The sequence below is a fragment of the Mercenaria mercenaria genome, chromosome 7 (assembly GCF_021730395.1).
Source record: "Mercenaria mercenaria strain notata chromosome 7, MADL_Memer_1, whole genome shotgun sequence".
NCBI lineage: Eukaryota > Metazoa > Mollusca > Bivalvia > Venerida > Veneridae > Mercenaria > Mercenaria mercenaria.
The window spans coordinates 86,175,020-86,319,198 of record NC_069367.1 but is presented as its reverse complement, the minus strand read 5'-3'; the positions used below and the strand labels follow the sequence as shown (position 1 = coordinate 86,319,198).

Genomic DNA, 144,179 nt, shown 5'->3' with positions numbered 1-144,179 from the left:
GTGCTAGTTGTGGCGCGTGGCCATTAACCGTAACCTATTGTAATCATGAGTTTAATACATGTAAACGCAATAGAATTTGAATCGCCTCGGAGCAGGGTTTTAGACATTGAAACACATTGTCTATGCGTAATATATGACACTGTCAATTTAAAAGTAAAATCTAATAAATATCATATTTTCCATGCAGATCGTGTATAATTACCATCATTGAAACACGGAAGAATACATGTTATTTTTTGGCGCCTCGTTTTAGCGCTGTTCAGACAGCTGAGCTTATTTATGTGAACTTAAGCTTTGAGTGAAGACCTCCACATTTGAAACCTGCAATAAGACCAGGTGCATTTTCCGACATTAAAATCGTTACATGAGTACATATATGGTTTTGATAGATTTCTTGAAACTGGCGTAAATTCTATGCAAATCCACCATAAATCATTCTTGTCTTTACTCCGTTTCCGAAACATATAGTGTCAATTCATTTGCTTGTCGGTATGGTTTGACTAATAGACTGACACATACATTAAAAATGCATTTGTCCATTTTACGAAGACAATATTTTATATTATTTTGTTTTGATCTGCCAGTCTAGACTAAACCTTAAAAACAACACGTTAGAGTTTTCAGTCAATTCTACAGTCCCTTAGAACGTTAAAGCAAAATTTACTTAATTGTCCTCGGCTATCCATATGACCGACAAGCTAATATTGTCAAAATTGCTAGCAGAGCATGCATTGTTTGACAGTGGAGTATTTTGTTTATTTAAAACGCTATGCCTGTTTGAAACATCACTAACGTGGCTATGTCCCAATGTGCTTGTATTTCTGTTAAGCATAGAATTACTAAGAAAAGGTTGGCCACACCCCAAACAGTAATCTTTATTAACATTAAGTAGTACTTGCTAAAATCTATAAAATTGCACCTACCGGCGCTGGTCGTCTTCGTATCTGTCTAACTTATCCAACGTTCGTTTCTTGTCCCTGCCACCATTTTCCGGTTATTGACATTGCCGAGGGTTCACGTCTCGCATCCACAGCGGCCTCGTGACTGGCATTTCTGGTGGACTGGTGCCTCGCATGATCGGTGAGATCCTGCTTTGCATCTTTAGTGGGTTTCCGTCTGGCATTTCTGACGGGCTGTCGTTAAGCGTTGCAGGTTCCCGTATTACGTTTCTAACGCTGGCGCCTGGCATTTCCAATGGTTTCGCATTTCGGCTCTTTGCCACGTTTTTGCTTCGCATTTCTCATAGCGTTGCACCTTAATTTGCCGGCAGGTTCCTATTTAGCCATGCATCTACCTCTGCCACGTTGCATCGTCCTAAAATATGCAGCTATCCGGTGATTGTAACGTGTAAAGAAAATTCAATAAAAATTTTATCAGACATAATTTTTTTGTCAGACATTGTTTCGTAGTTAGTAGAAGTTTAACTGAGAATATTGTACGAGATTCCCGTGTTATATATGTTCGAATTTCGGGTTTGGTTCCCAAACAATCTAGTTTATCTTTATGCTACGCTTATATTAGACCTGTAACCAAAACGGGTTTGGTTCACGAAATCTGCAGTAAACATACATGTTTAGGTATATATACGAGATGACAGAGTGGCGAAAAATAAAAGCAATTATTTTAAGGATAAAACAATTGATATCATTGCTACGGTAAATATTGTTTGAGGTAAGTATATTCCTGCCCGTCTCTACGAACTATAGGCTTGCTATAATGACCGTTTAACGGTTATATTTGTCGAATCTTTTCGAAAATTTAATCTATATCATTTTGTTATAAAAGCCATTAGAAGCAAGATATCAAATTCAAATGTCTTTTAACAAGTATTTGGAACTATCGTCTAAGCGAAAATGAAAATCATTTTCCTCCGACGGACACGCCGTCGGAAACTTTTGTTGAGCATTGAGATTTTGGCTTTTTAGTATTATTGTTCGTTTGTTTGTTTTGGGTTTAACGCCGTTTTTCAACAGTATTTCAGTCATGTAACGACAGGCAATTAACTTAACCAGTGTTCCTGGATTCTGTGCCAGTACAAAGCTGTACTCCGAAAGTTACTGCCAACTTCCCGACATGAATCATTAGAGGTGAAGGTAGAATATTTTAGACACAATTTCTATTATCAAATCGTCACGTAGAACATACGCCCCGACCGGGGATCGAACTCGCGACCCCGTTCTCCCTACTGAGCTAAGCGGGTGGGCTTTTCTAGTATTAGCCGTAAAAAAAAAGAAAACGTGCTTATATACACATTTCATTTTGCGTTAATAACTGCATATAAAAACTTATTTTATAACAAAACTATAATGTCGAATGTTTGTGACCAAAAGACACCATCTGTTTGCGTTTGTACGTTATTTCTGCACTTTCTCATGCGGAAATAAGTCCGTGTTATTCATGACCTCAAATTATTGTAAAATGCTCAAAACATAATATATTTTTATGAAATAACTTTTATAAATTAAATCTAAATATTGTCTAGAGAGAGGTATATTTGTTTATATATAACACCGCCGGTTTCGTCGGAGAACTGTCTCAACATTTACCATTTTTTCGTAAAAATATGCTTACTTCATATATTAGATAGAGGAAGGAGTCATATCTTCATATGCTAATGTCCGATTTAAAAAAAAAATGATACCTTGTTGCAAAGGACATACCAGTAGCTAGAAGAAGCAGGCCAAAAAAAGTTCCAACTAGGCAACTAGGGATCAGGGTCAATCTTCGGAAATACTCTCAAAATATGCGCTTTTCTCAGCAGCCAAGGCAGTCCAGTGACACGAGTTGAGCAATTCTCTCGGCTACCTTGGTCTGGCCAGCTTAGTCTTGGCCAGCACCCTATCGCATAAAAGAAGTCTGGTTACATTCTGAAACCTATCCTGAACTCTGATGGAATTAAATAGACTTGTAATAGTTTGTATGTAAAACTTATACATCTACTAACATATCCATATGTGGTATAGGTAGGTTCATGGGATGTAGAGTCGAACAAAAGTAAGAATCTAACATAGTGTCAATATCAACAGAAATTCCGTCCCTTCATTTATTACCCCTCCTGACACATTGCAAACTCAGGTACTGAAACATGGTCTTACTTTGAGGCCAGGACCCATACATAGTCGACCATGTATAAAACTAGTACAAGTTTTGACCGAAGGGATTAAATTGGGTCGAAAAGTAAAAAGCCGTATTTTCTATGTTAGAGGCATACCTTGTGCTATATATGATCTGCTCTGACCTCTAGGGCAACCCTAGGCACCTAAACATGGTCTCTAAACACTCGGGCTATTCTAGGTACCCGAAAAGAGTCTTAATCTTTAGCTTGGACCAATGGCTACAAGACATTGTATAATACATGTATATATAATGGTCGTAAGGGTTCGAGCCGGATCAAATAACCCCTTTCAGACATGGTCAAAATGGTCATATATATATGTTATATAATAAAATGTTGATTATAAAATATATCTTCCTCATAATAATGATTGCAACAAATAAAAACGATTGTTCTCATAATAATTTTGACGTTATAAAACGAAGCCGAGATGAATTCTGCATTTTCGCGACAAAAGTTGGCGTATGATGATAAAGAGCTCACTCGTCGGTGCAATGTCCCTTTTTACCTCGGGAAAAACACAGTAACAAAGCTAAGAATATATATATTTCTAGGAATGTCTAAAAGTGATATACTGAGCTAATTTAAATAACATTCTCTTCAACTTCCAGTCTGGTGTCTCTGTTGAGACTAGTCTTATACATCTGACTGACTTGCAGAAGGCATTTGACACTGTGGACCATTCAATCCTTCTGAAGAAACTCGAAGCCCTTGATCTAACAGTGTCCGCTGTCAGATGGCTTTTCTCTTACCTGTCTGACAGGAACCAGTTAGTTGATGTGTCGGGAACTGTATCTTCCCTAGCTAGTATTACACGTGGTGTTCCTCAAGGCTTTATTTTAGGGCCTCTTTTTTCTCATTTATGTAAATGATATGTCAGCTGCAGTTAGGCATAAGTTGCTTTTGTATGCAGATGATTCTGCAAACTAAGTCTCAGGTAAACATACAAGTGAAAATGAGGCTAATCTATCTTAGTGCAGAACTGGAATCTGTTAGTGAGTGGATCATCTGTAATAAATTATCATTACATTTGGGTAAAACTGAGTTTATACTTTTCGGTTCCAAAAACAGAGTCAAATCTTTGCCTAATCTTGTTGTCACTTGTAAAGGTCATCCTATTGAGTCTAAGGACACGGTTAAGTATCTAAGTGCAAACCTTGACCGGAGTTTGTCATTTGAGTCTATAGTTATATCTGTCATTAAGAAGGCCAATGCAAGATTGAAGTTTCTTTATAGAAAACGTGATTTTCTTACCCATCATTCCAAAAGGTTATTGGTTATGTCTCTTACACAGTGTCATTTTGACTACGCATCATCTGTTCTGTTTTATTCTGTTACGCAAGAATTCAGGAAAAGAATGCAGATCACGCAGAATAAACTTATAAGATTTGTCCCAACCCTTCACTCAAGAGCACATATAGGTAAGGATCAGTGTTCTGGCTTGAATTGGTTACATGTGGCCAGTTGAGTTGACTTTTTAACTCTGTGTCTTTAAGGTATCTTCCAATTCTGCACCATCTTCTATGATGGAACAGTTTACCCCTGCTGCGTCTGTTCACAATTATAATACCGGGTTTAGAGTAACATTCACATCATCCAATGATGATCTATCTCGTAATTTTGCTGACAGTGGTCGTTCGTCTGTACCAATAATTAAGGGCTTTGGTAAAAGGTCATTCATGTACCGTGGATGTTCATAATGTAATGAGCTTCCGCAACATATAAGAGACAGCAGCTCCTTAGATGGTTCCAAGTCCTGTTTAAAGAAGTACTTGATGGAATAAGCCTTTCCTTCTCTTTCTTGGTCTTTTGTAGTCATGTTTTTAAGTAAAGATGTATTTATCATTTTAATATGTAGTGATTATCTTAAATCCGTGATGCATGAAAAGTCCATTTCTAGTATTTAATGTTGCACCATACTGTTTCTAATTGCTGTAGTATTTTAGCTATTTTTAGTCCTGTATAAAGAAACAGGTTTCATTTTCTGGTCATGTATTTAATTTATAGATAGATTTATCATTTTAATATTGTAGTTATTATCTAAAATTTGTGATACATAAAAAAGTCCATGTCTAGCATTTAATAATGCACAATACTTTTTCCATTTGCTGTGGTAATGTTTCAAATTGTCTTCCTATGTCAAACTGTTTTGTATTTTAAGGACCACAATAGAAATAAGAGATTCCATATCTCTTTTTTGTGTTATCCTTTGTATATAATGTAGTTGACATGGATCATTATCACATGTTTGTTTCTGTTTTCATGGATAATGTATTGTGTTGCCATGTTTTATATACATTTTATGCAGAAATAAAGGCAATATCCTGTTAACGCACCCCTTGGGGGCGTTTTCGTTTTTAGATCAAATCTGAGTTATTTAGACGCTTGAAATTAAAAATAGTACCTAATGGGTTGAGAAGGAGAATGCTGAATGCTAGTTACTGAGAGGTTCATAAAGGGAACATGAATGCAACCAACTTTCATAAATTATAAATATCGTAATTTACCTACCTGAACTTCAGTGTAGAAGGAATAATCCATTCTATCTATCTTAAATATTTAGGACCAAATGAGCCAAAGTTCGATGCCTACGAGGTAATTTGATTGGTCAAATTATGCTTAGAACCGTTTTGTTTCCTTTTGCTCGTTTAATTGGCTGAGGGCTGCTGGGCTACGTCAATATGGCAGCCTCCATGACCGGAGACAAAATGACGAACTAGGAGCAAATATTCCAGGAAATTCGTCACTTATTTGTAAGTATTTAGTAAACTACCAGACGCAATGAATAGTTTTTTGGCTGACATATAAACATGAATGAGCGTTATCGATTACATGTGATTTTTCCAGCATATCTGCAACGAGAAAGAAATAGGGGAAACTTGGACACTTATGATTTTCCACTTTATTAACTTTAAGTTATTTGTAACCTCCGATTTCAATTATAAAAAATATCCCCGAACTAACATTTCATCAACTTTTATCGTCCTTCAGAGCAACGATGTGGAGAAACAGATTTAAACATATAAATACTATTTTCAAATCATTCGAGAATAATTAACGGTACTGCGATTAATGCGAGCTGAAACGTTATTTTTTCTTTCCGTAAAAGTTTTGCTTTAGTCTTATATTAGTCTTGAAACTGCCAGTCAGAGCTTTTACCAAAAGTTTGATATTTTCTTTTTGTTTCTGTTCATTATTGTTTTTATAAATCGTACATTCCTGTTGAATTTGCAGTCAGGAGTATGCTTTTAAATTTCACAAGGTATGTGCGTAATCGTCGCAAGTTTTACGTAACTTCAGTTTTCTTCCGGTTTAAACAGCACAGATTAATTATTGTATCTGGCACAAAGTCTTGTTGTGTTGATAAAGTCCATGAAGACAGATTGATAAATCTCTTTTCGGCCGGTAGTCACACGTTTATAATAATTGACACGTGACGAGTTGCGCGATCGAAGAAATTATGATAGAGTGTTCAAAATGATAAGCAGAAAGTTAAACATAGTGTAGCAGTATTTACTACTATGCCCAGGTTACTCTGTTAGATTTTAAAATTCACTAAACTACAAGGAACACAAAAGCGGTTTACCGGGTTCAAGATGTATTTTATTATTTTCACATGGCTCGTTTTACATCATAGACAAAATACATCAGTAACAGTTTATACATTTTCAGTTCACAATGTTCAAAACAACTAAGCCATAATTACAACCTACAGAAATTAAAGTCCTATACCTAACGAAGCTTACGTAATTTTAAATAATTTTGTCTTTAAATTTAGATCCCGGTCCAAAAGGAAAAATATACCCAAAGATAGTAAAAGGGGAAATGGCTAGGCTCTGACTAAAGGTAGAAGTTACCTGTCGAGAGTCTGTGAACACTAGCACAGAGACTGCCAAAATCAGGGCTTATATACCCTCGCATTGATAAAACGCATGAAAAACCCATGCAGAAAATTGCAGTACACATGGAGTGTTCAATAAATTCATAAAAGTGAAATTATTACCTGTAGCATTAACAATACAAAAACAATGGTCAAGCTTATGTAAACATTTGTATCAACCCTTACATGACAGTATGCTAAAGTTACACCTGAGTGATTTCAATATCATAAGTATAGCAAGTACATGATAGTGTAAACCTATTACCCAAAATAAGGTTGTATAAATTTAAGTAGAACGAATACTGTAATTAGCAAAATGCACTAATATCTATAATAAACTTATAAGCAAAATTACATTTGAAAGTGCACAAGCTTATTTAACTTAACAGTGTTTCAATAATATTAAGACTATTACAAGGTTCAGAATACCGACTGCTAGCTATACAACATTTTAAACAGTATATATTAGGATATATGTGTAAGATAACGCTAGAAAAAGTCATTCCTGCCACAATAGACGTAGGAGCAGCGGAACCTGAAGGACCCTTACATTTATGAGAGTTGGTATACAGCATGTATTTCATGTTTTTTGCTAACCAACCCCACCCCATCCTCCCTCCCCGTCGTCCCCCGCACTTTTAATTTGAAAAAGAGATTTTTTCCTAGAATTAACAGAAAAAGCCCATTTGAGAGAGCATTTACATGAGAATTTGATGCAACGCAAATAGTCCAAAGATTATAGATACATATTGCTTTAGTGTAATGTACTTTGAGAGAGAGAGAAAGATTTAACATAACTATGCATACCAAACCTGAACCTGAAAGATATATAATGCATTATTGCTGACGAAGATTTTCATATATACGCCGAAACCTAAACCGCAAATCAAACCGAAATCAAAAGAAAAACCGAAATAAAAACATGCACGTGGGGGGGGGGGGGGGGGGGGGGGGGGGGGGGGCATAAATCGGGCTGAATATAATTAAAAATGACAGTTTTCCTTGCTCATGCAAAATGTATGTCAAATAATTATATAGGCTTCTTTCCGTGCAATTCCGTGGGAATTAATTTCTCTATGTATATGTATATGTTATGGGTAATATGCTATCCGTTTCTTATTTTGTCGGGAAAACTGCACGTGTTTTTATTGTGCACCACCGGCTCAATAACATAAAGTTTCATGTTGTCGTCATGGTTTCATATCAACAGAAACGATTCTGATTTTATTATAGAACGTAAACTTGAATTATTCTGTAAGTTAACCAAATGAAAATGCGTGATTCTGAGCGTGAATGAATTTCGTTTCTGTACGACGGTTACTTGATATTTATGAAAGATTTCTTTCGGAAATATTAATATTTTGATTATGTGTTAAACTTAAAAAAGGATATCAAGTTGAATCACAAAAAGACCTTTCACTTATTCTGGCGGACAAAAAATTAGTTGCCAGCTGAGCAATGTTTGATACTACTGTTTGCAGATCAAATTGCCCTTACGCCTTTTCCTAAATCGATAGACTTGTACCTTTACGTCAAAAAAAGCAGCGATGCTGAAGCTATTTTTAGATCTCGTCTATACAGGTAACTCCGCCTTTCCGATACGAGTAAAAAATACTGAATGAACTTGTTTACATTGGCTGTATGACCGAGAAATGATGATTTAAATACTGTTCGAACGGGTCTTTAACCAGAATGTAACAGATGTACTAGATGTAATCTTCATTTAAAATTTAAATGAATCTTGCCACAATGCACACTTTACATTTAGGTAGAGTGGATGTGAAAAAAGACACTACATTACAGGCCATTTTCTGCCTAAATTTCAGTACCTTTTGCTGCAGACTTTTCTTTAAAATAATGTATGTCGTGTTTAGTTTTCACAATAATGTTAAAACGTGACCGACTCGAGTTGTTGGATTCACTCATCATTGATTGAAGGGCCTAAGTTTGATTCCCGGAACCGACCATGCCTCTTTAGTTGAAAAAAGTCGGCAATTACTTACGGAACTTAGTATGTGAGTCTAAATCTAACTAATTTAGCGCGATCCTAGGAAACAGATCAATTCAAATAAAACTTACACGTATCAAAAGGTAGTCCAAATGCATGTACTCAAGAGTTTAATATCGTTATACTAGTACTTTTTGACTGGTCGATATACCTTTTAGGTAGACAACGCAAAATTTCAAAAAGCAAAAATGTAAAATCGGTGTACCCAAGGTCTCATTATTTAGACTAATCAAATGTGGGATTCAATTCCTCATTAATTTATGTAAAAGATATAATTCCCCTTGAGACGATTAACGAACGGTTACACATAAAATACAAGCGATAAAACCAATAACTTTACATGACGGTGTGCTGTTATTTAACCTCAGTTATTTTGGTCCATTTAAGTGGCCGTCACAAATAAATTAAAACAAACTAAACGTCGAATTATTTTGACTTACGTGAGTTTATAAATGGTTCTTTCCATGAACGGAGACAAGGCTTTTCAACTGCCTGTATGTGAATAACTGAAATAGTGTTTAAACGACTTCAAATAAATAGTAGATAAATTCACATGTATGTAAATAAAATCTGGAAAGTAGATCCCTCGGAAGCACCGAGAACAAGGCAAACAGTGAAAATTGCGACGACTTATCAGTATGGAAAGCTCCCCGAGCCGGTTGGTATCTCTCAATCGGTAATCAGATCCGAGACAGACAACACTGAGAGTCGGCGATTTACGGCGCACACAGCATAAACCGCTGTTGTGAAGTAAATAAAATCTGGAAAGTAGATCCTAACCCTAACCTGTAAACCCACTAAAAAGATAAAATAAAAAAGAACTGAATCTATATTGGAGTTAGATTTGCAAAAGTTAAGCTACGGAAGACTCTGCAAAAGTTTGAATATCAAATAGATCAGTTTTTATGGATATGACAATTAGATCTACAAGTGTTACGTAGCGTGAAGGTTCAATGATACCTTTCTGTAAAACTTTGTATACCTTGCGCAGTTGGAAATTTCGTCGATAATAATTGTTATAACAAACAAAACACGCTGTTTTCATTTGAACGTAATTGAAACATTCTATATTCTGCTTTTAAAACATATCCATTATCACCTCATTGCACTTTATGTATGCAAGTACGGCAATACTTCAAAGATAGTCAGAGCGCGCGCTGTATGTGACGTCAAGATTATTAAAGAAAAAAAAACTTTCACGACAGGGTGAATGAATAGGCGGGGTTAACCTGTCAGGATTACTCCAAAAATAGCTTCAGCTTCACAGTTTATGTGACGTAAACGTGCAACTTGATAAAAGTTGAAGGGGCAATTTGATCTGATTACCGTTATGGTATTACGCCAGGTGTAGGCTGCATATTTCTGAGCTCCTAGGTTTTGACTGTTTTCTAGAGATTTACCCTAAGCCTTCTTTACGCAAGGGAAACAATCTAATTATATAGTGAAATTGTTGAGTGGGCACCGTTTCTTAATCCTAATCCTGCCCATGTTATATCAGTGCAAAGGAAAAGTAACCTATCTATGATAAATGCCATGTATAATTATACAGTTATGCATCTAACAGTGTTGAAATTGATTTCTTTGATTTTCTCATATTTCTAGATATTTTCCCATACTTTGACGCATATGTATAGGTAGTTGAGATTGTTCTCTTTCCAGCAGTAGTTTTTTCAACATATTTCACCTTGTGAAATTCTGTGGGTTTTGACTTTTTTTAAAAAAATCGTCTGTTTGTTGACAAATTTCACCACAAAAAAATGTCCTACTTTCCCCAGGGCAATCAATTATTTGATCTTTACATAGTTTTGTATTCAGGTTGCTAATCCATGTGGCAAATATGCATACTTTTTTCATGGTTAGAGGTAAAAAGTGGGTAATTTGGACGAGGTACTAGGTCAATTGTCACCTAAGCCTATCATAAAGTCTTTGCGGAGTTGTCTCCATTTTTTCCAAATATTTCATCTGGGATCATTTTTTTTCTCAGCTCAAATAACTCTTTTTCAAGAAATAATATTTTAATAATTTTTTCAGTCCTCGTATTCTGATGCAGTTAACTTCACATACATATAATACAGATAGCTCCTACTTGAAGTTTGTATTTTCAGTTACAATGCCTATGTTTTCAGGTGTTTCTGCTTTATTAAAATATTGAAATTTTGTAGTTGTGTGCAGAAAATAGATAGGATTGTGTTTTTGTGTTTATTTCTCAGATTCATTTTGTGCTTTTTGAGAAATTTAGATTTTAAAAGCAAAAGGTGTATATATTGTGACATATATTGTGACATTTTATACATGTGCATTTTACCTACAGCAATGCGGATTAAACATGAAAGATCAACTTTATACAATATTGGAAAATCAGTGACTGCCCAGGGTAGTCGGCCTAATCCTATTGTAATAGAACAAACAAAGCAATTACGGATTCAGAAATACAAAAGAGGAAAGAGAGGTGGCCAAAATCGTGTGAGAAGGACTTGGGATAATAATCAAGGAGTGAATGAAAATAACTTGCAAACTTTACCACAAGAAATTCCCGCTGTGATTCAAACAAGACGCTTCTCAAATAGGAACAAGAATAAAATTAATATGAATAATATTACAAAGATAAAATGTGAATCTCTAAACAAAACAAAAGGTCAGAAAACACTAAACGTATGTTCTATAAACCCAAGATCTGTAAAAAACAAAACAATACCACTTTTTGATTTTATCCTTTCAAACGATTTTGACGTTGTTGCCATCACAGAGATATGGCTTGACAATACCGTGGAAAAACATTGAGTAGTGAGGTTGTCCCTGACGGGTATCGCATGAAGCAAGTCCCTCGTCCCGGGAAAATGCGCGGAGGCGGAGTCGCCATTATTTATAAGTCCAATATAGAAGGTAAAATGCTGATATGGAAAAACATATAAACTCAGTTTGTAGATCAGGGTACGGACAGCTACGTCAAATAGGCCACATCAGGAAATATCTAGATACAGATGCTACAAATCTCTAGTAAATTCACTCGTCACTTCACGCCTTGATTATTGCAATGCGCTCTTGTATGGTGTTCCAAAGGTCTTGGTGAATAGACTTCAAAGTCTTCAAAACACTGCAGCTCGAATTATAATGAGAATATCGCGTTATGATCACATTACGCGGGTAGTAAAAGAACTGCATTGGATACCAGTTACTCACAGAGTGGACTTTAAGATTCTAGTTCACACATACAAAGCATTGCATGACCAGTCACCGATCTATGTTAAAGACTTGCTGGAACTCTATCAGCCAGCAAGAAATTTGAGATCCAAGAACAACTCAAAACAACTAGTTGTTCCAAAAAGCAAAACTGTGAGGTGCGGTGATCGTACTTTTTCATCAGCTGCACCGAAGTTATGGAATGCTCTTCCGGCTACCATTAGAGACGCTAAAAGCTTGGATGCTTTCAAACGATCATTGAAAACACACTTTTACTTCAAGATCTATTGAAACTCACTTTGCACTGGAAAACAAGCTTTGCAATGGAAATTATTTCCTATTGTTAATATTGTTCTTCGTTAAAATATTTAAGACAATTAAAATGTAGAGTAAAACCTGATTCAGGCTAAATACCTTTAATTGTTGATATATATATATTTGTGTTGTATTGTATGTCCATACCATTCTGTGATATGTACCGTATAACTGGTTATATCTGCGGGTAGGTAATTTCTGCGATATTTTGCGGGTCTCTTTCAGCCACAAAAATTAAATTCGCAAATATTTCGTATATCGGATCGCCCCGTTTGTCGCCTCTTTTTATCTGTGTACTTGAAATTAGAGTAAAACAGTGAAACAGTAAAACAGTGTCAAATTGAATTAGTGAGTGTTGGTGAAATACATTTGTATTTTAAATTAAGATTTTAAATGTATTTCAATGTATTGTGCAGTAACTGTTGAACTGAGTGCATGTACATTATCGTAATATATGGTATTTTAACATGTGTTTTTAACTGTATTTTATGCATGAAATAAATTGTTAACCTTGTACCTTCTACCTCACTATACAGAGCCATGTCCCAAACATTAAAGCAACTCTCCACGGGGAAACACAGAAATTAAAGCAACCTCTCTACAGAAATCCGCAGAAATTAAAATCGCGGAAATTAGTATACCCATTTTTATGCCCAAAACGCACAAATTTGCACCCGCAGAAATAACCAGTTATACGGTACTTTGTACAGCGCTTTTCAACGTTTATTTTATAGATGGAAAGAGCGCTATAAAAATCTGGTAAATAATAAATAATAATAAAAACAGTAGTATATCCCTGTACATCTCGTACTCTTACAAGCTCATCATTTCAAGGACAAACATGTACATGTTGCGGATCAAATTGGATATGATTAACCAATGTTGCTATTAAATATTTGTTAATAATAACAATATAAAACGTTAAATTGATACCTTTGAAAAAGAGACTATGATCCGTTCTACATTTTATATCCACAGCGGTGACTAAAGGAATTGAATTTACATGCAACATAATTATTGAGTCTTGAAGAAAATGTGTTTAAGTTATTATTTTTCTGTATGTTTTCCAAATACTCACTGAGTTTGAAATTTGGCGTTTCATTGGAACATTTACTGAAACTTATATTTCTTTATTAGACCGGGGTCCAAAATATAACTTAAAAATACAGAAATATTAACAAGATTATTTGGGAAAACCCAATATTTTTATGTCTGAACGGTCACGATGGCCTTTGTAAGTATGAACATATTCTAACGCAAATATTTCGAGTAGTAGATATCTAACATTTTTTATGTTAAACTATTTTTTCCTTACCCAGTCCGTTCAGATAAATGTGACGTGTTTCAAAGGGAATACCCTGACAGTTTAGGGTTTAACCCTAACCCTAGTTTACACTTTAATTCATTAAATCCATAAAAATACTTCCGAGGGGTAATATCTATTAAGTTACATCAACTGAAGTCAAGTTATACATAGTTTTCTTTCAACGACAGAAAACAATATATAAGAAGAATACCCATGTGTTATTAAACTATCGAGACGTTCGCACGCACATTTGTTTTTCTTTTTAGAAATGTCCTTGTTTTTTGTGCTTGTTTCTTTCAATTTATTTCTTTATTCATGTTGAGGTTGTCTGACATGAATTTCCCCCAAGAATTAACATAATAATATATTAACATGGGCGTTTTAATTTTGAGTTCACCCCTAGTTTATTGCGCAACGAGCGCCGCTATATTGGAAAGTCGACCTGACGTCATATAGCATTACGGTCTATGGGGAAAAAAAGAAAAATCCAGGATTATTTCTTTAAAATACATTTCATTGAAAAAATGAAAACAAAATGTCTAGAGATATTGATGTATGGGATATAAATATTTTTGGACGATTTTACCGATACTGATAATTCAGAAACGAGGTAAACAGACTTTAGTATAAATGATACTTTGCGTAAGCAGTTACATGTTTTATAGGCTATGTTGACACCATCTTGAAATTACAATGGAGGTATATAAAACTCGCATTTGCAAATGTTAAAACCAAAATAATGTTGAATCTGAGTACCATTTCTTCTTATGTTGCCCACTTGATCCTAAAATTTCATGAAATTATCTCTGGCCAGATTCTTGGCAAAATCTGAAAAAATATATGCATGCATGGGATGTCAACAAAAAAAAGCGTATGTTGTATAAGTAATCAAAAAAAAAAAACAAAAAAAAAAAAAAAATAAATAAAACATGAAAGCTGCTTTTGTAAAAAGGTCTTAACCTTTGATGGCATTACTGTTTCTTACGCTTACATGTTTGTTCTTCATTTATTTATTGTATTGTATTTCTATGCCATATTCGTTTTAAAAATCATTTGATGGCCAGAGGCAATAAATTTGACAACTTGCCTAATAAACTGAATTAAACTATTTAACTTAACATTTAGTTTATAAGGGGCGTCGTATATGACCTATTTAGTATTGAGTTGCATTACTTGCCTACTGCGTACAATGGCTTATACCACAAATGTCTATCATCTAGAAGGCATTATTATAAAACGATATATCAAATTCTATATATACCTGTCATTTGTTGTATGAGATGCCGTGTCCAAGTATTTCCCGACCCCGGGAAACTGACAAGACCCGTCAAGGGTAATGCTGTCTTAGACAAACTCACGTTTTTCTTTTGACAGGTAGACCTATATTTAGTATAATAAGTTTTAGCATGCAACGTTTGTTTTACATTTTCAAACGGTGCCACAATTTCTGTTGTTTTCTCTTTCATCCGCTGGCGAAAAAATGTTTGACGCAACGGAAATGGATTGTTTTTTATGGTATTTATTCCTAACATTAATGTTAGAATACATAGAGAAACACGAGAATAATATAATATCTTACTTGTCCTTGGATGTCCCATTTTCAAGACTCAAGAAATGTCATAAACTAACCTTTCCACATTGTGTTTTATACCTTACCAGTTATATTTTACCTAATTATATGCAACAGAAATTAAATTAAGTATATTTACTAACACAATTTAAAAGACGAAACGGGTAATTTCACTAGTTATGTTTATGCAATATAAGCGATTTAAAAAAAATATAATTTCGAAGAAATATGTAAACTTTAAATTCTTAAATTGTTCTTAATAAACACGCAAAACACTATTGTTTATCATCCTTGCATTGACATACAACTCCAATTTCCATATGAAACACGTTTTGAAGATTCAATGAGATGTTTTACAATGATATTCAAAGACCAGAAATGGTTTAACACGATACAAATTCGTATCAGTAACTGTGTATTAAACACATATTCATGGAACAACTCTTCATCGTAATTATTTACGAGTTTAAAGATATTGTAATATGATAGGAACTGCGATCGACTATAAGATTTTGAATAGTGGATAAACAACTGATTTATACCATTTTCTACAACATCTTTGGCTGTCTAGTGGCATCAGACCTTATACAAAATTACTTTATTCGTTCTGAAGGCGACTGTTTTAAAGTAAAGTACTTACAAAGTTGGTTTGAGATATCGGAATTAAGTTTTAAGCTCATCAGTTATGATTAATAAAAAAATTATTCAAATGGTAAGACCATGATATGGCTACGGGCACATAAGATTTATTGAACAAATTTGCCCCTAACACTGCGAAAAGAAGTTAATATACGGGAGTGTACGGGATTCCCTATATTACCCATTTAGGAGAAGAAATACGGTAATTTTAAAATACGGGTGTGTACGGGGCTTGTATATTCAAAAGTCCATATACTAATAAAATACGGATTTCCGTATACTATGAAATACGGAATTCTTAGTATACGATACCCCGTATATTATTGAAATACGGGAATTCTTCTAAAAGGGTTAATCTGATCGTATACAACACGTATATTTCCCATTTATGTCTGGTGTCCGGGAATACATAAATATGTATATTACGAAAATATGAGACGTATATTTCCCGTGTATGCTTCATATACAACCCCGTATGTTTCCCATATATTCTGGAAATACGGGATATGAATTGTTTGTATATTTCGAAAATACAGGGCTTATATCTCCCGTATGTTCTTCGTATAAAACTCAATATTTTCCCTGTATATGCCGGAAATACAGAGTTTAAATATTTTGTATATTTCGAAAATACGGGACTTACATTTCATATTCTTTGTATATAACTCCTAATATTTCCCGTTTATGCCGGAAATACGGGATTAAAATAATGTGTATATTTCGAAAATACGGGATGTATATTTGCCGTATACGCTTTGTATACAACTCCGTATACTGCACGTATATGCCGGAAATACAGGATTCAGAAATGTGTATATTTCGAAAGTACGGGACTTATATTTCCCGTATATACTTCATATTCAATCCGTATATGTTCCTTATATGCCAGAAATACGGAGTTTGAATCTACACGTCTTCTTGGAAAATACAGAAAGTGTATTTCTCGTATATTTGTCGAATACGATACCGTATAATATGCATCAAGACATAGAATTGTAGCTCTGGTTGAAATAAGCGGGGCTTTTTTGTGAAATGTTGTTTACTTACTTTAACCATATTTGAGTTTGAAAAAATGCTTGGAAGAGAAAATGACATTTTAGGACATAAAAGTATTTGTTAATCATGAAGAATAATCAGGTGACATATTTGTTGTTGTCGTGTTGAGAGTTATTACTTTGGTATAGGTTTACTAATCGATCAATGCCCCAGGATGAGAGCAAATTATCTTGTTGTTGTGTTTTTATGCAGTGTTACACATGAGTTATGTGACAAACTTTCATTTTATATGATAAATGCTTGAAATAAAGCTGTGTCTAAAAAATCTAATCAATAGTGGAAAGTTTAAAAATCTGGAGTCCAGACCCTTTGATATTGATAGAAAAAGAAAGATTTCTTGTTGTAAAACGCGTTCAAGTGCAAAATCAAAGACATTTATGTCACAAATTGATATACGGGCCTTATTTTATCTGTAGTGTAAATGCAGGTATTGCATCATCCTTTTGTAAATTTTTGAGTTATTGAGGTAAATCTCAGATTTCACGCATAAAATACAGTACCTCTAATGTTTTTCTGTATTTCATAACTTAAATTTCCATGTAAATTTCATTAAATTCGGTTCAGTTATAAGAAAGATGATATTTTATAAACTTCAGTAATTTATGTTTTTATCCCCAAACACTGCGAAAAAAGAGTCAATATACGGGAGTGTACGGTCCCGTATATTTCGAAAATACGGGAGTATACGGGATGTATATTACAAATATACGGACCTAGTATACAATCCCGTATTCGGAACATCTAGTATACTGGAAGTCCGTATATTTGTCATGCATATACGGGATCCCGTATACGCCGAATATACATATATGTATATTTCCCGTATATATGAAATATACGAGTTTTCAAAAAAAAAAATCTATTAGAAATGGTGTTTATAGTGTCCTGCTTTAACATAAATTTTATTTTTATGTATTCGAAGGGTCTTTAAAATTTATCCCGTACACTTGTCGTATTTTAGAATATACGGAACAAGTATACGAGTCTGTATATTCCGGATATACGTAGTATACGGATCCCGTATTTTTGACATATACGGACTGCAATTGCATCTAATATACGGGACATATACGGACCTGTATTTTCTAATATACGGGCATCGGATTTTTTCCGTATATGCATAATATTCTTAGTATACGGATCCCGTACTTTTGACATATACGGGGAATATACGGAACTGTATTTTTTGATATACGGGCTACAGACTTGCCCCGTATATGCATGGTATACGAAATATACGGATCCCGTACATGTGGCATATACGGAATTCATTTGCATCTGATATACGGGAATATACTGAACTGTATTTTGTTGATATACGGGCCAAGGCTTTTTTCCGTATATGCAAGATATACGCAGGATACAGATCCCGTATTTGTGTCACATACAGACTGAATCGTATACGGGAAACACACGGACCAGTATTATTAAAATATACGTTGACCAGATTTTTCCCTATATGCACTATCCCGTATTTCAATTTTATCAGAACTGATTTGGTATATGGGGCACACACTGAAAGATGATATAGAATGAAGGTTAAACAAACCTAAAGCAGAATATGGTATGTTAGGAAAAAACAAGACAAAGACAGGGTATGCGAAAAACATTATCATCAATGGAGACAAATTAGATTAAATTAACATTGTATATAACATAAACACTTTTTAAAAACAATTATTTCGTACGATTATGAGTTATTTCTATTTCTTGTCCAAATGAAATAAGCAGAAAATGTAATTCTTGCATACCAGACCGGGATTTCCGGTATTTTTACCGGTGCTGGAAAAATCCATCTTACACCCCGGGATGTAAGATGACTCTCGTGCTTTAAATGACGTATTACGGACTACATATATTTAGATGATTCATGTAGTTATTTATATTTTATTTCAAAAACCGAAATAAAAATCCAGTACCTTGACAGTTCCTCTTTGTTCCTGATAGTATATTTCTCGATTCAAAGCACGTTATTTTATCAAAAATTCATAACGTTACGCTGCAACTGATAAAACAAAATCGGAACTAAACATTGTTATTTGTCTATGAAACGTCATGATATCTTTCCTGTTTACGGACGTTGCTTCCCGCGCTTTGTTTAAATACGCTGTTATAAGAAATAGTTGTATAAATAAAGCCGTTCGGTTGATTTTATTTTTATTACTATTTCTGAGAACGAATAGCTCATCCGGGCAGTCTGTCAGCATCTGTTGACCAAACTTCTCACATAAGATAAACGTATTCTCTATCGTGAAAACAAATCGTCATCCAGTTGGAGTTAATTGAAAAATCTATTGTGTCAACCTGAAATAAAATTTGCAAGCATTAAAGGTTATATAAATGGACTCTTGCAGTTTACAGATATAGAGAATTATATCTTTTAACGCTATTAATGATGTGAAAATATGACGAATGAAATGACGTGTGGGCAGGGATGACATCGTTTAAGTGTACTCATTTCGTCGCGAAAATAAACTAGATATACAGTCAACTTATTTAAAGTGTTTCATTTGCGTTTAATAGTTATATTACGTTAAAATCTATCCCCAATATTATATTTTATATAAAACGCATGGTGTTCATAGTGCCGACACTCGTAACAAGTCCAATCGTTAACTCATTTTGAAGAATTGTCTTCAAACTGACATAAAGTAATGACAAAAGTAGGGAAGATATTTTCAAGAGAGATTTTACCTGCAACAATTGTTTACTTCAAAAGCATATAAAGTGCAGTGATGTGATCTAAAAACACTTTCCCATTTTATTTCTACCAAAATGTCAAAAATACATCCAAAACTTAAACGAAGGCTAGCTTTAACATAAACATTCGTAGCCATTTATTCAGAAAAAATAGAGTCACATAACCTGTTCGTCCTTATCATGCTATATTAGTGTTCTATAACCTGTCTGCCATTACGCGATTCCCCGTGGTTAGATGCACAATAATTCTTTTGTACAATTTTATTAAATATATGAAAGCGACATAATGAGTCGCGCTGCTAGGATTTTTTTTTATATTTTATTTCAAACATTTCTTAAAACTTTGTGACTGAACAAATTCTGTACGATATATTTGCCGCTAAATGTTATATTTTTTTATTAAATGATCTGAAGAGTTTCCAGAATTTCCAGTCTCGCGGCCAGTATAATATTCCCGCTAAGATTAATTTTAGACAAGTAAAATATTCACCAAAAACGTCTTATCTCTTCATGTTAAAATGCTTTTATTTCAGCAGTCCTGTATTCAAGTATGAAATAGAAAACAAGTATAATTGTTAGACACATGTATCCAAATCTTATAGATTAACCTATATGAAATATTAAAAGATATCAGGGTATCAATATAATTTACATTATTTCGTATGTTACCGAATATTCGATACTATCAAATCATAAAGGCTATCTTTCAAATTGAAGTTTGGTCATATAACGAACATCAGAATAGGAATTTTTGTTTCTCAACTATTTAAAAATACCATATCAAGAAAAGTAAAAGATGACAGCGTCAGGAATCGAACCCGGACTGTCGCGGCAATAAAGAAGTTTTCCGCTGTCGTTACCAATAACGCTTAGGAGGGTTTGATGTGCAATGCGCGTACAATATACAAATATACGCTTTTCATCATAAAAAGTAGTTAAAACAACTAATTCTCATGTGTTTCTGTAACATATAGTCTGTCAGTAATTACGTTTCAAAACATTCTTAAGAAATAAAGCAATAATTTCCAAAGATTTAAAAAAAAATTGTCGAACGATCCGGAGGCAAATGCCTTTAATGCCTGTTTTGGTATTCTTTTAATGTTTCGTTTGAAAATTGCGTTATCTTTTTTTTTTCATTTTAGTCCCAAGATTGCACACAGTTACATTTAACATAAAATAATCTAACTGTGCCAAATATTTTTAATCGCATCATTGTGTATTACAATACTGCCTAGGGATAAGCAATATCCGGCCAGTGTTGTTTCAAGATGGGTCATAAAAGTATGTTAATACACTTAGTGATAGGTATTTTTATGGTTCGTACGTTGTAATTATGTATCGCTTTCTTTTGTCTTTGTATCGTCTTTATTTTTTTCTCTCGGGAATTTAGTTTTTATGATTTTTACACTTATTTCATTAATCTTATGACAGTAGGAAGAATCAGTACAAACTTGAATTTTTTTTATCATTGGAGAGATAATTTTAACACAAACTAGAAAATAAACATTTTTTCTGTATTTTGTTGTATATAAAAACACTACTGTAAAGTACGTCATTTTGACTCTGCTGAAAAAAAAGACGTTTGTGGTCATGGCTGTAAAATGAATAATAACAGAAAACTGAAAATATACCAGTCTTTCGGAAATATTACCAATTTAATTCGTGAAAATTTCGTAATAGTTCGTTGAAAATCGGTAGGTGGCGTATATTTGAAATAAAAGACTCAGTTAAGCAATTACTTATATTTTGTACATAGATATAATAATATGAGCCGCGCCATGGTAAAAAACCAACATAATGCGTTTGCGATCATCCTGGATCCGCATCCGCGCAGTCTGATCAGGATCTATGCTGTTAGCCTTCAAACCTTATTGCAATTAGAGAAACCATTAGTGAATAGCATGGATTCTGACCAGACTGCGCGGATGCGCAGGCTGGTCTGGATCCATGCAGGTCACAAAGTCGCTATGTTGGTTTTCTGATGGCGCGGCTCATATGTTTAATATCATGTTTCATATATTTACAAGAAAGTAAACTTATGTGTTAGATGTATAATATCTAACGATTTCTAAATATTTCATAATATGTTTTAAGATCGAAATTACAGACATACTCGATTTCTTTTCTAACAAATGACCTCTTTGATTTCAGTATGATTGAATATGCACGTGCGCAGGTCTATCTCAGTACGTGAACAGGTCTGGCTAGAGTAAAAACACATTTACATGCACAGATCGACCTTCCCGCGAGATTTTTTAATTTGCTTACAGTTATTTTCAAAACCCTAGGCAAACAAAAGATCTACAGTAGGTGTGTATTGTTTTCCATATAGAAAGAGAATCAAACTTTAAAAAATTCTGAAATTTTATTATAACCAACCTTTTTTTATATGATACTAAAACACAATAATACGCATCACAACCGCTTACATTTTAGTCTAGAAATGCGTTATTTTGTCAGCTGATTTACCAATTGTCTACACTAATGTTTTTCTGTATTTCATAACTTAAATTTCCATGTAAATTTCATTACATTCGGTTCAGTAATAAGAAAGATGATACATTATAAACTTCACTAATTTATGTTTTTATCCCCAAAACAACTATAATGGGCCTCAAATTGTCAATTTCAATCCGCACCAAAGTAGTCAGATTTCCCGGCTATATCGTGAATCCCGTGAAAATAAAAATAGTCGGAGTACACGGCTAAGCCGTGAGTCCCATGAAATTTAGTATTTGGCGGGACATTACCCTACAAATAGACTGGACTAGATATGCCTAGCGCACACCACATTCCGACATTAGACGAATCTATGTCAGATTAATTTTTCTTGCTAGAAATGTATGCTCGATTGAGGTAAGAAATCTATTTGTTAGATTTTTGTATGGTTTTTGCATTACGATCTTTATTTGGTATTTTTATTCATTCTACAGAATTCTGTAACATTTACTTTTCGGCATGTGATTTTGGCTAGTTTCGGTATGTCAGGATAATTTATTAAATTGTTCAGACTTTTGTAAATTATTTCGAAAGAGGAGTCTAAAATGTTTCGTTTATACACTCAACAAAATTCAAAATTGGTCAGTTTATATTGTATTACTGTTTTGTTAATAATGCATGTATTCATACGAAATTTCACATACCGACATTTGAATTGGTACTGCAGCTAATTATTGATTTATTTTTGACGACTCAAAGCCAAAGTAACCGCATTAGGCGTTTTGATAAACATTACATATTTTGCACGTGCAGGGCATGTGCACTAACATGCACGTGTTCGTTTACACTTTTGGCATTACTGACGAAAGTCATACTAGAAAAACACATATTATGGTGAAATTGACACAAAAGCAACGCAATCGAGCTGTCTGAATGTTGCTAGCCGGGACACATTTACGACACGTGATTAATCATTTTTGCAACTTTAAAGGAATTTTGATATAATTTGTTTGTAGCTGTTACTATGATAGTTACTTCCATTTTTAACCTTATTTCCGTTTACAAGAACATTCAATCGTTGGTTATCTACCATCCGCGCTCTTTTGGCAAACTTTAACCCAAGGACAATTCTTTAAAGTGACCGATTTTGAGTTTTGTTGTAAAATTCCGACAGCCCGGGCGCGTTGCTCTTGTGTCAATTTCACAATGATATGTATGGAAAGCCGTAGAGGACCCCCGCTAATTCCATATAGATTATATAGTAACAGCGGGTAACCCCGCGCGTCTGCAACCCCGCCAGTAGCTCCCGCTGATTCAATATACTTATATAGTAACAGCGGACAACCCCGCGCGTCTGCAACCCCGCCAGTAGCTCCCGCTGATTCAATATACTTATAATAGTAAATGCGGAAAGTCAAAACCCCGCCGATTCAATAACCAGCGGTGCCGCCGATGCAATAAAATCTGTGGACCCGCCGATTGAATAACCTGCGGAAAGTCTAACGCTGGAACGTGAGAAGCCGCCGTATAGGTTCTGTATTATGGCGGCGAAAACATCCTAAGCCGAATATTCAGAACTTTTCCAAATCCCGCTGATCTGAACCCCCGCCAGTAATATAAATAAACGGCGGAGCCTGCTAATTTATGCCGCTGGTTAGTTCCAACCAATCAAATCAATATGCGGAGTGGAGGAAAGGTTTTTCATTGGATGCGCCAATTGGCAGGAAGTCGACTCTGCGCATGCGCATGAAATCCAATTGTCAACAAACGAGAGTGTGACAAAAATCAGCAAAGAAGATTGATTATTGATATATGTGAACGTAAATAATCTTGTTGAGAAATATGTTGCTTGCCATGTATGTTGTAGACATGAAATCATAAACATTATAGCGATATAGGTGAGCAAACCACGCGTGATGACTGATCATTGTGGACACAAGTTGTAGATTGGCGCCAAATTGTGGGGAACCCCAAATTGATCACCTCCAGTGTCGAAAAATTGCAAAATACAACTGACGGCTTCAAAACTATGTAGATCTACTGTTTTTTTTTCAAGGTGAGGGTCTTTATTACATGAAAATGCTCTACTATTTATTATTGTTTGATAAATACCACTGAAATCCTAGGGGTTGAAAAGTCAGGATAGTTGTATTGGTCAATTTGGTAAGTGGGGTAAGTGCTTTTTAAAGGATATAGTTTGCAGATAGCTGGCTAATTATTCGTACAATCAAGTTTGAATAAATGAAGTTTAGTGTATTTTTCTATATAGATATATCATGGTCAGGTAATACATGTTATTGTCAAAACATTACTCAGTTCAGAACCGTAGGAAGGATGGGCGGTGGGTGCACAGATACTGAAAAGCAGCTAAAATTCACTTGCTGTCAAAAATATGCTAAGATAATTACCATAGTCTGTCAAATTATTGGGGGTCCTGGCTCCCCATTTCTACGGCCCTGCTGTGATAGAAATTTAGTCATTGTTTACAGTTTATTTAATTCATTATTTTTTCTCTCCATGCCATTGTTTAGACTACAGTTTTCCTAAAGGCAGTGGCTAGGGGTCCGATAACCAGACCATAAGACAACCCGTACAGGGCAGGCTAGAGGTCCGGTAATCAATATGAATACTGGGAACGGTTTTTACAAAGAGCTAGGAGATTACATTTTATCTTTAAAAATGGGAGATGATTAAACAAAATGTTTTCGTATTTTTCTCATTGTTTTGAATACATGGAAACAGAAGTATTTCTAACTCTTAAATCAGGGGAAAAAATCTGATCGCAAATTGAACAAATAATTGATAGCCAAAATTATTGAAATCTTACACACAGTCAAAGACTCAAATCTTGAAATATTGCATTATACAGATCAAGGAACGTGTTTTATTTACAGATTGTCTGTAAATTTACTAATAAATAAATAAAATGTTTGAAAATTGCTTAAATCATATTCTCAAATAGACTCAAAATCGCAGCTTGAAATCACTTTATTTACTTATGGTATGCATATATAAAGGTCACTCGTAAGTCATTTCTGAAGTTTTCTGTTTGATTTTTCCGAAAATGCCAAAAACTCACAAATGACCGTAATTTATGCGTACTGTAAATAAAAAAAAAATTAATTTCAAGCTGGTTTTGAGAATAAGAGTAATTTTTATCAGTTTTCATACACAAAATCTGTAAATTTATAGATTGAAAAATCTGTAAATTTATAATTTACAGCTAAACTGTAAATATTCCACTTTCCTGGACCTGCTATATACGGTGCTTTAGGTGTTGTAGATAAGTAGTCGAAGTAGTCGAAGTAATCCTACGTTCAGGTTGTTTGGTATTTCACTATTTGTGTCTCGCTGGCAATCTAATCGTAAAAACTTTGATGGACTAATGTAATGGAGATTGAATCGCAGTACACAGTAATGAATACAGGCTGACTCGGACCATGGCTGATTCGGCCCAAATTTACTTGGTTTTCCTGACACTGACATGAGTAAAAATAACATTTATGAGTATAGCTAAAAAATTCCAACTCAGAGATGTTTATATGATATTACGGGCACAACCATCAGAAAATAAAAAACAGCGTCAGTCAAGTTATGGTAGCCAGAACTATTATGAGAATGAAGTTCAATTTCTGATGCAAAGAATAATTAAATTGCTTATTTAAACGCATAAATTATGCATTTTATCTTGTCAGAACTCTTAAATTACCTGCTTGTACGGTGTATAGTGTTATTTCTAGAGATCAAAAAGGGCAAGGTGCTGTCCGAAAGGGGCAGGGTGCTCTTTTAGACGTGAAAGTTACCATAACAGTAGTTGCATTTCTAGATGTCTATATATATGTAGTTAATAATTTGTATTCCATTTATCACTTAAAAGATATGTCACAGAAAAATGGTAAATCTTCCAAAAAACAGTTTCATAGTTTACAAAGGCTTTTTACTTACTTTATAGTTTAGGTTAAACAATTCAGGCTTTTCTCTTAAAAAATATCACCAAGAATGTCAACCTATTCATATGAATATGAAATAGTGGAGGGCATAAATTAGATATAAGCTTAATCTTGAAACCAAGATCATGTTGTAACATAGTGAAAGGCCTGTTTCAGGTCACATTGTAAACTAATAATTATCAAAAGTCATGTTGTATTGATCAGGTCTTTCATCAATATTTCATTAACAGAAAAGTGCTATTATAGTCAGGTTAAAGTTTACTAAAACGCTTATCCAAATTATCTATAAAATAGATATATATATATAAACTATCCTGATACACTTTCGGAATGTTGTCTGAAAGTAGTTTTATCTCAGTTTACATGACCCACTAGGGTAAACCAGAGATAGTTCCTCAAATTTTGATGTTTCTCATCATAAAAAATACGCCGACAGTCAGCTTTTTTTTAAGGAAATATGGAAAAATTGCATACGACATCGGGAGTAATAAGACTCGTGAACGGACATTCTAATCTTACTTTTACTTTCGATATTCATTAAAATTTGTGCATTTTCTAATTGAAATTACAGTAGAATCAAACTGCATTGATATATACTTGAATTGTATCTCTTTAGATACATACTACCCATTAAGAAGACGTTTGCCAGTTTACTTTCATTTACTTACAAGTGTATTACTCAAACACCTGTTAGCACTTTGCGACCTCGGTACATGTCATTGAGGCTTACCGGCATGTCAAAGGGAATTGTGCGTGTACATTTCACATTTGTACATTACGGGAAGAATTTTTCGATTAGCATTTTGCAAAACACCCGGTTAGGACTAAACCAAAATTTTGTTTGTGTCGCTTTACTCGTTTTAATATCTGTTCATTAAAATATTTTTGATCAAATTATGAGTCTTGCGATTGTTTTAAAATTCATAGTGTCCTTAATCGGTAAAGTTCTACGTGAATTCTGTTTTCGCAGTTCAGTTTCTGATATAAAAGATGTACTGTAATGTGTCATCAGTTTATTTTACCATGTGAAACAGTTGTCTGTTGAAAGAATGCTAGAAAATAGCAACTTCTTTTTATAATTTCATTTCACAAGAACAGAATAAGATTTTTTTTAAATTGGGTATGTCATTTTTCGCTTTCCTTAAGATACAATTTTAGTGTTCATGTTTGAAGATATCAGGGACATTAATAGAGACATCATTATTGCTGAAGCTATACAACAGCAAAATTAAGAAAAAATACCACATTTGTTGAAAATATCACAGATTGTGTAAAGTTCTGTGAAAATTTTATAAAAGTCTGTTGAAAAATGTTGGTAGGTTCATTTTACCACAGACAAGTAACACATTACCTGTATTTTAAGAACGACTTTCATGAAGTTTTACCGAGTGAAAAAAGTAGGTCACTAGGTCGTGATAGGTCTAACTCTTTAATATTAACAGACTACAATTTCAATACCACAAAAAATACTACAGAAAATTTGCCTTGGAGATTGATCGGATCAAGATGATACATAAAAAGATGTCTATCTGTCTTTGTTGTAAGTCGTAACATGTCTAGAATTTTGACTGGTTCAGATAATTTGCCTTTGCTTCAGGCTACAAAACAATCAGTACCCATACTGTTTGAGATAAAGCGTGTAACAAGGGTAAAGTTTGCAATCAATTAGTTCAGAGTTTTTGTATTTTTCGTTTTCTCTTAAGAACATATAGGACATTATTCTGTTCTTGTGCAAATAAACTTATTAATGGCTACACTTGGTGTCAAACTGCTCCAAAACAATATTTCGTTCTAGTTACACTTTAAGCTCACATTTCAAATAACTCCATTTAATTGTAAAAGTTAAACTTATTACAGTGAACATATTCCATTCAAATAAAAATTTCAGGATCAACGTATTGAGCATTTACTATGCACTTTACTTAGAACATAAATTTTGCTGGTAAATTGATATTAACTTAGTTATGAAATTATTTGCTTCTTAGTAACATTCTTAACTGTTTGCTAGATATGCCGGTAGCTTTTTGCCATTCTTCAACAAAAACACTTTCTCCAGGGGATACAAGTTCATCGAAATTGCTTGTATTTTTTTCTTTTGATGTTTAGAAATAAGCCATATATGGCCTCAAAACAGGCACCTCTGCGCATAGCTCTGTATTTGTTACCACACTGTGTCCAGAAAGTGTTATAGGAATAATCATGAGCCATATCTAAAATTAGCAAATCGGCAGTCAACTTTAATCGAACTTGCACACAACTTGGATTGGCATCTAAGCTCTCGCTAGTGGGCGACATGAACGAAAAAAGGCACTTTGGAAGCATATAAAACTTAACTCAATTCTAAGCTTCAAATTAGCGTCGCATTTACGTATTTGATACTTTGGTTTAATTGTCAGCATATTGGAGTGGGAAAGAACAGCAATGTTTTATAAAGTAATTGCTGGTTAATTATGCGATAAATTGGAATATTGTTATGTATAGTAAAAGAAAGACATATAATGTATAAAGTACATTAAATTGACTTCAACCTATGAATTGATTTGAATATCATTGTATTTATAGTTAAAACACAGTTTACTAGTGAGATACTGTTCAGTGATGTGGTAACTTGGTGTAAATAATAAACACTTTCATCCTGCATTTATAAAAATAGTTAAATCAAAAATCTACATGTTAGATTACAGCATCGACTTCAATTTTTGAAGAAAAAAAATTTCTCAGAATTTTGTAATCAAACAATGTGTATGGAAGATGATGTAACTAAGAAACTCAATGGTCATATCAATGATTTTTATGTACAAACAAGAAAATTATATGCACCTTTCTTATCATTCAACAGTGTTGAAGATACAAAAAATATTCCCATTTCTCCCTTAAGTCTCCCTACTTCTCCCTTTATGAGTCGGCCTCCTTAAAAATTTGACCTAGCTAGAACCCTAGGCATAATATTTCAGTTCCTTTTGAAAACGGACCAGATCCAATCAGGTTGCAGAATAATGGCCCTTCAAAGGGCCGAAATTTGCTAGTTTGGGTGTTACACTGCGAAAAAAGGGTCAATATACGGGAGTGTACGGTCCCGTATATTTCGAAAATACGGGAATATACGGGATGTATATTACAAATATACGGACCTAGTATACAATCCCGTATTCGGAACATCTAGTATACGGGAAGTCCGTATATTTGTCATGCATATACGGGATCCCGTATACGCCGAATATACATACATGTATATTTCCCGTATATATTAAATATACCAGTTTTCAAAAAAAAAATCAATTAGAAATGGTGTTTATCAGTGTTCTGCTTTAACATAGATTTTATTTCCATGTATTCGAAAAGTCTTTGAAATTTATCCCGTATACTTGTCGTATTTTAGAATATACGGAACACGTATACGAGCCTGTATATTCCGGATATACGTAGTATACGGAGCCCGTATTTTTGACATATACGGACTGCAACTGCATCTAATATACGGGACATATACGGACCTGTATTTTCTAATATACGGGCATCGGATTTTTTTCCGTATACGCATGATATACTAAGTATACGGATCCCGTACTTTTGACATATACGGGGCATATACGGAACTGTATTTTTTGATATACGGGCTACTGTCACAAATTGACATACGGGCCTTATTTTATCTGTAGTGTAAATGCAGGTATTGCATCATCTTTTTGTAAATTTTTGAGTTATTGAGGTAAATGTCAGATTTCACGCATAAAATACCTCTCATATTTTTCTGTATTTCATAACTTAAATTTCCATGTAAATTTCATTAAATTCTGTTCAGTGATAAGAAAGTTGATATTTTATAAACTTCAATAATTTATGTTTTTATCCCTAAAACCACTATAATGGGCCTCAAATTGTCAATTTCAATCCGCGCCAAAATAGTCAGATTTCCCGGCTATATCGTGAATCCCGTGATAATGACAATAGTCATAGCTCACGGCTTAGCCGTGAATCCCATGAAATTTAGTATTTGGCTGGACATTACCCTTTAAATAGACTGGACTAGATGTGCCTTGCGCACACCACCTTCCGACATTATAGACGAATCTATGTCTGAATTATTTTCTTGCTAGAAATTTATGCTCGATCGAGGTAAGAAATTTATTTGTTAGATTTTTGTATGATTTTTGCATTACGATTTTTATTTGGTAAATTTTTGTGCATTCTACAGAATTCTGTAACATTTACTTTTCGGCATATGATTTTGGCTAGTTTCGGTATGTCAGGATAATTTATTAAATTTTTCAGACTTTTGTAAATTATTTAGAAAGAGGAGTCTAAACGTTTCGTTTATATAAGATGTTAGATTTATACTGAAATTTGTATCGTGATAATTGTAAAGCACTGTTTCAAAAACTTATGTCAAACATTTTGTTAATTATGGAACGCCATTACTGCATTGTATTGTTATGTATAAATCTATATGGCAAGTCTAGTACCATGTATGTAATATATTATTGTAATTTGTAATTGTGTGCCAGTCTATAGCACATCTAATTAATGTCCGTTGTAGTGTATGGCATTAGATATTATATGGATGCCAACTATGATATAACGTTTGATTTATATTGAATTTTGTTTATTTGTAGTTGTAAATAATAGCTGCAGTTTATCATGTCCGTATCTATAATGTTTCATCATAAAAGTTTCATATCTTTTTCATACTTTAACTTTAGTCTTTTAAGTAAGTAATTTTTGTAATAATGGAAGTAATTAGTGACGTATTTTAATCACGTGACGTCTGAACTTAGTAGCACATATATTTTGTATAAGTAGCACATATTATTTATGGGAGCCTACGGAGGTATGGTGTACCCAAAGGAGCAGTTTTATGCCCTGACTTATTTGTTTTGCTATGGTGCTTACCATTTGTTATATATTTTAGCTTCTTCCGCCAGACGATTTTTCCTGGTGATGTCATAACCCGGAAGTACAATGCCCGAGGTTCACTTGTCTTCACTCGCCTGGATGTGATATTCCCAGCGCAGAGCTTTCGTCCCATGGTTGTGCCGTAAAACCGCAAAGACGATGATTTTTGTTATCCTCTGAAGTCAGCTCAGGGATGCAATCACCTACCACCATAGGGAGCCAATACGGAATCAACGTATTCACGGTTTAAAGGGACTGGATTTAGAGATATGTTTTGTTTGTGCTACTTAAAGTTCACAATTACATTAAAGACCTGTGTCACGTCAGATTAGAATGGAACTATAAGAAATTTTGTATCTAGAGATACTGAACTTTCTTTTTTTTTCTTTCTTATAATCAGTTTTTTTTTTCATATCATCTATTCATTGTAAATAATCATCTTATGTAAATAAATTTGTAAATATTGTAAAGGGTGTTGATTTGTTTTGATGGTTACAGTCGCCGGTACGGCCTTTCCTGTCACAATGGTGTCAGAAGTGGGATTGGTCGACCAGACACAGTAGCTATTCGAACATTATTAACACCCATTTAACTGCAGCAATAATTTGTAAAGATTCCTCTTGTTTTGTTCTATTGGTACACATATAATAGTTTTATTCATTTTTCAGAGTGACGTCTTACCTCAGACAAGACAAGACAGATCCATTGCTTCAGCTAACCAGCTTTAGTGGTCACAGACTGATAAACAGTTGCATACGACACTTGGATTCTGGGGTGAGTTCGTTCTTTTTATTTTTCTTTTGAGTTTATTTTGTGTCACTCTATGATTAAGCCACCATATATTTGTACTGAGAGTGACCGCCCTTGACAAGGAGAGTTATCCTACTCACTCTTAATTATGCGTCGCCCTACTTCTCCCAGTGATCCTATTTTGTATTAGTGTACTGTATACATACCAGATACAGTATTTTTTTTTAATTTGTGTGTGTTAGCAAGCTTGTTTACTTGCATATACTTTTACCTACTTTTAAGTTTTAGTGCTACACAGTTGTGTTATACCTATACTTTATCTTAGGATAAAGCACTTTGGTTTATTTTTGTTTTATTTGTTACACTAAAGTGTTAACACTATTTACAGTTGATTGATGTTTGATAAGGCTAGGGTATTGTTACAGCCTACTGTCACTCTACATTGTTGATTGCTGCCTATGCCAACCTTGATGAAACATAGTACTGTTGCGCAACTTAGTGTATTATTATTTAGTGAGGACGTTTTTGTGTAGTATATACGTAGTGTATTCGTACTTTGTTTTGGCTTCAATGGTAACAGTATAGACTTGTGTAAACTTGTGTAGTCTAGTATTCCCTCCCGTTTGTTTAACTAGTGTTCAGGTTGTCGATAGTAGCTATGTACGTAGTGTTGTAGAGTGTTAACGTAGTGTAAATCATTTAACCTTGACTAGTGTAGTCGAGTTAACGAAGGTAGGAAAGGAGTTATGTTCTGAAGGAGAGGAGGTACGGTAATTTTGTTAAGGAAGGAGCAGGCTAGGGAACGTGAGGAAAAGCGTACATAGTAGGTTAGAAGCAGCGAAACGAAAGACTCGAGTTAGAAGCTAGGTTGCAGAAAGAAAAGCATAGAATATGAAAAAACACAAGTAGTTTAGAAGCAGAGGAATAAGAGGTAGAAGCAGAGTAGAGATAAGATTAGAGTTAAGAAAAGCTAGGTTTGCAGAAAGAAAAGATAGAATTATGAACGGACGTAGTAGCTTAGGAGTGAGAAGAAAAGTTAGAGTTAGAACGTAAGTTAGCAATTAGAATAAGTTACTACGGACGTAAGTTAGAAACAGGATAAGTTAGAAATGGAAAGGGAAGTTAGTGTTAGCTAGGCAAGATAGCAACAGAGAAGGAAGAAGCAGAGACGTAGGAAAATTAGAAACAGAGCATAAGTTTTAAGACAGACTTAGAAAGCTGAGTAAGAACGGTAAGGTTAGATGTCTCCCTTTGATGAGAAAATTGATTCCATGGTGCGGACTTGAATGTGTACGAAAACGTACGCTGTTGGCAGGATTGGGATAAGAGAATATGGTCACTAAACTTACCGTTCATTTAAAGGGTACGGTAAGAGAGGTTTTTGATAGGCTTCCGTTGGGAAGATAGGAAGGATTATGATAACTGAAAGCCGCTTCGCTAGTCAGTTCGAACTCACTGACGATGGCTATAAGAAAAATGTTTAGAAACTGAAAAGGCTCGGGATAATGAGACCTTTGTGATGTTTCTAGCCAGAATAAGTAGATATTGATGTTGGCTTAGATTGAGTAAAGGTAGAAAAAGCGTACGAGAATTATTAGATTTTATTATTATTGACCAGTTTTTAGATGTATGTAATAGAGAACTTACCAGAATTTGAGTAGTACAGAAGTTAGTTAAAGCTAAGATTGTAGCAGAAGATGCAGATTGTTTGCAAGACTCGTGGATGTCCCAAGTAGTCGTGAATCGAACCAATAAGGACCGGAACCATAAACCTATGAAAATACCTCAGAGACAGTATCATAGTAGTCGTAATGTAGGCACTAGTATTAGAGGTAGTAGCAATGTTGCTAATAGAGGGTAGAGGTTATCAACCCTTTGGTGTACTGAAGGTGTAATAAGTGTGGTCGAATAGGCATAGCTCATATTACGTAGGAGCGGAAAAGTCCGGTAACAGTGCTAATGCAGAGCAGAGGTAGAGGTAGAACAGAAAGTAGAAACGGGAAGAATAGAAATTAGTAAGAAATAGAATAGAGGTAGAGGCCGTGGACCGTCTAGGAGGAGAGGTAGAGGACGAAATATGATAGAGAAAAGGGATAAGTCAGTAGGTCAGAGAGATGAGATATAGTAGTTATAGAAACTAGTGATGTAGAGGAGTTGGTTTGTTAGTGTAAGTAAATGTCCTACAAAACCGGTACTTGTATGGGGGGGGGAGATAGGGATGTAATCGCTATGAGGATACAGGTTGTACATGTGTGGATAGGTTTAAAACGGGACTTAGTAGAAGACAGTCCAGTTTTTAGAGAAAACCCGGTTAGATGTAAGTACATAGATGGAGTGAACATAGGCTAGATGTAGCTAGAATAGATATTGATGTCCGTATTTCAAGGGTTACAGTAGAGGCGTTGTTGTAGATATCCTACCAATGATGTATAATTGGTAATGTAGAGGGAGCTGTAGAACTCAGTTTAGTAGCTTTAGCGTCAGCAGTCGAAAGACTAGGGCACAAGCAAAGTTGCGAAGCCAAGTAAAGCTTTAAAGTTCGTTCTCAGATTTTTAGATGTATTCTAGAGAGAATTCTTAGAAAAGCACAGAAAGATAGCACTTTAGAATTTTGTGTAGAGAAAGAAGGCTGAGGAAGGTACGATTAAGCAGTGTAGAGGTAAAGGTTCAGTTAGGTTTGAGATAAGGCATAGATTGTTATATAGCAGAGTATTACCGCCCAGAATTTAGACAACAGTAGACAGTTGATGGTACCTAAATGTCTTAGAGAAACGTGATGAAAGTTGACATGATTCGTTACTGTCAGAGCCCATTTAGGTATAGGAAAAACTAGTGCTAGGGTATTAAGGCGAAATTTTACTGGCCAGGAGTAATGGCAGAGGTTAGAGGTACTGTCAGTCATGTAGTTATTTGTCATCGTACTATGTTAAGCGGTAGGACTAAGTAAAGTTCCGTTAGGGAAAAATGCCTTTGATTGATACCAGTTTAAGAGAGTTGCTGTCGACATCGTTGGTCCGATCGACCTATGGACTGATCGCGAAAAAACAGGTACATTTTTGACTATGGTAGATATTGCTACTAGATATCAGAAGCCATAGCACTACCTCGTTTGAAATGAGGAGAGTAGCAGGGCATTAGTAGATATGTATAGTAGATTGGAGTGCCAGAGGAAAAAGCTTACCGATTGTGGATCGCAGTTTACGTCAGACCTTATGGCAGAAGTAGGTAGGTTATTGTCATTAAGGTAGATAACTACAAAACACCGTATCACCCTATGTGTAAACGGTTTAGTAGAGAAGTTTAACGGTAGTTCTAAAGCAGATGTTGAAGGTATGTGTCAGTGAGAGACCTAGAGATTGGGTTAGGTATTTGAACTGCTATTTTGTTTGCTTACCGTGAAGTTCCGCAAAAATTTGGGATTTCTCCCTGTTGAGTTCCTTTATGGTAGAACAGTCCGTGGACCGAAAACTGTGCTAAAGCGAGTTATGGGCTGGTAAGACGGAAATGATGAGGTTAAACACTTACCAGTAGTTAAGGATTTGCAAGAAAAGTTGGAGGATACATGTAAGACCAGCTACAGCAACATTAGCAAAAAGTAGTGCTAGATACAGAAGTATTACAGAGGAAGGCTCGAGCATAGGAGGTTTAGGCAGGTAGTAAGGTATTGTATTGTTACCTACGAAAAGAATAAGTTTTGTTACATTGGAAGTGGTCCCCATTACGTAGAAGTAAAGAGGTAGTAAATAGGACTAGATTAAGGAATAGATGTAGACAGAAATGTTGAAAAACTTTTCACGCAAAACATGCTGAAACAGATACTGTGAAAGGAGGAGGATAGTAAGTTATACCAGATAAGGGTATTTTAAGTAAGGTTGGAGCAGCTATTGTAGAGGAGGATCAGAGCGATTCTGACAGATTAGATCGATGAAAGTAGTAATGAAGTTCGAGTACAGTAGAAAAGGATAGAGTTTTGTGTTCCTATAAAGCAGGGTACAGAAACGTACAAGGTAGAGGTAAAATCCAAAGTTTACCAGTAGCATCGTAAGCAGGAAGTAGAAGACTTGTTAGCAAAATTCTCAGATGTACTGACAGATTTACTGGAGAAATACTAACTTAGTTGAACATGATATTCATTGTCAACTACAGATCCGATAAGAGTAAGGGTTATCCTCTTCTTTTCATTCACGCCAGTAGTATAGAGGAAGTCGATAAAATGTTGGAGTTGGGAGTAAATCGAACCTTCAGATGCTCCATTTTTCGTTTATATACTGATGTTAGATTTTACTGAAATTTGTATCGTGATATTGTATAGCACTGTTTCAAAAACTTATGTCAAACATTTTTGTTAATTATGGAACGCCATTACTGCATTGTATTTGTTATGTATAAATTATATTGCACGTCTAGTACATGTAGTAATTTATTGTAATTTGTTATTGTGCTATGCCAGTCTATAGCACATCTAATTAATGTCCGTTGTTGTGTATGGCATTAGATATTATATGGATGCCAACTATGGGACTATAACGTTTGATTTATATTGAATTTTGGTTATTTGTAGTTGTAAATAATAGCAGCAGTTTAATCATGTCCGATCTATAATGTTTCATCATAAAATGTTTCATTCTTTTTCATACTTTAACTTTAGTCTTTTAAGTAAGTAATTTTTGATAATATGGAGTAATTAGTGACGTATTTTAATCACGTGACGTCTGAAATAGTAGCGCACATAATTTTTGTATAAGTAGACATATTATTTTATGGGAGCTACGGAGGTATGGTGTACCCAAAGGAGCAGTTTTATGCCCTGATTATTTGTTTTGCTATGGTGCTTACCATTTGTTATCTATTTAGCTTCTTCCGCCAGGACGGTTTTTCCTGGTGATGGTCTAACCCGGAAGTACCATGCCGAGGTTCACTAGTCTTCACTCGCCTGATGTGATATTACAGCGCAGAGCTTTCGTCCCAATGGTTGTGCCGTAAACACCGCAAAGACGATTGATTTGTGTTAATCCTCTGAAGTCAGTCAGGGATGCAATCACCTACCACCATAGGGAAGCCAATACGGAATCAACGTATTCAAGGTTTAAGGGACTGGATTTAGAGGATATTTTTGTTTTTTGCTACTTAAAGATCACAATAACATTAAAGGACCTGTGTCACGTCAGATTAGAATGGAACTATAAGAACTTTTGTATTAGAGATACTGAACTTTCTTTTTTTCTTTCTTATAAATCGTTTTTTTTTTCATCTTCATTTGTTTCTCTGTGTAAATCCTTCCATCTTCTGAATAATTTGTAAATATTGTAAGGGTGATGATTTGTTTGATGGTTACTGTCGCCGGTACGGCCTTTCCTGTCGCAGCTACGGACTTGTCCCGATATATGCAAGGTATACGTAATATACGGAATCCTACATGTGGCATATACCGGAATTTATTTGCATCGGAATACGGGCGGATATACGGAACTGTATTTTGTTAGATACGGGCCAGGTTTTTCCCGTTTTATGCAAGTGATTAGTAGGGATACAGCTCCGTATTTGTATCCACATACAGACTGAATTTGCCTTTTCGTATACGGAAATACACGGAACCAGTATTGTTTAAAATATACGTTGGCGATTTTTCCCGTATATGCACTATTCCTTTTTTTTATTATATTCGAACAAAATCTGGTATATGGGGCACACATGAAGATGACATAGGATGAAGGTTAAAAAAACTTTAGAGATACGGTATGTTAGGAAAAATCTACACAAGACGGGTATGAGAAAAACATTATCATCAATTGCACACACGTCAGATAAAATTAACATTATAAATAACTAAATTCTTTTTTAAAAACAACAGTTGTTTTTTTTTTTCTCGTACGAGTATGCGTTATTTTATTTTTTGTCCCAAATGAAATCAGCAGAAAATGTTAAATTCTTGCATACACGACGGGGATTTCCGGTCTTTTTACCGGTGCGGAAAAAATCCATCTTACACCCGGGGGTAAGATGACTTTCGTGCTTTAAATGACGTTATTACGAACTCCATATATGAGATGATTCATGTAGTTATATTTCTTTCAAAAAGAAATAAAAATCCAATACCTTGACCTGTTTCCTCTTGGTTTTGATAAATATATTTCTCGATTCAAAGGACGTTATTTTATCAAACAATTCATAACGCTACGCTGCACTGATAAAACAAAATCGGAATTAAACGTTGTTATTGTCTATGAAAACGTCTGACATCTTTCCTGTTATTTACGGAGTTGCTTTCGGCGCTTTGTTTAATTACGCTGCTATAAAGTGTAGTTCTACTCCGAAGCCATTCGATGATTTTATTATTTTATTATTCTTGATGTCGGTATGGCAGAAAAAGATTCTGTCACTGGTTATAGGTGCAGATGGGAATATCGGCTCTCGGCAACAGTTACCCCGAAGCGGAAATCCCCATCTGCACCTTACAACCAGAGAAAGAATCTTTATAGCAATCAATAACATTATGCATTTTTAGATGTTCGTTTTCTAATTAATAAAACTAAAAACAATTCGCACTTTTAAATATGTGCCGCACGATAACGCAAAGATCAGTATTGTAACACTTCTTTATTCTGTTTATAATTTTTTCGTTTATTCCAGTGAATGTATGATCTTCCCACTACAGGCTTTTCGATTTGCCGTTGCTTAAAGAGCAGTAATCCTTTCTACTGTCTGAAGATGTATTCAAATTTTAGCGCTTTGAAAAGATGCCTGTGCATTCTGTGTCCCCCCAAAGGAATTCACATATGTAAGCAGGTTACCAATGATGCACCCATGGAAATAATTCGTTCTGATCTCAATAATGTAAGCTTTTATTGTGTGGGAGGTACGAAAGTTCACTGAGCGATGACTCATCCGGGCTGTCTGTCTGCATCTATTGACCAAATTCTACATTAAGCGTATTCTCTATCATGAAACAAATCGTCGTCCAGTTGGGAGTTATTGAAAAATCTCTTGTGCGGCAACCTGAAATAGATTTGCACGCATTAAAGGTTATATAAATGGACTCTTGTAGTTAACAGATATAGAGTATGTTATCTTTTATCGCTTTAATGATGTGAAATATATGACAAATGAAATGACTGTGGGCAGGGATGACATATTTAGTGATATTTCGCGCAAAGAAAATAGATATACAGTCACTTATTTAAAGTGTTTCATTTGCGTTTACTAGGTATATTACGTTAAAATCTATCCCCAACATTAATCTTTTCTATAACTTGCATGGTGTGCATAGTGCCGACACCGCAGCCACCTCATTTTGAAGAATTGTCTCAACTGACATAAAGTCCGACAAAAGTAGGGGAAGAGATTTTCAAGGAGTGATTTTAACTGCAACAATTTTTACTACGGCAGTGATGTGATCTAAATAACATTTCCCATTCTATTTCTGCTAAATGTTAAAATAATCCACTATTTAAACGAAAGTAGATTAAAATAAACATTCGTAGCCATTTATTGTAGCAAAAAATAGAGTCACAAACCGTTCGTCGTTATTAGCTATATTTTAGTGTTCTATAACCTGTCCGCCATTACGCGATTCATTTTATCAACACATGTCTTAAATCTGGTAAATGAGCAAATTCTGTACGTTATATTTCCACTAAATGTTTTTTTTTTGTTTTTTTGTTTTTTTTTTTTTTTATTAAATGATCTGGAGAGTTTTCAAGAATTTCAGTCTTGCGCCCCCCCCCCCTCTCAGTATACTATTCGCACTAAGATTTCTTTTTAGACAAGTAACATGATTTTCACCAAAAACGTCTTATCTCGTCATGTTAAATGCTTTTAATCTGCATTCCTGTATTCAAGTATGAAATAGGAAACAAGTATAATGTTAGACACATGTATCCAAATTTCTTATAGATTAAACTAAATGAATATTGTGAGTAAAGCCATATATCCAGATGTATCCAATATAATTTACATTATTTTCTTATAAGTGTTACCGGAATACTAGTATCGATACTATCAGATCATAAAGGTATTTTCAAATGAAGTTTGGTCATATTTACGACAAAAGAATAGGAAATTTTTGTATTCTCAACTATTGAAATACCATATCAAGAAAAATAAAGATGAACAGCGTCAGAATCGAACCGGATTGCGCGGCAATAAAGAAGTTTTTGCTTTCGTTAACAATAACGCTGAGGGGGTTGATGTTCAATGCGCGTTAAATTTACCACAACGCCTTTTCCATTTTATCATAAAAAGTAGTTAAAACCAATTAATTCTCATTTTCTGTAACATATAGTCTGTCAGTAATTAAGAAATATAGCATTAATTTCCAGAGATTTAAAAAAAAAAATTGTCGAACTTTGCCTTTAATGCCTGTATTTGGGTATTCTTTTTATTTTTCGTTTGAACATTGCGTTATCTTTTATCCCCAGATTGCACACCAGTTAATTTACATAAAAATATTAACTGTGGCCAAATATTTAATCACACTTTAAATTTCATTGTGTATTACAACATTGCCTAGGGATAAGATTTCGACCAGTGTTGTTTCAAGGTGGGTCATAAAATATGATTAATACACTTATAGGTTTTTTATGGTTTTTTCGTAGTATTTATGTATCAACCTTATTCTGTCTTTGTATCGTCTTTTTTGATCTGGGAATTTAGTTTTTATGATTTTTACAGTTCTTTTCACTTGACAAATTTTTATATCATTGGAGGAAATTTTAACACAAATAGAAATAAAAGATTTTTGCTGTATTTTTTTGTATATAAACCGCTACTTAGAAAACTTTTAAAGTACGTCATTTTGCTCTCTGCTATAAAAAGACGTTTGTGTCATGGCTGCAACTAGGGAATAACAGAAAACTGAAAAAATATACAATTTTTCGGAAATAAATATGTAAATTAGGAAAAATTCGTAATAGCCGTTGAAACTCGGTAGGTGGTGTATATTTGAAATAAAAGACTTAGTACGCAATTCTTATATTGGTACCTATATATAATAATCTGGCAGGGCCATGGAAAAAACCAGCTGTGCGTTTGCGGGCCAGCTGGATCCAGACCGCCCGCGCATCCAGGATCTTTGTTGGTCGCCTTTAAACCTTATTGCAATTAGAGAACCTGTTAGCGAACAACAAGGATGCTGACCAGCCTGCGCTCCGGATCCATGCAGGTCGCAAAAGGCCGCTATGTTGGTTTTCTCATGGCGGCGGTCATAGATTAATATCATGGTTTTCATTATTTCCAAGAAAAGTAAACTTATTGTGTTAGATGCATAAAATCTAACGATTTTAATCTTATAACATGTTTTACGACGAAATTACTTGACACACTCGATTTCTTTTACCTAACAAATGACTTTTTTTGTTTTCAGGATGCTTGAATATGCACGTGCGCAGGTCTATCTGTGCAACCGTGAAACAGGTCTGGTTGAGTAAACACACGTTTACATGCCACAGAGGGACCTTCCCGCGAGAATTTTAATGTTCTTTCAGTTGTTTTCAAAATATATAAACCCTAGGCAAAACCAAAAGATCTAGAGTAGGTGTGTATTATTTTCCATATTGAAAGAGAATAAAACTTTCAAAAAAAATTCTGAAATTGTATTATAACCAAACCTTTTTTGATATGATACTATGAAACACTAATCACGTACCACACCGCTTACATTTTAGTCCAGAAAAGCATTATTTTGTCAGTTAGATTACCCATTTTCTAAAGATAAAAAGATCGTTAATATAACTTTCATTGATTGCTTCATGAGCTTCAGTATTTTGATCGAATTGAATGAATGTACGTGTCGCTAATTCATTCGTAAAGAAGTTAGCCGTGGCTACTTGGCTTCTGCGAAATATATTTTTTTCTTTTACACCTTTTTTTTTCGTTTAACACAATGTTATTCATGAAATATTTTTGCACATATTTTCTTTTATATCAAACACTTGCAACATTGCTTTTGGTGACTGGAATTTTGTTCTACTAATGAATGAAAGAATGAATGAAATAATGTTGAATTAATTGTGCTTGAATGACTGAATGCATGAAATTTGCACGAATTAATGGAAACTACTATATCGGCTATTCTGAATTTCCTTTTTCACTATTATAATTATATATTTAATAATTTAGGTAATTAGACAATTTTTTACTGAAGCTAGCAATTAAAAGGAACGGTATTTCGTTTGAAGTGTATTATTTAATCTACATAATTGTACATTAAATTATTTTCCTTTAAATCGCAGAACTCGTGTCCCGCTAAATTAAATACAAAAACAAAAAAAAATCAGAGAACAGGAGAATTACAAGCAACTTCATTTTCATTCACCTTGCGACTATTGATTAGTCTACCTCAGTAAGTCAAACACATATGATATGGAAAATAAACTACGTCATGAATTTTAAGTATTTCCATGATATGCCTTGTTACAAAAAGAATTCATATTGAGAAAAAAACCTGTCTAATTCAGTTAATCAAAAATTAAATCCAATAAGTACTTACCCGAGCTTCGTTCTTCCTCTGCCAGATTAAAACGCTAATGCTCAAGACATTTTTGAATATACAGAGTAGTCGTGCGGACACTTCACCCAGATGTTATCGCTCGGGCTGATGATGCGCGCTGATTGGCCGATTCCATTAAACGGAGTGGGTTAAATAGCCATTCCGATTATTCATCAATTTATTATCTGCATACAATTAGTATCAATTAATGTTGCAGTAAAACTGTGCCGCCCGAATCTATAGGGGACAATTTATTTACGAAGAGATGGATGAATTAGTGCAAAACTTATATAAGCATTTGATGAAGTCTATGTTAGAAGATTGTGTTTATTTTCTTAATATGTCCGTAGTATTGACCGGCCACTCATTAATCTTTGCCAAATATTTTCGGGCGTTTTCGTTAATTTACCTAATATTTGTATCCTGAAAAATAAAACCATATTTTACAGCTAACAATGTCACGGTGGGTTTGCTTTCCAGGCACGTTACTCGGGTCTATTTTTTTAAAAATGTTAATGGTAATGTTAACGATACCTGTTGTATTTTTACATAAATTTTGTATCATATTTTTTTTTTTTAAATTATTGTTTTCTCTTGTAGTATTTAGTTCTAGATACGCTTATGACGGGTATCATGCCTTTTTATCTAGTAAAACACTTAAACAAAAATTATTCTACTTGTTTACAACGATAAATATGATAACTTTAGGAAATCGACCATAAATATAACGATCGTTTGATCAAATAAGTGTTATCGGTAAAGTTTGCATATAAAATGTGGGGGAAAAGATATGGTCAGAGGTAGGATTCGACCCACGACCCTGAGATGGCAGCAACACCCGCTTGTCCACTCAGTTAATGCACATGCAAACAGTGTATCAATTAAGGTTATATATGTAATATTAATATTGCTATTTGTGACAACACTGAAAATAAATTACGGAAATATCGAAATATTCATGAGTGCCCGGTCATCCCCACGGACACTCAACCACGAGAATAACTTGGAACAGGTGTTACAACGGTAGCATAGAGGGGGACCTGTTCGCACGTGTTAGCTATCTCGTCGCTTGTGTTAGCTAACACGTTCGCTTGTGTTAGCTAACACGTTCGCACGGTGATAAATAAAATGTTTTCCTATGTCCCCGCTATGCAAAACCGTAGTTTACATAGAAGCATCCGCGGAATTATTTTTAAAAAATACGACACATATTTCACTTAATTGTTCATAAGTAAAACAGCTAAAAATTAAACAACAAAGGAAGTATAAATACATTTTATTGCTCTCTGAAATGAAACTAAAACTGAATGACTACGGGTAATTATGTGCTTTCTTAATAATCAAACTGCATGTTATCTACACGTTGGTTTAATGGTCCGACCTAGCCGAATGGGGCCTCAGTGGCCGAGTGGTTTAGATCGCTGACTTCAAAACAAACTTGCCCCTCACGATTATGGGTTCCGAGCCTCATTCGGGGTGTTGAATTTCTCCATGAAGAAGCCATCAAGCTGGCTTACGGCAAGGTCCGGTGGGGCTACCCAGTTGCCAGTCGTGATAAAATATTGCACGGAGGGCACCTGTTGTATTCCTAACCAAAAAAGACTGGCAAGTCGTTAAGGATCAGTAATTTGTATCGATGATACATTAAATCCAAAAAAAACAACCACAAACGACTACCCGGACGGTAGCAGACAGGATCTTGCGAAATTCGAGTAAGAATAAAAAATGGAGAGTTGAATCATGGCACTAGAATAATTTTCGCGATCCACGCCTTTAAAAATCGGGAATTCGCTCAAACTTTCCTATTCTATTAAAACAAACTCCTTTGGGTAGGTGATTTATTATGTCTTGTTTGTATTTTTTTAAATTTTAGAATCAATTTCATAGGAAAAGTATCAAACACACGTCTTTGGTTGTTTATGCTACGTAAGGTCTTATATTATTACTGTATAAAACAGGGATGGATTAGTTGTTTATTTTTTTCTATACTAGAAATTATTGGCATTGTATTCACGAGCGTTTGGAAATGGTTGCACGAGAAAGAGGCCAAACTTAATGCATGCATTTGATTTTTACAACGGCGATGATACACGAATGTGTTTATTCACTACAAATAAATAAGAAGAATGAATTTTTTTCCACGGATATTTAGATTAATGTAAAGTAATTCAGAAAACGCGCAAGAAGAATAGATGGGATTTATTGATGTCTTTGATGTTATACCTGTTTTAGCCCGCGACTGGATTTTATCAGTTCGTGAGGATATTGTGCCTATACACATCTATTTTCTTCCATTTCATTCATTCATTTATTTATTCATTCATTATTTATTCATTCATTCATTATTCATTCATTCATTAGACATAAATGTTCACGTTCAAAAACATGGCAAACGTTGTGTGGCCTTTGAATTGCCGGAGACATATAAATTTTGCACTAAATATATTTGATTGCATGGCCTCATCATTCTTATGATTTTCATTAGTATCGACAAGGAAAGAAATGGATAGCTTTATCAATCCTAAATGCTTGTATTGAAAAAGACGAAGAAGAAGGAAAACATGCAAGATACAAGAACGGAAGGATGAATTATTTGAGGTCTTTGATTTTATAGTTGCGAGGGTCCGCGAATGTTTATTTTTCAATGTTGGACGCACAAGAACAAAAATGAATTAATCCATGCCTTGATTTTCCATTTGGAATGAGTTTATACAAGAAATCATCTTCTTCTATCACTATTAAAGGGCCTTGACACCAGATTTTAGCTAAATTTGATTTTCTTTTAAAAATGAAAATTGGTCATATTATGAACATTAGAAACAAGCTATTCTTGGCACACTTTTTTAATTTAAAGAATGTTAACAAAGCAAAAGATATTATGAGTAGGGAATCGAAACCGGATTGCCTAGCGCAATATAAAGCCTCACATCTTCACACACACCACGGAGGAATTTGTACGACTATATCCGTTTAATTAAAAGCTTTATAATTAAACGCAGCTTTACCTTCGGTACCCGTGACAAACGTTTTCAGTTCTAATATAGTTTATGAATGAAACATTTAGTGAATATGGGACTGGCTTCTTTGTCTGTATACACTGAATGTAGAAATTATGAAAAACAGAAGGAAAATCTATTGTACCATTGTGAAAGTTCGAAACATGGAAGAAGGATGAATTAATCAATGTCGTTGATTTTTATATGCCCGAAGGGTGGTGTAATGATAGACGCTGGTGTCCCGCGTTATGTCCGTTAGCTTTTTTCTGTACCGCTCTGTAACTCTTGAACCCTTCAAGGATTTCGAAGAAATTTGCCACAAAGATGTTCCACCATATCGAGACAACGTTTTAATGGCTCGCTTCAATATTAAGGTCATACATAAGGTCAAAGTTATATGATATGTTTCGCGTTCGCTCTGTAAATTATAACTTCTCTTGAACTGCTTGAAGGTTTAAAGGACACTTAGATAAATGTCAGCAACATTCGAGACGGACTGCAGAGCGCATGTTTCGGATTGCTCGCTTCAAGATCAAGGTCACATTGTTGCTTTATTAAAGGCATACTAACATGCAATTTCATTTCAAAGTATATATAGATTTTCCAAATGCTTATTCATAATGTATATAAAACAGCAATGTATCATTAACCATGAATCTTTACTGCATTTTAGCCTAAACGTGTCATATATACCACTAGCAACAACTTGGAGAATAGAATTTCCTTTTATTATGCTCTATCCTTTTAATGACCAGCTTATAATCTATTTATATTTTTGCCAAAACATTACTATGTAGGATTTATACACATTTCTGAATCCCGTATTTCCGCCACATACGGCAAAGTACAAGTTCGAAAACATGCAAAACGTTTGACCTTTGAAATGGCCGGAGATATAATTTCACTACACAATTGATAGCAATCGTATTTTATAAATATTAAAATTATTTAAATCCCGTTATTTCCGGCATTACGGGAAATCTACGAGTTCGTATACCAAGCATCCTACGGGAATATAGTCCCGAATTTTTGAAATATACACATTATTTTAAATCCCTTCTTTCCGGCATTACAGTAAAAATATACGGAAGGTTGTTTACGAAGAATAGTCACGGGAAATTTAATCCCTGTATTTTCGAAAATATACAAACTATACATATCCCGTATATCAGAATATACGGGGAAATATCGGAGTTGTATACAACAGAATAATATACGGCGAAATATAAGTCCCGTATTTTCAAAATATACAAATTCTTTAAATCCGTATTTCTGGCATATACGGGAATAATTACGGAGTAGAATACGACGCATAACGGGGACCATATACTTACCGTATTTACGAATTATACAAATTATTTTAAATCCCGTATTTCCGGCAAATTACGGGAACTATCGGTGTTGTAAACGAGAATATACGGGAAATTTAATCCCTTTATTGATCGAAATATACAAAAAACTATACAATATCCGTATATCCAGAAATATACGGGAAATATACGGGGATTGTTTATGAAACATATACGGGAAATATAACGTCCCGTATTTTCGTAATAAACGGATTTATGTATTCCCGTTACACCAGAACCATATACGGGAATATACGGTGTTGTATACGTCAGAATTAACCTTTTAGAAATTTCCCGTATTTCAATAATATACGGGGTATCGTATATAAGGAATTCCGTATTTCTAGATATGAAAATCCGTAGTTTATTTGGTATTCGGAACTTTTTATTATTCAAGCCCCCGTAACGCCCGTATTTTAGTTTCCGTATTGCCTTCCCGGATTCGGGTAATATACGGGATCCCGTACATCCGTATATTAACTCTTTTTTCGCCGTGTTATTCTAGTGAGATACTGTTCAGTGATGTGGTAACTTGGTGTAAATAATAAACACTTTTCATCCTTCATTTATAAAAATAGTTAAATCAAAAATCTACATGTTAGATTACAGCATCGACTTCAATTTTTGAGAAAAACTTTTTCTCAGAATTTTGTAATCAAACAATAACAAGTGTATGGAAGATGATGTAACTAAGAAACTGAATGGTCATATCAATGACTTTTATGTACAAACAAGAAAATTATATGCACCTTTCTTATCATTCAACAGTGTTGAAGATACAAAAAATCTTCCCATTTCTCCCTTAAGTCTCCCTACTTCTCCCTTTATGAGTCGGCCTCCTTAAAAATTTGACCTAGCTAGAACCCTAGGCATAATATTTCAGTTCCATTTGAAAACGGACCAGATCCAATCAGGTTTCAGAATTATGGCCCTTCAAAGGGCCGAAATTTGCTAGTTTGGGTGTTGCAGCCATATGCAGACTTCATTAATTTTATGGTTTGATTTGATACAAACATGCAGAATATTTTCAATTTGCAACAATAAATTTTGGATTCCATGATGAATATTGTCAAATCTAATGATAGGTACCACACTTATGGTCCCTGAAACAGCCAAAAGAATTTTTTTTACCTTATGAACAAGATAGAAGTGACATTTAATTTTTGATTTTAACCACACTGCCAAACAAGTCACAATAACATCTTGGTTCCTTTCTAAAACCAGCTACATTCCATCATGGATTTTAGAGTTACTGCCCCTGAAAGTGGCAAAATTTTCTATTTTGGCCTTTTCAGTAGGACTGGGACGATTACTCGTTTAATCGGATCCGATTTGATTATTAGGTGAAACCGGTTTCAATTTTGCAAAACCGCTAATCGCTCTCGAACAATAAACATCACAAATACTTTTATCAATATACATTTCTGTGACCAGCACAGACCCGCAGTATATTTCCTCTAAAACACATCAACTGAACATAATACGGTCGTCAGGAAAGAAAACAGCATTTCAAATATGGCGGCTGATTAACCGGTTCGATTTGATTTCATACAAATGATTAACCGGTTTCAAAATTTTTTAAATCGTTACAGCCCGTTTCAGCAATATAGAGAGATTTCTTTTTACCTTGATTTGATACAAATTGCAAGAATGGCTTGTGATCTCAGGCCGGGCGAAAACGGGAAACAGCCCAGCAAAAACTAGGCCCCCGGGGCAAAAAAAGGAAAAGGTTTTTTAAAACCTGAGTCCCATTTAGTCTAAAAAACTCGGTCCGCCAGGTAATTTAAGGAAAAACAAACACTTCTGTTTTAAAATTTTGTTCCTTTAAAAATTGTCAGAAGTTGTGTGCAGGCGATGGTGGATAGCCCAAAAGGGTTAGGGTTGGGGTATTGGAGGGAAAAGATTATGTGCGTATGTTCAGGGAATATGTTTGCGCATCCGGGGAAAAATGCATTTTTGGGTTAAAATATGTCTCATGGGGCACCCCTCGTTTGGCTAAAATTCAAAGTTGTTGTTTAAAAAAGACGCATTTTTGTTTAAATTTGAATGCAGTGGGAATATAGGAAGTTTTTTTTTTTTTTGATATTTTTGCATTAATGAAAAGTAAGAAATGAAAAATTTAATTGGAATTTACGACAAAGATTTTTCGTTTGTCTGCTGCATTTATTTCCGAAAGAAATATCTCAGCATAAATTTTGCTTCCATTGTGTTATTGAATGTACTGCATGACGGGTACCAATGCTGATTTTTGGGGTTTTTAATCATTTTTTTTATGGAAATCAGTGCTCGAACCCGTTTTTGGGACGAAAATGGCACTTGTGGGACCATTGTCCTCCGTAGGTCTGTCTGAACGAACTCGCCGTGCGTTCGTGGTTCGTACTAGTCTCATTGCATATAGAATACGTCATAAGGTCACGTGAGTTATGGAGCTATAAAAGATGCCATATGTCACTTGACTTTGTGACACTACACCATATTCTTAAACCCTGAATGTGAAAAAAAACCAAACCCATGACTTTACCCTAGACCGACCCAAATTTTGCTCGAACCTAAGTCGGACCCAAATCCCAAACCAAACCCAAACGTTTACCTAATGTCAAACCCAAACCCAAACCCAGTTGTCAATTGAGGAAGACGCCCCACCTTTTGTTTTTTGCACCAGTTCAAACCAACCCCAAAGAGAAACCCAAACTCGAACCCAAACCAAAACTTTTAATCCTAACTTTAAACCCATCGCAAATTCAATCACAAACACAACTGAAACCCAAACAAAAACCAAAGCCTAACCCAAACTCTCAGATCCAAACCAACCCGAAGTAACTTGATTCAAACCCAAAAACCAAACCAGAACTGTCATTGACAGTGACCCTTACCCCAGACGCTATTTTTGCTCAAACCAAAGTCAGACCCAAACCCTATCCCAATCCCAAACTGGAACGAAAACCCAAACCCAAACCCAACCGAAAGTCAAAACCTAAACCCCCAAAACCTTGTAAACATTTTGATATTGCATCAGTCCAAACCAACCCCAAAGAGAAAACCAAACTCGAAAACCCAAAAACCCCGACTTTTAACCCAAACTTAACCCACCCCAAATTCAATCCCAAACACAACTGAAACCCAACAAAAACCAAAACCCAAAGACCCTTACCCCAGACCGACTATTTTGCTCAAACCAAAGTCAGACCCAAACCCAAACCCAAATCCAAACTGGAACGAAAACCCAAACCCAAACGCAAAATAAAAACCCAACCAAAACCCTGTAACCCAAACCTCAACGAAAACCTAATGAAAAAAACCCAAAAACCCAACCAAATAGTCTTTGATATTCCCCCAAACCAAACCCCCAAACCAAAATTTCCCAAAAAACCCCAACCCCCCCAAAAACCAAAAACCCCAACGGAAAACGTAATGTCAAACCCAACCAAAACCCAATATCTTTGCCCAAGCATCCAATTTTTATAAGCACCATTTAACCAAACCCAAAGACAAACCCAAAGCAAATTTTAAAACCCAAACCAAACCAAAACTCAAATTCAATCCCAAAACACAACTCAAACCAAAACCCTAACCCCAAACCCCAAACCAAACTTCATAACAAAATCCAAACCTAAACACAAACCCAAAACCAAAACCCTCCCAAAAATTAAATCCCAAAAACCCAAATGAAACCCAAAAAAAAAAACCAAAAAGCCAAACCCAAACTCTAAGATCCAAACCCAAACCCGAAGTAAAGTAACCCAAAACCCCGAAATGAAAATGACAATGCCCCCTTACCCCAGATCGACCCACTTTTTTGTTCCAAACCAAAGTCAACCCCAAAACCCAACCAAACCCAAAACCCGGGAAATGAAAACCCAACCAAACAAACCCAAAGTCAAACCTAAACACAAACCCTGAAATCCAAACCCAAAACCAAAAACCCCAAACGAAAGCTATTAAAACCCCAAACCCCCCAAAACCCCAAAAGTAAATTTGATCAAGACACTCGACCTTTGATAGCACCAACCAATTTAACCAAAGAAAAACCAAACCCGAAAAAAACCCCCAAACCCAACCTAAACCCCAAAACCTAAACCTGGCAAATTTTAACCCCAAACACAAGGGAAAACAGAACCCTAAAACCCAAAACCAAAAAAAACCAACCCAATAGTAAAAGACCAGGCCCCCCGACCTTTTGTAATGACCAATCAAAACCCAAACCCCAAAGACAAGCCCAAACGCAAACGAAAACCCAAAACGCAAACGAAAAACCCAAACCTAACCCCAACCCCAAAATCAACCCCAAACAAAAAACTAAATCGAAAGCTCAACCCATCCCAAAAAAAAAAATTCAACCAAAATCCCAACCTAACACAAAGTAAAACCCTAAACCCCCCCAAAATTAACCCAAACCCAACCCAAAACCCAAAGAAAAACCAAAGCTAACCCAACCTAAGATCCAAACCAAACCCCTAAGTAAATTTAACCAAACCAAAAAAACCCCAAACTTTCAATTGAAATGCCCCTTTCCCCCATTCCCTATTTTGCTAAACCAAAAGTCGCCCCAAAACCCAACCCCAAACCAACCGGACAAAAAACCCAAACCCAAACCCACCAAATAAAACTTAAACCCAAACCCTGAAATCAAAACCCAAAAAAACAAAACGAAAACCAAATGTAAAACCCAAACCCAATGTCAATTGCTCAAGACCCCCCAAACTTTTATATTGCACCAACCCCAAAAAAACCCAAAGACAACCCAAACCCCGAAAAAACCCCCAAAAACCCAAAATTAATCCCCCAAACCCTAAACCCCAAATTTCAACCCCAAAAACCTGCCGAAACCATAAAACCCAAAACAAACCCCAAACCCAAAATTTCAACCCAAACCCAAAACCGAAACACAAACCGATTAAACCACCCCAATCCCCCCAAACCCAACAAAACCCAAAAAAAACCAAACCCCAAACCCCCAAGCAAACCCCGAATAAAAAAACTTAATAAAAACCCCAACCAAACCCAAACTGTAAATGACAATGACCTTACCCAAACCAAACCCCTCCGACGAGAACGCTTTTTTGGAAAAAACTTTGTCTGGTATCCCCTAAAATCCCTAAAAATGGATGTCCCAAAACACGCTGAAGATTAAGGATGAAGGGGATGGGAAAAATGGTGAATGGATAATGGTAAAGGGTAAGGGTGAAGGGGTTGGGGTGAAATGGGGGGTAAGGGAATAGATTTAATTTTGAAAAAAATATTTCTTTCTTTTACTAAAAAAACAATTCTTTGCTTTTGCCAAGGGTATCACAAAATTTTCGGGATAAAAATATTGGGGGTTTTTTTCGTCGGGTTTGCGTTTTATCGTGTTTTTTTTTTTTGATTTTTGTTTTCGTATAAAAGGATATTTTAATCAGTGGAAATCAAACCTTTTCCTCCGCCTCGTCTGACGGGGTCATCGCCCCGCGGATGTAAACGTTAATAGGCAACAAAGGCTGCTATTGGCCTTTTTCCCTGCTATTAATGTCCCACAACAGTCAAAACATAATACATAGATATATTGAATGATTTCTCTTTCTATTAATTCATTAAATTTTGCATCTTTTACGAAAAAAACAAAGCAGAAATAGTAGTAGCAGTAGTAGCAGAAGCAGCAGCAGTATTAGTAGAAATAGGCAAAAAATAGCAACAGCAGTGTAGCATGAGCACCGGTAATCTATAGCAGAAGAAGGGAACAAAAGTAAAATGTTTTAACAACCACACACATTTAACAGTTACTTCAATCAAAATGGTAGCTCAGGACCTAGTCCCCCGGAACGCCACCCGACCTTTTTGCTAGGCTTGGCTTTGTCTTCTTTTAATGACTGGGATCGATTTCAGTGTCCAGGTCACCAGAGACACGAATTAACTGTATTGGCTGAGAACTATCTGAGTGTAAGTGTGTTCAAAGGCAAGTAATACATATATTAGATGATAACTATCTGAGTGTCAATGTGATCAGAGGTACGTATTCACAAAGATTGGCTGAGAACTATCTGAGTGTCCATGGGGTCAGAGGCACGTATTACACACAATTGGCTTAGAACTATCGAGTGTTCATGTGTTCAGAGGCACGTTTTCACAAAGATTGGCTGAGAACTTCTGAGTGTCCATGTGATCAAGGCGCGTATTTACAAATATTGGGCAGGGAACTATCTAGTGTCAATTTTTTCAGAGGCACGTATTCACAAATATTAGCTGAGAACTATCTGAGTGTCCTTTGTGTCCAGAGGCACGTACTCACAATTACTTCAATCAAAAATGGTAGCTCAGCAACCTAGTCCCCCGGGTCCACCCGTATTAGCTGCTCGGGCGGCGGGGGTATCATCGGACGCCCCCCGACTCATTGTTGCTAGGTTTGGCTTTGTCTTCAATTAATGACTGGATCGTTTCAGTGTCCATGTCCCCAGAGGCCGAATTAACTGATATTGGCTGAGAACTATCTGAGTGTAAGTGTGTTCAGAGGCAAATAATCACATATATTAGAAGATAACTATCTGCGTGTCAATGTGATCAGGGGTACGTATTCAAAAAGAGGGCTGAGAACTATCTGGTGTCCATGTGTCAGAGGCACGTATGCACACACATTGGCTGAGAATTTGAGTGTCCATGTGTTCAGAGGCACGTATTCACAAAGATTGGCTGAGAACTATCTGAGTGTCCATGTGATCAGAGGCACGTATTTTAACAAATATTTGGCAGGGAACTATCTGAGTGTCAATGTGTTCAGAGGCACGTATTCACAAATATTAGCTGAGAACTATCTGAGTGTCCATGTTTTCAGAGCACGAACTCACAATTACTTCAATAAAAAATGGTTTCTCAGGCACCTAGTCCCCGGGTTCCACCCGTATTAGCTTCTCGGCGGCAGGGGTATCATCGGACGCCGCCCGACTCAACTGTTGCTAGGTTTGGCTTTGTCTTCAATTAATGACTGGATCGTTTTCCCAGTGTCCATGTCACCAGAAGCACAAAATTAACTGTATTGGCTGAGAACTATCTGAGTGTAAGTGTGTTCACAGGCAAGTAATCAAATATATTAGATGATAACTATTGAGTGTAAAAATGTGATCAAGGTACGTATTCAAAAAGATTGGCTGAGAACTATCTGGGTGTCCATGTTTTCGAGGCACGTATACACAAACATTGCTGAGAACTATCTGAGTGTCCATGTGTTCAGAGGCACGTATTCACAAAGATTGGCTGAGGACTTTTCTGAGTGTCCATGTGATCAGAGGCCGTATTTACAAATTTTGGGCAGGGAAACTATCTGAGTGTCAATTTTTCAGAGGCACGTATTCACAAATATTGGCTGAAAAATATTATGAGTGCCCAATGATTCATGTTCAGAGGCACGTTCTCACAATTTTGGCAGAGAACTATCTGAGTGTAAATTTGTGTTCAGAGGCACGTACTCAAAATTATTGGCAGAGAACTATCTGAGTGTCAATGTGTTAGAGGCACGTATACACGAATATTGGCAGAGAACTATCTGAGTGTCAATGTGATCAGAGGCACGTATAAAACAAGTATTGACTGACAAGTATCTGAGTGTCCATGTGTTAGAGGCACGTATACAAAAGTATTTGCTGAGAGTATCTGGTGTCCATGTGGTCAGAGGCACGTATTAATTAATATTGATGAAAACTATCTGAGTGTCCATGTGGTCAGAGGCACGTATTAACTAATATTGGATAACAACTTTCTGAGTGTCCATGTGGTCAGAGGCACGTAATTTAACTAATATTGGAGGGAACTTTCTGAGTGTCCATGTGGTCAGAAGAACGTATTCACTAATTTGGTCACGTCAGACTAAGTATGTAGGGCAAGCAAACAACGGGATAATTTTATGCTATTCATGTAATCGTCGTACTCGGCATTCAAAGGCTTTCAATGTAGGGAAAGGAATCCCCGATCTCATTACATTTTCTTGATGGGCGTTCAAACTTTCTTAGCTACAATTGTCCACCCCGTTTCGTTAGTACCGTCTTCAATTCCTTTTCCGTGGCGGACCACGTTGTCCTTTTAGTTTTCCACTGGCAGGCAGCTGCTCACGCGTGTAAGGGCTTGTTTTGTTCGTCGTTCACTTCAAAGTCTTCCGTTATCCGGTTACTGGTCTCTCAGCTAATTCGTCTGTAATTGAAACCTTAGGTTCTTTAAAAGTGCTGGGCTGCTCCTTAGCATCGGGGTTACTGCTTTTTTTCTCTTCCTTTAAAACGCCAATTTCGTGGCAATGGTCCAATGCAGCCGGAACACGGTGACCTTCTTAAAAAATGGAACTCTAAGTTTCGACTGGATCTCTAAGTCCTTCAGTCTGTGCTGTCAATAGGAATCTTTAAAAAAAATCGCAAAATGCCTCGTATTCACAAAACCAGCCTTGCAATTATGAATCAAATACAGCTTATGAAGGTCAACACAACAACAAGCTGCTCATCAGTCAACTTCTCAGTGCCAATTGTCTTAAGCAAGGCTCTATCCAGGGGAGAAGTATGGACAGTTCTTCGCTAGTGGCGGTATTTTAAGCCTCGGCGTTCCAGTTCACCTTTACAATTGGCTGACATCAATGGTACTGACTGAATTCTTCCAGGCCAGTACCGACGCCTGAAATTTTCCCAGAAGTTCCGGAAACGGGACCCCCTTCAATACGGAAATTTCGATGAACATCATATATTTCCAGGTTGGGAAAATTTGTGTCAGTTTAAGACCCTTCAAGCCGCCTCCGACCGCACCCCTTACATTTATCCCGCGTTCGGACAACATCTCACACAGACGCCCATACACCATTGGAGGACTTACCCGTCTTTTATCGGACAATATCCCAACCTTTTCCATGGTTACAATCCAGTCACGGAAAAGTCATTGAGGCCTTTTTCAGTCGGACAGAAATTCCGAAGTGGCAGTAAGACGCCTTCCACCAACTCATGTAAGTCCTTCAGTAAAGCTTCAATCAGTCGCCGCCCCGATTACAAATGTCGCTCTGTTTGGGGAAATCGTGCAATCCGCTTGACCTCTTAATCATAGCTCCGATCTCTCAAATGCGGTCCAAATTGCGGTCTTGGAATAGATTCTTTGTGTACATACAGGTAGTGTATTTTCCCAAAAGCCAGAAAGCCACAATTATCTGTCAAACTGCGACTGGGGGCTTCTTCGCCGGGTCCAAGATTTAACTGAGAAAATTCGGCTCCGCAAACATAACGGGCGACCCCATAACAACTTCTCTAGCGCCAACTCCAATTGAAAGATTTCCCAAATGTCCCATTATTTTTCCAGTCCTACCGGTATTCCTTCAAAAGTTTGCTCAACTCTTCTGTCGCCCATAGTCCGATTTTGGGCGAATGCATAATACAATTTCCCCGTGGGGAAAGGTACCAGTAATGGAAATTCAAACAAAAGCCTTTCTACTCTGTCCAAATCGAGGCATTGATCACCCGGTCACGACATCTGGAATAATTTTCTAGTTCGGCCACTATCTAAAGTCGACAAGACGCTTTCCCGTGCATAATAAGGTTATCTTCATACGGGAATATACTTGTGGGCATCTCTTTCTTAGGCATCGGCTGTGCTTTTAAAAAACACAATCCTCCCGCTATTACACCGGATACTGGGTGGAACCTGTGCTCGGCATTACATGAGGTACATCAGCATACATTTGTACAAATGCAATCTTCTCAGGTGTTTACACACTTTACGAAGTTGAAACACCTACATCAATCGCGTCCATCGACATTACTCTGATAGTTGGCCAGTCGTGACGAGAGGCATGAACTTTAGTTGCCTCGATTACCAACGACACGCGACAAGCCGGAAGCGGACCAGAGAAGTCAATATCCCCATCTGAACTCAGATTTCAGAACTTTTGTATGTTACACTCTTTATCTTATCTTTCTGAAACACCCCAGTGATACTCCAAGGAAGTTTCTCCCCAAATCAAAAGTAGAACGTTATGAGTTCAAACTCACGATCTGAAAAGGCCTCAATCCGTTCTGCAACGTGTGAAGTAGAGTGTTCTGGTCATCTGGAAGGATGCTCATTCTACCTATGTCATTAAAATCATTCTTGGAAAGTGTAATTCACGCTTCATTGCCTCTGAACCAAATGCCGCAAATGCCATCTGAACTCGGAATTTCAAACCTTTGAAAATTCTCACACAAATCTGCTCTTTATCACGTCCTCTTTCAAACGAACACTTGCGCCCCTATTATGCTTGGTTAAAGACCAATCCAGCCTTCCAGCCGTACTCGAAAAAATAATTGGAACCCGGGACACAATGGCTAAACATCAGAAATTTCGTTCTGATTGAAGACCCGCTTCGTGGTTTCAGGCTAAACGCTCCTAGGGGGAAAAAGGTTAATTTTCGTATAGGGATATTTATTCCGCTGACATAAATGGTTCCACTACAACCCGTCAATGTCGGTCTGGAATGTGTCTGATGATGGCTGATCCATTGCTATTGACCGAGCAAACACATGCTTACTCCGGAACAAAAACAATTCCACAGAATGAAGGTTTTCCCAAAACTGTTACAAGATTTCTGTTTCTCTTCTATGTTTAAATTTAAATCCTGAACGTCGTCGCCGTCGCTATCCGTCCATATTGCCTTCTTGTTTTTGTTCACTCATACGTACAATTTTTACCTGTTAAAATGGAATGTTAATAAGCTGTTAGATGCGTTTGGTTACCTATTTTACTAAACGTAACCTACGGTTAACCTTTATTTAGCTCGAGAATCAACTGAGTAAAGTCTAAAGTGGGAAGGGTGAAGGTGTAATGGTGAAGGGTAAGGGTTGCAGGGGTAGAGTGACAGGTGAATGGGTAAGGGTTTAAAGAGTTTGAAGGGTAACGGAGAGAGGAAAAATGGTTTAAGGGTGAAGTGGTAAGGGTGAAATTTTTATTGGTGAAACGGTAGGGATGAAGGTGAACGGATAAGGGTAGGGCTAAAGAAGTTAGGGTGAAAAGCGAAAGGGTGAAGGGTAATGGTGAAGTGGTAGGGTGAAGAGGTAATGGTGAAGGGCGATTGTGATAGATGGCAATTATGTTTACGAGAAGGGTTTTACCTTTACAAATATTTTTTTTTCAGTTTAATTCTGTACTATTTATTTGCAGTAACAATTTTTTCTTAAGAATGTTTCAAGTAAAAAAAAAATACCAAATAATATTCTACAGCAATTTGCATCCATATAAAGCAAGCTTTTACAAAAATATTCTTAATTCAAACCCAATGCGTCGCGCTTAGAAATGTTCACTAAAACAAAAACCGGTTTACCGTACGTTTCATTAAACGTCTTACGGACTTTTCTAAGGTCTAGTTCTACAGAGGACTGCCTATTCATTTTATTACTGTGAGCTTATTCTTTAATATTTATTATGAATTTTTACATGTACATAAAGGAAACAGTCTGCGGGTTTTTATACATATAAAATTATTAAAATCGGAGTGTCCGTCTGCCGTACGAAGCTCGCTCAAATTCATGAAAACTGGTATTTTGCCGTAAAGTCTACCAAAAATGCGAAAATATGTTAATTTTCATTTTATTACTGTGAGCTTATTCCCTTTTTATCAAATTGTCAATTTTATATGCACATAAGCACTCGTCAGTGCTTTCCAAAAAGTATAAAATTATACTATACTGGATTGTCCCTCTGTCCGTACACTCGCTGAAATTCATGAAAAACTGGTATTTTGCGTATAAAGTCGGCAAAGAGCAAAAATATGTTAATTTCATTTTATTACTGTGAGCTCATTCTTTAATATCAAATTATCAATTTATATGCAAATAAAGCACTCGTCAGCGCTTCCCAAAAATATAAAAAAATATAAATATAGGCTGTCCGTCTGTGTGTGCGAGTCCGCTGAAATTCATGAAAATGGTTATTTAGCCGTAAAGTCTGCCAAAGTGCGAAATATGTTAATTTTCATTTTATTACTGTGAGCTCATTCTTTAAAATTAAATTAAAAATTTTACATGTTCATAAAGGAAAACGTATGTGCTTCTAAATGTATAAAAAATTTATTATAGAGCTGTCCATCCGTCCTTACCAGCTCGCTGAAATTCCCGAAAAACTAGTATTTTGCCGTTAAAGACAGCAATAGTGCAGATGTGTTTAATATCATTTTATTACTGTATATTCATTCCTTAATATTAAATTACAAGTTTTATATGCATATAAAGCACACTGTCAGCGCTTTTAAAAACCCATAAAAGATATCAATTTCGAACTGTCCGCTATCCGTACGAGCTCGCTGAAATTTATGAAAAACTAGTATTTTGCCGTAAAGACAGCAAAAGTGCAAATGTATGTTAATATCATTTTATAACTGTGTACTCATTCCTTAAAATTAAATTACAAAATTTTATAATATAAAAAATACACAGTCAGCGCTTTCCAAACCTATAAAAGATATTAATTTAGAACTGTCCCGTCTATCCGTAAAGAGCTCGCTGAAAAGCATAAAACTGGTATTTTGCCGTAAAGTCGGCAAAAGTACGAAAAAAATGTTAATTTCATTTTATACTGTGGCTTATTCTTTAATATTAAATTATGAATTTTACATGTACATAAAGGAAAAAAGTCTGCGCTTTCTAAAAATATCAGATATATTAATATAGGATGTCCGTCTGCCCGTACGAGCTCGCTCAAATTCATGAAAAATGGTATTGTGCCGTAAAGTCGGCAAAAGTGCGAAATATGTTAATTTCATTTTATTACTGTGAGCTTATTCTTTAATATCAATATAATTTTTATGCCCCATAACATCAGTCAGTGCTTTCCAAACGTATAAAATATATTTACAGGGTTGTCCGTCTGTCCCTACGGGCTCGCTGAAATTCATGAAAAACTGGTATTTTGCCCGTAAAGTCGGAAAAAGTGCAAAAATATGTTAATTTCATTTTATTACTGTGAGCTCATTCTTTAAAATCAAATTATCAATTTTATATGCAATTTAAAGCACTCAGTCAGCGCTTCCCCAAAAATATAAAATATATAAATATAGGACTGTCCGTCTGTGTGTGCGAGCTCGCTGAAATTCATGAAAAACTGGTATTTAGCCGTAAAGTCTGCAAGTGCGAAAATATGTTTAAATTTCATTTCATTACTGTGAGCTCATTCTTTAATATTAAATTAAAATTTTTCATGTTCATAAAAGGAAACAGTATGCGCTTTCTAAATGTATAAAATTATTATTAAAAACTGTCCATCCGTCCTTTCGAGCTCGCTGAAATTCATGAAAAACTAGTATTTTGCCGTAAAGACAGCAATAGTGCAGATGTGTGTTAATATCATTTTATTTCTGTATAAAACATTCCTTAATATTAAATTACAAGTTTTATATGTATATAAAGCACAATGTCAGCGCTTTCAAAACCTATAAAAGATATCAATTTCGAACTGTCCGTCTATCCTACGAGCACGCTGAAATTCATGAAAAATAGTATTTTGCCGTAAAGACAGCATAGTGCCAAATGTATGTTAAAATCATTTTTTAACTGTGTACTCATTCCTTTAATTTAAAATTACAAATTTTATATATAATAAAGTACACAGTCAGCGCTTTCCAACCTATAAAAGATATTAATTTAGAACTGTCCGTCTATCCGTAAGAGCTCGCTGAAATGCATTAAAAACTGGTATTTTGCCGTAAAATCGGCAAAAGTAACGAAACAATGTTAATTTCATTTCATTACTGTGAGTTATTCTTTAATATTAAATTATGAAAATTTTAACATGTACATAAAGGAAACAGTCTGCGCTTTCTAAACATATAAGATATTTTTAATATAGGAGTGACCGTCTGCCCGTACGAGCTCGCTCAAATTCATGAAAACTGGTATTTGCCGTAAAATTGGAAAAGTGGCGAAAATATGTTAATTTCATTTTAATACTGTGAGCCCTTTTTCTTTAAAATCAAATTATCAATTTTATATGCACATAAGCACTCAGTCAGTGCTTTCCAAAGTATAAAAATATACTATACAGGATTGTCCGTCTGTCCGTACGGCTCGCTGAAATTCATGAAAAACTGGTATTTTGCCGTAAAGTCGGAAAAAAGTGCAAAAATATTATGTTAATTTCATTTTTTTACTGTGAGCTCCCTTCTTTAATATCAAATTATCAATTTTATTTCAAATAAAGCACTCAGTCAGCGCTTCCCAAACATATAAAATATATAAATATAGGACTGTCCGTCTGTCTGTGCGAGCTCGCTAAAATTCATTGAAAAATGGTATTTTGCCGTAAAGTCTGCCAATGTGCGAAATATGTTAATTTCATTTTATTACTGTGAGCTCATTCTTTAATATTAAATTAAAAATTTTACATTTTCATAAAGGAAACAGTATGCGCTTCTAAATGTATAAAATATATTATTATAGAACTGTCCATCCGTCCTTACGAGCTCCCTGAAATCATGAAAAACTAGTTTTTGCCGTAAAGACAGCAAAAAGTGCAGATGTGTTTAAAATCATTTTATTACTGTATATTCATTCCTTAATATAAATTACAAGTTTTATATTATATAAATGCACACTGTCAGCGCTTTCAAACCTGTAAAAAATATCAATTTCGAAATGTCCGTCTATCCGTACGAGCTCGCTGAAAATTTATGAAAACTAGTATTTTGCCGTAAAGACAGCAATTGTGCAAATGTATGTTAAATTTATTTTATACTGTGTACTCATTCCTTTAAAATTAAATTACAAATTTTAATATTTTATAAGTACACAGTCAGCGCTTTCCAAACCTATAAAAGATATTAATTTAGAACTGTCCGTCTATCCGTAAGAGCTCGCTGAAATGCATAAAAACTGGTTTTTTTGCCGTAAAGTCGGCAAAATACGAAACAAGTTTAGTTCATTTTATTACTGTGAGCTTATTCTTTAATATTAAATTATGAATTTTACTGTACATAAAGGAAACAGTCTGCGCTTTTTTGAACATATAAAATAAATTAATATAGGAGTGTCCGTCTGCCCGTACGAGCTCGCTCAAATTCCTGAAAAACGGTCTTGTGCCGTTTAAAATCGGGAAAAGTGCGAAAATATGTTTAATTTCATTTTATTACTGTGAGTTATTCTTTAATATCAAATTATCAATTTTATATGCACATAAAGCACTCAAATTAGTGCTTTCCAAACGTATGAAATATACTATACAGGATTGTCCGTCTGTCCGTACGAGCTCGCTGAAATTCATGAAAAACTGGTATTTTGCGTAAAGTCTAACCCAAAATGCGAAAAAATGTTATTTTATTTTATTACTGTGAGCTCATTCTTTAATATCAAAATTAAAAATTTTTTCTTTTTCATAAAGGAAACAGTATTGCGCTTTCTAAATGTATAAAATATATTATTAAGAACTGTCCATCCGTCCGTTACGAGCTCGCTGAAATTCATGAAAAACTAGTATTTTGCCGTAAAGACCCGCAATAGTGCAAATGTGTGTTAATATCATTTTATTACTGTATACTCATTCTTTAATTTAAATTACAAGTGTTATATGTTATAAAGTTCACAGGTCAGCGCTTTTAAAACATATAAAATATATTATTATAGAACTGTTCGTCATCCGTACGAGCTCGCTGAAATTCATGAAAAACTAGTATTTTTTCCGTAAAGACAGCAATAGTGCAAATGTTTGTTAATATCTTTTATTACTGTGTATTCATTCCTTAAAAATTTTAAAATTTCAAATTTTATATTGTATATAAAGTACACAGTCAGCGCTTTCAAGAACTGTCCGTCTATCCGTACGATGTCGCTGAAATTCATAAAAAAACTGGTATTTTGCCGTAAAGTCGGCAAAAGTACCAAACAATGTTTAAAATTTTATTTTATTTCTGTGGCTTATTCTTTAATTTAAAATTTGAATTTTACTGTTCAAAAGAAAACAGTCTGCACTTTCAAACATATCAAAATTTTATTATAAAAAAGTCACCGTTTACGAGCTCGCTGAATTTCATGAAAAATATATTTTGCCCTAAAAAACCGAATGTGCCAAAGTATGTTTAATCATTTTATACTGTGTTTTTCCTTACTGTTTTTAAATTTCAAAATGTTATAAAGGAAAAGTATGCGCTTTCTAAAAGTATAATTATTTATTTAAGAACGTCCATCCGTCCGTACGAGCTCGTGAAATTCATGAAAAACTAGTATTTTGCGCAAGACAAATAACAAGAGCTGTCTGATGACAGCGCGCTCGACTATTCGAAGAATTGATTGAATAACAGGGTCAAAATATTAACATAGATATTCAGACAAAAGAAAAAAATAGATTAGACAATGTTTCAGTATTTGTGGATTTCGATAAGTCTTGCACTAAATGGCAATGTGTGAACTAATTTCAAAGTCCAAAAAGGGCCGTAATTCAGCCAAAATAGTTGTCAGAGTTATGTACTCTTGCCTACAGATGGAAATCATAATGATAAACAAGTGTTCAAAGTTTAAAAGCTATATGTCAAATAGTTTTGACAAAACATAGACTTGTATGAAACCAGAACAGATTTCCAAGTCCAAAAAGGGCTGTAATTCAGCCAAAATAGATGATAGAATTATGTACTCTTTCCTACAGATATAGACTATTATACTGGATAAGTGATAAAAGTTTCAAAGCCATATGTCAAACACTTTACACAAAATATGAACTGGTACGAAAAACTTAACCAATTCTAAGTAGAAAGGGGCCATAATTCAGCCAAAATCCTTGATGGAGTTATGTGCTCTTGCCTCTAACTGGACATGGTGATGGTAAACAAGTGTTGAAAGTTTCAAAGCTTTATCTCAAAAGACTTTGTCAAAATATGAACTGGTACGAAAAACTTAACCAAGATTTCAAAGTCAAAAGGGGCCATAATTCAGCCAAAATCCTTGATGTAGTTATGTACTCTTGCCTATAACTAGAAACTGTGATGCTAAACAAGTGTTGAAAGTTTCAAAGCTTTGTCTCAAAAGACTTTGCCAAAATATGAACTGGTACGAAAAACTTAACCATGATTTCTAAGTCAAAAGGGGCCATAATTCAGCCAAAATCCTTGATAGAGTTATGTGCTCTTGCCTATAACTGGCCATGGTGATGGTAAACAAGTGTTGAAAGTTTCAAAGTTCATCTCAAAAGACTTTGTCCAAAAATGACTGGTACGAAAAACTTAACCATGAGATGTTTTCTAATTCCCAAAAGGGGCTAAAATCAGCAAATCCGACCTCTTGCCTATAACTGGCCATGGTGATGGTAAACAAGTGTTGAAAGTTTCAAAGTTCATCTCAAAAGACTTTGTCAAAAAATGGACTGGTACGAAAAACTTAACCAAGGTGTGACGCCGACGCCGTGGTGAGTAGGATAGCTCTACTTATTCTTCGAAAAGTCGAGCTAAAAATCAGCAAATTACCGAGGCCAATCAATGTCACACAAAAAGAAAGTGCTGTAAAACTTAAGCTTGTCTTTTAATTAAGAGCCATCTTTCATTATTTATTGTAACATACCGTCAGTATCAGCAGCATGGTCACTCTGAACTTCCTCAGACTCTAAATATCCTGAAATGCAAAAAAAGAACATTGTGTACCATAGAACTATCTCATACTATACAAGAAAGAGAAGAACAATAGCAGCAAGTTACTTTATTGAACGAATGTTTAATATCTATAAAGTTGACTGAAAAGCAAGCTGGAGTCTATGTTTGGCATATTGAGGACAGACAAAACCCCAACTGTGAGGACAGTGTTACCTTAAAAATGAGGACTTAACACATTTGAAATGTAAATTTTTGTATCACACATTTCTCTCTCTATACATTAGAGATGGTACCTAAAATTTTAAAGTTCATTTGATATTGCTGGTTATTTAAAATTATATAGTGGGGTACCCATATTTTACAAGGATCTAGTTTTCTGTCTCCATCTTTCTTGATGAAAGAAAATATTCAGGCTGAAAAATTTTGTCCCATCTCAAAAAGTGATGCCAGTGAAAGATAACTCTTTCTACACTATTTAACTACCAGGGAAAACTATTTATAGATTCAGAGGTGTTTCCCCATTTATGGTCTATTTCTAAAGTCATGGTACTTTAAACTGAAAAAAAATAAAAACATACGCAAGTCGTCAAGGTTTCATATGGTGTTTAATAATCAAAGTTATATTGCAATGGATATATAAAATATAATAATTTTAATAAAAAAACTATAGCAGAAATTACAAATCTACACACAGATATCACATTCTTTGTTCAAGTCATTTAAATTATCTCCCTTTATTACTGATATAAATATGTCCATATCATCAAAATAAATTTAAAAAATAAATAAATAGATACATATGACTAGTGTCTATTGATAAATGAATGCATGAACAACTTTACAAATTTAATACAATTCAGCTTGCACATAGAGGTTATTGAGTTATTGATTTAATAATCTAATAAAGGTAAAATAAACATTTGTTAAGTTGAAAATTCAAGTCTTAAATCCTGTAACATAAGCTAAATTGTGGAGCAAAGTTAAAGAAAATATTAACACATGTTAATGTATTTATAATACATTTAAGTTAACTTATAAAGGTTGGATGTAAGTTGCATATAAAATTTCAGGTAAAATTGAAGAAAATATTTTTTCATAAAATGTAGCAGCCTACATTTTTTTAAAAATTTAGCATTCTAACTTTACATAGTTATATCTTCTTCCACATTTCCATTCTGTATCTTTCATGATTTAATAATAATATTGGGAAAGAGATAACATTTTAAAGTTGTTAGAAAAATTCAAAAATATTTAAAATACAATAAATATTGTATATGGAAAAGGGAGGTAATAAAAATTTAAGAGTGTCCTGAAATACACATAATTTACACTGCAATTATTTTACAGCTGTAATGCCTTAAGCAAATGAGGTTTATAAAACTGATTGTTAACAGCACGCTCGACTATTTCGATGCTGGAAAGTGAAACTGGGCATATCTGAGGAAACTGGAGCTGTCACCGGATTGTTTAATGACTTCAATGGTGGATGAAGATATTGTACAATAGCTCGAATCTGAGTCAAAAATATTAAGTAATAAGAGAGGTAAATATCAAGTGTATCAAAACACAATATAAGTATAACTCTCAGTAAAAGGTGGGGGGGGGGGGGGCATAATTAATAAAATATTGGTGCAAAACTTATGCACCTAGTGTCATATGACGAGGGTGATAGCTTTGATGGTAAAGGAGAAAAGCTGACCTAAACAAATACTTTAAATTTTATAAGTCCAAAAGGGGCAATAATTCTTGCAAACAGCAGGATAGAGTTATGTTTCTTGTTGTACAGAGTCAGGTAATGATGGTGAACAAGTGTTTCAAGTTTTAAAGCAATACCTTTGACTGTTTAGGAGAAAAGGTGACCTAAACATAAAACTTAACCATGCAAAGCTGACGCCAATACCGATCAAGTGATGACAGTAACTCAAAAAAGTCAAAGAAACACTGATGGTTGGCTGCAATATGGATCACCTATGTGGCATGTCCAATCATGTTACTAAGTTTCAACATTCTGGGCCTAGTGGTTTTCAAGTTATGAACTGGAAAAGGTTTTCAATGTTCAGGCCCCTTTGACCTTGACCTTAGATAGAGTGACCCTTAAACTGATATGGGCCATCTCCTCTGCATGAACAATCATCCTAAGAAATTTCAACATTCTGACTGGAAATGGTTTTCCTTGTTTAGGCCCCTAGGACCTTGACCTTGAACGCAGTGACCCCAAAGTCAAGAAGGGTCATCTACTCTGCATGATCAGTCATCCTATGAAGTTTCAACATTCTTGGTCAAGTGGTTCTCAAGATATTGATCGGAAATGGTTTTCCATGTTCAGGCCCCTGTTAACTTGACCTTTGATGGAGTAACCCCAAAAGCAATAGGGGTTGTCTACTCCTTAAGTTTCATAAAAATCTTTTTAGTGGTTTTGGAGGAGATGTCTTTTAAACACAACTGTTGACGACAAATGGATGACCTAGAAAGATGCACGACGGACACAGCATGATCACAACAGCTCATCATGAGCACTTTGTGCTCAGGACAGCTATTAATCAAACCAATTTCAATACTTTGCAGCACTTCACAGCAAATACGGTTTTACCAGTATAAAATGTTTACAAACATATATTTTAACATGACCAGATTAATTTCCCATATAAACAAGAGCTCGTTGCACACGAAATGCCCGCCTTGATGCATTCAGTAATTGCTCAGTGTAAACAAAATTTCTACTGTTCTGGTTCAATGTGACCTTGACCTTTGACATATTGACCTAAAAATCAACAGGGGTCAACTGCTGGTCATGATCAACCTCTCTACAAGGTTTCGTAATCCTAGGCCCAAGCGTTCTGAAGGTATCGTCCGGAAAAGGTTCAACTGTTCCGATGTGACCTTGACTTTTAGCTTACTGACCTCAAAATCAATAGGGATCACCTTAGATGATCTACGGATCATTAGCAACCTCCCTATCAACTTTCATGATCCTGGGCCCAAGCGTTATCAAATAATTTGTCTGGGACCGGTTTAAATGTTCTGCATCACTGTAACCTTGACCTTTGACCTTCTGACCTCAAAATCAAAATCAATAAGGGTCATCTACTGGTCATGACCAATCTCCCTATTAATGTTCCTGATCCTAGACCCAAGCCTTCTTGAGTTATCGCCCGGAAACCGTTTTACTGTTCCTGGTCACTGTGACCTTGACCTTTGACATACTGATCTCAAAATCAATAGGGGTCATCTGCTGGTTATGACCAACCTCCCTATCAACTTTCATGATCCTAGGCCCAAGCAATCTTTTTATCATCCGGAAACCGTTTTATTGTTCTGGGTCAATGTGACCTTGATCTTTGACAAAATGACCTCAAAATCATCTGCTGGTCATGACCAACCTCCCTTTTTAGAAAATATTATGCTGGACTTCACTAACAGTGGAGTAACGAACTGAATGTCATGCGGCAATTTGATGTCAAAATGCTCTCTTACAGATTCACATGTCAACCAATGTTTATCGCAGCATATACAGTTTGATTTCTTCTTTGTTTAACTAGAATTCAAAAATATATTGCAACAGACTTTTTTATGCGACAGTTACTACATCGTACATCAAACATCATAGCGGCAACCACACAAAACACGCAAATATTTGTTAAATATATTAAAAGATGTAGATTATAACCATCGATAATGTGCTAAAACAAAAATATCAGTATATCTCAAAGACTTTCTATTGAACAAGAGCTGTCAGTGGTCAGCGCGCTCGACTAATCTCAGTGCTTGATAGTATAATATAAGCTATGAGTAAAACTTTAACATGATTACAATAAGCATATTCTAAGCCGAAAAGGGGCCATAATTCAGTCAAAATGCTTGATAGAGTTGCCTCCTCCTTTTTACAGACTGGGGTCATGATGGTAAATAAGTATGCAAAGTATCAAAGCAATATCTCAACGGACTTTGAAAATATTTGGGGTGGTAAACTTTAACATTTATTCTAAGTCAAAAACGGGCCATAATTCAGTCAAAATGCTTGATAGAGCTGCCTCCTCCTTTTCACAGACTGGGGTCATGATGGTTAACAAGTATGCAAAATATCAAAGCAATATCTCAATGGAGTTTGAAAATATTTGGGGTGGTACGCAAACTTTAAAATTTGTGTGATGCTTACACTAACGCTAATCCCGACGCCGTGACGAGTAGGAAAGCTCCCATATTCTTCGAATAGTCATGCTAATAAATCCACTGTCGTTCAGATTATATTATCATATCAATAGGGCTGCACACTCGTGATGTAATTCATTCACATATGAATTTCAAACAACGATTTAATTAAACAAGAAATCACTGTTATTTACTCTTAACACAATACGATTAATTTTCCTATTAAACAAAAAAGGCTGAAAACTGTGAATTATCATTCAACAATACACTATTATGACTTCAAATCTATTACGTCATAATGTGAAACGGCATAGTGGCGCCCTGAAAAAACAACTGAAAACGGCAAAAATAAAATGAATGCAGGCAAGGTTGTACTTTGAAGTCCTTTGTAGCTTGTTACAATCTAAGTAATATTTCTCATTTTGTTATTTGCTCGTTAATAAAATCATTTTTCGTTGTTAAGATGCGCCCGTGATATAATTCCTTTGTACCTGAACTCCAAACAATGATTTATTCAGCGACAGATCACTAATAAGATATATTATTTTCTAAATTAAAATACATGGAGATTTGTTAGTACTGATAAAGATTTGTTAGTACTGATAAATCTGGAAAGTCATAAAGTCTCCTTTGTGTTCTATCATCTGTCGTAGTTGCATCATGTTACACCAATCCAATAGCTAATTGTGGTGGCGGCCAAATGTTCCAGAGAGGATAAAGAAGACTGAGTGAGAATGACACCAATATGAAAACTTATGTCAAACACTTGTTGTAGCAGTAGCAGAAATCTTTATATACAGTTATCCATCCATTGATGCCACAAATCTGAAAAATATTTAAATGCAATAATAAGGTACAATTATATTAAAAACAGTTACTTACTTTAAACACTATACTATTTGATAAATAAGAGATATAATACTTCAAAATATAATCATTCTGTGAATATTTAATTGTACATGATTATCTTATATATTCTTATAATAGCTGCTAGTTCTATGGGATAAGGTGAAAAAAATGGAATGGTAATTTTAAGTTTTTAGTTTTGTTACATGCAAAAAAAACTATAACAATTAAATGTTAATATTTACAAAGAAGAAATACTCAGGACAATTGACGTAAGTATTTGAAGTTATATCAAAACACAACAACCCTTTTGCATATCTTTTATTCATAAAAAAGTTACGGTGATTTTCTCACTTCTACAATGGTATGTTTAGGACCCACACTTTTTTTTATATAAAATTATCTTGTAGCGCACAATGTAAAATTGTGTGCGCCCAAAGTAAAATATCAGACATTCAAGATAAGATATAGTTAAGGTTACTGGATGAGATAATTGAAATTTGTCACACAGTCAAGACCAGAAATCATAAACTAAAAATACTATGTTGATCACTCGATAAGTTACTTTGTGGTCAATACAACACGTTATTTTTTTGTTAAAGATAACATGTTGTGCAGTGGAGATAAGAGGTTGTATACTCAAGATAATGTGTACTTAAAATCATACAGTTTAATATCAAACTTTAAGTGTGTTTCCTAAATATACCATTGTAAGCTTGATACTTTTCCATAATGTTTTAATTTGATAAAAACATTTGGAATACCAAACAACTTAAGAAGTATGACAGACAATAGTGTGAGTGTTATATTGTATTAAATCAATATGGTCTAAAATATTAATCATAGATATTTAATTTACCACATACCAACTTCACCAACCATTGGTTATTTCATTGCTTTAAATAACCTTGGTGAATATAAATACATGCAGTGAAATAACTAAAATTTATGAACTGCCAAAATTCACCTTTTAAATTCTTGTTAATTCATTTTTCAATTTTCCTGGTTACGTTGTTTCTCCAAAAGTGATAATAAATTTTCTCTTAATGATGATATGTCTCTTTGTTTTCCTTTATGACTGAATGCAAATAAGTATTTTTCAATGGATGAAACTGAAACTATTTCTTTTAAATAATTAATCTGCGTTTTCAAAAAAATTACTTGTTCCTTCTTGTTTTTAGCATCTTTATTTTACAGTCTATTTCTTCAGCACTTTTCACAATACCAAATCCAATAATGTTATTTTGTAGCACTTTTTGTTTTTTTTTCCTTTTTTATTTCTGTGTTTTCTTTCTTTCTTTTTCTATCTTCAATTATTTGTATAGACTTTTGGAACAGTTGATTCTTTCTTTCTCTATTTTCCACTTGAACATCTTTCCGGAGTTTAACAGCAGACTGTACAACAAATTCCTGTTCACTCTCTGATTTTTTGCTCAACCAAGACTCTGTTTCATTCTTTTTATACATTACACGGCTTTCTAAGTTTGGTATATCAATATTTGGTGAGTTTCTTAAATTACTGTCCACTTTGGCCATTAATCTTTCTACAGTAATATTATTAGTTGGACATGTTTTTGCTTGTTTAGTTATATCCTCACTGGTGGAATAATACTTGCCATGTTTCAGATAGTCTTTGAAAATATGTTCACATTTAGCATGCAACACTTTACATAGTCTAGCTAATACTATTGAAGTTAAGGAATCCAAAGTGTCAGACGGAAGGAAAAGACATTCACATATTTCATTTGACTGATGGACACAAGGACCATATAGCAGTGAAATACTATTACATAGTAACAAATGTGGATTTTGTTTGGCAGTACTTAATAGATCAACAAGTCTATAACACAAACCAGCCATTTCCAAAATAGTATTGTCTTTGTCAGAGGAAAACCTGAAATATGGTTCTGTAACGATTTTACTTAAAATACCCATAGCTCGTAAAATAGATAAAAAGAAATTATTCTCCAGACGTTTAACAGTAACTGTTTGAACATAATTGAGTGATGTTCTAGAATCTTTCAAATAGTTGAGTAAGTGCTGTTTCAAAAAATATACACCAGCAGAATTATAAAATGCTATATTAAATCTATTTCCTCTAAAATTTATAAGTGGTATATTCTTTATTCCTTTTGATTTAATGTAGTTCGAGGCTAATAAAGGATCACCTGTCCCATCTTTAAAAAAAACAATTTTGATACACTTTTCAAAACATTGCTAAAACTTGACTGACTGTCAATTTTAAAGTCTTTCTGGAATTCCTTCTCCAATACACTTATTTCTTTTTCGCACATTTCTGAAAATTGTAGAAGTGGGTGTGTGGAACATTTGAATTCATTCAAATTTTGAGACATGTTCTCATTCAATATTTTATTGACTTTAGATTCTGTGGCACATCTGTCAGTCATTGAGTTTTGTATATTTTCATAAAAGAACTGTCTTGAGCTTTCCCCTGAACATAAAGAAATATCATCAATAATTTCATTTAAAGAATTAACATAGGTGTCTGCTGTTCCATTGTGAACTTCTCTTACAACTGCTGTTAGAGTTTCACCTTCAGTTGAGATTTCAATGCCATAGTAATGCCTGCCTTTCTTTGTTGTTGCATCTCTATGAAGTGTAATATTTTTAGAATTTTTTACAGTTTCATTTATTTGGTTTTTCGCAATGATTCCCAATTCTGTGTTAAAATTTCTAACTGTTTTAATACTTGGTAAATAGTCAATTTCAACATTTAAGAACTTTAGTACAGTTTTTATGACATCACCAATATTTTTAACTCCTACATTTAGACTGAGAAGACTATAATATATTTGCCCACCTTTGATTTAAATGGAGAACCTTTGGATGATTTTTTAGCTTCTATTACAATAGGTTCAATGTCTTTCTCTTCATTTCTTTGCATTTCAAGTCTCATGTCCTCATTTTCAACATGCATATTTTCAATTTCATTATGTAACTGTCTTATTTCATTTTCAATTAAATTGCATTGAATGGATTTATCACACTTGAGAGCCCTTTTTTGTGTTCAATGCTTATTTCATTTATATTCTGTTTCAATGACATATTTTCACTTTTGTATTTTTTTATGTTACAATCTTGTCTTGAAATTGTCTGACGAAGTACTTTAATTGTCTTCGACTTGTCTTGCAGAATGGCGATATCCATTTTCAGTCTTCTGATTGTATTATCTTTCAATTTATTGCTGAATATAATAGCGTCTGCTTCTGTAGACGTAAAACTGCAGCATGTGGTGTAACCATCATGTGTAGGGGTTTTGTTTTTGTCACTTTCCCTATGGAAATATCTTATGACCGGTACTTTGAATTCAGACTCTAAAAACTCCATGCATCTCTCATTTTTCTTTGTTAATTTTAGATGATTAACTTTTCTCTTGGCAAGATAAATGTTATTATATATTGCACTTGATAAAACTCTGTTTTGTGGAATGTTTTCCAATTTACATATAACTTTTTTCATCTGTTTCTGATTTCCTTTTTCAAAGTCCATTATATCTATTGCTTGCTGGTATGTTAGCATTTTGGCAGTTCAAAAATTTTGGCAATATATATATACCCGCAGTAGCTAGAAAGTTTACAAATAATATCTGTGTGAGAAATCTTAATGCTTTTGTAACTTTTGAATACCTTAATTTAAATTAATTTAAGAAGGGACATAACTCTCTAAATATTGCTGACAGACTAATGTCCACTGACGTATATGTGCACACCGGCAACTCTTATTAGATGCCGACACCAGGGTGAGTAGTATAGCTCTCCATATTATTCCAATAGTCAAGCTTAAAAGCTTTGCATAAAGACCGTATTTTCAAAGTCTTGGAACGTCTCTCACTCCATTCTTTCTTACATTGAGATTTTTGTAGAAATGTTGTCATACTTGCATAAAACAGGTTGACAATGGCAAGAAATCCATGTGTACTAGTAAATTTTACTACCTTCCACAAACAACTGAAGTATGTCTGAAATATTTTGGTAAACATAATAAAGAGCACACTGTTCTTGTGTACCTTGTTCACATTTATGTTTTCTCTCCCTATCTGAAAAGAAAGTAAAAATCAAAATTATATTGTACTTACATTTGACTATATTCTTGTTTTTCAGCTGATGCACACTTTACAACATATCTGAAATAAAAAAGTTAATAAGTATAGATACTTATTGTAATATATGAAAAATAACAATGCACTGTAAACGTTTCTAAACACTATTCATTTAAGGAAATATCTCAACACTTCAATTTCAAATCTTATGTATGACAGCAATATCATTTAATTTTTAAAATGACAGAACACTGATTTCTCTACATGTCATATAAGGACATGTGTAAAAAGACTACATGTGGATCACCAGTCAGTCTCGAGCTCTACACTAAATAAATAAAATAATAAGTAAAAGAGATTTATATGAAATTTATAGAAAAGCTACAGCTATCATAAGTAAAGGTGATAAATCCCAATATAGACAAGGCAGTCTGAAAGACAGCTAAATCCCCCGCCACTGCTATGGATAGTGAAACGGTAAACCTTCTACCTTTAGCTGGGACCTTGACCTTGAACTGACATGGCTGACTCATGAATTATGCACAATGTCTTGATGAGGTGATCATTTCACCTAAATTTCATGAAAATCCTTCAAGGGGTTTAGGAGATATAGAGGTCAAACCTTTGACCTTGAGTTGTGACCTTGACCTTGAGTTGACATGGCTGGCCCATGAGTTGTTGATGAGGTGATCATTTGACCCAAGTTTGATGAAAAATCCTTCAAGGGGTTTAGGAGATATAGAGCGGACACAAAATAGAAGGCTCAAACCTTTCACTCTAAGTTGTGACCTTGACCTTGAGCCGGCAGGGATGACTCATGGGTTCTGCACATTGTCTTGAAGAGGTGATCATTTGACCCAAGTTTTATAAAATTCCTTCAAGGGGTTTAGGAGATATAGAGTGGACACAAAATGGAAGGCTCAAACATTTTACCTTGAGCTGTGACCTTGACCTTGAGCCGACAAGGCTGACTCATGGGTTCTGCACACTGTCTTGATGAGGTAATCATTTGACCCAAGTTTCATGAAAATCCTTTAAGGGGTTTAGGAGATATAGAGTGGACACGAAAGTGTTACGGACGGAAGGACGGACGAACACCATTCCTATATCCCCCCACCATTTGTGACGGGGGATTAAAAAGTTAATAATGAAAGTTTTATAATATACCACTCTGCTTTTCTTCACTGAAGACAAGATGATCAAACTCGTCTCAAGTAGAAACACCACTACCAAACACGTAATACCCTGCAAATTTATAATATCATTTTTAAAAAATCTCATTTGAAATAAGTGATGTCATGAAATACTTAGGTAATAAATTATCTTTGACTTAAAGGACAAAATTAAACTAAGCTGCTCCAAGGCTGACATGTTTTTTAACAAAAGTAGTTCCATTCCCTGGTAGAATGCTTTGAAGAAAGCTATCCAAGAAACATTTATGTCAAATTATTTCATAATATGGCTAACAGTTTAAAAGAGAAGACTTTAAAAGAGTATTGTTTTGGTTGCCATAGCAACAATAATTATGCATTTATTACCTAGAATTCAAGAAATCTCAAAGGGGACCAAGAAACACATATTCATTAGAATTTTGTATGAAAATGGTATAAAAATCATGGTCTTGGAGATGTTTTTTTTAAAGAAAATTGTGGACAAAGATGGATGGACAGACATCAATTGATATGATAAGCTCAGTTTGAGCACTTCATGCTCAAGTGACCTAAAACCACAATAAAAACTCATAGACACATGCACTTAAAGCAGTAAAAATACCTATATGAAAAATCCTTCAGTTAACCAGGCGTGTCGCACAATAGTCTCAACTGGACTGACCATTACACTGAAAAATGAATGTATACATTAATGATTATCAGTAACATGATTTCTTAACAACATACAAAAACATATATTTTTATGATATCATTTTTTTCTTACGACTATGACACTTTCGCAACAAAATTTCATTTGTGTACATAAATAAAATTATGTTAATAGATACTTTTGTAAATTTTAATAGTTTTCACATCACCTCCAATTTATATTTTACACCTCACGGCATTGTTTGTGATTCAATACTGGTGCTACTAAACACAGCTCCACTCCCGAGATCAGCCATACGAGACATGAAATTAACAAATAAAAAAATACAAATGACACTACCCTTACATTAAATTCATGAAAGGAATCAGTGTATACGCAACGCATACAGTACATAATTTGATAAATCAATATTTTTATGGAAATCATTTCAGCGGGGTCAAGTAACCGGACCCCTAGCCGCTGCCAATTTCATGTTAATTTTAATTGACATGTGGCAAAAATTGCTAGATAATTAGTAATCGAACTTTGTCAAGTACTTATTCAAGTTATTGCAAAACACATTTTCTTCAAGTTTGGTGAAAATGAGAGGAGAAATGTTTGACTTAAGAACACGAACAAGAATTGCGCATTGACAGTGTTGTGGAAGACATAATTATTGACTTCTAAAAGGCAAAATATTCATGCCATCTCATCACATTCTATTCAATTGGCATGCTGCAATAAGCAGACAAGTATGATATCATAATTCTCAAGTTGTATACAAAATTTTTTCATACCGCCCTTTCAATTTTTTTTTCAATAAATAAAAAATATTTTTAAAATGGGAAATTGCATTTTTGGCCTTTACTATTGATATCAAAATAAAATATAAATGTTATAAATAAGTGGAAAATATCAAATAGACTATAGAAAATAACGTCATCAAATCCGTCGTCATCTTTACAAAAAATATTTTCCAAGAATAATCAAGAGCTCTAAATATACGAAAACAACCACAGCGATGTATAAATGCATTACCTTTCTGTACATCATACCAAAACCATACCAAAAACTTCGCAGAAATTAGTTATTTAATTTTTTTTAGCGAGCACATTTGTTTACAATCGGCCTAATTTGCATATTTTCCGTGGTGTCCGGATTCCCCCTTACGTATAAGATCTTCAGGCACTGATATGTATGTTCATGATATCAATATGTTCCTATATACAAACCAAACGGCAATACATACTCAAAAATATCTGTCATTTACATTTTCTTCGTGAAAACTTTCAAGATTCTGTTGCCGGTGTAGCGTCTCAAAATTCCCGCATGTACTGTACGGCGCTCCGTAAGAATCTTCGTATCGTGACATAAGCAATATACGCTTCAGTTTTTACTCTTGATTTGTTGTTGTTGCGGATAAACTGGCTTAGGTACCATCTCTATATACATGATTCATATTTACAATTTGACAAAATTCACATCATACTGGTTAACATAGCTGTGATGCTGACTGATACTTGGTCAAATATTAAAAGAGCAGTTACTCTAGAATACTTTCATGGGTGGGCATGGGCAAATATATTTGTTCCCCACCACATTCAGTTTTGCATTTTAGTTAAGACATATCTGTCATTATTAATTGTAACATACCATCAGCATCTGGAGGTGATCACTTGGAACTTGTGCAGAATCTAAGGACCCTGAAATACAAAACAAGAATATTGTGTTCCCTTATGCCATCTCATTATATACAAGAAAGAGAAGAACAAAAGCAGCAAATTACTACTGCCAATAAATGTCCAATGTCCAGAAAGTGGACTTAAAAAAGCAAGCTGGTGTTTTAAGTCTTTCATTATTTATTGTAAAGTACCATCAGCATCTTATCTAGCTGAACTTCAAACCACCACCATGGTCAAGTGGTTAGAGTCACTGATTTCAAGTTACAGTAACCTCTCACACATTAGGGGTTATTGGTTCGACCCCCAATAATTGCTACGATGTATTTCCCCGTCAGTCAGAAACATGGCAGTTTCTTACAGAGGGTAGGGTTCAATTCCAGTAATGGTACATTCAAGGAACAATGCTTAGGTAAACTGCCTGCATGATAGTAGTGACATACTGTTGAAACAGGCATAAAACTAAAATCAAACAAACAAATCTCTAAAATTTAACAGAATCTAAAGATGCTGAAATACAAAGCAAGAACACTTGACTGTGTACTATTTTGCCATTTCCTAACATACAACAAACAGAAATCTAAAGCAGAAAAGTATTATTGGGGAGAAATGTCAAACCCAAAGTGACCTAAAATCAAGTTTGCCTGTTACTAAAATATATCTGTAATTATTTACTGTTACATACCATCAGCATCTGCAGCATGGTCACTCTGAACTTCCATCGTATCTAAGGACCCTGAAATACAAAAGAAAAAAGTGTACCATTTTGCCATCTCATAATGTACAAGAAAAAGAACAATAAAAAATATTACTATTAGGAAAAAATGCCAAATATTCAGAGAGTGAACTTAAAAGTAAGCTGGTCTTCTTTCATTTTTAATTGTTCAATACCATCAGCATCTGGAGAATGGTCACCCTGAATTTACAGCCACCTTCATGATAAAGTCTTTCGAGTGACTCACTTCAAATTACTGTAACTTCTCATTTAATGAGGGTTCTGGGTTCGAGACCTCCTGATGACCAAATTGCCTTTATGTGAGAATGTTAGCAGTTTTTTTATGCAGGATAAAGGTCTAGTGCTAATACTTCTATAATGACAATTAAGTAAAAAGCCCACACGACATTTGTGAAATACTACTGAAATGGCCGTAAAAGAGAATCAAACAAACAAATCTATAAAATTCTCCACAATCTAAAGATGCAGTAACACAAGAGTACCTGTATATCAGTTTTCCATCTCCTAATACACAAGATAAATCCAATAGTAGCAAATTACCGTGGCCAATCAATGTCACACATAAAGAAAGTGCCATAAAACTTAAGCTTGTCTTTTAATTAAGTGCCATCTTTCACTATTTATTGTAACATACCATCAGTATCAGCAGCATGGTCACTCTGAACTTCCTCAGACTCTAAATATCCTGAAATGCAAAAAAAGAACATTGTGTACCATAGAACTATCTCATACTATACAAGAAAGAGAAGAACAACAGCAGCAAATTACTTTATTGAAGGAATGTTTAATATCTATAAAGTTGACTGAAAAGCAAGCTGGAGTCTATGTTTGGCATATTGAGGACAAACAAAACCCCAACTGTGAGGACAGTGTTACCTAAAAAATGAGGACTTAACACATTTGAAATGTAAATTTTTGTATCACACACTTCTCTCTCTATATATGATTCATATTTACAATTTGACAAAATTCACATCATACTGGTTAACATAGCTGTGATGCTGACTGATACTTGGTCAAATATTAACAGAGCAGTTACTCTAGAATACTTTCATGGGTGGGCATGGGCAAATATATTTGTTCCCCACCACATTCAGTTTTGCATTTTAGTTAAGACATATCTGTCATTATTAACTGTAACATACCATCAGCATCTGGAGCATGATCACTTGGAACTTGTGCAGAATCTAAGGACCCTGAAATACAAAACAAGAATATTGTGTTCCCTTACGCCACCTCATTATATACAAGAAAGAGAAGTACAAAAGCAGCAAAGAAATATCTGGAACAAATGTCTAATGTGCAGTAGTGACTGAAAGAATGCTATCTTCTACTTCTTTCATCATTTATTGTAACATAAATTGTAACCAGCATCTGAAACATGATCTGTCTGAATTTCCAGCTACCTCTTGGTCAAGTGGTTAGTGTCACTGACTTTAAATCTCAGTAGCCTTTCATATAGGGAAGGTTCTGGGTAGGAGACCTGTTATCAACCATGCCCCTTTATATGAGAATGTAAGCAGTTTCTTACCTAGGATAAGGGTCTAGCACTAGTACTTCTATAATAATGATTAGGTACACTACCCCCAGGAAAAACTGGTTGAAAAAAAATACTGTTGAAACAGGTGTTATATTGTTAATTGTAACATACCATCAGCATCTGAAGCATGATCACTTGGAACTCGCACAGAATCTAAGGACCCTGAAATATAAAACAAGAATTATAGTGTGTTAATTATATACAACAAAGAGACAAATAAAAGCAGCAAATTACTATTTGCAAGAAATGTCAAAAACCCATTAAGTGTACTCAAAAGCAAGCTGGTCTTTTAAGACTCATTATTTATAGTAACATCTGGATCATGATATAACCCTTACATAATTTTAAGTTCTGCTCCAAGCCTTCATACATAAAGAGATAACTAAAATACATGTCAGCTAGAATTATAGTTCTTGTGCACTGCAATTCCAATTAATGTCTTCTACCAGTGCTTGCTGATTGAATAAATTCCCCATTTATGTCTGGACATGGATTTTTGGTAAAGGGAAATAATTCAAACCTTTGCATTTCTCCATCATGTCCTTTATTGTTGCTCAAGTTTATACAGTTAACCTCCCATTTTATGTGATTTATGCTCTGTACAAAGGTCTGACAGATGGACACAGTGGTGACTACCAGGGTATATGCTCTCTAAGCAGAGCATAAAAATCCTAACAGAAAAGTATTCTGACAAAGCTTAAGATTGTACTAGAGGGTCCACACAGCTGTGGAATGTACATTGAGTACTGGCCATTGATAGATACAAATGGCTCATCTTGGGTCTACAGTTCAAGAAAATTTCAACTTTTAATGTTAAGGTAGTTCTGCACGTTTGATAAACCGGAACTGATGGCGTAACGCCATTTTCTGGAAAACGTAGAATAAAGATTGGATTCGGCGTACGGAACAGAAAATCATTTTATGAATTAATTGCAACCTGTGAGTAAATTTATTACAATGGCACTGTTGCTATATTTTAAAGTCAAAATTTTTTATATTAAAACATATCACTTGTTAAATAATTCAAAATAACGTCTTAAAATTAGCGTGAAATGTCCGGTTTACTTTAATCATGGTCAAATATCTAAAAAATAAGCACACGGACCTATATATTTTATTTCATCAAATTATAGGCCATGTCTTTATTTACAACTGTGAGAAGTTTCATCAAAATCTACATTGTAGAAAAATTTCTATTCGCGAAAATGTTATGAAAGTTATGATTTTCCCATAGACTCCCATCATGAAATATTGCGTGAGGTCCCTATTTTTCAAATCAGTCTAGCAAAAAATCAAGCACACGACCCTATCTTTTTTATTTGCTTAATTTTCTAGGTATATTCTGAAGTTTTAAACAAGAGCTGTCACAGGAGACAGCGTGCTCGACTATTTCGATGCTGGATAGTGAAACTGGGCACATCTGAGGAAACTAGAGCTGTCACTGGAGTGTTTAATGACTCCAATTGTGGATGAAGATATTGCACAACAGCCTGAGTCTATGTCAAAAATATCAACTTAAAGTAATAAGAGAGGTAAAGATAAAATGTATCAAAACACTATATAAGTATATCCTAAGCAAAAAGGGGCATCAAAACTATAACCTAAAATTCTAAGTAAAAAGGGGGAATAATTAATAAAAAATTGGTGCAAGAGTTATGCATCTTGCGTCATATGGTGTGGGTGATGATGTTGAACAACTATTTTAAGTTTAAATCAAATCCATTCAGTAATAACAGAGACAGTGAAAGTGCATCAAAACTTTAACCTAAAATTCTAAGTAAAAAGGGGAAATAATTCATGAAAAATTCGTCCCAGAGTTATGCACCTTGCATCATATGATAAGGGTAATGATGTTGAACAATTGTTTAAGTTTGAATCAGATCCATTCAGTAATAACAGAGATAGAGTGAAAGTGCATAAAACTTTAACCTGAAATTCTAAGTAAAAAGGGGAATAATTCAGGAAAAATTGTGCCAGAGTTATGCATCTTGTGTCATATGATGTGGGTGATGATGCTGAACAACTATTTTAAGTTTGAATCAAATCCATTCAGTAATAACAGAGGTAGAGTGAAAGTGCACCAAAACTTTAACCTGAAATTCTAAGTAAAAAGGGGGAATAATTCATGAAAAAATGGTGCCAGAGTTAGCACCTTGTGTCATAAGATGTGGTGATATGCTGAACAACTATTTAAGTTTGAACAATCCATCAGTAATAACAAGTAGTGAAAGTGCACCAAACTTTAACTGAATTCTAAGTAAAAGGGAATAATCATGAAAATGGTGCCAGGTAGCATCTTGTGTCATATGATGTGGTGATGATGCTGAATAAGTATTTCAAGTTTGAATCAAATCCATTCAGTAATTACAGAGATATGTTGAAAAAAGAGAAAGTGCACCAAAACTTTAACCAAGGTGGGGACGCGGAAAGACGCCGACGCCGACGCCGGGGCGAGTAGGATAGCTCTCCTTATACTTCGTATAGTCGAGCTAAAAATCAGTGTTTAATCAAATTCTACATTGTAGAAATAATTTCGATCCAAACGTGCAGCACTACCTTAAATGTACAACTATATCATCAATGATAAAGCATTAAATAAACAGAACTGTAATGCAACACTTGCAACAAGTATACCTTTCTGATCCTTATTCTGCAAGAAATTGTACTTTTAAAGTTTGGGAATGTAAATGAAAGTAATAAAGAATCATACAGTTTCTGACATTTTCAATCATTTTATAACAATGACAAATGACTCTAATTACTGGTGACCTAACGGCTGTGTGTACATCAAGGTCTTATTTGGTATACATGTACATTATATATATATACCAGTATACACATAAGCAACAGAAAACAATATATTGTTTTAAGGCAACCATTTGGGCAGAAGTTCAAAAGCTGATTGCTGTAACATTTGGGCCAAACAATTTTTTAACACTCCTAATATCCACAAAGGATTATATATGTATGATATGTTGTCATCACTGGGCCTTGGCACTTTTTAATGAAAATTTGTGAAAACTTCCTTAGAAAGCCTCTTGTTACAAAAATGAAATGAAAATTAAATGTAAAAAGTATACCTGTTGCCATGGTAAACCACGGACACCATAGTCACAAAGAATTTCTTCATGCTCATCTATGTCTCTGTAAACAGGATGAGTAGGTCAATAATATACCACATGCGGGTGGGGGGGGCACTGTACATATCCAACAGTGACCTCCAATATAACTTAACATATCCCAAACTACAACCATCTGCAGGGTAGGATTTATACCAACCTAACAACTACAGATTGTCAAGTAAATCTGAACACCTGTGACATTGACCTTTGATCATCTGACCCCAAAAACAATTTGGGTCATCTATTCATTTGCATCTTTGGTAATTGTTCATTTGATATTAATCAAAACAAATTCGACCTTTTCATTTAGATCAATCATTGTATTAAATATAAAGTCTCTGCTATAACTGTTTCAGTGTTAATTTAATTTTTTCATTAGCTATTAAATAGAAATCAAATCGGGATAGACAGAGACTACAATAAAACCCAGAGCTGGTGTAGAATACTGGCTACACAATCTGTATTGCACCTTGCCAGACCTAAGATATTATTCCCATAAGTCTTATTCCTTGCGCTTTCCACTAATCAAAAAGCAAGTGTTACTTTCTTCCAAAATTCATCTAACACAGACAATGTTGCTATGCCACATTTCATAATTAACAGAGTAATATTAGTTACTTATGCTAACAACTAGTAATACAGTAAAGGTGAAGATAAGCGAGAACATTGTTCAGGACCAAGGAAGCTTAAGATTCCTTACAAATACCATGCATCAACCTGTTGCAGTTAAAAGCCTAAAAACTAAACTTACTTCAGTGCAAATAAAACCAATTTGCCATCCATGTTCTTCATGTGAGCATTAGCATTTTTGTCACCATGATTCACCAACCTGCAAAGCCTACTGCTTTCTTCGGTTGCATCAATACTGAAATATGAAAATAGTTCTGTTTCAAAAATCACAAACATTTTTGCAGCAAGCTTATGTCAGGACAGAGCAGACAAGCAAAGATTGCATCATAAACTGCATTACTGCAGCACTGTCTTCAGCTATGCTTCCATGGTTTACAACAGTCTTAAGCTGAGCAACCAAATACACAAGCCTTACATGAATACTGTATATGGTGCTAAACCAATCCTGTACATGATCATAAAAGGTCAGTTTGATACTAACAGTTGAATCACTTGTGCCAACATGGCCCTATATCGCTCATCTCAGCACAGTATTCTTTAAGATTTTTCTATTACTGAGAATTTGACTGTGTGTGAAACTGTGATCAACAGTCAAACTTCAATTGATTGTATCAAAGCATTGATTCTAAAGAAGCTTTATGCAAACCAATTCTCATTTTGATCTTGATTTCATCAAAATTCTTCTGATGGAGCTTCATGATTTAACCCTCAGCCTGTGATCTTGTTTCTGATCCCAAATGACTGCATTCAAACTTATTCTGGATTTTATTAAGATAATCATTCTGAGCTCCGGTAAGAAATATATTGTCTGTTGCATTCACAAGGGTTTTCTATGACAAAAGTAGACATTAGTTGATCAGAAAAAGGTTTCCTCATCAATGCTTAGGTGAGTGAATAGAGAATATCTAGAATACACACAAAGATCTGCGTAATTACTAAAATTAATGTAGTTTGGAGATTATCAGTAACAAGAAGTGGGAAAAATGTACTCCCTTGAACTGATCACATTTGCAGTTGTAATCCTACTTTACAGTCAATATGATACTTTAATGTTAGACATCCAGCTGTTACAGATGTCATTTGAGCAACAATGGTAGAGAACCATCCCATAAAGTTTGATTGAAATTAGCCAAATGGTTGCGGAGAAGATATGGTCTAAAAGGTGTTCTATTTTAAGCTCTGGTGCAATTTTAATAGGGAGCCATACAAGAAACATTCCCATGAAGTTTGGTTGAAATCTATCAGATGTCGTTTAAAGCTTCTTTTTTTTCGTTTTTTTTTTTTTTTTTTTTTGCTCTAGCAGCCATTTCATACAATTCTGGTAGGAGACCACACAAGGAACATTCCTGTGAAGTTTGATGAAAATTAGACAGGCATCTTCAGAGGAGAAGCCATTTCAAGGCAATTGTTGACACATGACGACGACAGACAATCACTAGTCACAATAAATCACCATGAGCACTTACTGCTCAGGTGAGCTAAAAATTACTTTAATTAGTAAACAAAGTCAAAACATGATGACATTGCTTCAAGAGTTTCCTTATATATGAAAACATGCCTAGTGCATAAAATGCAATTTCAAAAAGTGAATAACATTTTAAAGTTTTATCAGACTGTTTTGTTGAATTTTAAAGTAATCATATAAACGAACTGACCAAGTTTTGGGAAGATTAGCTTTTAACTTCTTGAAGTGTCATGGAATTATGCCCAAGAGAAAAAGTTATTGAAAAATTATCTAAAAGCAATACTTCTGCACTTCTAACTGGTATCCAACTGTCACTAAATTTCAAGTCTGTATTAGCTGAGAATACTGTGACACAAACATCAGTAATTAAGTACTGGTATCTTATTGTGACAAATCCTGGTACTCCGATTTAGTGAAGTGAAGGTTCAAGTACACAGTGTCTTGTACACCATCTCTTTTTTAACTAAATGACTACCTTACTCTTTATTGTTTGTTTTCATGAATAAGTAGAATTAATTTACCAGTAACTTCTACCATCTTTTGAATAGAAGAAACGGAATCCTGTACTTTTAAGAGCTTCTCTTTTTTCCCCTTCCTCACCAGACACAATTTCTCCACAATACACTAATAAGAAGTCACCTTTGTGTCTGTGAACTGTTGTTTTAACTCCTCTTCCTGAAACATGATATACATGTGGAACTTCTGGCACTGTATAAATACATTCAACAATAATTGTTTGTTTGTTTGTTTTGGGTTTAACGCCGTTTTTCAACAATATTTCAGTCATGAAACGGCGGGCAGTTAACCTAACCAGTGTTCCTGGATTCTGTACCAGTACAAACCTTTTCTCTGCAAGTAACTGCCAACTTCCCCACATGAATCAGAGGTGGAGGACTAATGATTTCAGACATAATGTCTCAACAATAAAGGTTGGAATGTAGAACTTCCTTAAAAGGTTTTTGAACCACATAATTTCTCTTAAACAGTGAAATTAAAACATTAAAACATAGACTTGACAATGCTGTTGAAACTGTAGTAGCCTATCATTTTTTCCTCTACCAGACCTATTCAAAATGGACCAAATGTCATAAATTTCTCTTTTCTCAGTAGTACAAATCATTAAAAAATTAGTCATACTGACATATGTCCAAAGAGTATTAGCAGTTTTCATGTGGAAAGTACATTCAATTTGAATTACGTGTTCCAACAGCGGCCAACATTGCTGCGGGCTGAATCGGTAGCATTAGAGTGTGCATTTAAAATTACACTTTCACAAAAAAGGTGACACGAGTGTGGTAAAACAGAATGTGCTTTCACTGGTAAATGAATATCTTAATTCTTTATGCATTAGTACAAGAAATGGGAAAAATATTCTAATATCTTCCACATTTTATAATAACATAATAACAAAAGTAACTGCAACGCAACAGCACTATGATCACAGTTTGCAATTAAACAAAAACATATTAAAAACCATCAATAAATAAAAATGGAGTAACTTCAATACTTTGTTAAATTGTGTTTCTAACAAATTTTTAAGTCTAACATTGGCACTTCTGAGGATCCTCATAATAAACAAGTCAAGAGGAAAACTGGAATGACAATGCAGCTGTACAATAGCAGCAATTTCTCATGAAAGGCAGCTTAAATTCGGTGTACAAGCATTTCCCATAAAAAGTTGCTTTCCAGATATATTAAATAAACAAGAGGACCATGATGGTCCTGAATCGCTCACCTGCCCCAACATGACCCAGATCCAAATCTGACCTAAAGATCATCAAGAATAGCATTCTGACCAAGTTTCATTAAAATACGGTCATAAATACGGCTTTCAGAGTGTTAACTAGCTTTTCCTTTGATTTGACCTGGTGACCTAGTTTTTGACCCATCATGACCTAAATTCCAGTATGACCTAAAGATGAACAAGCTGAACATTTTGACCAAGGTTCATAAAAATAAAGATATAAATGTGGTACCTATAGTGTTAACAAAATTTTCTTCTGATTTGACCTGGTGACCTAGTTTTTGATCCCACATGATCCACATTTAAACTTGACCTGAAGATCATAAAGATTAATATTCTGACTAAGTTTCATAGAGATATTGTCATAAATGTGGCCTCTAGTGTGTGTACAAGTTTTTGTTTTGATTTGACCTTGTGACCTAGTTTTTGACCCTAGATAATTCATGTCAAACTGTGAAAAGATTTTGTTAAGGGTAATATTCTGACCAAGTTTCATTAAGATTGAGCCAAAATTGTGACCTCTAGAATGTTCGCAAGTTTTTCCTTTGATCTGACCTAGTTTTTGACCCCAGATGACCCAATATCGAAATCGTCCAAGATTTGACTAAGGCTAACATGCTGACCAATTTTCATGAAGATCCATTGAAAAATATGGCATATAGAGAGTTCACAAGGTTTTTCTATTTTTAGACCTACTGACCTAGTTTTTTATTGCAGGTGACCCAGTTTCAAAATTGACCTAGGAATCATCAAGGTAAACATTCTCACCAATTTTCATGAAGACCCATTGAAAAATATGGCCTCTAGAGAGGTCACAACGTTTTTATATTTTTAGACCTACTGACCTAGTTTTGAATCGCATGTGACCCAGTTTCAAACTTGACCTAGATATCATTACGATGAATATTCTGACCAATTTTCATGAAGAAACATTGAAAAATATGGCCTCTAGAGAGGTCACAAGGTTTTTCTATTTTTAGACCTATTGACCTAGTTTTTGATCACAGATGACCCAGTTTCATTACTGACCTAGATATCATCAAGGTAAACATTCTGATCAATTTTCATGAAGATCCATAGAAATATATGGCCTCTAGAGAGGTCAAAAGGTTTTTCTATTTTTAGACCTACTGACCTAGTTTTTGATCGCAGGTAACCCAGTTTCGAACTTGACCTAAGATGAACATTCTAATCAATTTTCATGAAGATCCATTGAAAAATATGACCTCTAGAGAGGTCACAAGGTTTTTCTATTTTTAGACCTACTGACCTAGTTTTTAATTGCCTGTAACCCACTTTCGAACTTGACCTAGATGTCATCAAGGTGAACATTCTGACCAATTTTCATGAAGATCCATTGTAAAAAAAAATATGGTCTCTAGAGAGGTCACAAGGTTTTTCTATTTTTAGACCTACTGGCCTAGTTTTGGACAGCATGTAACCCAGTTTTAAACTTGACCTTGATATCATGAAGGTGACCAATTTTCATAAAGATCCCATGAAAAATGTGACCTCTTGAGTGGTCATAAGCAAAAGTTTATGGACGGATGCACGGACGGATGCTGCGTGATCACAAAAGCTCACCTTGTCACTTTGTGACAGGTGAGCTAAAAACAATTTTGGCATATTTCCTGTCCTGTCAATACGGATATAACTCAAGACCTCATTCACTTACCTTTAGTGTGGTATAGCTGAACTTTAAATCCTGGAGGGTCTTCATCTTTCATCATCCATTCTGTGGCAATTGATAGCTGAAATTTTCTTTTTCCCCATGTTTTTGCCGAGCTGAAAAAAGTTTCACGTTTACAGTTAACTTGCCTCTGAAATTCAGCAGAGTCTGCCAATTTGCCATGTTTAACAACTTGTTTTCTCAGTATGCAGCATTTTCCTACACTGAGCTCACACCAATCAGGACCCCAACACTTACAGGAAGTGCTTTCTATAGTATTTCTGGAAAGGTGAATGCAAAGCTAGTATAAGTGCATAGGAAAATTTAAGGAAATAAGAATTACTTACACTTGTTTTGCATTCACTGGGCTTGCCTAATCATAATTATTACCAGGCCTTCCAATTAACATCAGCTTGCAAATAATTCCCTTCTCTTAAGAAATTTCTCTTTGGTAGAAATTAAGACAGTATTATGAGAGCTACTACAGTTTGCAAAATTGGTTAAGAGTTTGGAGGGTTTCAGACAGTCGCAATCGAAGATACATGTAACATGATCTATAGTACTGTTTACCTGTAACAATATGGTGGAGTCTAGACATGCTTTACATCACTATGGAAAACATAAATTTAAGTGCAGCGCGTACAGGAAAGTGATCCAGCATGGCGATGGAGACAGTGAGACCTATTGTGTAGACTGAAATCGCAGATTCTTTTCATGAGCTAGTACTGTTGAAATTTTAGAACACCAAACCAATGAAAACACGTACATTGTGTACATGTAGACTACACAGCTGTGTTTTCAAATGTTTACTTACGATAAATCTGAAAATTTATAAGTAAATTTAACATACCTATAGACAGAAAAATCAATTTAATTTCGCAAGATTAAGTTTTTAAATTATCTGATAAATTTTGATAATCATTTGTGCCGCTGTCCTCGTGAAAACGTTGCAACAACATTTTTGTCAGAAAAGTTCTCAATTACTTTGGTCCTTCTAGTGTTTTAGACGCTGCGGAGTGGAGATATAATCCGTAAGTAAAAACTAGCTTGGTATTTCCTGATTCTGTGTCAAATTAGTTTGAAATTGAATATTTCATAAGCGGTTATGAAACAGTGCTGTGACCCTGCTCACACCCCTTCATTAGTACTGGCTTAAGTTGTGGTTCAGGGGAAGAGCATAGCTGTTGGAATCCAGATCTAGAGGTCATGACTACTAGTAAGAAACCCAGGAAACAACTCTCAAACATGATTAATAAAAGTTGTACAAGTAAGAACTTGTCAAACTATATAGATATAAAATAAACTAATTTCTTTCCAGCTCAAGGGGTATTTTATTTTCATGACTACATCCTAGTCGAGATCAATGATATCGAAGTACTAGTGAGAAATATTAGTAACAACACGGACGACTTTAAGACCCACAGCACTTAACATCTTATACACTGGAACCTCATTATAATGCGGTAATCGGGTTCCATGGTCCGCGGTCGCATTATAAACAGGGTTACAAATATAACGAGGTATTTTGTACTGATCTCCACCCTCTTATACTTTAACACAGATCACAGCCTGCCACTGAGAGCAATTTCAGCTAAAATGTAGTTATTGGTGATGAATTACTAATGGTTTCACATTAAAGTATTATACTTTTCCCAAATAAATTTCATGTCTTCAAAATAAGAAAAAAAAGAAAGAAAAAAAAAAAAGAAAATGTAAGTACACTAATTTTCAGAATAAATGTGTCTGACATTATCGTGAAAAACACATTTTTACTGGTTATAGCAACTTACTTTTGTGTGGGATTGAAAGGTAAGGTTTAAAAATTGATTCTATATTGCCAAAATATTGTTGAAAAAGAAATCTTGAACAAATCAGAATTTAGATCGTGACGATCTAAAAAATAAGACCGCAAACGGATGCAGTCCCGAAAAGGACTGATTTCATTTGCTGTCTCTGAAAATTGCTAACTAGCAATGTGAAAAAAAATGTTCATAAGTATAAAGGAATTTATACTGATAAGACAAAACAAAAAAAAACCCAATAATTGAGATTGATGCATTGTTTATGCTGGCTATTCTATTCTATTTAGATTTTTATCGTTGGTACCGGTTGCCCATATGACCAACTCCTCCAGAAGAGATTAGTCATTTTAGAATGTGGGGGATAGTGCAAGATACAGAAAGCATCCCAATTCCAGAGACACTCCTGGTTCTTTTACGTGCCAGGTGTATAGCACCCATACATGGGACCTCAGTTTCCAAGTCTCATCCGAAAGACTGCTTTAGTAATTTTAGTTGCATGATCTGCCCCGGGAATCGAACCCGCAACCCCAATTATGTGTCTTAATTCCTGCAAATGAAACTGACTGTGCAAGTAAGTAGAAAGTTAACCATAACATGATAAATGGATTACAAAATAGTCTGCAGAGCTGTAACTTAAAATATAGTGACATTAACTCATTTGTCCCTGGTGTATACTTATTGGCAGTTATTTTTCCTTAAAGAGTATTTATTTCTCTAAGAATTGACACCAAGATTGTCAAGATCGGTGAAGAAGTGATGGTTTTATGTGATGAAACACAAGATGACTGTATTTTTCCCATAGACATTGAATGTAGAGTCGAATACCTTGTGGTTTTTTAGAGTATAAAATTTTTGCTGGTCCATGTAATTGACTTTTGTCATTAGTTACGGTGTTTGGATGATGTTTATTAGATTTTAGAATACATTTGATGTGCACAAGGGTTTTGGGGGGTTGTAGAAGGGGAGGGGTGTAGTAGTTTAAGTCATGGCCACGCGCTGTACACCTGTGCTCCACAGCACACAACAAACTCAATGTCATCTGCCCAGGATTAATGTTTCTAGCCTTTTACAAAAGAAAGCACTCCTGTTTAAAGAAATGGACTTGACCAAACTGTAAGCCGGAAGATCCCATTGTAAAAATCTAGGTATAAATGGGTCAATAGTGAGGTGCAGTATAGATGAAACTTAAAGTAGATTGTTTGGGATATTGTCATGGCTTTTCCCGTTGATAGATAGCACTTAAAGATATATTATGCAAAAGATTTACAGGCAGGGCGTTTCATTTTTTCTGTGCCCGATCATAAAGTGTCTGCACATGTCATGCTCCGAGTTAGTCCTGGCTTCCAAAACTTTAAATGCCAAAAAATTTATATTTTGTTGTTTGTTTTTTTTTCATAGTTGCGGCTTTAGACTGTGAAACCATACCAAAATAAAAAGTTGTCAAACTTTTCGTCGCAAACGTAGTCAACTGAAATTTTGAACGAACACGTACGGGTATCTTGATAAAGTAATCACTTCTACATCAGTTAACACCATTTATCAAATTCTGCAAAGAAATCTTACAATAAAATCGCCGATTTCTTCAAGTCACTGTTAATTCAGCATCATTTCTGCGGCCATTGTTGAATAGCTACAACGAGATTCTCGCATGACATAACCGCGCGAGCCGCTAAAAATGTACATGCCGAGCACCTAGTAAACAAAAGAAATGAATTATACATACAAGTTTTCTTAAGGATTTATCTATGAAAGTAATAATTCAAATCAATTTGAATAAAAAATAACCATTTACCCAAGGTTTTTTTTGCCACCGGGATGCTGATGCAACTTCAAACGCGAAGCGGCACATGTAAGTGCTCTCTTAGCAGTTCGCGCGGGTGAAAGGTCGGTCTAGCTTTTCAGAGCAGTTCGAAATTTTCAGGTAGTTCTGCCATCAATTATGTGTACAAATTAGTTAAAAACAAATATGTAGGCAATTCAGGACCCGCCCTGGCGAATAATTGGTTGTAGCCAAATAAAGAAAAAAACTGTTCAAATCATACAAAATTTTGTTTAAAATTGCAAAATGGACCATCAATTTTGTAGCCAAATTGAAAAATTTGTAGCGAAAGTGGCATTTTATTAGCCATTGGCTACAGTGACTGATGGCAGAGCAGGCCCTGCAATTTAATTTTTAGTGATGATCATAGCTTTTCCATAACAACTATCATATATATACACCTGGTATACACTGTCAATAATAAGGGAGTTCTAGAGCTCTGAAAAGTAAAGTTGGAAAAGTGTAGTGATAGTAGGTTTATAAGCCACTTCCAACACCCTTGCTGTTGGGTTAACCCTGTAGTGACAGGTTGAGTGTTCGCCTGCAGACCACAAGGTCCGGGGTTCGAGCCCAAGAAGGGACCTTGGTATTTTCCCTTCCAGGATTTGCTCTAAATAGGAGTACTGATCTTCAAAACACACAAATATTTGATAAATCATTAAATGAAGAACACCTCTACCAATAATTTACCTGACCATTACATGTTCTGCCATATTGTCCTGTACAATGAATACTGAAATGTTCTTTAAAAGTTGCCCCCCCCCCCCCCCCCCAACCACCCTTTCACCTTTAGACTGCTATATTTCTAAAATTGTCTGGGCCATCATTCAATTTGGGAAATACCATTTACTGTAAAAAAGGGGTGCTTACCAAAAAATACTGACTGAACAACGAACAGTGCAGACCATGATCAGACTGGTCGCAAAGGCAGAAACAATTTGGCTAAGGGTTAAATATCTGTTTACCATTTTGTAAGGAAATAAAAATAAAGAATTGCTGATGACATATGTGCAATTTAGTTTAACGTGAAATTTAAGCACTGAGACATTTTTGCAAATGTATTGAAACAAAGATATGTAATTTTTCTGAAAATGGCGAGTTTTTAAAGGCACTAAGCTCTTCCAAAATGTGGCCTCTTTGTGTGGCTCTTTTCAGGAATTCAATATGTACTGATAAACTGACAGTTGTTTTGTAGAGTTATAAATGTATGTTTTATATGTTATTCAAATTTGTGTGAAACAACTTTTATTTCTAGGATTTAGTGTTGTTTGAATTTTTTTATCAAAATGTAAGACAAAGTCTCAGTGATGTGCTAATGCAAATTTATCAGCACATATCTCAGCTGTCACTCAACAATGCATTCGTTTCATGTGTCTGGGGGCAATTTCGCCAAATATCAACAAGACAGTATCACTGAATGACTGATACATATAGATCACTGTTTTTTCTATACATCTTTTCAGTTATTATCTAATAAATTAGATTTGTTGACTAATTGCACTTTAATGAGACTTAAACAAATGGGACAGAGGATATAGGGGGACAACACGCCAAAACACCAGATAAATTAAGAATGAAATTCAATGTATTTATGTGACTTGTATATAAATGTTAATGAAAGTTTTAAGATGCTAATATTCTGTGTTGCTATGGGATGTCTCCTTGTAGTGTAAAGAAACATGTTTACTTCAGTAAGAATTCTAGGTTCAAATCCTAGCAGGAAGCCCTGGCACATAGAATCAGTATAATTATATTTACCTATTTCTATAAAATGTAATAACTTATTCATTATTAGCCTGAAATACTGATAGCTTCATTTTTGTTTTATTTTATACTTGATAATACCTATAATATTGACTGAAATCGAAAATATGGGGGAAAAAACACTTATCTACATCAAAGCACTGCAAACAACAATATATACTTTTTTTGTAATAAAAACCAATTCAATTGTCCCTTTTTAAGTGAATAAAGTTTTAAATTGTCTGCAATGCATGCAAAACAGTATTCAAAGATCTATCAGTATCTATACATTCAGTAAAAGCCAGATAATAATTATATTTCCCTTCAAATTGAGCATGACTTAGGAGAAAGAAATATGTGGAAAAGACAGGAATAGAGGATTGCTGTTGTGACATAAAAATATTTTAGGGGTTCTATTATATATCCCAGGATTTTGGCATTGATGCCAGATTTATTAAAATAGATCTGTGTATCATTTTGAATAACATAAAATGTTGCTTTATAGATGATTCTGACCACCCGTGTTACATGGGAGAACAACAGGATGTGTTGAAAACTTCACATGTATGTTAACTATGAAAACAATTACTTTTATAGTCGACATTAAAGTTAAAGTTTATTGCACATTAAAAGTTTTCTATAATGCTTTACAAAATTTGCCTCCTGTTCTCTCCACACATAATTGCAAAAAAGTATGAAGAGGTCTGGCTTCACAGAAGAACATTTTCATTGCGTTATTAAACAGGCATTGCACACTTTAGTTTTTGTCATCTGGAAGATCATGTTAGTGAATGCTTCTTTCTTCTTTTTAGTCTTTTCCTTGACACCTAATTTTTCTTACCTTTAATATATATTATGCTTTAGCACAGGAATATCAAATTTAAATGATTTTTCTCCCAAATGTATAAATATTCATTCATATAGAGTAATATGTGGATATCTTTATTTATAAATTTTATTATCTTTGCAGAAAAAAACATTTTTTTTCAAGATTAAGATATTATATATAGCATTTGAAAATGCCTGTCTTGAATTACTTTTAAGATTTATAAACAGAGAACACCCCTGTAAAGTTTGTGCATGGGGAATATTTATTTGAAGTTGCAATGGACAATATTTTGTGGATTTTGTTTAATGTCATAAATTGTATATTTTTGTACTATTTTGGGATACAAGCTGGGAACAAATTGTTGAGTTTCTTTGTAATTTGCAGGTAAAAATGGCACTATGAAAGAGTGATGCATTTGTACATTAATAAGTTCATAATAATATTTATATTGTAAATTCCAGAATGTACCAGAACACTGTTGTCTGAAATAGTATTTTCCGGACATTTTAGGGATGTGGAACCATGAAATGTGTCTGTATTCATTGCTGATTGTAATATTATAATAAAATAATTACTAAAACTGAACAGCCACCAATACTTTAGATTGATAGTTTGTATAGTACATATTTATATGTATTGTAGCTAAGCAAATTGAAATGAAAGAACACCAGCTATAATGGGCATAAAAATGTTCGTTTTTGTTTCACTTTTAATGACATCTTGACTTACATTCTATCAAAAGATAATGTCATTGGTCTTCGGTTAAGATCAGAAAATCCCAAACCGGAGGGCACACCGCTCAAGTCTTAAACGAGGCTGTGCTGAGTTAAGGACTTGCGCGTTGCGTCCGAGGGTTGGGATTTCCGATCTTCACTGAACACCAATGATGGATTCTATTTCTCACTTAACACAACAGAAACTCAGAAAAATCTCTATTTTTAGAAATGCTGGAAAATCTTATCTCACATGGGTTATCCCACACTCCTGTGACAGACTACTTCATGCATTGAATATACATTATTTATGTAAAATAATTAAAAATCAGGTGCCTTTATCTTTTCTCTCGTTTCCTTATAGTGTATTTCTCGATTCAAAATTCATTACTTTATGATAAGAACGTACCGTTACGCTACAAACGATAAAAATAAAGCGGAACTTTGTTATTGTGCGTCACTGAAATGTCACGACGTCACTTCTGCTTACGGACGCCAGTTTCCCGCGTTTTAAGTAGTTTCATATTTTTATGCTTGTTTTTATTGTTTCTGTTGTGATAAGTGAGAAATAGAATCCATTATTGGTGTTCGGTGAAGATCGGAAATCCCAACCCTCGGGCGCACCGCTCAAGTCTTAAACTCGACTCAGCCTCTGTTGTAATAAGTGACTCAGCCTCGTTTAAGACTTGAGCGGTGCGCCCGAGGGTTGGGATTTTCTGATCTTAACCGAAGACCAATGATGGATTCTCTATATCTCTTTTTTGTGTTATTCTGGATGTATGATGTTGTTTGCCATGGCTATTTATTATTTCATGCATGTTGTTTCTGTTTTACTGTATGTTTTAATTTATTGTACGCCATGTTAAACACATTGTATGTTGAAATAAATCAATCAATCAATATTAAATATATAATATATTATGTTAAAGTATACGTTAATTTGTCTGTGTTTTGCAATACAAAAATTTATGAAGAGCTGTGCACTTTCGTTCTCTTTTACTTTCGTACCGAATCAAATTCGTACAAGTGGGCTAAATCAGGAATCTTCATTGGTTAAAAAATACGCGGACTGAAGACTGTTCAGAATTAGAATTCTTTTTATTTATTCTTAGAAAAGTTTTGGCAGTTATTTCGATGTGTAGATAAATAGATCTACACCCCTTTCGATAATTCCAAAGTTAAAAAATACATGTGAAAACAAGGAACGGCACTAGATCTACTAGTCTGTTTTTGGAATAATTCGAAGTTAGAACAAATTACCTTGTGTTTAACTAGAGGAGTGGGTGTATTTTTGTTAATGTTTTAGGCATTTAATTGTGCCTTTGGTGTATTAATAGTTCTCTGGGTACAGTTACAAAAAGTGGGTGGGGAGTACTTAGACATTAAACTTGTAACAAATCCGACAATAAGTTTTTGTGAAGTATTAATTTTTTTTACATCTTGACATGTGTAGCTATATTTCCATAATTCATTTATTCAATAGATCTAGATCTAGTTGCGATCTCTTTACGCATGTTTTTCAAAAAAGAAAAGATAAAACCTTGACCACATGGCATCCCAAGCAACGCCTTGTTTTTCTTCATTTCGATGCAATAATGTCTACAATACAATAACATAGATCTAGATGAACAGCAAAACTGACATCATGAACAACAGTTTTCACTTACTATTATCGTTCAAAATAAGCACAGTACTTACCGATTCAAAATGCACAAAATGTCGGACACTTCCGGTATTACTCAGGTGTTTGCGCATGCGTCGACGGAAATCGCCATGTCAGATGTGATGAAAATATTACATCGGTACGCACTACGTAACACAGCTTGGAAATTGCCGACAAATAGGACTTATCAATCTGATAATTTTAAACGATAATATGTCGAAAAAACAGGCGATTTACCCGGTTTTGTAGAACCGACGAATGGGACAGTCCTCATTCTTACAACTTGTGCTCATTTGCTGCTGTGTTAACTAATGTCTGTCTTCAGTGTCATACACAGGTAAGAACACACATACACACACACACACACAAACACACACTTTTCTTGATACAATTGGGAGAGGTTTCTTGTTTCTACATTAAATGCTTTGACAACATTCGGCAACTTCATAACCTTTGTTTCGTTTTTTTGGTGTAACCATTTAATTTTGCATTCTGATAGCCATATAATGCTTCAGCCAAAATCCTGTTAATTTTTTTCCACTTTATGTGGGCAGTTAAAAATATCGTAGGCATTTGCTGTCAAAAGCCGCATATTGTGTAAAGAGCAATGTGAAGTATATTATTTCAATTCGCAGTCTTTATGTTATTTGGTTATACATTTTTGAACATTTCTGCTAATAGGCGAAGCGCGTAGAACGTTTTAATTACCATAGCTACGCATAACCGGCGCAGCCGCTTTTTCATGTCATATTTGAATTCACGCGCTATTGTTTGCACTGATAGTACACCTGTTTGCCCCAAAATACGTCAAAGTCCACCAACACGTCAGGGCGACATGCACCGAATGTATTGCGTCTTTCAGGGAGGCGAAAGTAAATAGCCTTTAAACTGATTGAGTGGTACTGTTTATATTGCATGTGATTTCGTCTTCGACTCGCATAGATAGGTATTTAAGGTGTAAGGTAAAAAGGCGCTGCAGCAAATTTCACATGAAGTTTAATATGAAATAAGGCACTGCCTCAATCGGGAATCGATCAGACTTCAACTCATCCCTTTAACATTAAAAAAAAAACTGTCTACTAGGGTGTTTAATAACAGGCAAATTGTTGAGAAGCACAATGACAGACTTAAGGTGATCACAACAGCTCACACTGTGCTCAGGTGAGCTAAATATCATACAAACTTAAAAGTTACTAGATTGCAACTCACTGTTAACAAGATTTAACAGACACACAATTACAATCTATTTGCACCACGGCAGGTTAGAGTCAGTCTAGGGAGACATATTAACCTTCTTGTGCAGGCTTGGTTTTTTCTATTTCTGTTAATTGTAATTCTGAATTAACTCGTAAAAAAAATTTCCTAATTTGCTTTATATACACATCACAAAAAATTGCTTTACACTTTATTTTGGAATAAACTGTTCACTTTTTTTAAGTTTTATCTGTATACACATTTATAATGATCACAGATCACATTAATTTGTTTTATCCATACATGAAATATAGCGGAACTGTAAATAAAACTTTTTAATAACAGTACTGGATTGCTTTGGCAGGCTTTGAAAAAAGTATTGTCAAAATAAAGAAAATGTGACTTGCTGTAATCTGTATTCTAAAATGTACAATTTCTCTTACAACAAGAACAAATAAACAAGAGGGCCATGATGGCCCTGTATCGCTCACCTGGTATATTGACATAAAGATCATCAAGATCAACATTCTGACTAAGTTACATTAAGATATGATCAAATGTAGCCTCTAAAGAGGTTAACTATTTTTCCCTTTGATTTGACTTGGTGACCTAGTTTTTTTCCCCCACATGACCCAGATTCAAACTTGACTAAAAGATCATCAAGATTTAACATTCTGATTAAGTTTCATGAAGATGCGTCATAAATGTGGCCTCTGGAGTGTTAACAAGCTGTTCCTTTGATTTGACCTAGCGACCTAGTCTTTAAATCCCACCTGACCTAGATTTAACTTGGCCTATAGATCATCAAGATTAAAATTCTGACAAAGTTTCTTTTAAACATAGGGTCTTTAATGTGGCCACTACAGTGTTAACAAGCTTTTCCTTTGATTTGATCTGGTTACGGGTACCTAGGTTTTGACCCTAGACGACCCCAATTTCAAACTTGTCCAATATGTTATTGAGGGTAACATTTTGACCAAGTTTCTTTAAAGATTGGGCCAAAATTGTGACCTCTAGAGTGTTAACAAGCTTTTCCCTTGATTTGACCTGGTGACCTAGTTTTTTGACCCCACTTGACCCAGATTTAAAATCTGATCTATGGATCATTAATTTTAAACATTCTGACCAAGTTTCATGAAGATATAGTCTTAAAGTGACCTCTACAGTGTTAACAAGCTTTTCCTTTGATTTGACTTGGTGACCTAGTTTTTGATTCAAGATGACCCAACATCAAATTGCCCAAGATTTTATTGAGGGTAACATTCTGACCAAGTTTCTTTAAAGATTAAGTATATTGTGACCTCTAAGTGTTAACAGTCAAATTGTTGACGACGGAACGGACACAGGGCGATCACAAAAGCTCCCCTTTGAGCACTTTGTGCTCAGGTGGCTAAATGCTAGAGTTTGTCACAGGAGTGACGAATTATACCCACACAATATGGCCTTATCAAAGAACTAAGCCAATAACAAAGCACATTTTCTTGAGCTATTACCTAATGACCTCAAATTCAATCTCCAAGTTTCATGATCCTCCACCCAAGTGTCTCAAGTTGTTGTGTGGAAAAGGTTTAATTTTTCGGTCACCCCTGACCTTTGGAACTCTAATAAATTACGGGTTTAATCTTCTGGCCCAAAACCAACCTTGTACTAAATTTTGTTTTTTCTCATCCCAAGCACCTGAAGTTATTGTCCAAATACCGTTTTAAAAGAACCGTTATTTATTTTGTTGAATTTTAACCTCACATCGACACAGGTAGGTCATATGGCGACTTTCCAGTTTTAATGGTGGGGAAGACTCCAGGGGCCCCTCCGTGCATCATTTTAAAGAACCGGGTCAGTTGACTTTGACCTGTGACCTTCTGACCTCAACATCATTAGGGTCACCTGTGGTCATAATCAAAACCTCCCTAACAATTTTCTGATTTCCCAGGCTCAAGCATTCTCAAGTTTAATTTTGAAAAACATTTCAAATGTTTTGCCTTATTGTGACCTTTACCTACTGACCTCCAAGTAAACTTGACCCGTATTTCAGATGTGACCCTGTGTACCAAACTTTTTCATTCCCAGGCTCAAGGTCTCAAGTTATCATTCCCGGGAAAAGGTTCAACTGTTCAAATCACTGTGACCTTTACCTTTGATCTATTGACCTCTAATTCAACAACCTGTATTTTATCATGTTTTCCACTGTGTTTACAAAAGCTTGATCCCCCCCAGGCCAAAGCGTTTGCAAGTTATCTTGACCTTTGACCTACTGACCCCAAAGTCGAACTTGACCTGTAACTATTACCAAAAAATATTTAAATCGGTCAAGTTTTCATGAGTTATCATCTGGAAGCCATGAAAACCTACTGACTGAAAGACAGACAAGCTTACTACATGGGGGTATAACAGAACATTCTCTTTAAAATCTCATGAAAAATATGAGAACTAGATGCCCCCGGGCAGTATGTCAAGCCGCCAGCTGTCAAAAGGCGGGAGTTGTGCATGACATCCTTGTCTCATTGAGGCAACATTTATGCCAAATAAAAGAGATTGCAAAAAGTTACAATATAAGTTATTTACGTAACAACAAAGGAACGTAAAATTAAAAAAAAATAAAAATAAAAATTTAAAAAAAAAAAAATCACACAAAAATCCGCACCAGCAGAGAAGGGCAAAATACACCTGAAATTGGATTTTAACCTGCATGTTGTGCTACAGAAAAGTGGTCTTGATTTTCCCTACGACCCGTATTAAAACAAGTTACAAATGTAAGCTATTTATTGTAACAACAAAGGGAAGTTTAAATTCTAGGATCTATGCAAAACACTCCGTCGCATGATGATGAACAATTGTGCCAAGTTACATCAAAATCCCTCTATGCAATCAAAAAAAAATGCTCCAGACAAGTCATTCTTTATCTGACTTTTGACCTCTAAGTGTGCCTTTACCTTAGACCTGGTTCTTCGCATGACACTCCGTCTCATGGGGGTGAACATTTGTGCCAAGTTACATCAAAGTCCCTCCCTGCGTGAAGAAGAAATGCTCCAGACAAAGTTGTCATTCTTGTATCCTTTGACCTCTAAGTGTGACCTTGACCTTAGACCTAGGGACCTGGGTTTTTGCGCTTGCACTCCATCTCATGATGGTGAACATTGTGCCAAGTTTACTTCACAATCCCTCCATGCATGAAGAAGAAATTTCTGCGGACAAAGTCATTTTTGAATTTTTACCTTTGACCTGTAAGTGTGATTTTTGACCTTTGAGAAGGAACCTGGGGCTTGCGCATGACACCCGTCTCACTGAGGTTAACATTCTACAAATTTAAAATAAATATTCAAATATATTTATGTTTCTAAATAAATCCTTGAATTCCTATCCTTAAAGGTTTTTTTTTTTTATTAAAGTTCCCTTTTCTTCTGTCTTTTATATTTTCTGGTGTTTCTTTCTTGCTTTTCAAGTATACTAGATTGTTGACCTTCCATTTTGTTAGCTGCCTGCTCTCAAGAAGTGAACCTGTTTAAAAAAGAAATCAAATATTGTAAAATTGATAAAAAGACCCCAACCAACTTTCATAAAGATCCCATGAAAAATGTGACCTATAGAGTGGTCACAAGCAAAAATTTACCGACGCATGGACGGGACGACGGGTGCCGCGCTTATCACAAAAGCTCACCTTGTCACTTTGTGACCCGGGTGAGCTAAAAAATCAATTCTGAGAACCGTTCCCGCGGTTAAACTAAAATGTAAATAAAGTTAAACCATTTGTTGATGTGATTTTTGGGAAATGTTACCTTGCATTTTGGGATGTTGGGGAAAAAATGCAATATTTTTGGATTGGGAAGTGGCCCCAATATAGGCCTCTGTCTAAAGGATGAAAAGCCCTGCCGGGTGTAATGAAGTTTTTTTCGACCCCCCATAGAATAATGACCCCCTGTCATTATTCATAGAAAAAGTGACCCCCCGGTCATAGTATTATGGACCCCAGATCATAGTACTATGACTCCCCCACGTGAAGTAAACTGAACCTCACGAAGAATATTGACTCCCAAAAAAAAGACCCCCGGGCATTTGGTCAAATTTAGTGATAACTCATGTATCTAAGGCCAAAAAGCTGCATTTTATGCCCCCACTCGGGGAGGGGGGCATATAGATTTGCCCTTGTCCGTCCTCCGTCCGTTTCCTTCCGTTTGACCATTAGCCCCAGATACCATCACTTGACACAGAAATCAGAGGGATTCCGCAACGGGAAAAGGGATTCTATTTCTAGACGCTGTATCTTGGTGATACTTTTTTTCAGGAAAATAACAATTAACAATACGTTCACAAAACACACCATGTCAATAATCCCTGCAAAAATTCGGTATGAAGTAATTTTTCAGAAGAAAACTGCACAAAAACTGCTAGCATAGAACTTAGTATTAATAGAAGTTGCAATACTTAGCAGTGGCAGTAAAGTACGGTAGCGGCAACAATAGAAAGTAGTAGTAGTAGTAGTAGTAGTGTAGTAGTAGTAGTGTAGTAGTAGTGGCAGTGGGTAGTGGCAGTTGCAGTAGCAGCAGCTGCAACGACAGCAGCAGCAGCAGCAGCAGAGGAATAAGTGACAGCAACAACAGCAGCAGGAGAAGAAGAGGTAGATGTACAAGACGTATTAGTGGAAGCAGGTATAGTAGTATCAGTAGTAGCAGTTGTAGTAGTAGTAGTAGAAGTAGTAGTAGTAGTAGTAGTAGAAGAAGAAGAAGTACATGTAGTAATAGCAATAGAAGTAGCGGCACCAGTAGTAGTAGTACAATCAAAATGTTAACTACATGTATTGGCAATGAAGGGTATTAGAGTTGTAGATCTAGTAAAATTGTCCGTTAGGTTTGGTGGGGATCGATTTATTATAGATATTATCGTCGAAAGTCTTTTTAGAAGCCGGTGTTTTACACGGAAAGAGTAACTTTTTTTTAAATAGAATAATGTCCGGGAATCGATATTGTATGAGAATTCGAATGTAGTAATTTCGGCAGTGAGTATTTTACATGGAAGGAGTCACTTTTTCTATAGAATAATAACCGGGGTCGTTATTCTATGAGATTCGAAGGGAGTCATCTTTAGGGAGTCAGTATTTTACTTGGAGGGGTCAGTTTTTCTATAGAATAATGACCGGGGGGTCGTTATTCTATAGAGTTTTCAAAGGGAGTCGGTTTTTTATAAGGGGAGTCAATATTTTACAGGAAAGGAGTCACATTTTCTATAGAATAATGACCGGGGGGTCGTTATTCTATGGGGGTCGAAATACTTCATTACACCGGCTAACAATTTCTGACAAGAAATCATTTTCAAAGTTTTTCTTTTCGGTGAGTTCTGTATGGAATTAAATTCTTTGGGTAATTTTGAAAGAGGACCACCCCATGATCATTCTGTGAAGTTTGGTGTAAATCTGCCCAGTGGTCTGAAGAAGACTTTTACAAATTTGTTGGCACATGACGGACATCAACTCATGTTGTCACCCTGTGACATGGTGATCGAGCTAATAATTGTTTAAATTTGATACATGTATTTAATATTCTATGGTTTTGTCCAGAAATGCTTTATCATCAGGAAAATGAAATGGGAGTCTTTACTAAGGTCTAAAAAAATTTGTTTCCGGTAACATGCTAAAAAAATTTAGGGTAGGTAGGTCGGAAAACTTTTTCTTTGGATTTTTTTAAATTATTTTTAGGGAGACTTTTTGGAAATTATTTTTGTGTCAAAAAATGAATACAATAGGGGAGTTATGCCTCTAGAGCATCAGTTAAGTTGATTTATAACATCATGTTCCATGTTTAAAGCATAAAAAGTGCAGTTTGCAACTTTTTGTCAAAAAAGTTGAAAAAAATGTTCTCAAAGACAAAGGCGGACGGACCGTCCATTTAGGGTCGGGCCAAAAATTTATGGTAGGTCAGGATACAGGAAACAGACAATTTTTTTTTTACGCCTAATGTTCCTTGGTATTTGATTCTATGCACTGACTCAATCGCAAAAGTCTGTTCACACAAATACTAATTTGTACACAGTATATCATGCCTTTTGAATGATTGAAACTGCTTCCATGGTGCACAGCTGCAACTATATAATAAAGAAAACAGAAAGATAGAAATACCTTATGAGCGCAAGCAAGTGGTTTCATGTCTGTCAACAGCACTTTGGAGCAGTACAACAATACTCTGTATATTGACCAAGATGCCTGGAAAATAGTGAAAGGTGAGCAAATTATGAAAACATGGCGACCAGCTGTTTTGAAATTTCAAAGGTCTAAGAGCTAACATCCTTTTGCAGTTTATCAATTTTCATGCCAATAAGATGACCCCAATTATATCATTGGCATGGCGGGAGAGAAAATTTGTTAAATAAACATTTTTTAATGAAAATAAAACAGTAGCAAATTTTGTCAAAATGTATAATGAAACGAAGTAAATGCGGTTAAAAATTTCAGTTTTGAAAAAAGAAAAGTCACTGTATGAGTAGGTTTGTTTACACGACTGACCAGCCAGAACAGCCAAATATTCATAGCTGTCAAGGCTCCACAAAGGCCACGAGTGTGATCGGAGTTCGAAGGGAAGGCTTCCCCGCGAGGGTCTGGAGGGCAATGATCCTTAAAAGCCGGAAACGCCCTCACATAGAAAATTTAGACTTTTAACACACAATAGATCTGGTTTTGAATAGTCTCCCTCCATGTTTACTTTTTGTGATGTTTATTCATGCGGTAGAAATAACATGTTGCACCGGTGAATGTAAAAGCTGTATTGTATGGTATAAAAACACTTGTGTCAACGTCACCTTGCATGTTTGATTCAATAATTTTCTACGAAAAAAACAATTGATTGCTTTATTTCTTTAACATGCGTGTGACCTTGAATAGTAAGCATGTGAGCTTGATCTAAGGCCGAAATGCGTGTGGCACACGTGCAATGCGTGTGTCTTGACAGGTATGAACATTACTTTAACCAAGTGAATTCCAGGTACCTTTTTGACTTGGTGGTCTATGACCTTCACTTTGCTCAGTATCATGAAAAGGCAAAAACAGACTGGTAAAGCAGCTAGAAGAATCTGTTCTGCCTTCCTCAGTTTAGTATGAACACAGGAGCCGACAAAATGCTACAATTGTTTATTGGTATCTGACGGTCATGATTCATAAACGTATAACTTTAAACGTTTTTGAGTATGTGTGCAGTGTACAAAATTCAGATTTCAACTAACCATGCTGGCAACCAGATAGAAAATTTTCCAAGCCTGACACCAATTTCACATGCCCGAACTTAAAGCTGAATTTTGAACCATAAAACAACTGGTCTAGCTATACCCTCAAAATACTTCATCATATTGTTTGGGACATGCTCGACTGGGGATTCCTAGGAGAACAGGAACTGAATGCATCGGACCAAAAAGTAATGTGAGCGGCTTCAGTTTGCATTTGCAGAGCTCAATTTAACTTTTTTGACCAACGTACTGCAAATTTTAGAGGTAGCTTTTTTTTTCTTGTTGCTTAATCTGAAATCTACTTGCAAATTTAGACTTTCAATTAAGAATGTTAGAATATCCTAAAAAATCATGCTAGAACATCAATATTGTTTGCACGGTTTTCCTTGGTGTACAATTTTGTGCGTTATAAGTTATAACTCAAAATGACCTTCAAGTAATTCGGGACGCTCATTGATGGCGTAACTTAACTACTGGCTGAAATACGGCAAGGCAATTTTCGTACATAATATTATTAATAGCGATTCAACTGTATACATGTACGAATTAGTAAGATAGCCTGCGTTCTTAGATTTAATTATAAGATAGACCTCTACATTTCTTTATAATCAGTAATCCATTCACAAAAAATGGCTAACCAAAAAGATGTTGTGTTTTCTGTTATCCTCAAATGAAAGCGAATCTACAAACATTAACAAAAATCGCAACAATTTTGATTATTATTTGTATTTACAAAATAAATTTGGTGAAATTTTTATCTTAACTTGCATTCCATGAAATTGACCTGCATTTAGCGAGTCCAAAATTTGAGCCCTGTGATTTGTGAAAGTAATTACATCTTCTGCATGATTATGGTTCTGACTAACTCTTAAACTCTTGCATTTATGGAACAGTTTGGATTCAATTCCTTCATAATTCTGACCAACTAATCTAGCATGCTTCAGAACTCCAGATAAGGGCTGTATTTTTGTAATTACGAACTTGTTAGGGATCAGATATGACTTTATTTTAAAATGTGGATGTATCAATACGAATTTATTTTAAAATGTGGTTGTATCAGTACGACATGTAAACAGTATTACATATATTCCAAAGAAAGATCGAGCCGTATTGCATGTCTGCGCCAAGTTGCACTTATCAACGCTATCTCGACTGTTGACAATTTGCACGGTGTCAAATGAGTGTGGAATATATGAAACAAACACCAATAGCTAATGTAATGCATTACACATAATTTTTTGGACTTCAAAAATTATGCGTCATAAAAATCTGAAAAGGGGAAATATTCTACCAAAACTGAAGGCAACCAGTTATTTTATTTTAATTTGTGTCATATGAACAGATGAACCAAGTTTGAAAGAAATATCTTTACTATTTTTCAAAAAATGTTAGTTTTATGTCGAAAGCCCGATCGGGCAATGTTTACCAGCCTGTTTAAAATCTATATTTTTTTCTATAAGCCGATCAATTCCCTATTAATGCTATATTTAGGCCGAGCACTAGCTTATCGGCAGAATCATAAGCTCAACTGAATTAACTGTGTATACATGCATGAGCCTTAAGAAATAATAATCTAAAAGGCCCATTTCAAATTGATGAATAAATAAAAATGTAAAAAATAAGGAATTTCTATGCTTTTTATGGGTGGGGTGTTTGTTTTCATTATTATTATACAATGGAAAGTTAGTTACTCACGTTTCTAAAAATGTCAACAGGTCCAACCATGCACATGCTGTAATGGAGTGCCGTCATATTCTATATAAAAGTAAAATAATTCCATTAATCAGTCATGCCTGCAAGGTAAATCACGGATTTCTTAATTTTAAAAATTCAATATAGGCTTAGTAACAAAGAAGTTCAAGAAACTAAAGTACCGGAAAGGAATTAAATACGATCTGAAAAGCGACACAAAGGTGAATCTATTCTAACATTCCCCGAGCTGAAGAACTCGTTGGAGAATGTTTTTGTTTCCTCAAATTTTCAAAATGTCGGCGCCAGTGTAACCGTGTATCCACTCTCACTCTAAATATAAAAATGTTCAAAATGTCGCCGTTTAAAAACGCTACTCAGTATTGAATAAAGCATGTTTGTATCACAAATTATATCAGTGTAGTCACCTTACCGGCTGATTAGCTTCTGACGCAACAAAATTAACAGCTTACTTTGAATATTCTTTCGAGTCGCAGACATCTTATTGTGCGGATATTGCGTTTCGTCTACTGATCTAACGGACGCTTATTAACATTAACGAAGACCGTGATATCCCGAATTTCATCGGGGTCGTCGCACGCCCATGGTCTAAACCGGAACTCCATATTTTTTTATTTGGATAGTATGTGTTGTTTGGATACCCTCGTATGTTACCGTAGTGGTATTCGATCCCGATTTTCGTCGCTTCGCGACGAAAATCGGTAAGATCGATTCCCTATAAAATTATATAAACTGCATCTCGAGAATATACATATGTACACGCAGAAAACTTGTGAAACAGGCAGACACATATACCGTAGCAATAAGTAAGGGGAGATAATTATAGTTGCTTAAAAGTTTCTTCGACATAAAAGATAAGGAATAAAATTTGGATACCTTAATTGCATGTAACAATGGTTTGAAAATCGATTATAGATACTGCGAAAATCTCAATAAAATCACCAAATGATTAATGTCATTAGCTTATATACAAATATCCCACATGACCTCGGATTGGAATCATTCATCTAACACAACTTTAGTACTTAGAAAAAATACTTTACTTTACAACAGTATGATATGAGTTTTGCAGATACTTACTACTTAAAGAGGTGCTTGACATAAGATTTAAAATGGGGTAGGGGTAGGTTATTTCAAATATCTATTGTAGTAGATTAGATTTTGTTTTGATATTTTCCTGACTGATATATGTGATGATAAGCTATATTTGAAATAAAAGTTTTTAAGATAATGTTTTATATTATCTAGAAAATATCGATTTAAATAAAAAGAACAAAACAATCAAACTTCACAAGATTTTAACAGTTTTTTTTTTTTCATTATAAACTTAGATGCACGGTATCCACTAAATTTCTTCTTTTCATTTTGAAGCAAGCTTGTGTGTCATTAAAGCTGTAAAGTATTTTGAAATGTCAACGTCAGATTTTTTTTGTAGATCTAAATACGTTTTTTCCATTGAAAATAAAGTTAGTGGGACAATTATGTAAACAGATATTTTGATATTTGGTATGTAGCATCATCTAGTAGCCCTGTACCAAAACTGTTCAACTTATTTTCCTAGGGTTAAATATGGCCTCGCCCTCGGGGTTACATGGTCTATATATACTTATATATGGAAGACATTCCGAAACAAGATGGGCCTAGGGTTTTAATATTTGGTATGTAGCATCATCAAGTGATCCTCTACCAAGATTGTTAAAATTATCCTCCTAGGGTCAAACATGGCCCCGCCCTGGAGATCACATGCTTTATATAGACTATATTATAAAAACATTTTTAAATCTTCTTGTCCAAAATCCACAGAGCCTAGGGAATTGATATTTGATATGTAGCACCACCTACATCATCCTCTATCACGATTTTTCAGACCATTTCCCTAGGGTCAAGTATGGCGCCGTCCTAGTTGTCACATGGTACATATAGACTTACATAAGAAAAACGTTGAATTTTTTGTTGTACAAAACCATATGGCCTAGAGCTTTAAAATTTGGTTTGTAGCATTGTATAGTAGTCCTTTACAAAGATTGCTCAAAATATCTTTATCACCTTGGGTTAAAATTGGCCTCATCCGGTTGATAGGGGAGCACATGTTTTAAATAGACCTGTATGTGGATAATCCTGTCTCAAAACATAAAACTCAGGGCTTAGATATTTAGTAGTGGTTCACTACCAAGACTGTTCAAATTATGACCCTAGGATCAGTATGTGGGACGGACCCTCGATAAAGTTGTCATAACTTTTGGCCCAGCCCGTTTCTATATATGACATATTTGATGTATGTGATTGTATTTGTGTTTCTGTATATATGTACAATAAAATATGATAACACTAAAATCAGCATCTGGCACGCACGAAGGGTCCCTTGTTTTTCATTGACTTATATTAGGAAATATTTATTATCAACATGTGAAGTTATGTACCCACACCCATCATCGTCAATAGTCACAACCACCTCAAACACATTCTTTTTTCATTCTTGTTTTTTTTCTTTTACTAAACCTTAAACATTCCATAAACATTAATCACAATGCAAAGTTGTAATTCCACCCCACTTCGATCACCCAGTCGTCCCCACTACTCCGACCATGCATCAACTTTTGAAACAGATTTCAATACTCTTTAATATTCTTAACCCTAACCTATTTTATTGTTTTTGAAGCTACAGCAACGAGAGTTAAATCGCCTGTTTACAGTTTACAGATTTCAATACTTATCTTGAATAGTCTTAATTGTGACCTAGTGACCTACTTTTTTGTTTGTTTTGTTTGTATATAGGAATATTCTTGAAATCTATTCTTCTTATATAATTTTTTGAGCTTTCATGTGAAGTTTGCCGCAACGGCTTTTAAAGATATTTCCCGTATTTTTTTGGTTATGACATAACATCATTGTTTTATTTCAAATGAAACTGTCTGAAGATATGTCCGGCTTTGAAAGCGATTGCATTGAATTATTTTAAAACAATAGAAAAAACGCAGAAGTCTACTCTTTCTATTTCCTGGCAATTGAACTTTTCTAATTTATCAGTCTTGCACAAGGACTTTACTGATATTTATATCTCTCTCTCTCTATATATATATATATATGTAGCCAGAGCATATGACACTTTGTTAATATGTTTTCCACTACCTACCAGTATTTTTCTCTTTGGTTTACATATTGGTATTTCAATTCACGTGATTATCGGAAGTATATGACGTCATTTTCCATTTATTTTATTTTCTATTTGGAGAAATGGAGCTGACATGTTGGTAAGTGACAAAATGTTTTACTTCCACGATTTGTTCAGCTAGTTATTCTGTAAATTCTACGCAACGTCACATGTTTACACATGTGCACACAACGTTATATACTGACGTCATCAATATTTGTTATTTTTTGATATTTTCAAACCAAAACTGAACAAATATTGGTGACGTCATAATATTACGCTCTGTACACATGTGACGTTGCGTAGCAACTTCACATTTTTATATGTCTTTCCTGATGGTTATAATGAAACCGGTAGGTAGACAAAAATAAATATAGGGGAAACCCATTGGATGGTTTTTCCTTTATATATAATTATATAAGGTAACTTTGCAATGGCTGTGCTTATCATTTATTAGTCAGTTTTCGTGCATTTTAGTGATTTAGTGAGCTACCTTCATGTTCATAAATGGCGGTCATATATATGACCTCTGATCTTTTATTACATGCATGTATTTATCTACATTGCATAAACCATTGTTCACAGTAATCATCCTCATGTGTGACAGAAACTGAATTGATTAATATGATTAAGCCTATTTCTATAAAATAACATATTCCATGGCCATGGCGTTGTACATTTAATGAAACTCGCCTTGAAAATATAAATGATGAAATAAAAAAAAAACTACAAAAAATAACACCTGCTGTTATCGCAGTTAAAACTTTAAAAAATTAAAGCAATGGCACAAAGACTCTAAAAACAGTGTCTTGAGATTTTGTTTGAATGTATCAAGTGATTCACTTTTGCGTAATGCTAACTGCAATTCATTACACAGTTTCGGACAAATAGTACAGAAACGTCTATCATTGAATATTTTGAACTTGTATGGAACAACACAACGACATTTGGAATTTTTGACGATCTGAAACCTAGTGGACTAGGAATAATATTGACTGCATTGGATCGCCAATATATTTAGAATCAATGCGGGTTTCTTCTCTAAACATCATTGTAGCCAGCATGGATTGCATAGAAATCTTTCAAACCTCAACGTTATAATAAAGTTTCAGGTCCTGTCTTTGTTGATATATTCATATTTGTAATCAGCTACAATTTTAAACTTTAATCTCGATGTACTATTACTTTGAATATCCCTAAAACACATTAAAACAGAACGAACCTGCTTTAACATGTGTAATATAGCACAAATGAAAATGTGAGTGTGTTTGCTTTACTTTCAAATCAAAACTTCTGTTCTCTCACTTTTAATGAAAGTTATATATAAAATGAGTAGATAACGTTTTATATATGAACCGAAAACTTAGTCTTAATTCATATTCATGTCTACTTTCAATCACGGCAAGACGTGAAATGAAATAATTATCTCGACTTACCTGAATGACACCAGTGTATCTACATTGTTGCAGTTGGGTATTCATGAAAAGTCAACGAGAGGCAATGCTTTATACAAACAAAACTGCCTAATTGACTATGACAAATGACTTATCTCAAGTTTCTTGAAGACTGTATGTGGAAACATAATCAATGTCACTGAACATACAGACTTTTATAGACTGAAATATTTAAAGATAACATGATATTATGATAACGGCAAACGTACAGAAGATGTAAAAGATCTTTTCACTACAATCGTTAGCTCCGTAGAGCATAGTGTTTTAAAAGATAGTAAAACGAAATGCAACTTTCACAGAAGAGGTTTTCTGCCAGTTAAAATACTTGGTCTAATATTACTAGTTTATTTATAAATGAATGGTCTGAAGGTAGACATGTCCGTTTAACAATTTGCACACCGTGCTTTATGTCAAATTTGTTATAACATATTACTTTACTAGTAAAGTATGATTAATTTGGTAATTTTGAAGCTTTCGTTACAATATATTGTAGCCTTCCATCCTTAACAAAAATCGTTCGTAATAACTGAAGACAACAATTTATCATGTCATTACTATAACAACTGCCTGATAAAGCCTGTCTGAGAAAAAGCAGGCTTTTTCAGGTCAGTGACTTGAGAACACTTTACACTGTTTAAACCTGTGATTAAATCCAAGGACATCAGATTGTGTCCATTTTGCATTTAAAAATTATTACGCCCTCATACGACACTGATGTAGGTCTTTAAAATCCCAAAATTTAAAAAAGCGGGAAAAAACAACAAATGCTAACCTTGTGTTTTTTGACCACATCTCTGTTTTGCTAAACACAAAAGAATAATTTCAATTTGTTCCCAAGTGAAATTTTATCCTTAATTCAGTTACTAGACGGATACCGATTCTCACCAAGCAAACGTTTGAAGTGAATTAAATACACACGCCATAACGCCGCTTGGCAGAAAAAAATAGGCAGTACCGTTTCATCTATCGTTGATTTTATTCCATGATAGTCCATTCCAGATGCAATATTCCATGATGTAAGTGTATAGAGCTAAAATCCTGAGTAAACGCTTTGCATGAGTCATTTTCCGTTTTCTACGAGCGCTTCCGTTATAAAAACATTTTTGTGGTAATTGCAAATATGGTAGGCATACGCTATACATTTGTGACATGGTCTCACGTACCTATTAAGAGCGCGTTTATAAAAATATTGGCGTAAAAGTCTTTTAGCAATTATTCTAAAAAACAAGATGGCGTCATTTTGAAGAAAAAAAATGAAGTCCGGCAAAACAGCAAAATTTGGTCCACCACTATTTTTGCACTTTATTTCGCATAATGGTAGGATAAAAGTTGTTAATAAATCATGGCATGATAAATAGGCAAGCCTCGCTCCTTCCAGGACAATGTCTAGCCTCGTCTGAGAAACCCTTTCTCAAAAGACAGTAACCTGTTATTCTCTATTTATTGCGTTGAAATTGGCATTGTCATTGAAGAAGAATGTAAAGTCTTAGACTGTTCGATATGTGTATGTTTGTATTGAGGTCATGTAAAACTGCCTTTATTACTTTATTTACATCAGCCTTCAAAGTGTTGTTATACAATATTTCTCTAACTAACCATTTTGGCTTATATTTTCTGAAATACGTGTCATAGTTATTAATTGAAATGCAGTAAAGTGACTTTAAACTCATAGGAATATTAATAAATTTGGATAATTCGTAAATTTCAAACATAATGTTTGATATCAAATTTTCGTAAACTAGAACATATAAAGAACCCGTATATCTTTTTAACCAGAAAAGTACCGACATTTGCCAGCTCATAGCATACGCCTTTACAAATCTTTCCCATTCTGAAAAGAAAAGACAATGTGGCATCACAATTCACTGACTCTTTTGAAAGGTCATAAATTAGCTTTATTTTTATAGATATAATAACTTTGAAATTGATTTAGCAACACAAAACTACGCTTCTAAATCTGAAATATTTTGGTGTTTCAATTGTGTAAATTATCTCGTTGACCACCCCTTCGTTAGCAAGTACAATCATAAATGTAATGTATCATTCAATTTAATTCCATTCAATTTTATATAGGTATATGCTCTATAATAAAATTACATAAAATGTAGACTAAAAGTTAGAAGTAACATAAAAAACGATACATGTTTGTACCAGCAAGACCCTTTTAGTAGTCAGTTGAATGCACAAAATTATTACGGATAATAAAAAGTAGTGATCAGGTATACCTGGGATAGCCAAATAACGTACAAGTCCTTTCCTGACATCAATATCTAATTTGGCACTTCATCAGTTCTTACTACGACTTAAATTTGTATTATTATTTTATCTTAGAAGTTGTATTTCTAAAAAAATCGATATATAAAGCAATACATAGCGGCACGAACGGTCCACTCTTTGCACACACTGGCCTTCCAATCCTGAGGTCGGTGGCTTGATCCCCAGCAGCTACTCGGGAATTTTCAGAAACGCTTTTCAGTGTTTCCCACCCAACCAGAGGTGTACTGGTCAGGATTCCATTCAATCCCTGCGTGTCTCAGTGCTATACACTGGGCACGTTTAAGAACCAGACTGTCTGGTTCTCTAACCCTAACCCTAACCCACTGAAGGAACTTTGGACAGAAAGACAAGTTCCAGAAACAAGGAACACGTATCAAAACGTGCTAGATCTACGGAAAAGATTAGAAGAAACGTGCATACTTGCAAGGGAGAGCCTCTGTAATGCACAAGTAGAATACAAGCATCACTATGATAAAAAGGCAAGAACACGATGTCTCGAGCAAGGACACAAAGTTCTAGTCCTCCTGCCTATATCTCACAACAAACTCATGTTGCAGTGGAAGGCTCCATCTGAAGTAGCTGAAGTTGTAAACAGATTTGATTATAAAGTAAAAATAGGCGGAAGAGAAGGTTCTTACCATATAAACCTTTAGAAGAAATACAAGGAGAGAGAAGATAAGGTCTTTGCAAGTCTAGCAGTTATAGAAACAGAGAATAAAAGTGAAAATGGTGTAGTTGAGAGTTTACTGAACTTAGTAAATACTAGTGGTACAGAGACGTATAATGAGTTCTTTGTAAATGAGCAGTTGTCGAGAGAGCAGACAGCAGAAGTGTATGCTCTGCTTGACGAATTTAAAGATATATTCACAGAGGTACCTGATACAACTAACCTTGAAAAACATAAGACTGAATTGACTGACGAGGCATCCATACGTGTTAGACAGTACACTATCCCTTATACCAAGCGAAAAGACGTTAAAGACGAAGTTATGTTAGAGGCTGGAGTCATAGAACCAGCAAATTCTGATTATAACTCCCCGATTGTTCTTGTGAGGTAGAAAGATAATACAAACCGCTTTTAAATAGACTTCAGACGTACAAATCCTATCAAGAGGTTCAACACGGAACCTATGGGTAACGTAGAGGACACTAGGTGAAGTTGCAAGAAGATAAATACTTTACAAAGATAGACCTGACTAAAGGTTATGGGCAGATACCAATAGAAGAAAAGTCGAGGCATTTCACAGCATTGTCTACTCCAGAAAGTAGTTACCGAATCAGAAAAATGCCGTTTGGGATGGTTAATTCTGGTGCAACATTCAATCGAATTATGGGAAAGTTGTTGGCTGGAATAACTACGTGGACGATATCCTTGGATATACCATAACCTGGGAGAGACATGTAACGATGTTAAGAAACATCTTCACCAGTAAACGGGAGGCAAGACTAACAGTAAAGCAATCGAAATGTATGATTGGGTATGGTAGTATTTGGTAGTATTACTTTTACTGGCCACGTTGCAGGTGATGGCATGATGCAAATGGAAGAAGATAAGTTCGACAAGATACGTGATGCTGAGAGACAACTTATATCACTCCTTGGTTTGGCGGGATATTATAGGAAATTCATAAGATCTTTCGCAGAGATTGCCGCCCCTTAGACAGACATTACAAAGAAATGTCAACCGAACTAAATAGTCTGGAGGCCAGACCATGAAACTGCCTTCAGGACACTGAAACAATTATTTACTCGTGCGCCGGTAAACCGTTTGTCTTGCAGTGTGATGCTTAGGATACAGGGATTGGAGCAGCGCTTCTACAAAGGTTCGATGACGGATTGTTTCCTATTGCATTATGCAAGCAAGAATGGGGGAAGAACTACTCAGTAATAGAGAGGGAATGTATAGCTACAGGTTTTCTATATTAAGAAATTTCACAAGTACTTGTATGGACAACAGGTTTGAACTGCAAACTGATCACGCACCTTTGACCTACATTTAAAAATGTAAACTTGAAAGTGGTCGCATTATGAGATTGGCCTTGTTCTTACAGAACTACAAGTTCAGAATCGAAGCTATCAAAGGTATAGGTAAAGTCTGTGCTGTGCAGATTATCGGTGTAAAGGCTGTGCAGATTACCTGTGTAGACTTGATACCTGAGGGGTTGGTGTCGAATTATTCTTTATATTTGGAAAACGGTTGAGTGTTTTCTTGAGCAGGGGGGTGGGGGTGAGGGGGATATCAGAATAATTCTTTGTTGCTTGTTGCTAAACGGCGTTAAACCACACAGTTTTATGAGAGTTTATCAGGTTTGGTCTAGCTTTAGAGAGAGAAAGTCGCATGTTGTACATGCAGTTATAAAATGTGTTAGTCAATTGATGGCTCGATTTTTGAAGGAAAGATTTGTTTCGTGATTTATTTGTTGGCGATTGGTGGCGTACATTTCATTGTACATAATTGTTGATTTGCTCGGCAAATAGTTTTGATTGTTTGGTTGTTTAACTGTGGTTTTGTTTGAAGTTGATACTTTGGTTGTTGGCGGTTGGAATTTTTAGTTCTTTTGTGAATTTTAAGTTTATAATTTGGTTGGTTATTTAGATGTGTGTGTTGATGGACCGTTTTGTGTTTTAGATGTGTGTAAATTGATTTTCTGCAGTTTGGTTGTGTGTTGTTATGAATATATATTTTGCTCTGAGTTTTGCAGATTAATTCTTTGGTTTTGAATGTTTCTTGGTTAAAGCGTTTGCTGGCCGAGCACACGTACTGAATTACTTGCGATATTTTGTTGATCATATATACCTGCGTATATGTGATAAAGCTTGACGAAAAGCGGTGCAAATTTAGTTATGTTTGTGGACAGAATGTTTGTGGTGTATGTTTGATTTAGGTGTAAATAGTACGTCACCATGCTCAAGTATATAATGTATATACAGTAGAAAAGAAAACATAAAAATACAAAAAATACACACACCAAAATAAATAAGGAAATAATTAAGTGCTTTTCAAGGTAAAGATTAGTCAGAGTCAGATGGTGCATCCTACATCCCTAACTGATAGTAACGCCTCGCACCGACCACCAGAAATCCTGACATAAGGTAAGTTGACAAAAAATGAAATAATCTCTTTATGCTGTCATATCTTGCGAATAAATCTAAATGTTGTTTGATATTTGACCATATATTACTACTGTTTGCAGATCAAATTGCCCTTTTGCTTTTTCTTAAATCGATAGACTTGTACCTTTACGTCACAAAATCAGCGATGCTGAAGCTATTTTTGGATCTTGTCTATACAGGTAACTCCGCCTTTCCGATACGAGTAAAAAATACTGAATGAACTTGTTTACATTGGCTGCATGACCGAGAAATGACGATTTAAATACTCATAAATACAGTTGGAACGGGTGTTTAACCGGATAGTACCAGATGTACAAGATGTAATCTTCATTTAGAATTTAAATGAATCTTGTCACAATGCACACGTAGTGTGTATGAGAAAACAAGATACCCTCTTATACATTACAGGCATTTTTCTGCCTAAATTTCAGTACCTTTTGCTGCTGAATTTTCTTTTAAATAATGCTTCTCGTGTTTAGTTTTCACCATAATTATAAAATGTGCCTTACTCGAGTTGTTGGATTCGCTCATCACTGAATGAAGGGCATACGTTCGAATCCGGGAACCGACAATGTCTCTTAAGTTGAAAAAAGTCGGCAATTTCTAATGGAATATGAGTCTTAGTCTAACTAATTTGACGAGATCCTAGGAAACAGTTACGAATTGTTTTCTCCACTAGAAAAAATAATGCCATCGCTAAATTTGGGTTGAAATGCTGATTTTGTTGCGAATATGAGATAAATTCAAATAAAACTTACATGTATCAAAGGGGAGTCCAAATAATTGTACCCAAGAGTTGAATATAGTTTGTTTGACTGGTCGATATCCCCTTTAGGTAGACAACGTAAAATATCAAAAATGTAAAATCGGTCTTCCCGAGTTCTCATTATTTAGACTAATCAGAAGGCGGATTCAATTACTCATTAGTTTATGTAAAAGTTATCATAATTCCCCTTAACACGATTTACGTTACACATTAAGTGCAAGCAAAAAAACAATAACTTTACATGACGGTGTTCTGTTATTTATCCTCAATTATTTTAGTCCTATTAGAGTGACTGTCACAAATATAAAACAAACTTAACATCGAATTATTTTGACTTACATGAGTCTATAACAGGTTCTTTACATGAACGAAGACAATGCTTATCAACTGCCTGTATGTAAATTACTGAAATAGTGTTTTAACGACTTCAAATAAATAGTAGATAAGTTCACATACACGTAAACCCCACCAAATAAAGAAAAACTAGATCTATATTTGAGTTAGATCTGCGATAGTTAAGCTACGGAAGACTCTGCAAAAGTATGAATATCAAATAAATTTGTTTTTATGGATATGACAATTAGATCTACAGGCGTTACGTAGCTTGAATGTTCAATGATACCTTTTTATAAAACCTAGTATACCTTGCATGGTTGGAAATTTCGTCGATAATAATTGTCATAACAAACAAAAAACGCTGTTTTCATTTGAAAGTAGTTGAAATATTCTATATTCTACTTTTAAAACATAACTATTATCACCTTATTGTACTTTACAATGTATGCAAGTACGGCGATACTTCAAAGATAGAGTCAGAGGCTGAGAGCTCGGGCTTTGTGTGATGTCAAGACAAAGAAAAAAAGTTTCACGACAAGGCGAATGATTAATTTATTGTGGATGAGGCGTGGTTAACCAGTCAGGGTTATTCCAAAAACAGCTTCAGTTTCACAGTTTTTGTGACGTAAACGTGCAACTCGATCGATTTGAAAAATGTTGAAGGGGCAATTTGATCTGCAAACAGTAGTAGTAAAAAGGCAATATCTACACCTTAGTATGTTTACAAATGGCATTTGCTCGTATTATAAAAAAAAGCACTTCTTTTTATGTACTGTTTTGTGTTTTTTGTCCAAAAAGAAAAAGAAATAGGCTGAGGTCATGAAATAATTGAAATGATAATTTCGCACAAGTTTATGTTATTGCATATTTGGATAATTGTGTCAGGGCTTTAATAAATATTCTATTTAATTATGAAAGGTATTGACAAAATGTTTTTGGTGGGTTAGAAGTTTCGATAAGAAAATGTGGGTAATTTTGTGGTTTGATCAATATATTGAGTCATTTCGATTAGTATGTGTTTTCTATTTAGTGGTTTGGTCATTGAATTTAATATCACGGTAAGCCCCGCGCATTTCAATTTTGTAAAAGACTCTATGATAAAAGCAGAACAAGTTATAAACAAAATGGACGAAATTGGTTTGTAAAATGAGATAGATAGACAAGTTATACATCCAGAATTGATCATATTTATTTTATTCACCTTTAAATGCTGTGCCTATATATATTTCAGATGAAAAATATGTTAGCAGGCTCTAACCGTCTACAGAATACTTACTTGTTGACTTGAATTCATTCATGCTGGCGTAAGTTGTCTTTCCTAATTGTTGTCTGTTGAACTCTGCAATTACAGAGTCAAACTGATTCCGAAGAATATAAATGACTCGGGAGTACGTCATACTTTTGCATCCACGCCGTGTCGCCGTGACATTTCTACTATGAGTTTTTACAATAAAAACACTTCCATCCGTAGGGCATCTGTGTGATCCAGTAAACTTTGCCAATTTATCTGGATATATACTTCCCGTGTAAATCCCTACAGCAACGAGAAAGAGGAATGACACTGGAGTTTATTGATTTTTGCAACCATAACAGGGCTGCTGAAAAAACGTAGACATTGGCTTTAGCTTTTATATATTTTAATGAAAACAATACAATAAACAAACTATTACGATTTTCAATCTTTCAAGTAACTTCACTTCAAATTTGAGGTGATTATGATCATACAGTCGGGAGTTTCGCCTCCTCGAAAACAGTCATTTAGACGAAGACCGCGCATAGTGATCATATTTCAACGACGTAAACTAGGTCCTGAATTATTGAGATGCTTTCATTAAGTTTGCTTTATTTTTTGATATTTGTAAATTTCTTTCATTAAATTTGACGAATAATATGTTGTTTGGTTAGAATACTAAAATCAGTAGAAACACTTATGCCAGACAGGACATCTAAAATAGGGTGCGTACCATGACGTTTTAGGTTGGTCTTTATCAAAGGCGTCAGAAATTGACGTTAACGTTAAATCGTGGATTTTTTTATTTGTTTCCTCCCTTTATCTTCGCTGTTCTCTAGCAGTTCTAGGCCATATTTGCATCGTTTTTTCAACTTGAAGATCAAGACACACATTACCAAAGAATTTGTGGCTTCTGTTCGATTAGTTTATAAATTTTAGTTGCTTTCCGCCAAAACTTTGTTCATAACTGAACAATTGCTAATTACAATACAACACAGAACGGCCTTCTCTTAAGAAAAACCCTCTATATAACAACATCATCAAAATATTCCTAAGCTAAAATATGCTAAGAGAATTACCTCTCCAGAACAACAACCTCTACATAATAGTCAATATCTGTACCTCCTAAAGGTAGTTGCTCTACAGAGGTTGCACTGTATCATCAATGCGAGTCAATAACCGCATTACATACATAATAAACAATTATACATACTTTCAAGGTTGTTTATTTCCGCTTCCCACGTCGGAATGACGTCTGATTTGAGTAAACACTAATACTCTCAGTGCGAACATTAGCGTTTGAATTCAAATCATGACAATAAAAAAGCGTCAACGTCGATTATATGTAGCTATAGTAAACAGAACTTTCTACGCGCCTGGCCTATCATTAAAATGTTACAAAAATGTATGATCAAATTACACAAACACTGCGAATTACAATGATATATTTCACAGTATGCAATTTTAACAGTCCTTTAATAAATACATAAATGTATGTTTTATAACCATGCTGATTACATTTTAATCAGCATGGTTATAAAACATACATTTATGTATTTATTTACCACAATGCGTGGGTAGCTATTTAATTTACAGAGGCATATTTACTAAAATATTGTACTATAACTCCCTCTGTACGATTCTGTAAAATATACTATACAAAACAAATCTTACAAAAGCAGTTATATCAGCATGTATTACACTTATTTCCCTAACAAATGCATAAATAAGCACAACAACGTTCACATCTTGCACACTGTTTTCATCTCTCCCAAATTGTGAACAGTGGACACAATATTCAATGATTATTTTATTATAATAAAGCATGACAGTGATAGCACTTCAAATATATCGAATTGATGAAATTCGAATTATTATGTACTAATTTTTCGACTCCAGGTACTTAAAATGGGACATCCGTTAACTTTTAACCCCACGATGGCACCTCTTGGAACAAAGCGACCAGCAGCAACTTGCACTCAATTGTGACTTTTAATTTTTTGGGGTTGTCTGATTGCAACAGTCACGTCTGAATGAATTCACGTCCAATTGTTCACGTTGTTTTGTTTTAATCAAATTAATAGTGATTAACATTTTCAATTACAGTATGTAGATATTTTACAAAGATAAAAACAAAACTAAGTCAGAAGCGCTGTTAAGTATACAATGAATAACAAAACGGTATCTGTAAGTAGTGTATAGATTATAGCAGCTATTTTTAATCAATGATGTAAGCGATAATTCATATAAATTATCTTTCATTTATTTTATTTCAACTTTATAACACATTTTGATATTTCTTGGAAGAAAAAGATTTTGAAAATAAAATTTGTACAAAGGTCCTTTTGGAGCACAGAACAAAACAGAGCAACATATATATATATATATTCGCTGGTTGATAGAAGCATTAACACAAAATTTACTTGGAATACTTTTGTTCTCTTATATGCAGCAAAGAATTACACCAGCACAGAGTTAACTTATAACTGACATAAATTACATACCCGTTGACCAATTTTTATATTATCGTACCTATTAATCACATGACTATGTTCCTCGTTTAGTCAGTGCACTGATACATGTACTGGTTGTCGCACATTCAGGAAATGTGTGCCAGTCTGATTTAATTGTGATTTAAAGACAACAAATCTGACGATTCACATGCATTTAGTGGAACTTCATGCAAGTAAATGTTGAATGTCATTGACAAAATTTGACAGAATGTCTCTATAAAAAGAAATTTTATTAAGCAAAATTTTATATAATCTCAAATTTATTGAAAGGATAGGCAAATCAATCGGATGATTTATTAGACTTTAGAGTGTCTTCACACAAATGAAAAGGTCATTGAATTAAATGCAAAACAATACGACGTCTTGCACAATTTCAAACGAAAATTCACCAAATGCTTCAGATATTTGTATTCAAATTTTACACTTATAAGTAAGCTGGATTGAATTGCCTTTTAAGTTCTGTCGATACGTCGATTTATCGACCTATCGACTTCACCAAAAGGCAATAATTGTATAATGTTTATTTACATTTTATTGATTATCAGTTATTTCTTTGTCATATTTCCTAGTTCGTTGTCACAAGAATGCTTACATTATTTGTACACTCATTTACTCATTCATTTGGATTTATTTATAAACTTTTATTAGTGTATTCATTCCTTCATTATTTAATTGAATCGTTCAATCTATCAGTCAATGTATCAATCAACCGTTGATTTTATTATTCATTCAGTCATATTTCTCAAGTGTCCATTTCCTTAATAAAGCTTAGTACACAACTATTCGTTTAAAGAATAGCTTATTTTTTGGTCAATCATCAGTCAATTAGTCAGTCTATCAATCAATCTATTCATCAAACATTCATTAAAGAAATGGATTTAAAACATTTACGTCAATCTTATTAATTTTCATTTCCTATCATCAGTCGCCTTTTACAGTTTTGTGATTCTTATGATTTGAAAAAAAAAGCATTATCAGAAACATCAACCCCTGCGTAGCAGAATAAGGATAACCTTGAGTATAATCTGAGTCCCTGATACATAATGTGTATCAGACCAGAGCGGATGGTTCAGAATGTCTCCCTAGGGCCCCGTGCCCAGTTTGAGGATACCCCATGGGTCAATCTCACCCAGTTTACGTTGAATAAGAAAATGTGAGATATAAAAGTTTACTGGAATTTACGTTGTAAGAAATTTACATGCATTTGAAATATACTTCGAACATGTTTACTTCAAATTTACTTGCAGTAAATTGGAATCATATTTTACACATGAAATGTAAGAAAATTTAGTTTAGAAGTAAATTCCAATTTTCATGCATTGATGGCATTAGAATTATTTTATGTCTTACTGCTCTTTAATGTTAAGTTTGATATGTTTGTGAACCTGTTAGCTGGCGCCATTACGTGTTCCTCGCTATTTTATTAATTTAAGATAGCCTCTTCATTTAATAGTTTTATGACTATAAACAAATGTTCTTACTCCGGGGTATATACAATCACATATTCGAGTCTTTTTACTGCAATTTATTGTCGTTACCGTTTGAAGATATGTAGTTTCTGCCATAAATACTGAAGATCCGCGGACACGATAAAGCTCCAGGGTGTTCTCAGAGAATACATGGACGACATTACGGTCACCGAAGAGAATCAGTAGATATGTAACAATATCTAAAACAGCGTTTATAAAAGTTGAAATACCTTGCTTTTCCTAGAAACAGGGGCTATTTTTCAGTGCACATAGTCATTCAAGATAGTGGGTTTGTTTTAACTTCTTTAAATGATAGTTAGATTGTCAGCTTTATTTATTAAATCATTAACTGTAAAGTGCAAAAATTTTGCCGAGGATGTCTATATCGAACTGTATTACAACTCGGAAACTCATTCTTAGTTTAAAAGGGTTTAAAGTGTGTCATATTCAAATTAAAAACAAATACATCATACTAATCTGATCTGTTTTGTGTACAACTAACATATGTTTGTATTATATTTAGATGATGTATGCATTTTATTTAGTTCCTTAACTAAAAAGGAAAAACAGAAATTTAAAAATATATATACCTGTTACTTGCTCCAATATTTCCCTTGTCAATGAATTTCCAGAACCTGGAAAACTTGCTAATGCAGTAAGTGGGTGTTGTGATTTTTCAAAACGAGGTATTTGCAAATGGCAACTAACGTTTCCAATGTTCCGCCTTACATAGTTTATGTTTAAGAGCCTGGAAATGTTATTTTTATCACTTCTGTTTCGGAAACATGTTTTCAGCAATTTATCCACAACCTGGTCGTTAAGTATTTGAGGTAGATATGAAAGGAAAAGCTTTTGGCATGGTGTGCCATGTAATGAAAGCTTATGGTCACAAACTCTGTAGTCCTTTGGCATTATCAACGAAGTTATTTTCAATAGCTTATAAAATCCATGCTGCGATATTGCAAAGGAATAAGCACTTGTACAAGCTATAAAGATGATTGTCAATAGCATGTAAATAAATAGGCATAACCTCATTCGTAGGAACGAATTGATCTTAAAAGGAAACATTTATTTTAGCAATACTGTTTTTAATTTACTAACGAATATTTTTGTATTATGAGCACATTGTAATCACTGCCAAAAAAAAAACACCACAAAATAAAACAATTCTACATAGAACATATTTTGTACTTATAAATATTTCTTTTCAGAGATAGGATTTAATGTTTCACATTTCTCTTGTCATAAATGTAAAATCAGTTTTATATAGATGATTAAAAAATAATGTTTCCACCACGTGGGAGATACATAAACATAAAATACAATCTAGTATAGCACTTGAATTAAAGCTCCTTTGCAGCTACATATTTAAACTGTTAATATTTTGTTTAACTGTAAAAGCAACACCTTCAGTGAACCGATATTGATATACATGCATTTGAAATATACTTCGAACATGTTTACTTCAAATTTACTTGCAGTAAATTGGAATCATATTTTACACATGAAATGTAAGAAAATTTAGTTTAGAAGTAAATTCAATTTTCATGCATTGATGGCATTAGAATTATTTTATGTCTTACTGCTCTGTAATGTTAAGTTTGATATGTTTGTGAACCTGTTAGCTGGCGCCATTACGTGTTCCTCGCTATTTTATTAATTTAAGATAGCCTCTTCATTTAATAGTTTTATGACTATAAACAAATGTTCTTACTCCGGGGTATATACAATCACATATTCGAGTCTTTTTACTGCAATTTATTGTCGTTACCGTTTGAAGATATGTAGTTTCTGCCATAAATACTGAAGATCCGCGGACACGATAAAGCTCCAGGGTGTTCTCAGAGAATACATGGACGACATTCCGGTCACCGAAGAGAATCAGTAGATATGTAACAATATCTAAAACAGCGTTTATAAAAGTTGAAATACCTTGCTTTTCCTAGAAACAGGGGCTATTTTTCAGTGCACATAGTCATTCAAGATAGTGGGTTTGTTTTAACTTCTTTAAATGATAGTAAGATTGTCAGCTTTATTTATTAAATCATTAACTGTAAAGTGCAAAAGTTTTGCCGAGGATGTCTATATCGAACTGTATTACAACTCGGAAACTCATTCTTAGTTTAAAAGGGTTTAAAGTGTGTCATATTCAAATTAAAAACAAATACATCATACTAATCTGATCTGTTTTGTGTACAACTAACATATGTTTGTATTATATTTAGATGATGTATGTATTTTATTTAGTTCCTTAACTAAAAAGGAAAAACAGAAATTTAAAAATATATATACCTGTTACTTGCTCCAATATTTCCCTTGTCAATGAATTTCCAGAACCTGGAAAACTTGCTAATGCAGTAAGTGGGTGTTGTGATTTTTCAAAACGAGGTTTTTGCAAATGGCAACTAACGTTTCCAATGTTCCGCCTTACATAGTTTATGTTTAAGAGCCTGGAAATGTTATTTTTATCACTTCTGTTTCGGAAACATGTTTTCAGCAATTTATCCACAACCTGGTCGTTAAGTATTTGAGGTAGATATGAAAGGAAAAGCTTTTGGCATGGTGTGCCATGTAATGAAAGCTTATGGTCACAAACTCTGTAGTCCTTTGGCATTATCAACGAAGTTATTTTCAATAGCTTATAAAATCCATGCTGCGATATTGCAAAGGAATAAGCACTTGTACAAGCTATAAAGATGATTGTCAATAGTATGTAAATAAATAGGCATAACCTCATTCGTAGGAACGAATTGATCTCAAAAGGAAACATTTATTTTAGCAATACTGTTTTTAATTTACTAACGAATATTTTTGTATTATGAGCACATTGTAATCACTGCCAAAAAAAAAACACCAAAATAAAACAATTCTACATAGAACATATTTTGTACTTATAAATATTTCTTTTCAGAGATAGGATTTAATGTTTCACATTTCTCTTGTCATAAATGTAAAATCAGTTTTATATAGATGATTAAAAAATAATGTTTCCACCACGTGGGAGATACCTAAACATAAAATACAATCTGGTATAGCACTTGAATTAAAGCTCCTTTGCAGCTACATATTTAAACTGTTAATATTTTGTTTAACTGTAAAAGCAACACCTTCAGTGAACCGATATTGATATAAAACTAACTCAGTAAGCTTTGATATTAACGTGTACCAAAGATAAAGTTTGAAATGAATGAATCATTATATTGCCAATAAAATATTTCAAAAGGAAAATTATTAGATATTGTTGTCGTTAATTACATCATCTATTGTAACATTATAATGCGTTTTTGTTGTTGATATGACCCAACTATTTTGCGACACACCGAGTATTTCGTATTCAGCCCTTTTTACAACTGCCCGTCCGCTCAGTAGGTAATAGCGTCGGTAAACGGATCGCGGGGCCATGAGTTCTATCCTATGTTCTCCATGACTACTTGATAAACGACATTGTATCTGAAATCATTTGTCCTCCACCGCTGATTCATGTGGGGAAGTTGGCAGTTACTTGTGGAGAACAGGTTTGTACTAGTACAGAATCCAGGAACACTAATTAAGTTAACTGCCCGCCAGTAGTATAAGAAATGGCGCTTTTGGGACAAAATTCCACTCATTTCACTCGTTCCATTCATTCTCCAAAAGCGCCATTTCTTATACTACTCTTTTATTAAAGTTAGTAGCAGCATATATTATAACGCTTGGGACACATTTTATTAAAAATTTAAAAAAAATAATATTTTTATCTAAAAAACATTTTTATTTTTTTTAAACAATAGCATCCACCCCGATCCTCGATCCACAATTAACGGAAATAATTTATTATTACTTGCTCATTATCTACTTGGCTATTAGGTCTTGATATTTTATACAACAAATCATACAGCGGCATCTTATTTTTATTAAACTTATATATGATATAAATGAGTTTACAAAATAAAATATATTGTTTGAAAGAAAGAAAATTCACTGACAATTAAAATCCACAATATGTCACAACGAAAAATGGAAGACTGGTGGTAAAAGCAAAATGTAAATATTGTGGAAAAATGAAATCAAAGTTTGTTAAAAGTACAGGGGGTAATTTAGATATTCATTAAGCAATGTTACCTTTATTACCTAAGAAAGGGTTAACACTCCCAGGATATAATTATTGTCGACCAGAAAATCCCTTAGATAATGATCAACCCCTAAATGAATTGGATGCAGTATGTATGACCCACGATTACTGTTATGATTCAGGAATAAGTAAAAACGAATGCGATAAACAAATGTTATCTAATTTAAAGAATACTAAATCAAAATCTGTCGGAGAAAAGATAGCCAAACATTTAATTGTAAAACCTGCAATTAATATGAAATATAAACTTTGTCTCGGACAAAAACGAAAGTCAAAAACCGGGAAAAGGGGGTAGAGTATTTACTCAAAAAGACCCCCGAAATAACATCGAGTGATGAATTAGCAGAAGAATTACATAAACCAATTAAACGAAAATTTAGGAAACGAAGAGTGACTGTCCATGACATTGATGATACTTGGTCTGCTGATTTAGTTGATATGCAAGCTTTATCAAAATATAATAAAGGTGTGAAGTACTTGTTAACCGTTATTGATATATTCAGCAACTATGCTTGGGTTATTCCATTAAAAAATAAAACTGGAGAATCTGTTACAGAAGCATTTGAAAAAATAATTTTAAAAGGTAGAACACCTACAAATTTGTGGGTAGATGAATGAAAAGAATTTTATAATAAAAAGTTTGAATTATTTATGAATAAAAATATGATTAACTAACATGTATCATACATTTAATGAAGGAAAAGCTGTAGTAATCGAAAGATTTAATAGACATTTCAAAAGAATAATGTGGAAATATTTTACAGCAAATAATACTTACAATTATTTAGATAATTTACAGGATATGGTTGACAAATGTAACAAAACAAAACATTCTAGTATAAAAATGACACCGACTGAAGTCAGTAAAAACTTAAATAAAGGTAATGTTTACTTTAATTTGTATGGTAATTTAAAGATACCAAAGAGAAAACCAAAATTTAAAATTGGTGATCGAGTTCGCTTAAGCAAACTTAAACAACATTTTGAAAAAGGATATACACCAAACTGGACAGAGGAGATATTTATAATTCATGGAATTAATAATACAAATCCCAGAACATACACTATAAAAGATTTGAATGGGTTCATTTTATGAACAAGAACTTTTACCTACTAAACAAGAGGTTTTTAGAATAGAAAAATTATTAGACGAGACTATAAGAAAAAACAAGCTTTAGTAAATGGAAAGGTTATAGTGAAAAATTTAATTCCGTTTAGTGAACTTGAAGAAATTTAATTTAAAAAATATATTATATAAATGAGTAATAAAAATTTAATTTCTACTGAAATAGAAACAATAGATCAATTAATTACTCACTTGACTAAACAGCAGCTTACAGAAAAAGTTATAAATTTTGTGGAAGAGTAAATACAGGATAACAAATTACAGCATCTTTGGTTGATCAGCTGCATTAGTACTTGTTCCAGTTATTCCAAAATTTGTAGCAGTTTCTGGCGCTGTTCCATCAGTAATTACTATATTTATTAATAGACTAAAAGTCGACGACAAAAAAGCTATCTTAAAATTACATCATCACAAAATATAACAACTAATAACAAAAGCACGAATGGGAAAAGTAAATAAAGAAGATCAAAATAAAGTTATTCAGGATATTTTTACAATACTGTTAGAAATGCAGAAAGAAAAAAAATACTCATTGCCTTTTGAAACGTATATGAAGGAATTTAAACTTAATGGATATAGAAATATAAAAGAAGAAGAGTTATATTAAATTTAGATTGCTGGTTTTTATGTGCGTTTTTTTTCTATAAGTATTTTATATAAATGAGAAAAATTATATCAGTTGAAGGTAATATTATATCAGGAAAAAGTACGTTTTTAGATATTATTAAAGAATATAATCCTTATTTTAATATAATTCCAGAACCAATTCATGAATGGCAAAATGTTATGGACCCAAGTCATAATTCATATAACCTATTTGAACTTGCTTCCCAAGAACCTTCCAAATATTCATTTCCTTTTCAATTAGCGACGTTAAATAGTCATATAAAAATGTTTTCTTCTGCTAAACAGTTTGATGGTGTTTCTTTTCTTGAACGATGTTATTTAACGAACAGCTATGTTTTTACAAAACAATATCATGACAACGATGTTATAAATGACCCAGAGTGGGTGCTATATAATCTTTCCTTAACTGATCATATTATAAAACCATACGAAAAGAAAAACAATTAACGCTTTTATTTATGTTAAAACCAACCCAGAAATATGTCTTAAAAGACTTCAAAAAAGAAACAGAACGGAAGGAAACAAACTTAATTTAGATTATTTAGAGATATTACATAAATTACATGAAAAATGGTTAGATCGAATGGCTAAAAACAACTTGAAAATATTAACAATTGATAATAATTTAGATAACATAACCTCAAAAACCTATTTAAGAGATATAGATAATATAAAAATATTCTTAAAACAATATAATTGCTTTAAGTGTGTTTTTAAAGATTTTTTCTATAAATATATTATATAAACCAAAACGTTTATTCGAAATTTATTTTATTCATTTATATTTACAACATGAAACGTTACATAGTTACAGCATGAAGGATTGAGTAGAAAGCCAAGCTTATTTGAAACTCTCTCCTTGCGTATTTTGGTATTTTGTTTCGGTAACATGTTAACTTCACAATAAACAGTATTGTATGTAGACCGGTTAGACATAAAATGAAGGAAAATAAATATACGTGTATTCATTTAGTATTTAAAGCAAATATAAAGACAAAACATATCTATGAGATCGTACAGGAAAGAAAGGACAGCTAGAAAAGCAAGAAGCAAGAAAAGATAGGTTGTAGTGGCCACTTTAAAGCACTTGGTTATGTTTGACGGACTTCAATGATATCATACTCATAAAGGGTCTGAATTAAGAAATTAGATAATTTGGAGTCGTGTTATGTTTTAAATCTGTTTGTTTGCTGTATGTATTTTTGTACGTGTAGAAAGATAGAATTATTTTGTGTGTTTGTGATTGATGAATTACCATATAGCAAAGTATGTAGTGTCATGTTGGAAATTAGTTGGACGCTGTTGAATAATTCCGTGCGCTCTTGTGTAAATAGGACAGTTGAAGAAATAGTGGTATGTATTTTCAACCTCGCCACATGTACATAGTGGGCTATTAACGATGTTCTTGGAAAAGAGGTCTTCATTTAGAGAACTACAATGTGTTTTGAGTCTGCAATGGAGAATTTGGTATTTGCGGTCTCCAACATAGTAGTAGTCGGGGGCTTTATGTCCTCCAGAAAAGAGTCTCCTTTTAAAGATGGCTAGTGTGGGAGAGTTTCGCAGATCTAGTGGTAATTGATTCCATTCGGTTATGGTTGATGGTAGGAAAGTGTTAGCATATAATTGTGTATGACACTGAAAGTTTCTGATATTGTTTGCATTTCTTAGATTGTATACAGATGTTTGGCCAACGGTATCTGGAACCAAGGAGTAGAGATAATAGGGAGTCAGAAGATTAGTCATTTTATAGAATAGGATCAGTTTATGTTTGTTTCTTCTGATTTTAAGGGGCTCAAATCTAGTATCATTGTACAGGTTCTCAAAAGAAACTAATTTGGTTGCTCCAGTAATGATTCTGCAGGCTTCCAGTTGAATTTTCTCAAGTTCAAATTCTTCCTGGTGGGTAATATTACTCCATACCACATCAGAATACTCAAGAAGAGGTCGTATGAAAGACAGATAGATAGTTTCGAGGGATTTGCGATCAAGAATAAACTTTAAGGTTCTCATGATACCGATACGTTTCCACGCCTTTTCCTTGATACTATCTATGTGTTCGTGCCATGTTCCGTCTTTAGAGAGGACAACTCCAAGATGTTTGTGGGATTCAACCTCATTGATCTGGACATCATGCATGGTTAAAGGAGGATGTAAGGGTTTATTAACTTTACGAGAGTTAAGAAGAGACTCTGTTTTTCTTGGATTAAAGTCTACTAGCCAGTCATTCGACCAATTAGTTATTTTTAAAAGATCAGAGGTCAAAGATTCAGCAGCAGATATTGGATTATCTACAATGATATATAGATTTGTATCGTCAGCAAAGAGTTTGATGGTAGAGTGTATGTCATGAACAATATCATTGATGAAAACAATGAAGAGAAGAGGTCCCAGAATAGAGCCCTGTGGTACACCAGCAGAGATTACAACTGTATCAGAAGAGCCACCAGGAAGAACTACTTTTTGTTTTCTTTGTGATAAGTAGTCACGAAACCAGTTTAAAAGACGTCCATAGATACATGTGGATTCGAGTTTGAAAAGAAGACCTTTGTGCCAGACGCGATCAAAGGCTTCAGAGATGTCACAGAAGACTGCACGGGCTTCTTTTCCTTCATCTAGTGCTTGGCAGAATGTATTGTATATCGAGACAAGTTGGTTTTTGTTGAGTCATTGGGGACAAATCCAGATTGGAGAGAAGAAATAAAGTTATTTTCTAAGAAGAAATTGAAAACATGTTTGTGGATGATTTTTTCTAATACTTTACTGATGGTGCTAAGTAGAGATATTAGTCTATAATTTGATACTAATTGCGGGTCATTCTTTTTAAAGATAGCACAAACGTGTGCAAGTTTCCATTGTGATGGTAATTTTCCAGTGTGAAGTGACATGTTAAAGAGTTTACAAAATGGATTTGCTAATTGATGTGATAATTCCTTTAGGATTCTATTATTTACATTGTCTAGTCCTGCTGCTTTTCCTATTGAAAGTGACTTGAGTGTTACAGTTATTTCATCTTCTGTGATATTGATAGAGTTTAGTATTGTGTGATTCGGATTTAATTGTATGTGTTGCAGTGTTTTGTTATTGTCGTTAAGTAATGTTTACGATTGGAAAAAGTTATTAAGTAGGTTTGCCTTGTCAGTGTCTGATGTGATAAGATTACCATTATCATTTAAGGTTTGAACTGTGGGGTTAGTTAAAGGTGATATGAATTTCTTTAATATTTTCCAATAATCTGTTGGTTTGAGATTTTCTTTTATAATTTATCTGACTGTTTTTGAGAATGATGTGTTTTTGCATTTCTGAGGAGCTGGGTTGTTTTATTTCTTATTTGTCTGTATTTGATCCAGTGATGTTCGCTCTGTGTACGTTTTGCCTTGTCGTATGCTCTTTTTCTTTTTCTGATGAGTTTTCTTATTTCATTGTGCATCCATGGAGGGTCGGCTGGTCTAATTGTAGTTATTTTATTAGGAATATGTTTTTTTGATATGGAAATTATATGTTGAGTGATATTATTAGCATATGTATCAATATCATCATCTGCTAGCGAGTCCCAGTTGGTAGATGCTGCCTCTTGTCTTAAGTTGTCGTAGTCACTTTGGTCAAATTTCCATACCATTCGTTTGTAAGTCTTTAGTTGGGGCTTAGAGTAGTTGAGACAACAATATATCGGACAGTGAAATCTGATATTTTGATCAAGGAATGGATCTCCAACACTTGACGTGTACACATCACATGAGGATGAAACAAGAAAAAGATCTATGAGAGAGTTAGATGATTCAGTGAAATGTGTGGGTTCATTTATTAATTGTGTCATGTTATATTGTGTGGCTTTATCATTAATTTTTCTTTGTGTTCCAGGCTTAAGCATATCTAAGTTGAAGTCACCTGAAATTATTATGTTACTTATGTTCGTGTCAAAGCAAGACCAATTGAGTTTTCTATACTGGACAGAACAAGATGAGTTGAGTTGGGAGGACGGTAGAATGTTCCATAAAGAAATTTCTTGTGACCAGTTCTAAGTTCTATCCAAATACATTCAATTCCATCCGGCTCCAGGTCATATCTTCGAATAGCTGGTATATGACTTTTACATAAACAAGGATCCCTCCATGGTTATCTCCTGATCTGTCTTTTCTGAATGGAGCAGTAAAATTTTCAAAGCTAATGGAACCCGACTCAGTATTACTGCCTAGCCATGTTTCGGTAAAAGAAATGACGTCAAAATGTTGAAGTTCTCCTTGCAAAATATCCTTTTTATTGAAAAAGCTTTGAACATTATAGTGTACAAGTGATAGAGAATTTCGAAAGTCTTCTAGGACTTCAGAAACAGATAGAACAGATGAGAGTGTGCTACATGAATCAGGACCTGGATTCTTGTGAATATCACCAGCACATAATAGTATCATGGACATCCAGGTTATCAGCTCAAAATTTGTGAAGTGACGTAGTCCTTTATATTCATTTGAAAAAAGGCAAAGAGTCCAATCCTCACCCTATACATGTTTAGTTCTATAGCCATTACGTAATACCAGGACTAAATGCTTCATAGGGTGAGGTTAACCAGTATCTAAAGTGACTAAGACAAAAGGGTAGTAGAACAAGGATAGAGAGAAAAGTAGAGAACGGATCAAAGATATCGATTCATTTGAATGAAACTGTGGTTGTTTATTACATGAGAAAGAAAATGCCGGAAGTTTTTGTGATTGCCCCAGACCAAATAATCATCGAAACAACCCTAAAACAGTTATTGCAACTGAATTAGATACCAATAATGAAAAAATATATAAAAGCACTTACAAGGCATTTAAAGAACCTTGGTATTAATGCTGGGTTAATAAAAATGTGTTGTGAAGGGACAAACCGAGTAAAATGCGGAATATCAAAAATTGATGGAAAAATATATAAGTTTAAATATTCTTAATTTTATTTCATTTTGCTTGAAGATTTTTTTCTCTAACTATAATAATATAGATGGAAATTGAGAAATCTCCGTCGAATTTAAAAAGCAAACCTCTTGTCATATCTGTGGAAAAAATATAAGAAAAATGAAACACCAGTAAGAGACAATTGTCATATAACTGGAAAATTTAGAGGAAGTGCTCATCAAGACTGTAATATTAATTTTAGATTAACACACAAAATTCCTGTTATTTTTCATAATTTAAGAGGCTATAATGGTCACTTTATTATGCAACAAATAGGAAAATTTAAAAAAGAAATTAATGTAATTCCTAACAATATGGAACGATACATGGCATTTATGGTAAGTGATTTGATTTTATAGATAGTTTTCAGTTTATGTCTCAGTCGTTAGATAATTTATCAAAAAATATCCCAGAATTTAAATATTTATCTCAAGAATTTCCTGAAAGTTTAGTTAAATTATTAAAAACAAAAGGAACTTATCCATATGATTATATGGATTCAATTGAAAAGTTTAAAAAAATGAAGTTACCTCCTAAAAAAGAGTTTTATTCAATTTTAAATGAAACACATATATCTAATGAAGAATATGAACATGCTAAAATAGTTGGGGGAAAAAATCAAAATTAAAACAATGGGGGAATACCACGATCTTTAATTAAAAATTGACGTCTTACTTTTTTGTAAATTTTAGAAGGGTATGTTTCGAATATTATAAATTAGACCCCTGTCACTATTTTAGTAGTCCTGGCTTAGCCTGGGACGCAGTGTTAAAAATGACCAAGGTTAATTTAGATTTAATTAGTGATATTTATTTATTGAAAAATGTTCCTTAATTAAAATCTAAATACTTTATGTACCTCGACGCCAATAACCTTTACGGATGGGCTATGTCGCAACCTTTGCCCTCTGGAAATTTTAAATTTATTTCAGAAAAATGTTATAAAATTTTGGTTGCAAAAGGTAATACTAATTTTATAATTGAGTGTGATCTTGAATACCCAGAGGAATTATATATTGAACACAACGATTATCCTTTAGCACCTGAAAAGATACTTATTCAAGATCAATGGCTTTCAAATTATAGTAAAAATATTAAAGAAAAATTTAAAATAGGAAAAAGGAAAAAATGACCAAGGTTAATTTAGATTTAATTAGTGATATTTATTTATTGAAAAATGTTCCTTAATTAGAATCTAAATACTTTATGTACCTCGACGCCAATAACCTTTACGGATGGGCTATGTCGCAACCTTTGCCCTCTGGAAATTTTAAATTTATTTCAGAAAAATGTGATAAAATTTTGGTTGCAAAAGGTAATACTAATTTTATAATTGAGTGTGATCTTGAATACCCAGAGGAATTACATATTGAACACAACGATTATCCTTTAGCACCTGAAAAGATACTTATTCAAGATCAATGGCTTTCAAATTATAGTAAAAATATTAAAGAAAAATTTAAAATAGGAAAAACTTTAAGGAAAAAGGAAAAATATGTAGTCCATTATAAAAATCTAGAACTTTATGTTCAATTAGGTTTAAAAGTAACAAAAATTCATAGGGTATTAACTTCTAACGAAGGTCCTTGGTAAAAAGAATATATTGACTTTGATCCTCAAAAAAGATCTCAAGCATTGTTTTAAGTTAATGAACAACAGTGTATTCGGCAAGACTATGGAAATTCTCGTAAAAGAATCAATATAAAGCTGACGTATGATGAAAATATTTTATTAAAGTATGTAGCAAAACCATCTTTTGTTAGTTCGATGATGTTTAATAAAAACGTATTTGGAATTCATAAAATAAAAGAAAGCTTATTACTAAACAGACCCAGCTATGTTGGAATGGGTATTCTAGATTTATCAAAGTTTTTGATGTATGATTTTCATTATAATTATATTAAAGAAAAAAGTTAGGGTTAGGGTTAGGGTTAGGAATAGATTTAGGGTTAGGGTAGAGGTAAAATACGATATGAGATGAGATTGAATGAGATGACGGCTTGTGATTGGTTGATTTTTTCATGTGACTTAATTGGTTTTTATTGGATGAAAATATCACGTGATGCGTGCGCACATCTTTTTTTAAAAAAGCACTAACGTTTCATTTCTGATTTGGATCCTTTTGATTAATCAGCTTTTCATAAAAGAAATATAAAAGTAAAAGTGTTTCATTTCTTTAAAAAAATATTGGATTTAGGACATTGACGTAAGTTATTTTATCTATAATTTATTTTAATGTACATATATTTTTTTGTAAGTTTATATTGAAGAAAAAAAAATATTAGAATAATTTTGCAGATGTTAGATTTTATATGAACGGTGTTATATCTACCGATGTATTAGATGATAGCTAATGGTGTTTGTTATAAGTGGATGATTACGATATAAAATGATATTGAATATATATCACCATTTGATAAATCATCATTTGCGCCATACATGGTAATAATATTTATCAATGAGGGTAACCATTTCTTAATAAATAGTGAGTTAAGGTTTAGCAAACTTGAGATGTGCATTTGAGTCATAGGTCAAACCCCTAAATAGACCTGGATAGAAGTGACACGTATAAAAGCGTAAAATCATGGGAAATTAAGAATGAAAAAGTTTTGTAGTAAACCTGTAGTTAACTCTAGTAAACCCCAATAGGTGACAACGGTAACCATATCTGAAATTATGTCTGAAGATACTGTTGTGTTAATTACATTTAATTGGAGTGATTAACAATAGTTAACTGGAGTAGTTAACTATAGTTAACTAGGGTAAAGTGAAATGTGGCTAAAATCGTTAAAAGTGATAAGTGTTATAGTTACTCCATGTTTATAATAGTTATACACCGTTCATATAAAATCTAACATCTGCAAAATTATTCTAATATTATTTTTTCTCCAATATAAACTTTCACAAAAATATATGTGCATTAAAATAAATTATAGATAAAATAACTTACGTCTATGTCCTAAATCCAATACTTTTTAAAGATATGAAACACTTTTACTTTTATATTTCTTATATGAAAAGCTGATTAATGAAAAGCATCCAAATCACAAATGAAACGTTAGTGCTTTTTAAAACAAGATGTGCACACGAATCACGTGTTATTTTCATCCAATAAAAACGAAATAAGTCACAAGATAAAATCAACCAATCACAAGCCGTCATCTCATTTCATCTCATCTCATATATTATTTAACCTCTACCCTAACCCTAACCCTCTACCCTAACCCTAACCCTATTCAAGGGCCAATATATAGCAAGCAAGGCCTATATATAGAAAAAACCACGTTTTAGGCCTGGCCTCTACACGGGATTTTGGCGGGCCGGTATATGGAATGCCCTAACCCTAACCCTAACTCCTAACCCTAAACCCTAACCCTAACAAACTATTATATTTCCGATAGACTTCTGAATGTAAAACGTAAAAAATCATTTGATAACATCGACCACGCTTTCATGTTTCAGTGCTTACACCACTTGAATTTCGGTGATTCTTTCAATGGCTAGGTAGAATTATTTTACAGCGATATAAGTAGCGTATTTATAATTAACGGAAACTTGTCCGAACCATTTCCAGTAAAGAGGGGTGTAAGACAAGGGTGTCCATTATCATCCCTGCTTTTCATAATATGTATTGAATTCATAGCAAATTATATCAACACTGATAATTCTATTAAAGGTGTGACGATCAATGGTAAAGAAATTAAACAAACACATTTTGCGGATGATGCTACCTTCTTAAACAACGTACAAAGAAACTCATTCGAACAACTTCTTGATGTCATCACTAATTTTGTATATGTATCTGGTTTAAAACTTAATTTCAATAAATCGACAATTTTAAGAGCTGGATCGTTAGTAAACACAGACATGAAACTATGTAATGATAAAAAATGATTGGACATCTGAATGGGCAAAACCATGTGGCATGACGTTCTAGAACAATATTTATAAAAATGTAGACATTAATCTAGAACCAAAATTGAATAGTTTTAAAAACTGTTTGAAACCATGGAACACAGAAAACTAACATTATTAGAAAAAATAATTGTGATTAAACCTTTGCATTACAGAAACTTACATATCCCTTTACAGTTTTACCAGTAGAGAATGTTAATGAGACTGACATACTAGTAGTTCCAGCATGTAAGTACATTTATAAGGAGCTGCATAGTTAAATTCTGTAACTTTTTCATAGCTGTCATTTAACACCTAAAAGAAACAGACTTTTCTTTGATTGAAGTGAAGACTATACTCTGGTGGCAACAGATAAGAGACTAAGAATATAATTGCTATGTAAAAATCCTGGTAAATGCACTGTTAATTTTGGAGAATGTTGGACATTGTCCTTAGATTATCTGCTGGATGTCAGATGAGTATTCAAAATGTTAGTCTCTACTTGCATGCCCCTACTGTCTGCTAATTCATCAAGTCAATCCTTTTTCATTACATTGATGCTTTTTATATGAGTCAAACAACTAAAATGTGAATTAGTGTTTTGGTTAAAAACAGCTTCAAAAGTAAATTTTACACTTTAATTTCAAGCTCAAATTGAGAGCATATGTATCACTACTGTTACAGCTCGCATCTAAAAGAAAAACAGCTCCTCTGTTTACATTAAACAACATATGTTCTATATGTTTGTCTGAAAATAAACAAATGTTACAGTTGTTAAAACCAGGAATATGTTTGCTAAGGTTTGTGTATTTTAGATTGTTTTCTGAATATTTCAAGATGCTTTTTTCTCAATAATCTGTATATTATATTTTCACAGAAAGGGAGTACATGAGTGAATCAGAGAGAAGAGTGGTCCAAAGGGTGTTTGAAAAAAATATCAACCTCTTCATGGTGCCAGGGAAGTTAGAAATAACGAATATTCAAAATAAAGAACCACTTCTTTCAAAATACGATTGGACTAAACTCAAGTACTGTGTTCACAATATGATACAAGCCAAAAGAAGATGCCTGAAGAGACAGTAAAAAGAAGATATTTTGTAGCAGCTGTTAAAAGTTAATTCATTGTCATTGTCTGCATCTAATAAGACAGAAGACAATAATTCATTTGACTGGTTTTTTGCCTCCCCGGGCACAAAGTTCCAAGGTGTGATTTTGAGATCACTTGATCTCTCTTCCTTAACCCTCCGAACATTTTTTCTTTCAAATTTTGTCAAGATGATGCACAGAATCCTTGTTGTAGGCATACTTGCTCAATGTTTTGGTCACAGTTCAGTGCTTGTGCCTTGGATTTCGTGTTTTGACAAGGTGAACATTTAAAATTTTAACTGTAGAAAATCAGATACCATGTCACCTTGTCTGATACCATGCAAAGCCGATATTCTCAGCAGTAGTTCAAAGGTTAGATTGTGTTTGCCCTTTGCAGTGAATTGATAGGTTTTTTGTGCCCCCACCACTGACTGGAGGGATCATATAGATTTGGTCTTGTCTGTGCATCCGTCTGTCCATGCAGAAAGTTTGTTACGCACCTAGCTCAGAAAGTATTCAATATAAAATAAATTGAGGAAACCTTGCATGAGTCTTTATCATGATATGAACTTGTACACCTTTTATTTTTCGTCTGGCTCCACTCCCTATTTTTAGAGTTATGGCCCCTGAATTAGTCAAAAATGCACATTTTTACTTTGTCTCATGCTTAGCTCAAAAAGTATTTGATATAAATTAATGAAACCTTGCATAAGTCTTTATAATGATGTGAACATAGATATATTCATCCTGCTCTGCCCCCTATTTTTAGAATTATGGCTCCTGAAATAGTCAAAAATGCACATTTTCACCTAGTGACACGCCTAGCTCAATAAATATTTGATATAAATTGATGAAACCTTGCATGAGTCTTTATCATGATATGAACTTGTGCACCTCCTACTTTTCGTCTGGCTCTGCCCCCTATTTTTAGCTCATGGTGAGCTTTTGTGATCGGAGAATGTCTGGCGTGTTTGTCGTGCGTCGTACGTCAACAATTTTATTCAAACAACATCTCCTCCTAAACCACTGGTGCAATTGCAATCAAACTTTACAGAAATGATCCTTGGGTGGTCCCCTTTCAAATTGTTCAAAAAATTAAATTCCATGCATATCTCTGGTTGTTATGGCAACCAATAGGAAAAACTTTGATAATCTTCTTCTCCAGTTCCACAAGTCCTAGAGCTAAGATATTTGCTATGTGGCATTGTCTAATGGTCCTCTACCAAGATTATTAAAATCATGGTCCTGGGGTCAAAAATGACCACACCCGGGGGGTCCCTAGTTTTATATAGACTTGTATAGGAAAAGTTTTAATAATCTTCTTCTCCTATACCGCAGTGCCTAGAGCTAAGATATTTGGTATGTGGCATTGTCGGTCCTCTACCAAGATTGTTCAAATCATGGCCCTAGGGTGAAAAATGACCACACCCGAGGGGTCCCTAGTTTTATTAGCTCACCTGTCACATAGTGACAGAGTGAGCTTTTGTGATCACCCTTTGTCTGTCATCCGTCCGTTGTCTGTCCGTCCTTCGTCCACAATTGCTTGTGAACACTCTAGAAGTCACATTTTAGATTATATCTTCATGAAACTTGGTCAGAATGTTTATCTTGATGATCTCTAGGCTAAGTTCGAATCTGGGTCATGTGGGTTCAAAAACTAGGTCGCCAGGTCAAATCATAGGAAAAGCTTGTGAGCACTCTAGAGGTCACATTTTTGACTGTACCTTTATGAAACTTGGTAAGAATGTTTATCTTGATGATCTCTTGACTAAGTTCGAATCTGGGTCATGTGGGTTCAAAAACTAGGTCGCCAGGTCATATCGTAGGAAAAGCTTGTGAACACTCTAAAGGTCACATTTTTTATTTATCTTTGTGAAACTTGGTCAGAATGTTTATATTGGTGGTCTCTAGGTTAAGTTCGAATCTGGGTCATATGGGATTAAAAACCAGGTCACCAGGTCAAGTCATAGGAAAAGCTTGTGAACACTCTAGAGGTCACATTTTTGACTGTATCTCCATGAAACTTTGTCAGTATGTTTATGTAGATGATCTCTAGGCTAAGTTTGAATCTAGGTCTTGTGGGTTCAAAAACTAGGTCACCAGATCAAGTCATAGGAAAAGCTTGTGAACACTCTAGAGGTCACATTTTAGACTGTATCTTCATTAAACTTGGTTACATTGTTTATCTTGATAATCCCCAGGTGATTTCCTATCTGGGTCATGTGGGGTCAAAAACTAGGTCACCAGGTCATATCATAGGAAAAGCTTGTGAACACACATTTTGACTATATCTTCATGAAAATTGATCAGAATGTTTATCTTGATGGTCTCAAGGCAAAGCTCATATCTGGGTCATATGGGATTAAAAACTAGGTCACAAGGTCAAATCATAGGAAAAGTTTGTGAACACTCTAGAGGTCAAAGTTTTGACTGTATCTTCATGAAACTTGGTCAGAATGTTATCTTGATGATCCCATGGTTAAGTTTGAATCTGGGTCATTATGGGTCAATAACTAGGTCACCAGGTTAAATCATAGGAAAAGCTTATGAAGACTTAAGACATCACATTTTTGACAGGTTTTACCCTAACTATGACCTGTTGTAAGCTTTCCTTGAATTTGAAGATACAGCGTTAAACAGGTGAGCGATATAGGGCCACTTTGGCCCTCTTGCATAGACTTATAAAGGAAAAACTTCAATAATCTTCTTCTCCAATATTGCAAGACCTAGAGCTAAGATATTTGGTATGTGGCATTGTCTAATGGTCCTCTACCAAGATTGTTAAAATCATGGCCCTGGGGTCAAAAATGACCACACCCGGGGGTCCCTAGTTTTACATAGACTTATATAGGAAGAACTGTAACAATCTTTTTCTCCAATACTACATGGTCTAGAGCTAAGATATTTGGCATGTAGTATTGTTTAATGGCCCTTTACCAAGTTTGGTCAAATCATGGCCCTAGGGTCAAACTTGACTACACACAGGGGGTCACTAGATTTACATATAGTTATATAGGAAAAACTTGAATAATGTTCTTCTCCAATACTACAAGGGCTTAAGCTAAGATATTTGGCATGTATTATTGTGTAATGGTCCACAACCAAGATTGTTCACATCATGGCCCTGGGGTCAAAACTGATCACACCCAAGGAGTCCCTAGTTTTACATAGACTTACAATCATAGGAAAAAATCTCCAATCAGTGGCTGTCAGGTGAGCGATATAGGGCCATCATGGCCCTTTTGTTAGAGTTATGACCCCTGAAATAGTCAAAAATGCACATTTTCACCAAATGATATGTGTGAGGTAAATTCACGAAACCTTCCATGAGTCTTTATCATGATGTTACCTTGCACACTTGGCATTCTTATTGAGATTTTAGCAATAATTACAGAGTTATGGTCCTTGAAATAGTAAAAATTGTGGATTTTTGGTTTTTGATGTTCATAGCTCAAAAAGTATAATTATGGCCTAGAATAATGAATCATTTAATATATAAAATGTTTGTTGAAGCTATCCAGCTGGCTTACGGATGGTCGGTGGTTCTACCCAGGTGCCCGCTCGTGATGAAATAATGCACAGAGGGGCACCTGGGGTCTTCCTCCACCATCAAAGCTGGAAAGTCGCCATATGACCTATAACTGTGTCGGTGCGACGTTAAACCGAACAAAATAAAAATAAATAAATGAAGCTATTCCCTCTTTGACTTCAAACATTTGAATTATTGCTTTATCTGTGACAAATATACCAGTGGGGGCACACCGTGTGTCCTACAGACACATTCTAGTTGTAAATTGTTCATTTTTCAATTAGAAGCATTATGTATTGTCAACATGATCCTGTTAATTGATTTTCAGAGGAGTTATGGCCCTTATTAGTCCCCTACTGGTTGAAAACCAGTTTCGGGGACTATAGGAATGCGCTTTTCCGTCATTCCGTCCGTCCGTCCGTCCGTCCGCAATTTCGTGTCCGGTCCATAACTCTGTCATCCATGAAGGGATTTTAATATTACTTGGCACAAATGTTCCCCATGATGAGACGACGTGTCATGCGCAAAACCCGGACCCCTAGCTCAAAGGTCAAGGTCACAATTGGAGGTCAAAGGTCAACAGGGCTTTTTTCCTGTCCGGTCCATAACTCTCCCATCCATGAAGGGATTTTAATATTACTTGGCACAAATGGTCCCCATGATGAGACGACGTGTCATGCGCAAAACCCGGACCCCTAGCTCAAAGGTCAAGGTCACAGTTGGAGGTCAAAGGTCAACAGGGCTTTTTTCCTGTCCGGTCTATAACTCTCCCATCCATGAAGGGATTTTAATATTACTTGGCACAAATGGTCCCCGTGATGAGACGACGTGTCATGCGCAAAACCTAGACACCTAGCTTAAAGGTCAAGGTCACAATTTGAGGTCAAAGGTCAACAGGGCTTTTTTCCTGTCCGGTCCATAACTCTGCGGTCCATGAAGGGATTTTAATATTACTTGGCACAAATGTACCTCATAATAAGACGATGTGTCATGCACAACTTTCAGACCCCTAGCTCAAAGGTCAAGGTCACACTTAGCAGTCAAATGTTAACATAGCATGAACAGGGTCTGTTTCGTGTCCGGTCCATAACTCTGACATTCATTAAGGGATTTTAATATTACTTGGCACAAATGTTCCCCATGATGAGACGACGTGTCGTGCGCAAATCCCGGACCCTTAGCTCAAAGGTCAAGGTCACAATTGGAGGTCAAAGGTCAATAATTTTTTTTTCCTGTCGATCCAGAACTCTGTCATCCATCAAGGGATTACAATATCATTTGGCATAATTGTTCCCCATGATGAGATGACATGTCATGCGCAACACCCAGTACCCTAGCTTAAAGGTCAAGGTCACACTTTGAGATCAAAGGTCAGTAGGATTTTTTCCCTGTCCAGTCTAAAACTTTGTCATGCAAAACAGGATTTAGATATCAGTTGGCACAAATATTCCCCTGGATGAGACAACATGTTATGCGCAAAACCCAAGCCCAGGGTCTAATGTCAAGGTCACACTTAGAGACCAAAGGTCAGACACAAGAATGACTTTGTCTGGAGCATTTCTTCTTCATGCATGGAGGGATTTTGATGTAACTTGGCACAAATGTTCACCAACATAAGACGGATTGTCATGCGCAAAAACCAGGTCCCTAGGTCTAAGGTCAAGGTCATATTTAGAGGTCAAAGGTCAAATTCAAGAATGACTTTGTCCGGAGCATTTCTTCTTCATGCATTGAGGGATTTTGATGTAACTTGGACCAAATGTTCACCACCATGAGGCACCTTTGTTTTTTAGAATTACGCCCCTTTGTTATTACTATAAATAGATTTTATTGTAACTTTTTTATTATTGGCCGTAGAGAAAAATCGAGACCACTTTTCTGTGGTACAACATGCATGTTACATCCATTTGTTAGGTGTATTTTGACCTATCTCTACCTGGTAAAGAGTTTCTTGTGGACTTATATTATATAGATTTTTTTTTTTTTTTTTTTTTTTTTTTTTTTTTTTTAAGATTAATTTCCCTTTGTTGGTACTATAAATAACTTATATGATAACTTTTTTGTAATCGGCAAAAACATTTCAATATGAAAACAACTGTGGGTTTTTATATATGCACATTTTAATCCAGGTGTGTTGTTATAACATATTGTATATAATAGTACAATATTGTTTATACATCATTGACAGATATCAGTTCATGATGTTATACTGCAGTAGAGAAAATTAGGTGCCTTCCAGTAGGGGACTTTGTATTGCATGGCAATACTTCATTCACTTGTTTTGTCAGGCATTACTTTTGTA

At 34.5% G+C, this 144,179-nt stretch overlaps 2 protein-coding genes, 1 long non-coding RNA gene and 1 pseudogene across 3 annotated transcripts; all 4 read right to left on the bottom strand.

Annotated features, from left to right (window-relative positions):
• Positions 1-52,974: 52,974 nt before the first annotated feature.
• On the bottom strand, positions 52,975-56,471 carry LOC128558365 (uncharacterized; annotated as a pseudogene).
• A 7,969-nt stretch (positions 56,472-64,440) lies between these two features.
• LOC123543354 (uncharacterized) lies at positions 64,441-76,448 on the bottom strand. Its single transcript, XR_006684952.2, has 5 exons — positions 76,258-76,448; positions 74,982-75,048; positions 74,376-74,453; positions 73,245-73,292; positions 64,441-69,127 (listed from the first exon to the last, which is right to left on the bottom strand). It is a non-coding gene; the product is annotated as an uncharacterized LOC123543354 (long non-coding RNA).
• A 1,608-nt stretch (positions 76,449-78,056) lies between these two features.
• Positions 78,057-91,927, bottom strand: LOC123543361 (N-lysine methyltransferase KMT5A-like). The gene is made up of 9 exons (XM_053547311.1): positions 91,905-91,927; positions 88,408-88,414; positions 87,600-87,744; positions 84,702-84,855; positions 82,837-82,950; positions 82,044-82,107; positions 79,075-79,125; positions 78,569-78,619; positions 78,057-78,108 (listed from the first exon to the last, which is right to left on the bottom strand). The coding sequence occupies exons 1-7, from the start codon at positions 91,925-91,927 to the stop codon at positions 79,117-79,119; spliced, it is 516 nt and encodes a 171-aa protein (XP_053403286.1). The 3' UTR covers positions 78,057-78,108; positions 78,569-78,619; positions 79,075-79,116.
• Positions 91,928-111,364: 19,437 nt separating this feature from the next.
• Positions 111,365-124,353, bottom strand: LOC123543344 (WSCD family member CG9164-like). The gene is made up of 3 exons (XM_045329423.2): positions 123,171-124,353; positions 118,644-118,901; positions 111,365-112,705 (listed from the first exon to the last, which is right to left on the bottom strand). The coding sequence occupies exons 1-3, from the start codon at positions 123,646-123,648 to the stop codon at positions 112,338-112,340; spliced, it is 1,104 nt and encodes a 367-aa protein (XP_045185358.2). The 5' UTR covers positions 123,649-124,353; the 3' UTR covers positions 111,365-112,337.
• Positions 124,354-144,179: the final 19,826 nt, after the last annotated feature.

Excerpts from the sequence above, each read along its gene's own strand:
- LOC123543344 (XM_045329423.2), bottom strand. The coding sequence starts at position 123,648 with ATGTTTCCTTTTAAGATCAATTCGTTCCTACGAATGAGGTTATGCCTA. Across the intron at positions 118,902-123,170 it reads AATATTGGAGCAAGTAACAG|GGATTTACACGGGAAGTATA; the intron begins GTATATATATTT and ends TCGTTGCTGTAG. Across the intron at positions 112,706-118,643 it reads GAATGAATTCAAGTCAACAA|AATGGGAAAGATTTGTAAAG; the intron begins GTAAGTATTCTG and ends TTTTCTTTTCAG.
- LOC123543361 (XM_053547311.1), bottom strand. The coding sequence starts at position 91,927 with ATGGCAGAACATGTAATGGTCAG. Across the intron at positions 82,951-84,701 it reads AAAGATGGTAGAAGTTACTG|TATTGATGCAACCGAAGAAA; the intron begins GTAAATTAATTC and ends TTCATATTTCAG. Across the intron at positions 82,108-82,836 it reads TTGGTTTTATTTGCACTGAA|AGACATAGATGAGCATGAAG; the intron begins GTAAGTTTAGTT and ends TCCTGTTTACAG.